Source organism: Pituophis catenifer, unplaced genomic scaffold (genome assembly GCF_029215685.1).
Source record: "Pituophis catenifer annectens isolate HBS135680 unplaced genomic scaffold, rPitCat1.0.hap2 SCAF_13, whole genome shotgun sequence".
Classification (NCBI taxonomy): domain Eukaryota; kingdom Metazoa; phylum Chordata; class Lepidosauria; order Squamata; family Colubridae; genus Pituophis; species Pituophis catenifer.
The window spans coordinates 24,589,184-24,733,362 of record NW_027256893.1 but is presented as its reverse complement, the minus strand read 5'-3'; the positions used below and the strand labels follow the sequence as shown (position 1 = coordinate 24,733,362).

General features: G+C 43.1%; 1 protein-coding gene across 6 annotated transcripts; it reads right to left on the bottom strand.

Annotated features, from left to right (window-relative positions):
- Positions 1-52,735: 52,735 nt before the first annotated feature.
- BANP (BTG3 associated nuclear protein) lies at positions 52,736-139,043 on the bottom strand. Of its 6 annotated transcripts, none has more exons than XM_070952686.1 (13): positions 138,973-139,043; positions 129,364-129,493; positions 128,314-128,408; positions 126,787-126,986; positions 115,357-115,479; positions 114,506-114,681; positions 103,580-103,819; positions 97,069-97,236; positions 91,796-91,926; positions 87,834-87,905; positions 85,680-85,724; positions 57,555-57,698; positions 52,736-53,514 (listed from the first exon to the last, which is right to left on the bottom strand). In XM_070952686.1, the coding sequence occupies exons 2-13, from the start codon at positions 129,431-129,433 to the stop codon at positions 53,443-53,445; spliced, it is 1,536 nt and encodes a 511-aa protein (XP_070808787.1). In that variant the 5' UTR covers positions 129,434-129,493; positions 138,973-139,043; the 3' UTR covers positions 52,736-53,442. The 6 variants fall into 6 exon arrangements, with proteins under 6 accessions (XP_070808787.1, XP_070808788.1, XP_070808789.1 ...); XM_070952687.1 differs by having other exon boundaries at positions 87,834-87,896; XM_070952688.1 differs by lacking the exon at positions 85,680-85,724.
- Between the last annotated feature and the right edge of the window lie 5,136 nt (positions 139,044-144,179).

Here is a 144,179-nt window from a genome sequence, read left to right as displayed (position 1 = left end):
CTTGGGCAGGGGGTTGGACTAGAAGACCTCTGAGGTTCCTTCCAGCCCTAGGATTCTATGTTTCCTTGAGCCACAATCCCTGTGGAAAGGCAACTAGCCCTTTGTTAATCAAGAAAGCTTACAAAAACCACAAAAGATGAAACTATTTCCAATACAATGTAATAGCTCCATATGCATTGCTAGAAAAATAGACCAGCAGCCTGCCAGGAATGTGAAAACACAAAATGAAGGGCGAGGAAAGGATCTCACAGAGTAAAATATGCAAGATAGAATTTGGCTCAAAGGAAGCAAACAGGCTACAGCTGTGAATGAAATTGTCAAGTGTCTACGGAGATTCTCAGTCATCGCAGTCATGTTTGTCCCAAAGGTGCTTTTTCAAGAGGCAACTGGACTTTCTGTTTTTTCTTTGAAGATGTTTTGCTTCTCATCCAAGAAGCTTCTTCAGCTCAACAGAAAGTCCAGTTGCCTCTTGAAAAAGCACTTTTGAAATTGTCTGGAATTCTGTTTGTATGTGCTGGACCTTAGATTCACACCTCATCATTTTCTTTTCTTTTGTTTGCTTTGTCCAGGATTTTATAACAGTTCTGCCTGGGTTATTCTAATTGGTTCATTAGAACAAGCAGGCTACAGAATTGTAACTTGCATGCAACCTCAGGGCTGGTATGCAGACATGCCAGAGATTTAGATTATAGAGAACTTTATTTGAAACAATAGGAACTGTACCAGTTTCTGCTCATGAATTTTGGCTCAAAGCGGTGTTAAAACCCAAGGATTGTGCCAGTTAATCTATTAAGCAGGCATCTCCTATTAATTTAGACAGTTCAGCTCAATAACGATACAATCAAAGTTAATTATTCTTTCTTATCCGGAGTTCCAGTTGCTAAATAATATTCGGCATCAGAAAAATTGGCTCTGGCATAAATCTCCAACCAGGGCAGACTTAGGGCGCTGCAGCCAAAAACCGATCCAAAATAAACTTATCAACCAATTCAAAGTGGAAAACGCTGAGATTTTAATTGTCACAAAACTAACAGGAATGTTAATGTGTTTACTTTGTACACCACACACGATAATCAAAGAAGGTTTAAGGAGTTTCTGCTTTAAATTATGGCTGCAAACAAAACAGAACAAAATTTTAAACCAACAAAGCCCAGTGTAAAAAAAAAAATTTTTTTATGAGAATGAAGGATTTAATCAACACACCATTGAAAGAACTCAGCAATTCTGGTTGCCTTTTATTAGAACCAGCTCCTCTGGAAAGCCAAACGATGGATTTCGATGCTGACACGGTGCCTACATGATCATCAAGACACAGAGCTGCTTTGTTGAAAGTGATCCTTCCAAAATTAAATAAACCAAAATGCTTAATTGCCAATCAACCCATAACAAACACACTCCAAGTAGCTTATTCATTTAATTTGAATTTTTTTCCCCCTTGCCTTTCTACTCTAAAAGGTAAATGGCAAATTTAAGATTAAAACAAGAAAACCATAAAAACATTACATTGCATTAAACACACATAACTGATTCAATGAATTAATGACGTCACAATTCGTCTCCATATCAGTGTCAGGTAATTTGCATAAATTCTGTGCAACTGCAGTGAGCATGCCGTGACTAAGGCATTTTCCATCATGTTTGAATTGAGCCTATTTGTTTCTTTCCATTAAGCACCAACATCAATATCTACTGAGGTTTGAGTTGACATTGACTTTTTCTCATCTAAAACCAATCAACCAACCCAACTTTCCCAACTGTCTTCCATAAAGTTCAGTTGGACAAATGAGGTGCACATTTCAGAAATGTGAATAAAGTCAAATAGATGAGCCACTCATTATAGCGCAGCAGACTAAAGCACTGCTAAGTAACACCAGATGCCTGCAATTACTGCAAGTTCAAATCTCACCAGGCTCAAGGTTGACTCAGCCTTCCATCCTTTCGAGGTAGGTAAAATGAGGACCCGGATTGTGGGGCAATAAACTGACTTTGTATTAAAAAAAAAGAACACCGTTTGGGGCGGGCCGAAAGCCCTACTAAGCAGGTATATACAAAAGGATGAAGGCTATTGCTTAACGCATTGTAAGCCGCCCTGAGTCTCCGGAGAAGGGTGGCATATAAATCGAATAAATAAATAAATAAATAAATAAATTATAGAACAGTCTATAGTTTGGTTGGCAGTATCTCTTTCTCAAACCCTTGCAAACCCTCACTATTTGCCCTCTTCATTTAAACAAGGATCTGACGGACATGTCTTAATTTATCTATATTGCTCCATCTGGCCAGATTGTCCACAGCAAGCATCAGAAAGACTCCAGGGCCTTTTCCGCAATGCAGATGGAATCAACATGAGATCTTTAGCTTGCAAACCATGGTTTCTCTTTCTGAGATAGAGCTCCGCTTTTAAGGAATTACAAAAATCCGAGGGCAGAGTGCAATCCTTCAGCACATATTTAGCGGAGGAGAATCTGCATGGAGACCATTTGCAAAATATCTGGGTCATTAGCAGGTTCCTCTGACCAGCCAAAATTAATGAATCATCTAAAAGCCAGCTTCAGTCAGAGAAAGCGAAATGGCCAGGACTGCAGAATGCAAACAGGAAGCTAGACAGTGCCAAAATTCTTGACAGAAGACAACCATAGTGATATATAAAATAGTTTTTTTTTAAAAAAAAACCAGCCAAAGCCAGCTCCATAAATAAACAAACCAAGATTAGGAATCCTGATTTCCCTTCATTTTGATGAGATAATAATGACCAGACCAGACACCAAAGAGGTATCCTGCAGCCCATTAGAGTCCTCCAAAGATCCAGCCATAAACAACTATGAGTCACCCAGATAAGAGATTAGAACTTCTGCTCCATGCAACATCCAAGGCCATTCTGAAGAACGTCTTGACTGGATCAGCTGTTCTGATGCCAGATACAGCCTGGGAAAGTTCCATCGTCCTCCCACAACTTTGCAACATTCTTCCTCCAAAAGATGCTATGCTGGGTGGCAAGATGGTTTTCATAATGCTCAAGAGAGCATTATGGCAATGGCAACATGAACCCAACACTTTCCTCCATGTCTCTGGGTCTTCTTTGGGTAAAACAACAACTCTCTTTGAGCAGAAGTCACGGTTGCCTTCTCAACGCATGGAGCAATGAAGAAAAGAGACAAAGAAGTAGCTGGTCTTGGATGTTACCACCAAGATGGAGACCAGACAATGATTTCCTGGGGTCATTCCGAGATGGAGCTGTCCTTACAGTATGTTGAAAAAAAATGAAGATGGTGATGATGATGCGCATAAGGAAGAGATCCCACCATTGCCATCTTGGCTTTTTTAACCCCGTCTGTGGACACCTCTGTTCTGTGACTAAGTCCTGAGGGGGACCATAACTCAAAGCAAATGCTTAATAATCTGACCATCATACATTTTATATGTCACATTTATTGCATCCTAACCCGTAAATAAACACCTCTATAACTGTCTGGTTTGGTTCTGCAACCCAACAAGACAGACACAGACTTCAGAGGATAATTAGAAGTGCAGAAAAAACAATTCCTAGCAACCTGCCTTCCAGTGAGGACATGTATACTGCATGAGTCAAAAAGAGGGCTGGGAAAATATCTACAGACCCCTCGCATCCTGGACATAAAGTGTTTCAACTCCTACCCTCAAAACGACGTTATAGAGCACTGCACACCAGAACAACTAGACACAAGGACAGTTTTTTCGCAAATGCCATCACTCTGCTAAACAAATAATTCCCTCAACACTGTCAAACTATTCACTAAGTCTGCACTACTATTAATCTTCTCATCGTTCCCGTCGCCCATCTTCTTCCACTTTTGACTGTATGGCTGTAACTTTGTTGCTTGTATCCTTACAATTTATATTGATATTGTTTCCTGATTGCTTATTTGTTCCCTATGACTATCATTAAGTGTTGTACTTTATGATTCTTGACGAATGTATCTTGTCTTTATGCACACTGAGAGCGTATGCACCAAGACAAATTCCTTGTGTGTCCAATCACATTTGGCCAATAAAGAATTCTATTCTATTCTATTCTAAATTAGGTAACTCCAAAATATTTTTAGCTTACATTACAGTTCTCCAAACAAAGAAAGCACAAAGCTTGTGAGAATCATGACCTCCATTAAGTATTCATTTTGTCCTGTAATCTGAATAAAGATGCAGTGATTTTCTTGCTGTAGAATCTTTTTATTTGTACATCTCTAAACAAGTCTTATTTTCCTTTACTCTGGCTTCAAGAAAAAAAAAGGCTTGAGACTTGATAGTTGTTGTGTCTACAGTTTTCAATGGAAAAGATAAAAAAAAATAACTGCGGAATGTCCTCATATTAATAATACCCAAGAGAGGAAACTTAGCCAAGAAAGGGAATTTCATTATGGGTGAACACGTATTGTCTACTGTTGACATGATATTTGAACATCTTAAGTGACTACCGGATAGTGGAACTAATACTTTCCAAAGGTCAAAGACAAATCTCAAGGTTGCAATTCAAAGCTAAGAAGAATCATAAATAATTGGCCTTATACTTGTGAGATTTTGCCCAGAAGCCTAAAAAAGAGCAAATAATATTCAGGATTTGTTCCGGACTAATAAACAACATGAAATCCAGGACACATCTGAGAGCATTTGGTTCCCCTTCATATTTCATTTCTTGCTAATATCTTAATTTCATCTCCACGTTTTCTATTAATAGAAAATCTCATGTCACATTAATTTATTCTTTTTTTTTTTTGAAAAAAATACTTTTGTTTGCAGCTTTCTTAAATGTTCAAAGTTCCACCAGCAAATATTCCTGCTGCAATGGAGCTCTGTGTGTCCTTTTCCGTATGCAATGTTTTTGGGTGCATTTCTAAACACAAAGGAGAATTGTGTTTAGAAATGCACAATCAGATAAATTCACACTCAAACATGAAGTAAAGAAATTCCTTCCCCACCCAGGGAACAGGACATCCTGAGACACGCTAAAACTCTGAGACAGCAGACATGCTAAAACTGTTATCAAATTGTCTGTCCAGCTACTTTCAGGGAACGAAAATTAGAGCTCTGTTCTGATTCAGTTTTGTCTTTCAACACTGGGATGTGACCCCCATCCTGATTTTGCCTCTTGTCTTGTCCTCATGTACAGAGTCCCCCATCCATCCGGTTCTTTCTTCCCTTCTTCAATGGTTGGAGCTTAGAGCTCCCCTCAGTGAAAAGGATAAATTCTGAAACACCAGAAGTTCAACTTTCAAAAACTTTCTCTTGTTTTCTTTCCCCACCCACCCCCTTTTATTTATTTATTTATTTTGGCTATACACTTTGACTTCCAGGAACTCTGCTTCTTGGACATCAACAATCTTCTGGAAATAAGACAGATGGAAAATGCCCTCAGAACCTGAAAGGTGAATGCATGAGGGAAAAGTAAGATGAGTTCATCCCTGAAAGAGCCAAGGAATGGATATTAGATCATGATGAAGCTTGTTTGGTCCCAGAAATATTTGTCCCCAATGGCGAGCATCCCCCAGAGGGGTACATCATGGAAAGCTGATATGTTCTCCTTAAATATGCTCCATCAAGGTTGGAGGCAGGGCGCCAGATGAAGAGGTCCACCTGCAGCCTAGCTGAGATCATGGCTCAACAATGCACTTCTTTTGAAATGCTCTGCAGGTTAGAAGAAACAATGGTAACTCTCTTTTGTCAAGGTTTCTTGGTGAGTCCTTTGGAGAAGCCCCATGGGTTTCTTCTGCGCTGGCCATGAACATTCGTTTGGAATCCAATGTTCCTGGAGACATTTCTCTCCTACAGTGCTCCTGAAGAACAGTGAATTTCACAGCCCCATTTAGTTTTCTCTATCCTTTTGAAAAGTCCGTCACACTTTTCACTCAAGGAATGATGAGATCAGAGTATATTTTAAGAGCGTTCGGGTCCCCTCTGACTTCTCCCTCTCTTTCTGCTCTCACCCAAGCATCCTGTGCAGTTCCACCTCCAACGCTTCTCTGATGTTGGCCCACACTGCCAAGGAAAGAGTGATCTGGGCCCTGGATGCCAAGGCTGGGGGAGAAGCCCAAGCTTAAGAAAGAATTGTCTTTTCCAGTCACTTCCCCTTGAAGATATCTTTGGCTGGCCTCTCTGTTGATACAGGGTGATTCATTAAGCCAACAATGTGAGCCTGTTTTAAGGTTAAAATAGGAGGCTGGCTGAAAATCAGCTGGCAATTTCGGAGCTCAGCAGAAGAAACGTGGAAACCTCTCAGGGAGGTCTTGGGATGAAAAAAGCCAACCATTTCATAGGTGAGAAAGCTAACCATCTTCTGTAGACTTTCCCAACTTGGCACTTTCCTTCCTAAGAGGTAGGATTTCCACTTCCAGATCCTCCCCAGTGAGGCCCTTTAAGAAGGAGGATGTTTCTATGCTTCTCTTAGGCCAGAGGTAGGTGATGCTTTGACATCTGGAGCTGAACTTAATATTTATGGAATTGGTGAAGGTCATATCAGACAACATTCAAGGTTCAAGTTGGGGCTATATTGCAGAGTAGCCTTCCTTCGTTAGACAGGGGGGAGAATTTGAGTGCTGTTTGTTTACTTTTAAATAGAAATAAAGTCTCCAAGTCAAATTCAGCTTCTGGTGATTTTATGGCCACGTCCATATAATCTTCTGACCACAGTAGAGAAGTGATTGTCAGCCACTGTCTTTTTCTAGGATGTGCTTTGCAGTCTTTCTTTCCTATATTCCTGGGTTCCCTGAAGGTCTCCAATCCAAATACCAGACAGGTCCAACTCTGCTTAGCTTTTTGCAGTCAGGGTCCTCCAAATGCTACCACCACCTCCCCGAGGCTTAGAAGAGTACATATTACATTTTGTGGTATTTCTGTACTAAAAACAAACCAACAAACCCATTTTTGGGGTATCCCTGGTGTGAAAGGAACCTATAGCTGCTTGATCTAAAGAAAACATTTTTTTTAAAAAAAATCCAGATTCATATTTTCAAGAATGGAATCTAAGCCATTACTCAAAGGTGTGGAGTTGGTTATACCGGGCAGGTTTATTAGTTTGTATTTAACGGACGCTTTGGAGGAAAGGGATGTTTGTTCTTCCAGAATGTCTGTTATATCACCCCAGGGATTGACGTAGTCAGCATAATGGCCTCCTATGAGTTCCTTGCACAAATGATGCAAATTCCCACAATCAAGGTAAGTTAAAGGGGTGATAGGGCACTTTAACGTGCCACGTTCAGGCTACATCAGATGCAGTGGGCCTCTCTGCTATTTCAAGGGAAGTTCAGGCTTAGCTACATTTTCTATGGCTTATAGCAAGCATTATGGAGCCTCTTAAGAAAAAGGGTATTTGGGGATCTACTGTAGAATGGATGGAAACAGCAGCAAAAGGCCACCAGCGATGAGCCTGAGAACTTGACCTGTCCAATGATGAAGCTGGAACATCTCATGAAGCTCAAGAGAGTCTTTACTAGCTTTGGGTTGTCCAAGTGACTTTTGAGCAATCGGTCTCAGGAGCCTGAGCTGGTCTTTCCTCATCTTCAAGTTGGAGAAGATGGGACCACTTTTTCTGAGCTCTTCCATCTGCAGTTTCCCACGTAAAAACTTCCAATCTGACAGAATTCAAAGATCCCCCAACCAAACACCTCTCATGCTTGAGTGCAAAAGATAAGCTCTCTGGGAGATTCCTGGCATTATATTTGGCGTTTGGCTCCATCCTGGGTCCAAGATGTGTCAAGGCTTCCCTTTCAAACCTTGGCCTCTGACTTCACTGGCCAAACACACCCATTTGCTGGCAGCAGGGAGATCCCCAAAGATCCATAAATAATCCAGCAGTTTGCTGGGAAAGGTGATCAATCATGTTTATGGTTTAGAAACACACAGCAAAAAAAGGGTAGGAGAGCAAGTGGAACGAAGAAGAAAAAAACGACAGTTGGGAACCTTCTGAGCACCAGAACCAAGTCCAGAAAAATCAAAGCAGACATCGTAAATACCATGGGAAGCTTTCATGAGACCAGCCATAGCAAGCTTGAGTGATAAGGAAGATCTTGTTCCAACACATATGCAAGTTCCCTGTTTCCAGGCCAGGACATTTTCAGAGCCAGAAGCGACACTACTAATATGGTTGCACAACATGGAGTAGTCTATAAGAAAACAAACAGAGCAACCTTCCATTTCACGGGTAAATATAGGCTGGTGTTTCAATGAAATCTTCAGGATTTCTGGTAGAACCACAAATGCCAAAAAGGGAGAATTCATCTGGCTTTTCTTACCACTGTTTCTTGAAAGTTCTTGGGTCTCAAGGGAAAAGGATTGGAAGCCACCTTCCCTCCCCTGAAACATTGAATGACAATACTGGATGGTCCTTTCTTGCCAGGGAGGAAGTTATCATCCAAAAACATCTAGAGAAGATCAAGCTTTTTTCCCCTAATTATTTGCTTGAGTCCTGTATTTTACATTTGGACAATGCTAAAAAGAAAGAAAGAACAAGAAATGCAGAGAAGGAAGAGAATTGCAAAAAAAGAGAAACAAATGTGAATGTAAATGTATATAGTCAGAAGGAAATCTAACATCACTATTTAAAAAGGGCATCTTTCCTTGGCAGAGAAAATGGCAACCAAAAGGCCTCTCTACCTCTGCTCTACTGCATCTCTGGCAGTGATGGGGAGGGGAGAAGGTTCACCTCTGGAGTCCAGGTGAGCTTCTGCAAAGGCAAAAAGGACTCCTCTAAGAGCGCAAAACAATGGCGTATGTTGCTCATCTTACTCTGAGGAAGAAGTCCAACTTTTCTTCTTCCTCATGTGCGCCCTGCCACATCTCCCAAGCAAGGGAGCCACACCACAGCTTGGGATCCAGCCCAGGTTCCTAACGTTCTGTTTAGTTTACACTCCTGGCTGCCTTGCTGGATGGATTAGTGAAAAAGAGCTCCAAAAGGGGTCTAACGTTACACGGGAAAAGGTGCCAAAAATTCCTGATCCCATTAGTCATCAATGTTACAGAAAGGTTTGCTCCATAAACATGGTAGATCAAGTGATTGGCTGTACACTTATACACATAGACCCATGGCCCTCAACATCCTCTCCCCAACGGAGAAGGAGAGCCAAAGACTGGAACACAACTCCAAAAACATGGCACATGATGTCAGCTTGTCAGCTTCACACCTTCAGATTCGCTCCTCTCTTGACGTCTTTTGGAGAAACGTGGATTGTTGTTATTCCCCTCTGTTTTCTGAAAACTAAGGATGCCCTGGGGTGTCTTTGGGAGGAAATTGGACATTTGTTTTCATTTTCCATGCATGAACAAGAGATTAGTGTAAGTCCAAGCCTCTTGGGCCCCAACCCTTGAAGAGAATCCAGAACCACAGTTGGAACAGAAGGTGACCATCCTTCACGAGGGCTGGAAGAAGATCTTTTCCAGCCTTCTATGACTTCACTCACTGCCTGCCCATCTCTGACTGAAAGTACCGCTGTGTGGTTTTTAAAATACACAACCATCATTCAACACCCACCGTATTTATTTATCTAACACATTTACATGGTCGCTCATCTCAGATACATCCTAACCATTAAAAACCCAACGAAAATAATAAGCTAAAACTATAACTTTGTTCCACACGGATCTACCCATTTTTCAAAATCAACCCTGAAGATCTGTGGGGCAGGGATCTCCCTTTCAGCAACTCAATCCTGAAACATACTCTTCTTCTTCTTCCTGATATTTTTAATTCAGCTCAGTTTCCCCCAACTGGTGTCCTCAAAATGCACACCATTCAAATTCCAGTCAGGTCCAGCGTGTGGCTCCTCTGCCACCCCAAACTGGCCACCCATTTTCTCTCTTTTTAACAGTGTTCTTCCTTAAAACTTCCACAACCCCCACCTAATATTTGATGTTTTGCAACTGAAGCTTCTTGAGTCTTAGACCCCAAGATAGTCTTCTGAAACCAGATAGCTCCAAGTTAGATCCCACTCGTCCTATGGCACAATCAAGGCTAAAACTTCACCAAGAGAATGTCCATGAATTCCAGAAAGCTTCCTCCACAAAATTGGCAACCAATGACCGGCAGGGAAACCAGCCGCCAATAAGGAGAGAGTTGCTGCTTGAAGGACTGGCCAGACCCTGGACAGCTCCAAGGGGCAAGCAGTAACTTGGCTCCGTGAGGGGCAACACAATCAGATGTCTCATTTTGCATGCCTGACAGAGAGTGTGTGAGCAGCTGTTTGCTTGGATTAAATACAGCCGGAGGAGGAGGAGGAGGAGAGGTCATGCAACCGTTCCACTTGTCTCCTAAACAAGCTTGCCTCAAAAGAGCAGACCATCACACTTGGATCTGGAATTTGGTTCAGGGGCAAGAAGGAAGTTCAGAGTGGTTCACTTCACTCAGCCTCTCCACCACGGCTGAACCAGAAGCCCCAACTGGCTGCATCTTGGCTGGTTTGAACCATGAAAAGTGATTTAAACCCCAGACTTGAAGCATGAAGGACTGTCTCATACAAGAAAGACCACACAACTCTGACCAATGAATACAGGCAGATGTTAACCTGTAACCACAACGTGTTCAATCTTAAGACTAATTTCCAGATTAAAGCCAGCAGGTTGACTGGAGAATTCTGAGAGTTAAAATCCAGAAGTCTTAAAGTTGCCAAGGTTGGACATCCCTGGTCTAGGGTCTCCTGCTTGAGCAGGGGTTGGACTAGAAGACCCCCAAGGTCCCTTCCCATTCTGTTATTCTGCATTCTGATGGCCTTCCAAGTTTAGAACCCAATCTTCTTCTGCAAAGACCACCATTATTTTCATTTCTTCCACTAGTGTGACTAAAATTCTTCATCTCTGCAGGCCCTGCTCCTTACCATCTAAGAAGGTTTTCAGAGTACTCATTTTCCACAATTAGAAGCCATACCAGAAGAAAGCAAAAAATAAGGTACCACTGAAAGTGATCAATCAGATGATGGTGGAATTCCTTCTCAAAAATTCCCTTCCATATGGCTGAACTTACTGGTTAATTACCAAATAAGATGAACAGACATTAACATTTCAACTCATCAAGAAGAGAGAAAGATTCATTAATTGCTTCTGTTACAAAAAATACCCAAGCAATCTGAGCTTTGCTTCTTCAAAGAGAAGTCAGGAAATGTAATGAATATTCCTCTGTTTTCAATACAGAAAGGCCCACTCTTTTTTGCTTTGGAAAAAAACAGAATATGACAGGTGGATGGTTTACTTCTAACAAGCGTGTGCTATTATCCAAAGCTCCTTAATACAGTTTGATCTCTATCTGAAGTTTGCTTAAAAGGAGAAAGATTCCAGGCTGGGGGTGAAGAGGGAGAGAGAGAAAAAAAATAAGAGGGAAGAGATTTCCAGGGTGTAAACATCCACCGACTTCTTTAACTTGTCATATCACAATAAGATGATCGCTTCAACATGTTTGTTTTAGAGCCGAGTTTCTCAATCGTAACAGCTCTGAGATGTGTGGACTTCAACTCCCTAAATTCAGGAGAATTCTGGGAATTGAAGTATACACAGCTCAGGGTTGCCAAGATTGAAAAACACTGTTTTAGAGTATGGTTTAGATGTTAAAAGCTGATTATGATTTCAGAAGATCCAACCACATGGACATCTTGAAATCCAACCCGGATCCAAAGCTCTGTCTTACTTCAGTCGCTGGCCCTTTTTTTTCTTGGTGGTGATATTGCAAGAGATTGAAGGAGAGGCCAGCCTGGGATGCAGGCTAATTTAAAACGTGTTCGAGCTGCCAACAAGTGGTCAGCAAGAAGGAAGTGGCCAACAGTCTGCCACACAAAGCTAGAAAGTCACAATCGAGATGTCTATGGAGATTCTCAATCATCCAGGCCATCATTGTCCCACAGATGCATTTCCAAAAGGCAACTGTGCTCTCTTGGGTTTTTTTCCTTTAAAATGTTTCACTTCTCATCCAGGAAGATTCTTCTTGAAGTGAAACATTTTCCAGGAAAAATCCAAGAAAGTCCAGTTGCCTTTTGGAAATGCACCTTTTGGGTCGTGATTGAGATGTTTCTTCATGATCAAGATGTTTCTTCGTGAGTTTCCAGACTGGGGAGTGGGCCTCTGTCCTTGGCCAACCTGGAAATGTCAGCAGGCTCAAGTTACCCTTTGAAGAAAAAGTTGGTGAAATGTTTTCAGATTTTCACTGCAGAAATGACGGCCTCTCGCATTTTTCTTTCTCCCCTGAGCTGGAAGTGCTGAAAGCTCTCGCGGAAGACGACTAATGTTGACAATTAAGCCCTAAACCAAATAATTTGGTGTGCCAAATCAAGATGTTGCACAGGAAGGAAGGAACCTAGGAAGGAAGGAAGGAAGGAAGGAAGGAAGGGAGGGAGGGAGGAAGGAAGGAAGGAAGGAAGGAAGGAAGGAAGGGAGGAAGGAAGGAAGGAAGGAAGGCCATGGGGATGGGTTGTCCCAAAAACCAAGTTTCCATTCTGTAGCAGGCAAACTATCCTCACTAAAACTGAAAACATTCCATTCACAACAACTCAACATTTTGCTTAAGAAAAAATAGTAATGAAAGGGGAAAAAAAATACAAAGAAGTGTCTTCCAATATTCTTTTTTTTTCTTTTCTTGAATTTATGGCCTTTGGTTTCTTTTCTTTTTTTTTTTTCTTCCTTACTTTATATTAGTTTGGATTACTTTTTCACTTCTTTTTTTAAAGTTCCAATTAAAAAATCATTTTTAAAAAATAGCTTGTATTTCTGGAAGGCAGAGTGAAGGCCAAATTATATTAATTTACTCCCCTGGCCAATTCCTATCCAAGGGGACCTGAGGACAGGCACAAAAAGCTAAAGTGGCTTTATTTTCTTTTTCGGCTTTGCAGCAAAGTCAGTTGCAAACCCTGCCTACGTCTCAGGCCTCCGTGTGACTCAACCCATTCGAAATCTGTTCTCTTTCACTTTGCAAAAAGCCAAAGCCGATCCTGTCATCAGAAAGTTCCCACGCACTTTGTGTGAGGCTGTGTCCCCTCTGGTTGCAGCGAAGGGCAACCGGTGCTGGCATTCCAGCCATTTGCCTTGGAAGCCGATCAAAGAAAAGGTCAGAGATTAGTTGAGGATAGTCGCTGCTTTTGTTATTTCTAACCCATTCGTTTTTTCCCCATTCCTAGTTTTCAGTTTTTCGTGGGAATAAATAAACGTGCTTCCCACAACAATCCTCTGCCTTTGAGGGATGCCGTGATCCAATTCAGCCAGTGTCTCCAGCAACTGCTGATTCAAGGACTCTGAGAAGTTGGAAGTTGATCCTTCAGGATCACTCAGATCAACTGTATTTAATTGGCAAACATATCATTTTTATTGTATCGTAAAGGACTTTTCCCCTCCTTTGGAGAAAAAGAGACTCAACACCTCCCTTCCCATCTCTAGATTTCCTTCATTTCTAGGTTCCATTTCTAGGGTCATCCACAGCCCCACTAAGTGTGAAGGAGGAATCCTAGGAGCATAGCTGGTAAAGGTATCCACAAGGCATCCGATGGTTGAACGTGTCTTCTACATTCTTTGGAGCATCATTATGAAGTCCAATGTTCTCCACTGTTCATGTTTATGGTCAGCCGTTTTTGGGGGTGAGCTTGACCAGGACATAAAGAAACAGGACATTCTTCTCAACTCTCCCTTCCTCAAAGCAGAGACCCCAGAGACTTTAACAGCTTGGCCTTCAGAATATGTTGCAGCCAGAGAGAAATCCATTTCTGATCTCACAGCTGAGGGGACTTCATACAGTCCTGCCAGGATGTTACAAGATGACATCACTTCTCACCAACATGGCCAAAATAAAGAAATAAAACAAAAACAAAAATCAGGTGGGGGGGAAGGCTGTTTTATCTAAAACACAGCAGCTTACAGCAACGATAACTGTAAACACAGCTCTTCTCAGGGAGGATATCCAAAGAGAATGGAGAAGAGCTCTTTATGGGTTTCGTTTCATAAAATAGGCCTTGATTAAGAACATCAGGGTGTTTGGCTCAGCGTGGAAGAGCTACAGGGTTGTCTTTTTCTTGAGCAACAGCGTGAAGACATTCATTAGCAGCCCACTCCATCTCCTTTTGGGCGGCCCTTTGCTAAATCCGTCTCCTGGCAAATTTCTCAATCTAACGTTCCTGCTCTGGGAAGGAAACCCCCAGAATTAAGTGTGAAGTTCTCGTGAGGGACCAGCAAGGTTGTCATATTGCCAGAGGGCAACTTCTGCTAGAGAACAAGGGCTTGGGAACCAAACGGGATCCAAGGATCTGAAAACTCAGAAGTGCAGAAGGGCAAAGACTCTTCCATCAGGTCAAAAGTTAGAAGGTGTCTAGGTTATTCCTCCAATCCCACCTTGATAATTCTTCAGTTGTTCCATACTTTAAACTCACACCTGGTGCTTTACTCCAGATTGTTGGTTGGGCTACTTGGTTTTTATTCCCGAGGCTGACAGATTCTGCTTTTTAAAATATCCTGCCCTGGAAACTCACTGAGATGAGGAACAGCTTCAAAATATTTTAATAAATACATGAGAATACGTCAGAGGCTCCGAGGTCCATGGTGTGAGAACCTGCTTTGGAAGCTTGAGACTACTTCACCGTAGAGATGCTTGTGATTGGTTCATCATTCTGACACTCTTTAAATGCAAATCATGTTCAACTCCTCCAAAAAGTTCATCTTCTACATTAGCAAAAACTCAGTGGCTCCTGACACAAAATCTGGCTTTATCTGCCATCACCTGGAACCCTCAAGCAACTTAGCATTCCAGGATGTTTTTGCTTTACCCACACAAATTATCAGTGATGAAGTCTCATCACCTATGTTGATGGTATGGCCTAACCTTCTTCTAATCTGCTGCCCACAGATGTGATGGAATGTAAATCCCATGACCATCTTGAGATGGTGGGAGCTGCTGCCTTCCAAAACATCTGGAAAGCAGCAGGGAGAGCTTGCTGTCCTTTGTCCACATCACCATCAGCTGCTTCAACACCTTGAAATCATATCCCACAGATTTTATGATCCCAACTACATTATAAAAACCAGCGGGTCACTTTTATACAACACGAGAGAGACAATAAACTAACAAGAGCTCGGATGACTCATGTGAGAACGTAGCAGAATGTATTGTGCCAGGTTCAAATGGCCGTCTTGCTCAACTCAGTTCGCCATGGCTCTTAGTCACTCCTGCCCCTCAGCTTCTGAAACAGTCATGAGGGTGGATTTTGGGGTGTCTGCATGTTCTTTGATTTGCAACTGATTCATCCAAGGGCAAACTTCTGCTCGAACCTTTCTTCAATTAAGTTGAATTTTTTCTATAAAATGCAGAATAGACAAGGCAAGGCAAAAAAAAAAAAAATAGTCTCAAAATACTTATTACTGTGAGAGCTCAAAACAGACCTCTCTGAATCACTTTTCCCAAATTATTTTATTCTGTCTCAGTACAAAACCAACCCCTGAGCCTTCAAACAGCAAGTAAGCAAAAGATACTCATTGCACTTAAGCAATACCACAAACTCCAAGAAAGGAACATTCCCACAGACGTCGATGAAACAATCCTGGCCGAGGTCTAAAGGAATAAAAGTACAGTATAATATTTCTGGAGGTCATCCTTAGAGAAGGCGGCTGTATGTAATAAACTCGAAGAACTTCGGGAATAGCCAAACGGCCTTTTATAACCCACCATTTGCAGTATGCTAGGAAACAAAAGCCCCCGTTGATGCTTGAGAGAAATGAGGGACCAAGGGAGAAGGGAAAACTTGACCACCAAAAAGGCTGGAGGCAAAGTCCCAGTTCACAAAGCAACTAAGATGAGGGAGTGGGTGTTGGTGGTGACAGCATCCTAGTGAAGCTGCCAAGTGGTCTCCCATTTCTCACTCCTGTTCCTCTCCCTCTGGACCAGGCTTGGAGATTACGTTGGTCAACACAAGGAGGTCTCTGACCCTGACTGAGCTTCCTTCTCCCATGATTTCAGAGGATGGGTGAGAATACAGATGTGGGGAGAGAAGGGGAAGGGAAGTCCAGGGGTCATCTTGTGCATACATTGCTGGCTGACCACCAGCAAACCCACTGCTGCTTTCTTAACAAGAGCTGGTTTCTTTTCAGTCTTGGTCATGTTCCCCTGACTCCACCTACACCGATTCTGCACACCATCTCCGCTTGGCTCTGCACCAGAGGACTTCTCTTCCCTCATCCTCGCTAGATCCTCTGGTGCTGAGCAAAGGTTGAAAGAATAAAATGTGCACAAAAGATAAAAGCGAAGCATGTGATTTCCAGCAATAGTTGGTGGGCGCGGGGAAACTAAGGGTTGATAGTGGCACTGAGATCCTGAAAAACAGAGTGCCACAGAGGCTGCCCTGCGCTCCTTCACCCAACCTTCAGAGTGATGGATTCAGCTGTGCCAACACCAGATTTTATACAGGAGTTTCCATTGCTAATCCAGCCAGTTTCTGGGCAAGTGGGAGACAACTGATCTTCTAACAGTTGAGTATCTTGGAGCAGAGTTCTTCTCCTTTTGTGGTAAGGGAGATGTCCTTCAGATGAGGCCAGTTGCCCTACTGGATTTGTTAGAAGGCTTTGTACACCATCAGGCAGTGGGGTGGATTCATTACACACAAATGCCAGGGCAAAGACATGCCAGAGAATTTTTTATCACTATGGACTGAAGTGAGAGCCCCTTGCTGAGACTTCAGAGGGAGGACACTACTGCTGATTCCCTTCAAAAAACAAACAGTTCTATGTCTGCCCTCAAAACAATTCAAACAAGAATTTATCCTAAACCAAGAGGTCTATCTAAGTGACAATGGCTAAATGAAAATTCAGAAACAGCAGCCCAAATTCTGAAGGTTAGATGCTAAGCAGCGGATAATGAGTGAGGAACTTCTTCTTTGAACCCCCTTTTTTAGGAGTTCAAGAGATGGGTGAAAATTTGGAGCTGACCCAAAATATTAACCGAGGATCCACATGGTTTTTTCTACTTGAAAAAACAAGTGTTTCCCACACAATTGACGTTATTGCTTGAGTGCCATACAGAGGACTGTCCCTGAAGGTTGGTCCAGCCCCAAGTCCTCTTAATGATGAAGATCCAAGTTCTCTTGAAGATGTACCTGAATTGGACAAGCCCACCCATCACCTTATTTATCCTGAAATTACACCAATTAGTCTCCAAATTTTCACATAGTGACACCTTATGTCCATGATACACACCTTCCAATCTTCACTTCTTCTCTTTTTCACAGATGTGCTCTCTTTCCTACATTTGGGGAGTGAGACATGAAGACCAAAGAACTTCTCCTTCCAGGAATCCCCTCTTGAGAGACAACTATGGGGCAGCAGCTGATGCTGTTTTCAATTGCCCAGTTTTCCTCCATCTCTTCTGCCCCCAACCATCTCCTCCCCCCCCACTTCACAGGAATGCTCAATGCCATCCAGCATGAACATCTGGCTGGGCCTCGCTATCGCTTGGATCTTCTGGAAAGCAGGAGAACACATTAATAGTTTTTCTGTTTATTCTTCCCAAGCTTCCTCTCTCCCTTACAGTGCCTGCAAATGGAAGACCCCAATCATTTCCACTCTTATCAGATTGGAAAGCAGGTTTAATTACTCTCAGCATCTTCATCTGTGGATGCACAGCTGGGATTGCTGACTCCAACCAAAAAAAAAAAAAAAAACAACGTTGAGAAAGGAAAGGAAACTCCCTCCTTTTAAAGTATAAACAAAATATTATTTTTGCTTCAAAAATGCCAGGAACCACAAAATAAAACCACAAACAGACACATTGTACCCAGAAAGTTGCCCTCTATAAAGAATGCTCCAGTTCTCATTTTATGGGTATTACATTTCTAGACTTGGGAACCGCCCATTGCTTGCAGGCTGTCCTGGTGATGGGATGGCATTGTTGTCTTTGTTCTTGGCTGGTCAGTGCAGAAGCTGGACGCTGCACCAGAGAAGGGCTTTTTTCTCTGTCCCAATTGCAAGTCATCTCTGGGCTTCTCCAGTCCTTCACCCACATGCAATCTGCAGCTGCTTAAAGGATCTCCCAGAACTGAAGCTTTATGTAGTCATTGGAAAACTATCACACTTGACCTGTGCCTGCCAATTAATTCCAAGGTGATCTCAACCTTCACATAGAATAGTTTGCCATCATGCTGGAAACTATGAGTGAGAAGGCAGAGCCACAAGACTTCAAGGTTGATCTCAAAAACCAACACATTACAGATCAAAAAATCAAGGTGACTCCAAAGGTTAAGCTACATTTGACGGCATTATAAAACCTTTTGCTCCATGAAGAACCATCTCTATCAAGTTACCTCTTGGTCTTCTTATTACACACAATATAACCAGGCCATTTAACCTAGCAATCATTAATGTTGGAAGGAACCCAAGTCTTACACTTCTCAGAATCAAAGATCTGGAGGTAACTGATTGGGAAATTTCATCCTGTTCTGTTATATATGTCCTGTTTCAGCAAAAGTTGTACTACAGTCTGAACAAAATCCAAAATTAAGTCCAAATGCAAGAATGGAGAGATCAAGGAATAGCTTACCTGTTAAGCATCGATTCTTTGCATCCTAACAGAGTGGGTCAAAGAAAGTCCTCACTAATTGAAACGGCGACCTGATGCAGATATTCAAGACAGAACTTGCAACTGGTTCTTCTCTAACCCTCTAGACTGCCCTCCAATGACACCCTTTGAGAAGGTCATGGCATGGTATTCCTTCCAGGAGACACAGAAGTCTGCCAAATTCAATATGGCCAAGTGGTGCAAGAGGGAGCCAAGCATATGCCAAGTCTCCTCAACACAAGTTAAAATTTCCTGGAGTAATTCAATAATAAGGCCTCCTCCTCATGTCTCCTCATGTCTAAATGGAGCAATTATCTTAATCAAATGAGTATTCATTAACTAAAGCAGCTCTTTGGAGGAGGATAGAAATAAAAGAAGAAATTTGCTGGCCCATCTACCAGACACCCACACACAATGAATCATAGGATTCCAAAGGGTGGTTGTAGATTAGGAAATGAAACTGTGGTTTATCACTCCAATTCTTCTACAATCAAGTACTGGACCTCATTAGCAGAGGGACTTAAGGTCAGATCCTCGGAGTTTCGTTAAAGAGCGGAGAATTCTTCAGCTTTTTCTCAGGCCCAATATTAGTCATGGGAATTTTTCAAATGAGTCCTGCATTAGATTAGGAGGGAGCTGTGGCATCTCACAATTTTAGGGAAGAATGTACATGTTCATTTATCCAATTGTTCGTTCAGAAATTCAAGAAGAAACACACAGTACTTCCTCCATCTAGTTTCCCCCAAAACAACCTCATGAGGTTGGCGGGGCTGAGAGAATAGTCCAAGATCAGCCCTGGAGGTCTCATGGCCAAAGATGAGCTAGAACCTGAGACATCACCCTGGCTGTCCTTGGGAAATGCTCCTTGTATCTTGCTCCCTCTTGTCCCACTGACACTCTCTGTTTGGGGATGAAACCGAGGGTAGGTTCTTGGGACTGCTTGGGACATCCAGAACCAGCCCTACGCATCCACTCCAGAATTCATTTCACAAACACACAGTTTGGAAGTAATCCACAGCACGTAATCTTCATTTGTTCCAAGAGGCGTGTCTTTTTTTATTGCAGGGAATTAGAATTTGATGGGAACGCCACTGTTTGAGATAAATCACACATCCAGGAGAGGCAAAACTGCTGCCCCCTCCCCTATATTTTACCACCACCAATATTCCCCCTAGGGGTGGGAGAAATGTGGTTGAACATTTCCAGTTGTTGTGGGAGTCGGTGGCACTTCACTCACAGACTGGATGAATCTAAGAAGGCTTCCTGAAGTCAAACAGTCAAGGCAGCTGAGGCCAGCAAGACTTTTCTCCATCCAAGGCAGGACAAGGCCGGTAAAACATTTCGCAGCCTGTGGCCTCTTTGCCTCTTTCCTTCCGACTAGAGAACAAGGCAATTCCATATGTTGCTGCCTGAAAGCCATTGAGAATCTGGCAATCGAAGAGGCCCAAAAGCGTTTGTGACAAATAAAGAAATAATGAATTCCAAAGCTCCAGCAGGAGATCCATCCTAATAGCTTGGATGGAACAGAATCGCCCCGGAGCCAAAATGCTTTAAATTTATATCCCCCAAATTTCAGTAGTAAGCCTAGAAAACACAATTTGTGAGCCAGCCCATCTCCCCAAACGTTCAGCATAGGCCTCCCATCTCCTGCCCCCTGGATGGAGGGTTTCAGCTGGTCGCCTTCCCATCTGGGTTCAAGACTCAACCGCCATGGCCATTCCTGGTAGTCAAGTTACCCTCAGTTTATGTCTTGGGTTCCCACTTCTCCTCCAGACCGAGACCCCAAAACGATGCCCACGTTTGGCACAGCGGATTTTCCTTTCTCGAATTCCATCTTTTAAACCAGCTTTTCTTGGCAGCTTGAAGGTGGGTGAACTTCAACTCCCAGAATCCCCCAGCCAGCTCTTATAAAGCAAGGCGCATTTTGTGGTTTTGGGACAGGAGCCTCTTTGGCAGCCGAGGGCTCAAAGGGGAGGTTTGGCAATAGGGGACGCTTCAATTGAACCCAGGAACCCTTTTACAAGCCCCCTCGGCGTATACATTCTTGGGGTGAAGAGCAGTAAAAAGCCACATGGAGGTTGGAAGTACTTGAGAAGTGGATCACTTTCCCCAATGCCATAAATGTCATATCATCCTGTGATGTGCGCGTTATGGAGAAGTGTGTTATTAATTTAGGCACCTTACAAGAAAAGCCATGCCAGGGGTTGGGCCCAGGCATGTGTGTCAAAGAGCATCTGTTTATGATTGGTGGAAAGTAGCAGAGAGGAGTCAGAGAGTCATCAGGAGCTTCTCCAGGACTCCTATGATGAAATTCTAGCCACATTTCCCAGGTCTTGAGAGAGAGAGAAAGAGAGAGAGAGAGAGAAAGAGGGAGGGAGGAAGGAAGGAAGGAAGGAAGGAAGGAAGGAAGGAAGGAAGGAAGGAAGAGAGAGAGAACAAAGGAAAGAAAGAATAACAGCAACAGAGTTAGAAGGGACCTGTGAAGGGGGTTGAAGTCTTTTACTTCAACCCCCTGCTCAGACAGAAAGAAAGAGTGAAAGAAAGAGAGAGGGGGCCGGCGGGGGGAGAGAGAGAGAGAGAGAAAGAGAACAAAGGAAAGAAAGAATAACAGAATAACACTTAGAAGGAACTTTGGAGGTCTTTTAGTCCAACTCCCTAGAAAGAAAGAAAGAAAGAAAGAAAGAAAGAAAGAAAGAAAGAAAGAAAGAAAGAAAGAAAGAAAGAAAGAAAGAAAGAAAGAATGCAAGCAAGCAAGCAAGCTAAGGATTCTGCTCATTGAGGGAAGGCCAGAGGATGAAGCTCTGTGGATAATCCCAGGAACCTTCCATCACTCAAGGAAAAATGATTCCCACTCTTGTAACCACACAGTGCCCTTATTTTCGTCTTCATTCAGCTGACACATCATTTTTGGGTGCATCTGGAACCCAAAGAAATGGAAACCAAACCACAGCTAGATCAGGAAATGAAAGAAGAAGAATACAAATTGAGAAAATTTTAATGCCGTGGCTGAAGATTCTCTGTGTCCCAGGCAAGTTGTTTAGCAGGCAAACAAAACCCAGGACCTCAACAAATGTGCACTAGAGGCTGCCAACCAGAGTTAAACCCTGACTGCCTTTGCAAAAGGGCCGAGTGGCAAACCAGCTTCATCCGCTCCCCACAACAGAGGCAGGGGAAAGCAAGCAAGGAAGGAAGTTCTGGGGCAGCTCATGAGGGTACAGGGTCTCTTTTCAGCTCCCTGCCCCATAGAAGAGGACAAATTTGCCAGGCTGCGCTGGACTTCCACCATGCAGTTATGACTGACCTCTTGTCTTTTGGGACCCTCCCGATGGACCCCTCCCCCAGTGCAGGTAGACAGCTCAATCGAAGGGAGGCTTCATTCTGCAAAGGCAGCTTGTTGCTCTGCTGTTTCTCTAATTCTCCGGCATGGCCCCTCTTGCAAATTCTCAGGTCTTGCTTTCTCATTTTTTTTCCATCTCAGGCAAGCAGTATTTGAAAAATCAATCAATCAATCAATCAAAATTTATTTGCAGTCCAAGACCAAACTCTGGCCATTTGAGATGTTTGAGGATGGGTGGGCCTTCTTGTTAGAGGTCGCAAAAGAGAGGACGGTTGGTTTTATGGGGGGGGGGTTGGCCACTTCCACCATCCTTCCACTGCCTCTCTGACTTCCCACCCTCCCCTCTTTGGACCTCCACTTCCCCAGAGGAATGTCCTCCTTGTATTTTCTTTGGGCGTTCAAGAGAACCAAAGAGAGCCAAGCAGGATGAAAGCTAGCTTAGGTTCTCCAATGAAAGGCTGCCCGTTCAGATCCCCACTTGGCCCCCTCATCACTAAACCCATCCAAGCACACCCCACTAAACCCAATGTATCCCCCCCCCCACTCCAGTCCTTTGAAAGAGATCTCAGCCTTTGTTCACACGAAGTGGCAGCCATCTCTTGACGCAGCCCTGAGCCAATTCCACTGCCAAACTGCAATGCAAGACCATGTGGGAAATTCGGCTGGCTGGCCTCAGCAGTGGTGGGGCTGATGTGTGGCCAAGCCAGAGAAATATCTGTCTTTGGTGGCATCGCCGGAGGTTTCTCAACTAGGTTTCTGGAATTATTTATCTGCTGCATTCGGAGGCCAAGCAGGACCTAAACCAGCAAATGTTGAGGTTGATTTGATCAGACCTGGAACACCGAATGCTTTTCTTGGATTATGGGCAAGGTAAGGACACCTGCTACCTGCTTTTTCCTTGGCTTAGCCTCCCCCTGTCCCACAATTTACATTCCTAGGCAAGCATCAGCCTTACCAAAACTGCTTTGCTCCCAGGACTTAAATTACAGTTGAGTTGCTTGGTTGAAAGAAAACTTCAAGTGATCTGCCAACAAAATGAACATTTTCTTTGGACAGGACCTCACAAACACAATGTTGTCTGCTGTTTAATAGGAATTTAAATGGGAATCAAAAGGGAGAGAGGCAACCGAAGATGTTACAGATTGAGGGTCAAACTGTCTTGGTGGTCTAGAGTGAAATCCCAGATAGGTTTTGCTTAGAAATGGAAGAAGGATAAATGCATTTGGTCTGAATTTTAATGCCAGCTTACTCCACCAGATCAGGTTCCCTTTTCCATAACTAGCTGCCCATAATTTTCATAGTAATTTGTACAGAGGTAGAGCTATTTATGGAAAACCTAGACAACAGCATCTATTAGGGAAAGTAATGTGGTAAAAACGCCTCGATTAGAAAGGGCTGCACAAAAACGCTCCACATTTGGAGACAGTAACATGGAGGCTTTTATGTGAACGTTTTTGAAAGTCACCACCTACAGAACCAGCATGAGTCACCCAACCTTGTTTGTTGCTATGTTTGCTTCACTGGCCATGCGAATGTCCGAGTGGGAATCTAACTGTGACCATCTACAGTCATAGGGGGTCTTGGGTAGCAGGTGCAGAAAAGATGTGGGAAAAGTGCAAAGAAGAGCAACTAGGATGATCAAAGGCCTGGAGACTAAAACACACGAAGAAGGATTGGAGGATTTGGATTTGGCTAGTCTAGAGAAAAGGAGGACCAAGGGAGACATGAAAGCAGGATTCCAGTATTTGAGGAGCTGCCACAAAGAAGGGGGTCAAATTATTCTCCAAAGCACCAGAGGGCAAGAAGAAGAAACAACGGATGGAAACTAATCAAGGAGAGAAGCAACCCGGAATTAAGGAGAAATTTCCCAACAGTGAGAACAATTAACCGGTGGACTCCAGAAGTTGTAGGTGCTCCATCACTGGAGGCTTTTAAGAAGAGACTGGACAGCCATTTGTCTGAAATGGAGTAGGGTCTCCTGCTTGAGCGGGGGGTTGGACTAGAAGACCTCCAAGGTCCCTTCCAGCTCTATTCTGATTCCTGTCCTTGCTAGCAATCCTGACCCAGATCTGGTCTGAATTGATGGGAAGCCATTTATTTCTCTGCTTTGCAAACAATTTTCACGAAATACAGCAAGCGGAGAGGAGGTTGCAGTGATAATCATCTTCACCTTCTCTTTTCACAAGTCAGAGTCATAAACCAGATTTGTTCTTGGATGTAATCCTAAACAAGTGCGCATACTTCTTAGAAGTCCACATTGCAAAGGATTCTGTTGTTCTCATCCAGGATTCTCATTCAGAAAACCACCTTCAAGTGCATCTCCAAATGTCCCCTTCTTAGGGTGATAAATGAGCTCCTAATGTTGCTGGAATTATTTGAATCCCTTTTGGCTCTTTAAACTTGCACTTACCTTGAATAATCATTGAAGTCTGGTGTAAACGGGACTCTAGCAGCCTCAATGAGGCAGAGAAGAGGCAAGCAAGGGACAGGATGAAAGCCGGACAAAATTTGAGCCCCAGAAGGCCTTGGAGCAAACAAGATGCAGTCCATCAGTTGCTGAAGCCAGTTCCGTGACATCTGGGGATGAAGGGGGGGGGGCTTCTAAGTTCCCCTTCTCGGGCTACCCAAAGGGCCACATTCTCCAAGACCCTCCAGCTGAAATCCTTGTTGCTTTTCCTTCGGTCAGAGGAGAATTTGCTTGTGCGGAAACGGAAAGGAAATGATCCCATCTTCTCTCTTTGAGCTAGCGGGCAATCTCCCTTATCTGCATTTTACATCATCCGGAAAGCAGTCCAAATTTTTCTTTCCCAACTTATCTTATGGCCTCTCTCTCTCTCTCTCTCTCTCTCACTCCCTCCGGTTCTTCCAGCATGCAACACACAAAAGGACATTTTTTGGCTGGGGATGGAATGCAGCTCCAGGGATGGCTGACAACATCCTGTAGGAAGGCTGCCAATGGGAGAGAAGGCAGCGTCTCCCAAGGGTTTCAGACAGGCAGTTCGCTGGGTAAATTCCAGGTATCAAGGGGGTCAGCAGGTTTGCAAAATCCCAGAATTACTGAAAGCTTCAAGGTGCAGATACAGGAAATACCTCTAAGTAAAGGTATCTATTATACTGCTCTCTGGCTGTAATGAAGGTTTGGTTCGGTTGATTGGTTGGTTGAGATGTCTCTGGGAGGGAGGAGGGAGGAATCAAATAAACGATGGCCCCAATCACTCCACACGGAATAGATCTAAAAAGGCAGGGGGGGGGGGCTCTAACGGCACGGCTGCCACCATGACGTTTCTTGAGTCCCTTGCCTACAAGGTCCCCACGTTGCCTGCCTGCACCCTCCAGCAAAGTTCTGAGATTCAGGTACCCTAATCTGTTCAAGACCTAAATCTAACCACGTCCCAATCAAAGAAACTGAATCAGAATTTTTATCCACTATAGTTTTTGAGGTTAGATATCCAAATATTATTTTCTTGAAAACTAGAAGCCCTTTTGATCTTGATTTATTTATTTTTTTCATTTTAAGCCAGGACGTTTCCAGTAAGTTTCAACATGTAATTTGGGCACAGAAGAGACATTCTCCTTATTTACGTAAAGACCTATTCACTTAAGCCCCTGAAAATCAATCTATTTGTTAAGCCCAACTTCCAACTCAGTGGTGTCCCTTTCAAGGTTGATACACACTTGAGCAGTAAGAACTGGCACTCCAGATGAGTTCTTCAGAAAAGGAGGATAGCTCTCTCTCTCCCCCCCCTCTCCTCCCTCTCTCTCTCCCTCCCTCCCTCTCTCTCTCCAGTTTTGTAGGGTGACAGTGAGTAAATGCAGAAGTGGCATTGTTTTGGAGCTGTTCATCAGAGCTACAGTGTAGGCTGTTCTACGGGCCAACGAAGACTTTCCAGGAAAATCAATTCTGCTGCTTCCAAGGCCACCAGCATGCTTCTGCCCAGCCTGACCAGGAAATTAGTCCACCACTTGCTTCACACCAACACCATCTCAGCCATCTCTGAAGACCCAGTGCAGGCTCACCTTACTTCGAGCATATTATTGGTGCCCTTTAGCAATAACAATAGCAATAGCCCTTAGACTTATATACCGCTTCACAGTCCTTATACACTGCCCCATAGTACTTTACTAAGTACTCCCTCTCTAAGCAGTTTACAGAGGGAACGAAGCAGTTCCCTCTCTCTCCCTCTCTAAGCAGTTTACAGAGTTGGCATATTGCACCCCCTCCCCCCAACAATCTGGGTCCTCATTTTACCGACCTCGGAAGGATGGAAGGCTGAGTCAACCTTGAGCCAGGTAATGAAACATCTGCAAGCCAACGACCAAGCTCAGAGAGCATCAGGGACATCACAGGAAACTGTCCTCTATAGATTAGTTTGTCCTTCAGTCCAGTTTTGATCACACAAGTGAGCAAACAACTCTCCAGAAATATTCTGGTGTCGGCTTCTTCCATTGCTGGCATCAACGAAGCAGCGATGGGCTTTCAGGCTGACCAGCCACGGTCAGAAACAGACCAAACTAAAACCAGACTGTGATCACTCAGTCAAAAGCTCATTGCTGCTTCATTAATTCTCCAGAAACCTTTGCAGAGTCTCCCCATCACCTGTTAGTTGGTCCTTTTTTGGAAGCAGGGCGTAAACCTGCCACTTTCTGCTTCTGAAAGTTTGGGTGGTCCCAGAGGCAGGGTCATTCCTTCTCTCTCCTCCCGCCCACTAGATCCTTGGTTGCATCGGATGCTGAAGCCCAGTTACAGAAAGTTTGCATTGCTTCCTGGAGCGGATGTCACTAGGCTCACCTCTTTCTACATCAGGCAGTTCACAAACGGAGCCAGATTTGCTCCTAACAAGCTGAAACCTGAACCAGCTCTGCCTTCGCTCACCAAAGAAAGCCTTCCTGATAATTTAGCGCCCTGTCACATAAATTGGGATTCTTAGTTACTGATTCGGAGCATTTCATTTCACGCCCTGCGCACAGCTTCCTCTTGTAAATAATAAATCTTAAAAGGTGCCCGATTCCCAGCCAGTTTCCTCCTGCCAATTCTGTCCCCGTCAAGTCTCGGCTTGCATGTTGAGGCTGGCAAATGGCGACGTTTCAACAAGAACAGAAGAGAAGATGGGGTGCCAATCATAACAAGTGAGAATGGAGGAAATTCAGAAGGTTGTGTGTTGACCTATCAAATCTTCTTTCTTACCCGTAAAACACAATATGGGTGAAATGGGTTTTCCACTGTATCATTCCAGACTCGGTTCGTCCGTGTGTGTGTGTGTGTGTGTGTGTGTGTGTGTGTGTGTGAGAGAGAGAGAGAGAGAGAGAGAGAGAGAGAGAGAGAGAGAGAGAGAGAGAGAGAGATGTTTAGATAAAGTGAATGTTCTCCAGGAGAGAAAAAAATTGCTTTGTTTCTACATGGAGGGCCCAGGCCCCACTCCCTTCTAAAAAAAATATATTGCGGATTGAATCCAGTATGGGCTCTGCACCATTATTGAAAATGTTGATTATGCTTGAACCTGGCATTTTTATTGCTTGCTGGGTTTCTACCCTGCTAACTCTGTTATTCTGTTAACCAGGTTTGCTTGCACCATTGAGTTGTGCTGGCTAGGAAAAAAACCAGGATTAATGCGAGTGGTAGAAAATCCGCAGTAGGAACATGATTTTAAATTGTTCAAATTGTGCTTTTGAAGTGAAATAAACATTTTAAAGGTAGCAGCGTTAATATTTCACATGATTATTTTTAAAGCCATATAATAAGGCAGCCTTTAATACACTGGGGGGAAGATGAATACAGAACAGCCCTGCAAACTCCTGCCAGCATTTAAAAATGAAAGCGTATTTTATATTAACAAATCACACACAAATGTAAACTTAAGGGACATACAGAAAGCCAGAATGAATAAAGGAAATTAAGCCAACATTATATGTAGTTAAAATATCTTAAATGGAGGAGAAACTGTGGGATCGTTGGTCTGAAAAGTAAAGATGAACGCCAATAATTTTATTTCAAGTTTTGGAGTCTCCAGAATTTAGTCCTTGAGCCCAGACCTTCCTTAAGGCCAATGGCACTTGACTTCAATCCCAATATGAGTCCAAATTGGATAGCCCCACAGAGATTAAAAAAATCAGGACGGTGGTCATCACCAGAGCAATCAAAACCTCATTCTTTTTATCTGCAGCACAGGTACAACACAGGTAAAAGAGGAAAGCATGTCCATCTTGACATTTCTGAACCTCCAGTGAACCCCCCTGGCGCTGCATCCGTTATCCAGATAAACAAGGACTCGACACCTAATGTCCTAACTCCGCGTCGGCATCTGAGCATCCTCCAGCCAAAGGTGAAGCCCTCGCGAGCCTGCCTTTCTCTATCGCACAACCGTCCTACTACGTTTCCCCAAAAGAGAGCAAGCTTGTCTCCCTTTCCTTCCAGCCAGAGTTGGCTGCCTTTTGCCTAAACAAAGAGATTCTCACAGAGCTCTTCCAAGTCCTCTTTGTTGAATTATTGCTTTCTGTTCCGATTGCACAAACGGAGCCCACCCGGTGGGTTGCTCAGCCAACTTTACGAAGGATCAATCTGTACATTATGCTGAGGTGTCACAACACAGAGAGCCGGGATGTGGTAGCCCCCAAGTCCTTCTGGCTCAAACCCCGTAAAACAAAGGGAATGTTCACATCCAAACCAGCCAAAAATCCACCAGGATCTTACCCTCCCATGCACACCCCAGCAAAAAATAATAATAATAAAATAATATTAATAATGCAGAATTCTGCATTTCTAGGGATCCTGAAAAGTTCAAGTCTTCTGAAAGTTCATTCCTCATCATAAGGCAGAATTCCTCTGCTGGCGTTTGGAAAAAGGTTTCTACCTTTGTCTAGCTTTAAACCCAAAACGCTCCCACTCCAAGAGCTGCTCATAGACCAGGCTACCAAAGAAACTGGCCATGCGTGCCAAGATTTTAAAAATCATCTCTATGAATGGCTATTCATATGCCTTCTTTTTGCTTGGTTCAACCTGATCCCTGGAGAAAGAACTCTCTAAGGCCAGCCTAGAGTCCTTGGTAGATGCACGGAGCTTACCCTTTGGCTGAGCTAGGTAGGACGATGGGAGTTGTAGTCTGATACCTCTAAAAGGCACCAGGCAAGTGGATTTAAGAGCTCATTCCTGGTATCTCCACTAGAGAGCAGTGCACTTTAGCTCAATGGGAAGATGCCTCTGTTGGTCCATTAGAAGATTTCCTTGTGCCAAGCAAGTGGCCAATCTCACATCCTTGTGCCTCCCAGGATTACTTCTCCTCCGGATAACCAGTCTTCCCAGCAGCCTTTCCATCTGCAAAGCCAAAGAATGTTATCGCTAAACACTCATGACTGTGGTTTCAGCAGATGTTCTAACTAGCTCAGCACCAGTTCAGCTCTGTTGCAATGTACTACAGTCCCTTGGTTTTAGCTTTACATATTCCTGGATATCAGGGCACTCTGGAATCTGAGCCGGAGAGATCACTTCTGGCTGGAATGGGAGCCCAAAGCCTGGCCCAGGGAGCTGAATGCAACACCGCAAGAGAAACAGGTGTGGTTTCCTCCTCAGGTGACATTTGGTGGCTGAGCCGAAGGGAAAAGCATCTAAAACATTTTTACAACATTTTGGTGGCGCAGCAGACTAAAGTGCTATTAAGTAGCATCAGCTGCCTGCAATTACTGCAAGTTCAAATCTCACCAGGCTCAAGGTTGACTCAGTCTTCCATCCTTTCGAGGTAGGTAAAATGAGGACCCGGATTGTGGGGGCAATAAGCTGACTTTGTATAAAAAAAGAACACCGCTTAGGGGAGGCCGAAAGGTAAAGCAATAGACGCAATTTACATAGACTTCTGCAAAGCCTTTGATTCAGTGGCACATGACAAACTACTGTTAAAACTAAAATCTTATTCCATTTCCAGATCCCTGCATAAATGGATAACTACGTTCCTGTCAAATAGGCAACAAGTAGTCAAAATAGGGAGCGTCCTATTAAACCCTGCACCTGTTAACAGTGGTGTCCCCCAAGGCAGAGTTTTAGGACCCACACTCTTTATACTTTACATAAATGACCTTTGCGAACATATTATAAGCAACTGCGTTCTCTTCACTGATGACGTAAAACTATTCAACACCTCCAACAATTCTGCTGCCCTACAAAGAGACCTTGACTATGTGTCAGAATGGTCAAACAACTCCAAATCTCAACCAACAAATGCTCTGTCTTACACATTGGCAAAAAAAAAATCAGAACACCAAATACAAGTTGGGAGGATACCACTTCGTAGACGACCCTCACTCTGTCAAGGACCTTGGAGTACTCATCTCAAATGATCTAAGCGCCAGAGCCCATTGTAACAGCATTGCCAAAAAGGCATTAAGAGTTGTTAACCTAATCTTGCAAAGCTTCTTCTCCGGTAATATTGTACTGGAAACTAGGGCATACAAAACCTTTGCTAGACCAATTCTCGAATACAGCTCATCTGCCTGGAATCCACACTGTATATCGGACATTAATACAATTGAGCATGTCCAGAGGTATTTCACGAGAAAAGTCCTCCACTCCTCTGTTCCACCTACGGTCTGACCTAAGCGTAGTACACAAAATTGTCTGTTACAACGTCCTACCTGTCAATGACTTCTTCAGCTTCAACTGCAATAATACATGGGGAAACAATAGATACAAACTTAAAGTGAACTGCTCCAAACTCGATTGCAGAAAATATGACTTCAGCAACAGAGTGGTCAATGCCTGGAATGCACTACCTGACTGTTGTTACATCCTCAAACCCCCAAAACTTTAACCTTAGACTGTCTACTGTTGACCTCACCCCATTCCTTAGAGGTCTGTAAGGGGCGTGCATAAGCGCACCAACGTGCCTACCATCCCTGTCCTACTGTCCTCATTTATTTGTATCCATTTCCTGTATTCATAATCATGTTTATACTTTTATCTGTTATCTTCTACATGTTTGACAAACTAAATAAAATAAAATCAATAAATAAAATGTTCATGGAGATCTGAGCTATCCTTGGCCACTAACTTTAAAGACCTTGGACCATCCTGGAATTACAGTCACTGTCCCATAAATATCACCCACGGGGGGCGAAAGTGGGCTGAGGCTACCATGGCCTTCCTAGAGATCCTGGTCAGCACCTTGGGTTGAACATGTGGCTGCAACCCAAAACTGTTCCAAGAAGATTAGTCTCAACTCAGTTTTCACCGAGCCCACAATGGTGTGTCAGGAGCTGCCATCAAAACTCTCCTGTCCTTACGTGGCCCGCGAATGCCGCGTTCTCGTCCAAGCTCAGGAGGACGGCGCTCTCTGCCACATTCGGCCTCCACCGGAAGATTCATATCTCCCCAGCCACCGCTTGAGAGTCATTACCACAGAGCTGTTATTCTACCATTTGTGTATATCATAAGGACGTCTCAAACATCTGTTTACATTTAATAGTTGAGGTAGGCTGGAGGGGAGGGTGAGAGAAAGGGCCCTCCCCTAATTACAGTTTTCGTATTTGTCTCCTTCTTCCAAGCACCAAATGAAAGAACAGATGGCTCGCCACAACCTCCAACCGAGGATGCAAGTCGCAGGGCAATATTAGTGGACTGCTGAGATGCCATTTCCACACCACATGTGGCTGAACGCCCAAGGAGGCTTCCCAGACTCAAATTCAATCCCAGGATTTGGGTCTTATAGCATCTAGTCTCAAAATGAAATGGGGTTTGCAAAGAAGCTTGCTCGGACGACCTGAGCAGACCAGCCTTCCTTCAGGCGTGATTGGATGGGCTGCTCACACCAGACAGCTGGAAGAGAAGAGGTTAGGGTCTCCCCTGGGCTTCTGCACCCTCTTCTGGTCGGGTTGGGGGGCGGGGGCTCCCTCCCAGTGCAGTTCAAAAAGGGCTCTTCAATGGGCAGGCTTATCTGGCTCCATGTTGTCTTCTTCTCTTGAAGTCTGGAAACGAGCTTTGCTTTAAATCAGAAAGACGACTTCTGCACAACTCAGAAACGAGCTTCCAGTACACCCAGTTTAAATTACCCAGTTAGAAGGTAATGCCTCCTTGCTCCATCTCCTTTTCCTATTTGACAGACCCGGAGAAGAATGCAACCCCTTCCGGGTAGGAGACAGGGACTTTTACTGCCAGCCATTCCGTCCTTCAGCAAACGGCTGCACAAATGCAGAAGTCTCTTTCAAGGCCAACCCCAACCTTTAGAAAAAGGCAGTCAAATCTTGGATGTTCCTTGTGCAATTATTTAAAAAGCAGAAATTTACTCGTTGGTCTCCCGAAGGGTAAATGCAAAGCGTTCTGGCGCTTGCCAGGAAAACAGACTCTGATCAATCGATTTAACTGATGAGGGTTCAAATTCTGCAGCCCCAATTATCTTTTCTGCCTGGAAGGCTCAAATACCTGTTGTCTAACTTTGCAATACCCATTAATATCTGCGCTCGCTCTTGCTGAGCAGGGTTGCTGGAGCAGACCCCACCCCACCCCCTCCCCCCTCCCTAGCAACGAAGCAGACAAGGAGTGTTTCTTGTAAAGGAATCTTCGCCTGTCCTGCGGGCCAAGATGGGGCCTCCGCATCATCTCAGGCGCAGCCAAGGACATTGTTGGTGACAAAGAAGCCATCCACAGGCTGCTGCTCTCTCCAGAGAGGTGGCTTCGCCCAAGATAGTTTTAAACTTTGGCTCCCTTCTGAAAGCAGAACTGGGCCTCTCCACGCAAACAGAGCTGTAAATAACCCTGAAAGCCATAAGCAGTCCAAAAGGAGGGAGATTTCTCTGTCCTGATGGGGAAACTCAGTCCAGCCTCCTTCCGCTTGCAAGCACTTGAGGATGAGACTCAGCTGGGCCGTTCTGGAATCAGAGTTAGGAAACAGGTTGGGGCTCCGTGGGCTGAGAAGGTGCGGCAGCAATCAGGTCCCCTCGTGGCGCACGAGTACTTGAAAGTGGCTTGAACGTTGCCCCTCATCCTTAGTGTTCCCAGCAATTCCATGTGCTTTGGTCCTTTCCCCCAGTGGGAGAAAAAAGGTCCCAGAAATGGATCTCAGCGAGGATGTGTAGAGAGTTGGAAAACAAACAGAAATGGTTGCTTACATAAGAAGGGCTGAGACATTTCTTAAGTCTAGAACTATGAGATAACAACTAGGTGAGACAGGCAACCCCCTAATTCACCAAAGTCTAAGAAGAGGGAAAAGGTTCAGCACAAAGTGATTTGTGAGATTCTGATAGCCAATCTCAACCAGAGCGGTTTTAGCTTTCCTGGGGAGCTGATTTCCTAGTCTGATCTTCCTGCTGGGGTTGGCTAGATTACCTCCAGGACGGGAGACGTCTGAGCTATGGCAACGATACATCTGCATACAAGCTCTTTCTCTGCCCCCGGAAAGCCAAACCCACCCTCCGGAGACCCCACCCGTCCAATGAGGGCAATGGAGACTTTGAGAAATAACCCAAACTTTGGGGAAATCATTTTCAACTGGAGCTCCTTACGGACTGTTTGCGGAGTGGCACATAGTGCACGAAGGAGGCCAGAAGTGCTTGCAGATGTTTCCTTACCCCCACTAGGTAACATCTGGCAGACTTTTGCTCGTTTTTTTTCAAGATTCCTCCAGGAATCCTCAAGATTCCTGTTTAGATTCCTCCACACGGCTCACAGAGCTAAAATAAATCCATCTGCAGACGTGTTCAAAGGGAAGTTGAAATTAGTTATCACTTCGCATTTCTTTCCCTGTTTCCATTCCCAGGAAGGTAATTCCCTGGCTTGTCTTGAATGAAGACGATCATCTCAACTGCCCAAACCCTCCTGACCCAATGCTTTATTTTTATTTTTATTTATTTTTATTTTTCTGCAGAGACATCCGTGGTTTCCAAGAACTGAATAACTGCATCAATAAATAGCAACGTGTTTTCTTATCAAGGCTTTTTCCAATTGCATTCCTCCAGATAAATAAACCGCTAATCAAATGAGCTGTGCCAGAAGAGGGATTTTTTTTTTTTCATGGAATAATCTTTCAGACATGACACCCCGAAGGATGCAAAATGCTGGCCAAAACCAGAGAAGGGAAGACAACTGGAGCTCTGCCTGGATGGAATAACCTCCAGTTTAAGTAGCTTTTTCTTCCTGGTTGCCTTTGGCTCCAAAACCTTATCGCCTAGCTAAACCTAACTGGCTACCACATGACTTGACATTATCGCATTAACCATATAAACCTCCGGCAGAGGACGTCGATCCCAAAGGAGCCAGGAAGAGACGAAGAGCAGAACGACAGAGAAGAACTTTCAAAATGGGCTCTCTTTAGAAGCTGGGAAAATGTTCTGGAAATATTCCCAAGGCTTCGGCTTCCAAACGTGTCGATGTTTGGCAGAGCCTGCTTGAAAACAAAACAAACAACAATTCCTCTAGATCAGGGGTATCCAGCCTTGGCAACTTTTAAGACTTGTGGACTTCAACTCCCAGAATTCCCCAGCCAATTTCTGGGAGTTAATTCTGGGAGTTGAAGTCCGCAAGTCTTAGAAGTTGCCAAGATCAGAGATCCTTGATGGCTGGGGAATTCTGGGAGTTGAAGTCCAAGAGTCTTAAAGTTGCCAAGGTCGGAGATCCCTGGCCTAGAGCAGTGTTTCTCAACCTTGGAAGCTTGAAGATGGGTGGACTTCAACTCCCAGAATCCCCCAGCCATCAAGGATCTCTGAGAGTTGAAGTCCACCCATCTTCAAGCTTCCAAGGTTGAGAAACACTGATCTATATCAATCTATCAATCTATATCTATCATCTCTATCATTCATCTCTCTCTCTCTCCATCTATCTATCATCTATCTCATCAATCAATCTATATCTACCGTAGCTACTTACCTACCTACCTATATCTCTATCAATCAATCTATATCAGTGTTTCTCAACCTTGGAAGCTTGAAGATGGGGGGACTTCAACTCCCAGAATCCCCCAGCCAGCGCTGCTGGCTGGGGGATTCTGGGAGTTGAAGTCCACCCATCTTCAAGCTACCAAGGTTGAGAAACACTGGCCTAGAGGTTTGGGCAAGTATCAAAGTCATCAGGCTGCTGAAAGCTGAATTGTCCAATTATGAGCTTTCCTACACTTCCATCATCCACCCTTATCTATTTCCTGGTCCTCGGATACCTCCAGAACAGGTCCCTTCCAAAGCCTGCCTGAAATGAAAAGACAGACCAGAAGAACAATCCTGCCACACCTACCAGATGGAGTTGCTGCCAAAATCCAAGGGTGGGATCATGCTTGTAGAACACGGGGGAGCACTCATCGCTCGGTTCTTCATTTCCCCCTGCCCTCCTTCGGAGCCATCTTCCCTCGCCACAAATCGGCAGTGAAAGTTCAGGACTCCCCAGAATGAATAAGGATGAATTGCAACCCAAATAGTATGTGGTTGTGTGCTTCTTTGGAGCCATTTTGATGCACCAGGGTTTCAGAGCACAAGTAGTCCTTGACTTACCGGCACAACAGAGCCCCGAATTTGGGTTGCTAAGCGAGACAGTTGTTAAGTGAGCATTGCCTCATTTTACGATCTTTCTCGCCACTGTCGTTAAGCGAATCCCTGCAGTTGTTAGTCACGTGGTTGTTAAGTGAATCTGGCTTCCCTTCTGATTTTGCTAGTTGGAAGGTCGCTAAGGGAGATTGCGTGACTCCGGGACACACATCACAAATACAAGTCAGTCGGCAAGCATCTGAATTTTGATCACATGACCCTGGGGATGTCGCAATGGTCTTACGTGTGCAAAACGGTCATAAGTCACTTTATTTCAGTGTCGTCATAACTCCGAACAGCCACTAAACAATGGTCATAAGTTGAGGACTACCTATATAAATTGTAATTTCGGAGGATGTAGAGAAGCCGAGAGCCTCTGCTTCCTCACCCCGGTTGGTTAAGGGCTGCGAAGGAAGCGGCTGCCGGGAGCCTCTTGGAAGAAAGGAAAAGTGGGAACTGAGCAGGGCTAATGCCAGGATCCACACAGCAAATGCTTTATTTCCTGAGGCAGAGGCCCAATTTCATTTTGCTGTAAATCAAGGGCCGTAAAAATTAACTTTGAGCAGAGAGCTGTCGCCAGATAGGAAATTTATTCCTATTTTCAGGTTGCCAATTTTCACTTTTCTAACTGTTTGGAACAATTCTCAGCTCAACATGGTTTGCGTTCTCTCCACATACATGGACACACACACACACACAAAGAATTGTGTCCCTTCTTTTGGTTCATTTCTCCTTCTTAAGAACCTTGGAAGGTAGGAAGAGAATCCCAGGCCAGTAAATAAGGGCTGGAAAAGTTTAATTTCTGTTAGATTGTTGGCTTTTATTATTCCAATAAGTAGCCTGACTTCTTTCTAAAGATGAAAAAAATAATAATTGGAATGAAATTTTAGGCCAAGGGTGTCCAACCATGGTGACTTGAGGACTTCAAGTTCAACTTCAAGCACGGCTGGCTGGAGAATTCTGGGAGTTGAAGTCCAGAAGTCTTAGAATTTGGGGACCCCTCGTTTAGGTGGATTATTAATGACAGGACCAAATATTTAAACGTCTAACCTTTGGCCTCCCAAGAGCTCGCCAAAGTTATTTTCAGCATTAAATCCAAAGTACTATCAAACTCCCAAGCGGATGACTGAGAAATAATCATATGGTTTACATTAAATTTTAATTAAGTGGAAATAGAAATGAAATTTAGTTTAGTCTTGGTCCCACCCATTGCTTGTGAGTGGACAACCGCCAAGATATCAGCCAAAGACCCAGTGCGACCCCAACTGGAAACAGTTGTGCACCTCTGAAATACTAAAAGAAGAGGGCAAGCAGTGACGGGAACCAGCGACAAAAGAGGAATCTCAACAGGCAGTCAGAAAGGTTTGTACTTGACAGACACAATTCAGAAAATGTGTGTGGGTTTTTTAAAGGACCCCATGGAAACCAGTAAGTCTGTTTAGAAGGCAACTGAGTATAAATTGATGCACAAATCAGAGGGGAAAAAACATCAAGCAGGAGACAAAATGAAGACCTGCAACTTCCTTATAAGAAAAACTGTTATCATCTAAAATGGATAATTCTTGTTTTGTGGGCTCAAAATAATTCAGGAAAAGTCTTGATCTGAAGAACACAGAGATGCAGAACGGTGCCAATGTTCGTTCTGCATCTCTGTGTCTTTCAGATCTAGATTTTCCTGAATTATTTTGAGCTCATGAAACAAGAATTGTCCATTCCTGTTCACATAAAGCATTTGGTCAGCGATTCTTCCCAGGACCAGATTTTGAGCCAAGGGCCCCAATTTGTGTCTAATATAATTCTGGAAGGCAAGAATATCTGCCTGTGTATTTATGGCCCTCTGACACATTACTAGTGATGCAATGGCTCAAGAAAAGACTAACGTGATGATTATTTATTAATACGCCTTGCCTGTTTTTGCTTAGGTGGAAGGATGAATCAGTCTCTTTCTCTCCTGCTTCCTTTGGTTCCCCTCAAATATGCTCACACCAGGAAATTAAGTTCCTTGCAGTTCCAGCTGCTTGTACACATTATGAAAATCCATCCTGCAGCGATAAACAGTTCCAGAATGTACAAGTCCTCTATCATTTTTAGCGCACGTCCCCAGCCAAGAGTTTAATGGCATAGCCAGGCCATGACATGTCTACGAAACTAAACCTTTGGCAAATCCCAAAAAGATTCGCAGCCAAGAGGTCCGGCTAATTTGTCCAACGGGAAATCAGTGGACATTCTTGTGAAGCCGCATGTCTGCTGCAGTGCAGCACACAAGAGACGGTTTCAAGCAGCAGAAACGTCCGAAGGATGTTGATATGTGTTTTGGCGCAGGGCAGCGCTCTCTCGTCTGAGAAAGGAAGCAGAAATTGGCAAGCTGGCAAGAACGACGGTTGGGCTTCTCTTGCCAAGCAGATAAGAAGAAAGTTGGGACCAAAGTGGAATTTTTCCATCTGAAAAGCCAGTAAACTGCCATGTTGCAGCTTCCCAACCTAAAGTACCATCTGGAGAAGAACGGTCTTCCACCACCAAGATACCCCAACTCACCATTCATTTGGAAGAAGGGTGTCAGTGGTATGAAGTATGGATTGCAAAAGTCTTTGGGTCAGTTCTGGCCACTACAATACAAAAAACACCTTGAGAACTTGGAAAGTGGGCAGAGAAGAGCAAGGACAGGCCTGCAACAGAAAATAGCAAGCTGACTAGCTGAAGCTCACCTGACGTTGGACTCATTTGTTTAATTAGGTTCTCAGTTTTAGGTTGTGTGTGGAGAACAGATCCCGTGTTGGATCATATTTATAAAGAAATATGAACAATTCAATGGGCTCACTAAGTTTTAAGCACAACTATAGGTGTGTTGTTCATAAAAAAAAAGATGGAGCTTTGATGGCACCATTGTGACCATATCTTGATTATTTTTGACCCCAGTCTGTGGAGAGCTTTGCTGTAAAAAGAGAATGGCACCTGAGGTGCCACCAGCCTGCTGTCTCCTTCACACTTGTCAACCCTTGGCAGACCTTCTCATGGCCCAGGGCTGGTCCCAGAGCAGATGAGGAGATGGTGCAAGGCCCTTGGCTGAATGAAAGGCCAAATGGGGGGGGGGATCTCTGAGGGACCGACTAAGGAGGCAGGATGAGGCCAAGGATTAAAGCTACCAGGAAGGAGAAGGGATCAGGCAGCGCTGTCCTTCGTGTTGCAAGCCTGTGGGAAAGTGTACGGCCATGTCATCTAAGGCGGTTGTTCTCATGTCATCGCTGGAAGAGATGAGGCGGCCCTGTGGCCAAGTTTCTGTCAGTTGCAAACCATAGATTAATATGGCTTTTAACAGGCAGAGATGTTCTGGCCTTACTCTTCTGTAGTATAACCCAACTAAGAGGCATCTTTTGGGGAACTGACTATAGCGATGTGTAATTTAGGGCTATTAAATCAAGAAGTGTCATGAAAAATAACACAAATGACTTATTGTTAACTTACTCCTTAAAAAAAACACCTCTCTTCTTGAATAGCCAGGAAGATTCGTGCATGGAGAGGAAGATGGAAGAAGTTGGCTGAAAGCTTGACATTTTTGGGACTTGTATCTTCAGGGAGGTCCACAGGGAGTGGTCAAAGAAGAGAAGCTGGCTGGACTTCCACTTGAAGCAGCTGTTTGAGGCCTTGGGGGTGGGGGCTATGGGACTGCAGAGACCCCCCTGCTCCCATCCCACCTGGACTTCCTCAGCTATTAAGAATTGGGTCCTCCCCTTTTGGTGACATCATTGTGTTGGACCTCCTGAAACCCCGCCAAATGGGAGAAGATGGACTTATCCTATCACAATTGGTCCCACCATTCTACCAGTGTCCCCCATTCATGCAGAGACACAGGAGCAGAAAGCAGGATAAGGTCCCAGCTTCACAGCTGATGCAAACAAACGACAAGGCCAAATAAAGAGTTTGTTTGGAAAGAAAGTGATTTGTGACAAGAGACACATCAACTACTCAGAGCAAACCCTACAAGCCAGGCTGAGCTGGGGACCATGGGAATTAAAGTCTCACAGAGTTGGAACATGTCAGTTTTTGAAAAAGGTACTTTTAGGGATCAGCCTGCAACAAAGTGATTTTGCAATGAGCGATGCTCATTCCCAGATTTTTCAAAGTTTCTTGTCCAAAACTTTCCATCTTATTGAGGACAACAAAGGAATCACTTAGGAAACTAAACACGTCTTTCAGTTTTTTTAAAATGCGAGAAACAGAGACACAAAAACACCCCCTCCGCCCTCCCCCCCCCAAAGAATATTTCCGATCAAAGGATAAAATTAAGTTGGAAAAGATTTCCAATTTTGGCACTCTCCTCCTCATCTTTTCCATCTGTCCTTGAGGACTACAAGATAGCAAAACACTAGTTGGAATAAGAACAATATTTAAAACCCAATATAAATATAGTTGACATTCCCTGCGATGCCTCACTCACCCAGGCGAATGCATTTTCATTAATCATCTCCTGCTCTTTTGCGAGGGGTATCTTATCTTGGATCGCTCCCCCTACTCACCAGAGGACCTGTCCCGGCTGCGGTTGCCCCAATAAAATATGAATTAAGCTGATAAATATTTAACTGATGGACACAAAGCATGCGTCCCGGATTTCTGCTGCACACTGCAGCCTGCCTTTCCTTGACCTTTCCCCTCCGTTCTGCCTAGGAAATTCTAGCAGGCAAGAAATTCAGCCAGAGGGTCAGTCTCAACAGCCAGCCTTTGCACCCAAAGGCTACAACGTATTTCTGAGATGGTCCAGAGGAAGACAATCCTAGACCTCCAATTTCGGAAAGCCCAAGATCCTGAAAAGGGTTCTTAATCCATCTGCGTCTCAATCGCCTCTCAACACATCCATGTTCTACATGCAGAAGACCGAATGGCTTGCTTCCTAGATCTCAAGGGGTTCCCTGAGATGTGGGTGGTCATTGGGATCTTGGCGAGAAGCCTTACAAAAGGAGACCCTTGCTTTACGCGCTAGGCACGGCCTCAAGCTTTTCTATCACGTTTCTAGGGTCCAAGGGGAGAGAGTGTGCCATTGAAACTGTCAAAACATTGCAATAATTATTATAAACTGTTATGCCACAGACTATCAGCAGCCCCCCGTTAAAGCAAACATAGGAAATGATCTTACAAGCAAGCCGAAACCTGTTTTTAATATTCACCTCATTTCAGAGGGGAGGCTCTTCCTTCTCTCTTGGCTTTGAAAAATACAAGTCCTCAGCATGTCTCTCTCCAAGCTCACTCAGTGAGTCAAGTTTGGAGGGGCAACACAGAATACAGGTAGTCCTTGACTTATGACCACCATTGAGCCTAAAATTTCTGAGGCTAAGCCAGACAGTTGTTGGCTGCAGTTGTTAAGTTAGTAACATGGTTGTTAAGTGACTCTGGCTTTGGACAGGTCTGGAGAGCAAGTATAGAAAGGAAGAGGGGGACGATCAAGGACAGTTTCAAAGCCAGGGGGAAGGGGGAAGGGGGAGCCAGCGTGGCAAGGATGAAGAACCACCTGCCTCCAATGACCAAAAGGTCTTGTGCAAGAAAGGATCAGAAGCTGCTTTATTTTAGCCTTGAAGTTGATGGCCATCTTTGAAGAAAGTGCTTCAATGACCCTCTAAAAGGATGCAGATGTCCAGCTGTCTGCAAGGAATATAAATCCTTCCATTCCCCACCATTCAGTCAGAGCTGAAGAAGCTTCTTGGATGAGAAGCAAAACGTCTTCAAAAAAAACAACAAGAAAGTCCAGTTTCCTTCTGAAAAAGCACCTTTGGGACAACCATGACCTGGATGGCTGAGAATCTCTACAGACTTTTAAAGATTTGGAAATTGGATACAAAACTGTAGCATGCACATCTTTCATAGATTTGGAGCCTACAGTGCTTCTCAGCAGACGACCAAGGAGATATTTCTAAGAAGTGCTGTTATGAATATTTTATGACACATGGACAATGGCTCATCTGACATCTGTAAGGAAACTAGAACAACGGCTCAACATTCCAGAGCATTTATGGGACTAGCAGATGTTCTGCAGGTCTGCAACTGATGGGTTGAAGCAGTTTCTTCTGGACTTTCTGTGTTCACACATCAGCGTGGATGCTACCTGATTTCCCAAAATGCCTAAGCATGGCGGAGAAAGGTTTGAAACAGGCTGGCTGGCCAGCCTGAGCCAAAAACCTTTCATCCACCTATTTCTGCTGCTGTCAACTTCTAAGATTTCTTCAGGGAACAATCAAGTCCTCCTAAAGTTTCATCAATATTTGGTTGGCTATTCTGGTAACAGCCAATCAAGATCATCGTTAATTTTATTGGGTAACAGATTCCCAAGCATTATTCAGTGGAGAAAAATCAGATTCCCATCTATCTGAGAGCCCTTGACTTATCTGCACCCCCTCCACGAATTTTGGAGCCTGCCTCTTGAAGATGAAATGGAAATGATCCTTTGGTCACTTAAGAGGCTGCAAATGAAATACATAACAAATTAAGTCGATCTGTCACTGTCAGCTGAAGTTCATCCTCAGAGGGCATGCATTCCAATTTCAGCAGTCCATCAAGAGAAGCAGAGAGATTTATTTCCACGCATACTGCAAAAAAAATATTAAAAAATAGACCTTCGTGCTTACAATGGAGAAACAGAAATAGCATTGCCAGTTAGAGGGGAGATTGGGGGAGGCACATTGGCTGCCCTCAGCGTCCTCTGATGGAAGAGATCATGGAGTTCAACCTTTCAAAAGGTGGGAAGTGTCCCAATGTAGGAGAATAAACAATAGGCTCCATCTTGACCAACCTCAGTTGATAAGCAAAAATTAAAATAGGAAGCTATTTTTCGCTCGAAGTTCCAAGCTGTGCCAGCTTTGCTTTTCATTTACAGGCTTAAGAGTAGCATAAATATAATTCTTCATTGGAGAAAAAGGTTTGTAAGGAGTCTTGTAATTTCACAGAAGCACCGTCTTCAACTTGTTGGCCAGAGAAGTTGGCTGCAGAGACCACATTTTTTACTCTATCATATCAGCAACAACTTAATAAATGTTAGGTCCTTTCTCATGGTTCTGGAAAGGAAGACACAACATCTTCCATTTTTCTTTGCTACTTATTTTATTTTTAGATATATTCTTGGGAATGAAGCTATTAGGGTGAAAATTTGCTCCCCAAGAACCGATTTCTTTGGGAAAATAATATGTTGTTGTCTCCCAGCAGATTACCTTCTGGTATTCATGGTTGGTTGGATCCTGTGATTCAGACAGCCAGATGTCATTCCACAACAGGGAAAAAGTTTTAACAGCATTTTGTCAGTAGTGCAAGAGACCGGTGCCATTAAACCTTAAACTCATGCCTAGGTACGTGAGTCTTTATGATAATCAATAAAAGAGAATATTTGTAGCTCAGGATTGACCTGTGTGGTCCTTGTGCTCTCTTTGGTGGTTTACTTGCAGACATTTCCCGGCTCAACCAAGGAAAATCATCGGTGCTAGAAGACACATTTCCAGTAGATCAGTGGTCCCCAACCCCCGGTCCGCGGACCGGTGCCGGGCCGTGGAGTACCTGGCACCGGGCTGTGCAGCGGCCGGGGGACATGAACGCTGCAGCGCAAAGGCTCCTGGGCCGTGCGCAATGGGCCATGCGCAAAAGCTCCTGGGCCGTGCTCCCACCCCTGCGCGCGCTCAGCGGGCCGCGGCGATAAAAAGGTTGGGGACCACTGCAGTAGATAGTTCAGAGAATTCCAGGCTTAAGGTCCCTTGGCTGCCTGCTGCAAAACCAGATGGAGACCTGAACGTAGCACTTCTATCAACTTTTGAACTGCGCTGGGAAGGGAATCCAAAGTCTGGAGTCTCATTAGTACCAGGTTCAACTTCAAAAGAAATATTTCATCCTAAATCACGCCAACTCAGCAGAAAAACAAAACGATGGAAAGGGAAATTCACCTAAGCTTTACTTTTTTAAAAAAAGCCTAAGAGGTTGTTAACCATAACCTGCCAACATTTGACTTTGGCAATGAAAACATTTCCAAGGCAAGCCCTCTGGTTAATCAATAATACATCCATAAAAATGTCTTTCTTCCCCACAAGGAGCAAGGAGAGGGACAGATCGGGATGAGCAGAATTGATCTCTGTCTGATTTTGATTTGTAGACTTTGAGTACTGCCTGCATCTGTCCATACTTGGCTCTCCAGTTGCTGTCTCAGCCTTGAACTCTTCGCCTGCCCAACAATGGAGTTCAACTCTCTTGTTTAAGAAAACCTTGACAAGATGCCAATAGCATCATGGCGAGAGCTGGGGGATTAATATCGCAAGGTCCTTTGGGAAGGGAGATATTTCTTCTGCCTTCCATCAACTGGGGATGTCAAGAGAGGAGAAGATGGGCTTGGTTCGGTTACATGAGTGAATATTTGGACGCGGCCGCTATGGGGGAAGCAGCGCGCAGAGAGGGGGAACCAGCAGATTCCAATAAAGTTGCACAAGAAAATGAATCGGCAGCCAAGCGAGAAGAATCAATTTCATCTGCTCGGTATTTTTGACATTGCAAAAGGGTCCAAGCCTTCCCCTTTCCCTTTGAAGACCCCACCCTGGGCCCTGTCCTTGTGCCAAGGTCTAAAGCAGCTTCACGAACATCAGGGAACAGAGCCAAAACATTTATACCCATGCCTGCCATATTTCTCATGGGATAAAGCAAGGAATGACGTCAAAGTCTTCTGCTTGTAAGACCCTGCAGCTGAGCGATCTTCAACTCGAGTTTTTCATCTTAAAGGCGAGAAGAACGGGATTGCACGATGTTCCTTTGCAAGGAGATTTTTTTTCATTTTAAGAGGGCTGCATTGAACTTAAAGCTTTGCACCCTTGGCAGAGTGTCTCATCTATTTTACAAGCCAAATCAGGCTCAGAGCTGAATTAAGGGTGGCTACTGTTTTACCATCACGGAAAGAGAGAACACCCAGTAATGGAGTGAAATCATAGAGATCACCAGGAAGAGAGATGCGTTACAGTCTTTGACAAAGAAGAACAGACATATTTCCAACAGGGATTTCAACAGAGACGAGGAGATAAAAGTCAGAAGCTGTAATCCCTGTGGCCAGGGAAACTGCTGAGTGGGGAACTTGTGAGGGCAAGGAAAGAGCCGGGTGCCAAACACATGGCCACCTGCTGTTGCAGAACCCGGTGGAAATCAGATGCATTAATGCAAGAGCAGGCTGAGATTAGAGATATTCAGGAACAGTCAGGATCATTGCAAGGATTCTAAACAACAGCCAAGGTATCCTGAGCCATCCTTGAAATCAGTGGTGGAGATCTAGTTATCTTTGCTTTCATGGGAATCAACTGGGCTTGGCTTCCATCCGTTAGGCCAATGTTTCTCAACCTTCTCAAAGAAGTGGCCTTCAACTCCCAGAATGTCCAGCCTGGCCTTGGAACAAAGTCAGGAACCTCTCCAGATTCAGGTTCTCCAACTCAACATTTTTTCATGCTGGGAGGGATCTAGGTCCCTAGTCAAGTACAGGTTGGTCTTGGGCTCTAAGGACATACACCAGTCGTGGCTGGCACATACTTTTCTAAAAGACACGGTCGATTTCCAGACAACCCATGGTAGGTACATTACTAGCGAAACCAAAGGCAGCATTTCCAAACTGGGTTGCTGAAACGGATAATGTGCGAAAAATATCTCTGTCACTGAAGTCACTCATCAAACCATGGCATGTTTACATAGGATAATGTATAAGTCGAACATTAGGCAGCAGGCCACTAGGGCAAAACTTGGATAAATGAACCATGACTTAGCCTTTTCCATCTCTGCAACTCATGGCCATTATTTATGGGGGAGCACAGACATTGGCAATATCCGCTTATTTCTGGAAAGCAAGAAATTGAAAATATATGTATTGAAGAGTGCCAGATCCTCCAACACCCAACCGTGCAGAAAAGGGCTGAGAGATTTGCTGTTTTCAGTCTCCACGTTTTGTGTCCAAGCTGATCAAGTGTTTGGCTTTGTAGAGAGAGGAGGAAGGTAAATATCCTGGCAGACCCACATAATTAAGTCCTCCCCAGCAGTGTTTACACTGACCTTTTTATAAGCCTTGCGCTCTGAGCCAAAGAACGGAGCCAGCCCAAGAAGGATGTGGAAACACAACCCAGCTCACTCCAAGAGGTTTGACGAGCCTCAATAAAAATGATATCTAATCAAAAACACCCCAAGTGTGACTGGAGCTGGATTAGCTGGGATGGAGAACCACAACCTTGAGGATAGTTTTCTAGGCTGCGACGTCCAGAGACTAGCCCAGGGGTTCAATCGAAGGAAATCAATTACAGCAACGGAGGTGCCAGAGAAGAGGCAACAGAGCATGACCAGTGAATCCAGGCAGTCACACAAACAAACAGACACATAACTTCGGCAGAATTGCTAGGATGAACAAATTTAACCATGCAACTCTATTGCGTGGCCCAGTTGCCAGCACGTCTTGTGTAAGAGCCAGAAATGTGGCTTGCATCTATGGAAGCAGCCAGAATCGTGTGAGCAAATGTGGGAGGCCTAGTTTGACTTGGAAAGGTTGTGCATCCAAAATTCAGCACCAAAGGATTGCGCTAAACTATCCCACGAGGCATCCTACAGTCCTAGAGTCTTCAGGCTTGGTGCCCTTCCGCAGGTTTCCAACCTACACGGTCCTGAGCTTTCGTTTGCCAGTTGGGTCCGCCATATTTGCTGATGTGGTTGATCCATCTTGTTTTAGGTCTCTTTCGTGGAAGCTTTTGATCAAGTGAAATCCATTCAAGGACTGCCTTGGTCTACCGGCCATCAGTTCTTGCTATGAGACCAGCCCGTTTCCATTTCAATTCTTTCACTCTCTTGATGACATTGTATACTTTTGCTTGTTCTCTAATCCATGTGCAGGTCTTTCTATCTTGTCTTGTAATACCGAGCATGTATCTTTCCATGGCTCTTTATGTCCCTCGTAGCTTTTGTTTACACACACACACACACACACACACACACACACACACCATCTTCCTCGCCTATCCTGATCCACATCAGGGGGCGAGTGGTGTTTTATCAACTGTTAATACACTACGCAGAGGCTCATTTGCATGCCACATAATCATTAGGCACGCTCTTTAATATGATCCCTACCCCATGCCATTGATAAAAAGTCATTCAATCTGCTGAGACTTTCCACCATGACTAACCCATGAAATGGATTCATTTCGCCTTCTCTGTATGTACACAAGCTTCAGGGGGAGGAAAGGAGAGAGAGAGAGAGAGAGAGAGAATGCGTGCAAAAAATGCATAACTAAATAAATATTTGGGAAGAGGACCAGGATAATTGGGAAAGCCTCATTACTTACAGAGCTGTCTGCTAACGCTTGATTGTTGAAAGTCTGTCTAACACCACACGCACACCCACAAAAGCTGTTGGCGTTCCCGCTTTGCAAACGAAGGACAATGGCATGGAAACGTTGGCCATTAAAGGATTTTTCGTCTATAGTTCCTACGGAAGCTTGTGGGGATGGAGGCCGCAGAGCCTTATGTGGTTTAATTTTGACTTAAGACGGTAGATCAATCCAGCCACTGAAGTTCACAAATCATAAATTACAACTTCTCAATCTTGGCCCCTTGAAGATGTGTGGACTTCAACTCCCAGAATTCCCCAGCCCAGAGCAACAATAAAATTCTAAATCCGACATCTTCAAGGGGACAAGGTTGAGAAACTCTGGTTTATAATAAATGGATTTAAGGTGCAAATGGATTTACAAATGGATTTAAGGTGCAAATGGTGACAACAAATGTCAGAGAATTAAGAAGCCGAGAATCAGACCAAACACATCAAATAAGTAGAATATACCCCATGTAGATATTCCCTACTTTTTCCTGAGAATGATGAGGATATGATGTATACACTTATGCTCATTTTTGTTCTTTTCCCATTTCAACATGGTAGGTAATTGTGTTATTGACTTTCATCATTTACACCAGAGGAGGCTACCCCCCAAAATTTAAGGGCTCCTATGTGTCTTGGGTGTGTGTGCTCAGAGAGACCCCAATCCTTCCCTATGTGCATTGGGTGTTACATCTGACCATTGTGGAGTGCCCCACAAGCCACAGCTCGGAGGCGTAGCTTGGTGCAATGCGCAAGCTCACATCAACTGGGTTAAACTGACTCTGCATTCTGGCTTGTTGACTTAAGAATTAACAGCCAATTTGTATCATCACTGCAGATGGGAAAGCTTTTAAGTTTTGGGAACGCATCTGCTGTATTTCTGAGCTCCGTTTCATTTCCATCTGGATGGAGAATAACACAAACATTGCATTGTAAATAAAACTAAGAGCTTCTAAAATCATTTGGAAACATTTTACATCTCCATGACGGAAACAGACGCTTCTCTTGAATCTTTTCCTGCGTGTTCCCCCCTCCCCCCCCAAGGAAGACCACACCGAAGGAAGCCACCCCAACCATCAATCTACCTGCTTCGGTGCTGCCTCCCCCCCTCCCCCTGAAACATCCTGCCGAAATGAATAATTTTGAGGAAGGGGTGGGAGGGAGATATTTAGGCTCGGAAAATGTGACTGTCCTTTTGGTCTGTCTCAAAGCTTTGTAATGGAAAACAGGCGCTTAACGCAAGCAACATGGAGAATAGAGAAGGGAAATCAAAACCAGGCACCACAGAAAGAGAGATGCTGAATCTTGAAAACAACAATTATGGGAAATGGGCAGAACTTGGTACAATCAGATATCAGGAGAGGCGCAAGTGGCAACTGGAAATTTTTTGGGGGGAGGGGGGAAATTTTGGGGGGAGTGGGGGGAGGGGTCGGTGGGGAGAATTCTACCATGAAAACCCGTGTTTCCCTCTGGAAAAATATCGTGGGAGAGACAAAAAGTGATGAAAGGGTTCTGCCTTATCAAGCCAAAGCAGCATCTAATGGCCCACTTTGGTCCCATATCAGGAAAACAAACATCTGTAAAAAGCCCAAATGCAGGTGAATCTGGGGAACTGGCCCAGAGATCCTCAGTACCTTCACTTTCACTACAGATTTCCAGTACGAGATCCTGCAAGATCTTGACTCTTAAATGACTAAAATGGTCAAAGAAAACCAGCAGCATCGTAGACACATTAGCACAAGCCTATTTATTTCTTGTGATGGACGTTGCTTCCTTAAACCAGAAGGAGGGGCTTAAAACAACACCCCCTCTTTCTGCTTAGTCTCCCAGGTTCCCGATCCTTCAGTAGGTTTTTAACCTGCCCATTTTCCGGTCTCCCTTGGCAGTTATAAAGATTGTCCAAATAATCCTTCGCTCTGGCTGAATATGCAAGAGAGAGAGAGAGTGGTTTGGGGGGAAAATAGTGCCCCGAGATTAAACTCCGTCAAATGAGACAAAACAGGACAGTTTGCAGAATGAAATTGCTTTAAATGCTGCTGAAACTGAAACCCCGATAGTTCTGAAAGAGACCCCTGGAAATGGACAGTTCAGAAATGAAAGCATCAATGCACTCAAGAGACACACCGATAACTAAGTCTTGGTGCACGTGACTGGAGGTGTGTGCGTCGGAGAGGAGGACGGAGGGAGATGCTTAACACCCTTTTCTTCTATAGGATGATGAGCAAAATTTCCCTCCCTCTCTGGCACTTCTTTGGACGGCACACGCACGCCCATCTCCATCACTTCCCCCCACCCCCCCACGGCTGATGCCTTTCTATCATCTCCCCTTCCGAGGAGATGCCGGATCATAAGCAGAAGACTTCACTCCAGAGAACTGCAGCTGCCTTTCCCCCAAAATCAAATCCATCCAAAACTTTGTGGAGAGATGGCCTGGATACTCACAGATTAGGGGGCTTTGCTTTCATTCCACTGTCTTTCTTTCTTTCTTTTTAAATTCTCGGCAGGTGTCAAGGGACTGGGGTACCAGAGGGTAAGAGTGTTTGTACAGAGGGCAAGGGGATTAAAGTTTTGTCCTGGAGCCACGGATGCCACAGTCTCCGCTTTGAAAGCTGTTTCTCCATCGCTGGAGAGGCCCACCAGCTGCAAAAGAGAGCCGCACTTTTTTGGCTTCTTTTGCAATGCTACTTCAGAGACTGACACGTTTCCTACTCACCGGAGTCGGAAGTGATGGCATTACATATCTCTATCCTCAGTGGTGCCGCAGCCCTCGGTGCGCCTTCGGCAGACTTCCTTTGACACGGGAGCCGAGTGCGGCGAGGAGGGTTGTGACGTCCGCCTGCATCTCTCTCTCCGCTCTCAGCTGGAAGGTCTCAAGTTCCAGAATTGGGATTCCCTTCCTCTTCGCACATGTTTAACCCTCCTTGGGCTGGAAGCAAACAGGAAACACCCTCTGACGGTTTCCAAGGAGGAGGAGGAACCGCTCGGGGAGAAAGGACCAAGATATTTCTGCTTTGTGGATTCGGCTCTCCAAGAGAAACTGTTAGTTTCTCCACAGTTGGATTAACACAGCACATTTCATGGGGTTGCTGAATTAACCCATCTTCTGCATTCATATATTAAATCGGACCGCTACAGGACCAAATCAGCTTTGTTCTCAAGTTACATCATAAGTAGCCCAAAACCCAAGGTTAGCATTTTATACAAATTTAGCTTCGGGCTCCTGACCTGAAAGAAACTGGGTTGTAGGAACAAGTCCGAAAGGCTTCCCAGAGAAGGAAAACATGGGAGTTCTTTGAGCAAACTTTCCAATTCAGCGACAGAGTTGCAGGTCCCACCAAGGTGGGAAAAACATATATATTTTCCCTTATGGATGTGTTACTGTAATTCAGGGGTCTTCAAACTTGGCAACTTTAAGACTTGTGGACTTCAACTCCCAGAATTCCCCAGCCAGCCTTACTGGTAACTTGGTTACCTGGTTTATACAATATGGGCAGGACAGTAGAAGATTTCCCAATGCTGGACTACAAACCCACCAAAGTCCATCTCAGCCTGGTCTGTTCTGGATCCATTTCAGGAAAAGAGAGAGAAGCTTAATTTCAAAACAGAGAAATTTATTTCTTTCCCTTTCCAAAAAATGGAATGATTAATCACAGATTAAGAAAAAAAGCGGAGATGCCTTGGAAAGAGAGAGAAAATGCCAGATGACCAGGTTCTGCCTAACTTTCTGAATCTTGCATGACATCAGGGAATTTAAAGATGGCCACCCTGTTTTTAACTGTTTCCAGGATTCTGGGATAGCTTTTTCGAAGTTTTTTCCAGGTGATGTTTTAGGGAACATGTATTGTGTCTTGATTAAGTTAAGACTGGTATTCTTGATGGTCAGGTACACCATGGCTTTTCACACAACTAGCAATCTACAACAGTTCATTTAGTAACCGTTCAAAGCTACAACATCACTTAAAAAAGGGACTTATGACCATATTTCACACTTACGACTGTTGCAGCATCCCCAAGGTCACGTGACCAAAATTCAGACAGTTGGCAACTGATTCACATTTATGACAGTTGCATTATCCCAGGATCAGGTAACCCCCTTTCGTGACCAAAGTCAATGAAGAAGCCAGATTCACTTAACAACTGTGTTCCTAACTTAACAACTGCAATGACTCACTTAAGAACTGTGGCAAGAAAGGTCATAAAACGGGGCAAAGTTCCCTTAACAAATGTCTCGCTTAGCAACAGAGGTTTTGGGCTCAGTTGCGGCTGCAAGTTGAGGGCCACAGAGAAAACCGTGTCTCACCTCCATTTTAAAGAAGAGTATTTTGAGTCCTGGGGGGAAAGGGTGATGTCCCAGATCAAACAGGAAGCTGGAAAGCTGGCAGATGGAGGCTCTTTATCGTCTTCTCCTAGATTAGAGTTTCTATCAATCTTTCAGATTGGCTCTGTCTGGTTTCTCCACTGAAAACAGAGTGATAATTTATGGCGGAGCACGGTAGGGGAAAAAAAATTAATCACCACAGGACTGCCAAGCCCCGGACTTATTTTCCTTCGGTCAAATAAATTTTCTGCTTGATTGCAATTTCCCGCATTTATCTGCAGTTGAAAGCTAAGTGTTTGCACAAAAAGAAGAAAAACTATCTTCTAGCCAAACTGCAGAAGACAACACTAAAAATTCCTGAGATGTTTTTAGAAGAATCAGGGGGCTAATTTTGGCCTTCTGATACCTAACGGTCCTTCGCCCAGCAGTGACGTTTCCTTTGCAAATCGCCACCGTTCCACCTCGCGGGTCTCAACAGTCGGTGCCAATTCATAGCCTTGGCTTTTAAAACAGCCTTGCTAACTAAGGAGCTGGGGTTGCCCCAACCACGCCTTGCTCGCTCATTCCTGTCCATCACGAAAGCTCTCATGTTCCAAAGAGCCCTGGCTTCCCAGGAGTCGTCTTTGCATGCGTGCCTATTTCTCGTTCAGAGAAAAAAAAACAAAAAAACAAAGCCATAGCTCCTATTTAACAAATTGCCTTGGGAACTATAGAAGCAAGAATTGATTTGGAGCCCAAGTTGGGGGGTCCAAGTTTTTCTCTATTTGCACGAACCTTCTCGTCCAGAATAACTGACTTCGCGTTAGGGTATTTCCCGTCGTTTTCTTCTCTTCTGACAAAAAGGACAAGGGGGTGCATTGCCCTAAATTAGGGTTACCCTATCTAAAAACTCCCTTTTCGTGACCCTGTAATCCCCTATCTGGAAGGATAAATAAACCAGGATAACCCTTAGCACACTTTCTCTCCTCAGTCTGTTCTTACCTCACAGATCACTGGTTCTTTAGAGAAGAATACCAATAAAGAGGCAGTTGAAGAAGCACAGAAATGATCTAATGTGTGTCAGAAAAATAAGTCATGAAAGGTGTGTGAGAGCAGGCTGAAGTTGCCATACCTAAGGATAAAGCAGGTACATAAGCGGGGTGGGGAAAAAAAGTCAGGATTCTTGTCTAAAAGACCCCTCTGGGGTGGTACTTAAGAAGTACCAAACTGGAAAGGAAATGTAGACAGAGACATCACCTGAACCAGGCAAAATAAGTTGGACCTCAGCACTTAGGAACTTCCCACTCAAGTCCCAGCTGCCAGTCTTGTCAATCAACAAAGCCAGGTTTTTGGGGGAGGATAAAAGGGATCCCGAAACCCACCACCAACTCTCAGAGTCATTTTTGGTGCAGACTTGGTGGCTTCCATTCCTCTGACTAGTGCCTGCCAGCCTAGTCAAGAAATGTGGTGGTGTGTGTGTGTGTGTGTGTGTGAGAGAGAGAGAGAGAGAGAGAGAGAAAGAGAGAGAGAGAAAGAGAGGGAGGGAAGGAGGGAGAGAGAGAGAGAGATGTGAGACAAGTGATGTGACTGTGACTGTTGACCAGAGCTGTGAGTGTGTTGAGTGAGTGACCATAAGCCATACCTGGGAGCATGTGTAACACCTCAGGGAGGAATTTTCAAAATGGTCTTCATAAATACACATTTATTTCTTTAGAAATGCATAATTACAGTGGTGGATAGCAGTTTTTCCCCTTTTAAAAAAGTTGGAAGAATACCCATCCCCCCCAAAGAGGCGAAGTTTCTGCTTGTATGCTTTTTTTCCCTCTTTTTTTTTTATGATTACACTGAAACGGGAAAACCAGCAGCAAAAGAAGCTAACATTTATGATCCGGGGCCTGCCTCCGTCCCACCTTCGTTTTTTTAAATACATCTCTCTCTCTCTCTCTTTGTTATTACAAACATAGCAATTTTTTTTTTAAAAAAAAAACTTCTTTCCACAGCAAAATATATTTGCACTCTTGATTCTTTCTGAGCGACAAGGGATGCCTTGCAAGCCAACCCTGTCTCTGAGAAGACGTCTAGGGACATTTGCAGGGAGGAGTCAGGGAGGAGAAGAAACGGTGGTGGCCTGACATCACTCGAAATAGTTGGGTTAATGAAAGTTAGCTAGATCTTCCCTCCCGCGAGGCTGATCCTCCCCCCCCCCCAGTTAAACCACGTCTCCTAGGAACGGAGTGGAAGGATGGCAGTTCCGCCACGGCTTGGTCCATCAGATCTGCCAGTGGTTCCATTCAAACCAGGTCAGAGGAGGCAGATCACACTCGTATGTACAGGAAAAGTCCTGGGAACGCCCTGCAGGCTGAGCAGAAACGACGAACTTGCTCTGTGAACCGGAATCTTTCGCTGTCGTCCACGAGCTGAGATGGTGGCCGCCGTGTCACCTTGTCCTACTGAATCTGAATGGCTCCGTGGTCTATCTGCATTTCTGGCTGGATGGCTGAGTGAAGGGAGTCTGTGTTCTGCACAAGAGTGAGAGAGACAAACAAAGAAACAAACACACCGGAGTTTACCACCAGAGGGCTCGGCTGCCCTTCAGGGGTCGTGGCATTTGGCTGACAGCCCGAATAAGCAACCGCACTCTAAGCGAGGTTCAATGAAAGCATTTCCGTGCCGGGTCCGAACCAAACTCTCCGTGGTCCAGCTCTCCACCACCCAACTGTGGCTATCTGGCCACCGAAAACATACTAGTGCTAGAAGTCTGAAGCCGCTTCCTTTATTTGTGATTTACGTTGTGTCTCTCCTGAAGAACACAACTCCCTCCTCTGAGTTACTGCCAAGGGAGAGGGTGAAGAGTGGAAAGCAGCCATTGGGAAGAGTGATTGGCTACTCTTTGTAAAACTGTTTTTAGAGCTGCTTTGTTCCTCAAGGTCTCTGCTTTAGATCAGGGTTTCCCATACTTGGCAACTTTAAGACTTTGGGACTTCAACTCCCAGAATTCCTCAGCCAGCCATGCTTGCAGTTTGGAGAGTGAGGATATGATGGACAGGACAGGCATCCTAAACAAGCAGATGTCTCCTTCTCTCCTACACTTTCCTAGTTAACTAGGCTGTGAGGTTCAGAAGATGCTCTTATCCTGCAAAGAAACTGCCCCGGGCCAACTTTTCTCCCCCAGACTCTCTGTTCCCCCTAAGAGGCTCCAACCTCAGCTTTCGTGCTGTCTGTCTCCTGCCCAGCAAAGCCACCAAGACTTCAGGTCTAAACAATTCATCTCACAATCAGGAGGCTGCGAGTTCAATCCTAGGTAGAGGCAGATCTTTCTCTCTCTGGGCATACTGAGAATATATCTGCTGAACAAAAACTCCGCATTGGTGACAGGAAGGGCAATCGGCCATTAAAACACTCTGCTAGCTCCATTCAGTTGCCCAGACTCCACCCCGCAAGGGATTATGGGGTCGTTAAATGAAGATGATGAACTTTGGTTTTATGTTCTCTGCTCAAGTTGCTTCCTCAATCTCTTCCTTCTTTATATCTAGAAAGGGGGTGGGGGGATCCTACCCTGAAAGGAAGGGGCTGAAGTGAACAAAGGATGAAGGCTGCCTTAATAGCTTTTCTTCCTCTGGTTTTATTGCACGAGGAATCCATGCTGATTTATAAAGAAGAGCTGGCCGTGAATTCGGAAGGCGACTCTTTCTTCCCCAATTAAAGGCAAACACTTTGAAATGAATTACTGTCTAATAGTGTTGACTCTCCTGCCCATAATAGTGTGTTATTACAGATTTTGCCCCCTCCTCAGTTAATTTACAGGTCATCTCAATTGCTCTCCCCCCCCCCTCAATACACAACTGACTTAATCAGAACATTTACAACAGCAGTTTGAGTGCAGCTAAAATATAACCCAACACCTGGGAAAAAAAGAAAGACAGAAAGGAATTGCTAAAATAAATAGTTCCTTCTCAAGGGCTGGGTTAATTATCCCACGTTTAACCAGATGTGGAAGACTTTCCGAAGGGCCGGCTTTAAGAGGAAAACGCGTCGACTGCAGCCGAAGGAAGGAAAAACAAATCTTGGGTGGCATCAGTGTTATTACTGTAATTTAACATGTCAGGGAGCATTAGAGGATCTGGAGGGAAAGAATGCAATCAGCGCACGAAAATAAACATCAGCTGAGGTGAGCCCTGGCACCCTTTGTGCCCAAGGCGCTCTGGGCTGGCACTGCCTCTCAAGCATGGTACCTGGTAACCATCTAAGGACTTAATGTGGGTCCAATCTCTGCTCCTCGGGAGGCTGGGCACTGCTGTGCGGAACCCCAAGGCCAGGAGAATCACACCAGCAGCACCACGGTGGGATGTCCTTAGAGCTGATCCCACCTTCCTGGCATTGTAGCATGAGAAGACAGGTAGTCCTCAACTTACAACAGCCATGGCTAAGCAAGGTGGTGGTTACCGTAATCGTGCCCAATTTTATGACTCCTTTTCCCGCACAGTGGAGCGAATAGCTGCAGTGAATCACGGGGCCGTTAAATGAATCTGGCTTCCCCTGATTGTCGGAAGGTCGCAAGCGGGGATCACATGACTCCCCCCAAGTTGCTACAACCATTGGAAATACACGCTGAGCACCTAAATTTGGATCCTGCCACCATGTGTGACAGCCATAATTTATTTATTTATTTATTTGATTTTGATTTTATTTGATAAGCGTGAGGACCGGTTGTAAGTCCCCTGTTTCTGTGCCACTGTAACAGTCGCTAAAGGAACAGTTGTAAAATGAGGACTACCTACATCATCCAGCAACTCTCCATCAACCTGGAAGCACGGAAGCTTCTGAGCTAGGCAGCATTGTCTGACTATCTGTGTGGTAGCTACACAGAGAGCTTTGTATACAAGCCTAGCCCTGTTCTCACAGCGACTGAACCTGATCTGAGCAGGGATAACTCGATGCTTCCAGCTGTTCACCACCTGGACACGAAGCACAGGAAGAAACAAAAGACGTTGTGATGTTTCTCCCAGGAGCTTCACCCTCGCACCAGACTTCCTTTTTATAGTCTTATGTTCCTTGTCACGCATCTTCCCTACTCGGCAATCCGCCAGATCAGCTCCAGCGTGCTTCTCTCTCTCTCGCCTAATCTGCAGTTTTACGTATCCTCGCCGTCCTTTAAGGGCCAGCATTCCTTTAGCCTGATCTGCAGCATGGTATAAATCTCTGTGGTTAACCACAATATTAAAAGCTAACATGGTGCAAAGTGTCTGAAAGAGAGCAATTCCAGCCTCGCTGCATATGTAAAGATTTATTTCTGGGTTCAACACAGCAGCTCCCATTAAATGCACGCGAGAAGAGGCAAAAGGAGATGGTGGGCAGTTTCCCTCTCCCACCCCCATTGAGTTCAACGGGAGGAAAGGTGTGGAGAGAGACACAGAGGGCATTCACCAGGAGGAGGCCAGGCTCACTCAGCCCAAGAACACCACACAAGATGATAGCGTTTGGGTTTCTCCATCTCTTATCGTTGCAGAGTTCCTAGCCAGCCATTCGAGGCGAAGGGAATTTAGGAGGAGAAGGGAGATTAAAAACATGATAGATGGACACCATCATTTCCTACAGAAATGATCTACCTTCGCAGATCATGGGATGGAGAAAAGTAAGGGAGGGTTAAAGGGGGAAATGTGTATTTATGGGGGACAGTGAAAGCATGTGTTTCCATGGGTGGACAAAAGAAAATGCCAGAACACTTAGAGCCATCAAGCTCATGCTCCTAAAACGTCCCTCAATCCCTAATGTAGAGCAAGGCCACCCAGGACGTTGCACCTGGTTAAGGTTGCAGGCAGGAGAGCTTGGAAAACCGAATGTATAAAGGTTGGGACTAATCTCTGAGTTCTACCAGGAGGTCTTAATACTGACAATGCTGTAGGCACATACATGCCAGAGGTGAGAAAACCCCCAATGGATTGATGATGATTGTGAAGACAGGAAGACAAAATAAGAACGCTACATAATTATGAACTTCCTTCACATTCCCTGCCTGAATATTGCACAATTCATGTTTTTTTTGTAGTGCCATCTAGTTTGGTATTTCAGTCTGACTTCCAACAATCCTTCTCAGCTCTGTTGAGTCAGGTTCAACTATAGATTCCAAAATTCCAAGCCTGGGAATTATAGAGAGCACCATGTTGGGGAGGGCTAACTTCATGGAAATATTTGAGAGCAGGTATAGCTGCATTGAGCTGTGGTGGCGCAGTGGTTAGAATGCAGTATTGCAGGCTAACTGCTCACACTGCCAGGAGTTTGATCCTGATGGGCTCAAGGTCGACTCAGCCTTCCATCCTTCCGAGGTGGGTAAAATGAGGACCCAGATTGTTGAGGGCAATAGGCTGACTCTGTAAACCGCTTAGAGAGGGCTGTGAAGCACCCTGAAGCCGTATGTAAGTCTAAGTGCTATGGCTATTTGGTTTCAACAAAAGGAGTTGATGCATTTAGAAGAACAACAGAGAGTGCTAGGTCTTGTGTCATGGAAGCTGTGAGATCCCTCTCCACATTCCCCATTCATGAACAGGAATGGTCTACGCACTGGATTAGCAGCAGAGTGGTCTGTCACCGGGGCCAGCTGGACGTACTGGACCTGGATATCGCTCCCTTGAAGTGGGGATCCATCGACACCAGCAGCTGCAGCATCAGAAGAAGCAACTGCAATCAGTTGGGCACCTTGAAGCACCTGTAGGCCAAGGGAGAGAGAGAGAGAGAGAGAGAGAGCATGTATCATCAGTTGGCAACCTTGCAAAGACATAGTAATGAGACATTGATCATGCCACAAAGATCCATGCCAAAATTTCCCTTTACCCAATCGTCAGTGAAACTACTGAAGTGAACAAGATTGTCCAGAAAATATTAAAGAAATCACAATGTGTTTGTTTGATATAACATTCACCTTGGAAGGAAAATAAATGCATTCTTCCCACCTCAGTGGGCACCATCTATTCCCCTTACTTTTGTTATGTTGCTTTGTTCTCAAAGCTAGTATTATACATGTTAGGACATTTAACAAAGTAGATTGCTGAATGGAGAATTCTGGGAGTTGAAGTCTTCTCACCTTAAAGTTCTAGGGTTGAGAAACACTGCCTTGGATTTTCAAAAGACAGATTAGCAATCAAGTTAGTGGAATTTGGAAAACTACTTTATGTATATCAGCAGAAAAGATATATAAAATATAATTTCCCCTTCTCATCTGCCACTTATAACTGCACAAGTTCTTAACAAAAATCTCTCACCTAAATCTATTCCCTTCCCAAGTATTTTTAAAACTTGGTCCAAACTCTGAACTAAGCAAATTCTCTTAGACATCTGAGTAAACAATGGCTAATGACCGCCACTGCAGAAAAAAACCCAGCTTCACACTTTTTCCACTGACTATATTTCTGTGGGTAGGTGTTGATCGTATCAGTCCAACTTTTATTTAAATTCCAAAAGGAGAGGAAGATTATTAATGTAGAAAATGGAGATCCAATTTCCTTTTATGGTGTTTTTTTTAATGAAAAAGAACATGGACAGACTCTCTTTTGTGTTTAGGCCGGCAAAAGAAGCAGTGTAATTGTGACACTTAGTTGCACAATCTCTTGTCTAGGGAGAGGAAAGGTGTATTCTATAAACCAGGGATGTCCAACCTTGGCAACTTTTAAGACTTGTGGATTTCAACTCCTAGAATTGAGCGCACCATTCAAGGATGGGGTTAGGGATGAACTGCCTGGAAAAACTTGTCAGTAAAAAATCAACACCGACTTGATTGCACATAATCCATCAATTGCATTACTCTCAAGGAAGATCTATTTTTCATAGCAACAGCTTTCCCTTTGAGTGGCCATGCCTAAAGAACTGATTGTGGCCAGGGGGAGGGGGGGGCTTATGCTCTTGAGCACAGTCTTTGGAGATTTGCTAGACGTCCCCCAGCCTCTTCCCTCCATAAAATGAATTTTGCTCGCTGGCTGAAGATTTTTACAGATTTTTTTTTTTAATGGTCCAAGAGTTAGGGAGCATGAAAAGCAAACCCGTCGTAGATAAAAATAGATGGATGGACCATGGGACCGAAATGCGGTCAGAGGAGCAGGGATCAAGTCTTCAAATTAAATGTAATCCAGTCTGGGTGTCTGCCACCCTGTCTTCCGAGCTTTCGGACTCATGCTGGAGCCCATCCGCAGGGAACTTGTGTGTGCTCTGGGCTGTTCTGTGTGTGATGTTTATATGGGGGCTGTTGTGTGTAGCTTTTTAGATGTAGATTCAGTCGTTAACTTAATAGCCAGCCAGCCAGCAGCCCCCCAATCTAAAAAGCTACGCACCAGGGATTGGATCCTGCAACATTATCCTGGGGCCTTCATTCGTAAAATAAATCTAATTTATTTAATAGCTTCCATTCAAAACTAACGTCTTGCTTGTAGAGTTATTATCAAACAAGATAAACAGAGTTCTTTCCCGTCAAACTTGTTCTTTTAAAAGAATCTGGAAAAGAAGCTAATATAGTACTATCGTGTATTATTTTTAAATGTCCTTAGTCAAAGCACGGGCCAGTTCAGATCACAACTCAGCACGACTGCTTTCTCTCCAGCTGGCTCAACGTCACTTTTTTTTATCAATCAACCAACCAACAGGATCCAGAACCAGCACTTAACCAGCCAGGCAACACCAGTAATCTCTGGTTCTGCCAAGAAGCTTCTCCCAAGAGCCCTCTTGCTTCGCTCTTCCTGATAAAGACCAAGGGTCTCCAAATGGGGGCAACTTGAAGGCTTGTGGGCTTCAAACTCCCAGGATTCCTCAGCCAGCGTATTTTGTACCACCCGTAACACCTTGCCACAGGTCTGAATTTTTAAACTTCTATTGGTGGATCTTGGATGCTGGCAGGTCATCTCCGAGGCGACACATTTCCAGGGTAAATAAGTGAGCTCAGGCTTTGCAAATGTGGAACGGCAGCTACTGAATTTGCTATCAATTTTTCCATTGGATCAAAAAAGGGGAGAACGAGTAGCTAAACCTGCCAAGATGTAGCAGCTGATTATTATTCCTGCCATTTTGCACATTGAGGGGGAGAAAAAAGGCGAATGAGTGAAAGATATCTACGACTCATTCCTTCCCTTTCTTTTTTTTTCTTTCAGTCCATTTACAGAGAAAAATGCAATTCTCAGCCCTTTCCCCAGTTTTCTTCCATTTGGGGCAGAGGATGGCCAATTTTGAGCCTCCACAATAGAGCAATTTCTGGCATGCCCACCTGAATTATTTAACTGTGGTTAATTTTAGTGCTTTTAATGTTTTTTACACTATTGTATGCCTCCCAGAGTCCCGAGAGAGAGAGAGAGAGAGAGATGGGTGGCGTATACATTTAAGCAAACAAACACACAAAGGTTTATCCCAGCCAGCCTGAGAGGTGAAGCCCAGTCTTTCCTTTTCTTGCAAAAGGAAAAATGCAAAAGTGTAAAGAGCCACAGCAAAGGTGCTCCATTCAGCTGTGGAGCACATGCATCTTTGCACACTCTGCTCTTGTTGTGGGAATGCAGCACACACTTGTTTCGTGAACGTTGCAGTCGCACACAACAAGGGTTGTTAGTGATACTGGGAATAGCAACCCAGAGAGACTCTTATCTTGCTCTCATTCGGCTGTCAGGGCTCACCCTGTTTTAACAACTTCCATCGGCAACCTCTATCTCCCAATTAGCACTTCACTATCATAGCGGGGGGGGGGGACTATTTAAAAAATAGTAAATTTTCTTCCCTGTCTTGTGCCCACCTATTTTTTTTTCTCTCCTAAGGTATATAGCTTCCAAGCTCAGTAAATTCTCAGGCCGCATTCTTGCTTCATTACCATTTATTGCACAGGGTTACTTTTCCGGAATTTACCGTCTATATGGCTTACTCTTAACATTGAATATTTTCCATTCCGGAAAGTCTTTTAAAAAAGCAAAACCATCTTCCCTTGAAGTGGACAGATTCTTCCAGGATACCGTGAAATAGGCTTTTATTTATTGCTATTCAGGGTATTGGTGTGTTTAAGCAATTAGGGCTGGGCAAATCCTAGGAGGCAGAATATTATTTTCAAACTGGCTCTGAGTGCAGAATGGCTGTTAACCAATCGGTCGCTGCTAAAATACGCTGTCCTCTCATCCAGATAATGAATGCAGAGCTTTCGAAGGAAGAAGCGATTATAAAAGAAACAGGAAAATACTGTAAATTGCCAATTTGATTGGCGAGCCTAAAAAATTGATCCTAGCTGCTAGAAGGAGAAATTTTCTTCAACAAAAAACAGCTTTCGTTGTTAGTAAGTTTCATGTGCTGGATCCACAAAATACCCAAATTTAAGTTAAATGACCGCAGCCCAATTTCTTTCTCTCCCCTCCCCAACAAGGGCTACCCTGAAATAACTGGTAGTTAAGTGTCCGAATCCAGCGGTTGGGTGGGAAACATCTGTGACACAATGAAGCCAAAGGACTGAAGGATGACATCATATTCCAAGGTCAAGGAAAGGTGATTCTCTTTGTATATATTTATATGTGAATGCCTCCTAAACCAATAAAAGCAAATCGCGGGCCAGGCCTTCGTGCTGTCTCGCTAATCGGCCTCTTGAGAGGAATTCTTGATTAAATTAACTTCATCAGAGTGCAAGGAACGGGAATGCCTGCCAAAGACTGTGCAAAGTTCGGGAGGGAACGTCTCATCAGCAGAAACCTATTACACATTTGATGGGAAGAGAGAAGAGAGGCAGCTCGGAGCCAGGTCTCTGTGGCTTGGGGCCAGCAGTTATTAGGGCAGAACCCAGGTCAGACTTCTCTTCATGGAAGGAACAAGAAAACACAAGGTAGAGTTACCACGTCAGGGTTAAAGCCCGGCTGCGACCCAGCAAAAGGTAGCTGACAAGAATCCCAAGTTAAGAGTCAGGAAATTTGTGGATTGAATCTTTGCCAACCTAGTGAACTCACTGGACATTTGGCAAATTTCGTTTTCTCTAGATAGTTGTAGCATGGTTAAAGAGTTCATTGCATAGTTCCAAAGTAATTTCAGGAAAAAGGCTTCAAGTGACTGGTCTATTTAAATCTATCTATCTATCTATCTATCTATCTATCTATCTATCTATCTATCTACCGTGTTTCCCTGAAAATAAGACCTTGTCTTATATTTTTTTGAACCCTGAAATAAGCGTTTGGCCTTATTGCCATGCGCTCAAAAGCTCAATTGGGCTTATTATCAGGGGATGTCTTATTTTGGGGGAAACAGGGTATCTATCTATCTATCTATCTATCTATCTATCTATCTATCTATCTATCTCTATTTATCTGGTTATCTATTTATCTATCTATCATTATCTATCTCTTTTTAGGAGGACCCAGGTTCTAGTTAGTATCTCTCTCTGCTTCTCTTTCCTGTGTATTTTGATATACTTGTGTCATGTCACTTCTTGCTCTCCATGGTCAAGGGGGAACGTGCTTCAGCTAGTTCCACATTTCTTATTTTTTTTTTTGCTTTGGAAATAAAAGCACCTGTCATACATTGAATCTACTTAGAATCCAGTAAAATTTTTACAATCCGGAGTTGTGTTGATCTTCAAAGGGCCACTAGAATCATTTGGGTATAATGTCCTATTTTGTAGTCACTGAGTTTATATTCAAAACATCCCTTCTTTGCCAAATTCCATCACTGGGGGGGAAAAAAAAACAGAAACAAATAGTAAAACTAAGTAAACTTTACAAATGTTTTAATTTATGATATAACTCACAGCAGGAGTTTTTCCAAAAAGGAATTGCAAGCAAAACGTGATTTTTGTTGCCAAGGGAACAAAACATTGTTGTAACCCCAAGCTGCAAAACTTGGAAATGAGTGGCACTATGAATGGAGAAAAGGACTGATACCACTGCAGATCTTGCATTAAAATAACAATAACAACAGATTAGTGGACGGTTCCCTTCCTCTTTCATGATCATGGGATCGCATTGATCCCTGTGCTTCATCATCATCATTCCAATTCAGATCTTAAGAAACAGGCCAGTTTGACTGACCAGCCACAATGTAGAGTCAAAGGGGTATCATATTCTACAAGACAGGTTTGGCTAAAAAAGAGCAGTTAGAAAAACCACGAACCCAGCAAGTTATGGCTTCCCAAACACACTCATGTTTCTTAAATTAAGGTACTGTTTGTTTTTAATTACCAAACATTTTAAAGCCCTCTCTCTTTCCACACATATCCTCCTTGCAATCATGAAAATTGAGCAAAGCAAGATTTATTAAACCAAATCCTAACATACTGGGATTCTAAGTTTAGACCTTCCTTCTCAGAAGGTCTTGATGGTCCTTTTAATTAGGCGGAACGGAAGCAGATGGGCTAAGAGACTAACTTTCTAGGCTCAGAATTTTACAGGGATGGTGACTGTAACCCTGAAACGAAGAGTTCTTTTGCTACTTGGGATAAAGACCATGACAGTTGGAGACAAAATGCAGATGTGCGCTTTCACTGTCAATGAAGGCCACGGTTTTCTAAGTTTGGAGTTCTTGCCAATCCTTCAAAAGTTCTCAAAGAAATGACCAAGAGTGGATCCATAGCCACCTGCACTAGTTCCTTCAGCGCCCTAAAATATAATTGATATGGTGTTAGAGACTTTCATTCTTTTCATTAGTTCTCTTCTACTCTTTTACCTGCCTGTCCTCATTTCAGCTCCCTCCTTCTCCAAGGGATTAATGGTGATTAGAACATAATAAAATAGAATAACAGAGTTGGAGGGGACTTTGGAGGTCTTCTAGTCCAACCTCCTGCTTAGGCAGGAAACCCTACACCACTTCAGACAAATGGTTATCCAACATCAGCTTAAAAACCACCAGTGTTGGAACATTTACAACTTCTGGAGGCAGGTTGTTCCACTGATTAATTGTTGTAACTGTCAGGAAATTTCTCCTGAGTTCTAAGTTACTTCTCTCCTTGATTAACTTCCACCCGTTGCTTCTTGTTCTGCCCTCAGGTGCTTTGGAGAATAGCTTGACTCCCTCTTCTTTGTGGCAGCCCCAGAGATATTGGAACACTGCTATCATGTCACTCCTACTCCTTCTTTTCATTAAACTAGACATACCCAGTTCCTGCAACCGTTCTTTATATCTTTTATCCTCAAGTCCCCTAATCCTCTTTGTTGCTCTTCTCTGCACTCTTTCTAGAGTCTCAACATTTTTTTTACATCGTGGCGACCAAAACTGAATGCAGGATTCCAAGTATGGCTTTACCAAGGCCTTATAAAGGGGTATTAATACTTCACATGATCTTAGCCAGGCCTCCATTTTCCTCTCCGAGAAGACAGACCCAAGACCGTCTTTGTGGAAAACAAGCCATTTCAGTCTTACCCTGCAGCTGCAGGAGAGCCATCAGGGTTGAGGGCTCCTCTGCACCATCCCAAGTATGTTCATGGTGTGCAGCTCCACCTCGTTTTACTATAGGCGTTTTGCAGTGATCAAATGACAGTCTCGGTCAGCTATTCCTGCCCTGTGGCTGACCTTAAGATGTCTCCTCTGTACAGCAATATATTTTGCTACCAAGCTGAAGGAACGGGCCAGCCAAAGTCCACTTTCCTCTGCTTATCCTTACAGCGTCCTGCATCAGTGTTAACTTTCTCTACCAGCAGATGAACTTGCTTTAAAAAATGGTTTCTTGAATGCTGCCCAGTTTCTTTATGGGAAGCAAAAAGCTACGATGTGTAAATCTCAGTTTATGTTGAAGTTTTGGACCTAAAATGTTTCATTTTGAGTACACATCTGGTGTCCCCAGTAGACTGCCAGTTCTATAACTCCGCTGAATACCCTACTGGGAAATCTGTAGAACTATAACCCCAAATCGTGTCTATTTAGATTTGAGCAATCCTTCTCAGCACTTAGCTTCATAAACTAGGTTTATCTTTTCTCAGGAAGGCTATATCAATGAAAATAAACCTAGTCCACATCATCCATAAAAATCAGAAATAGAATGTCTTAGCAAAAGACAGCACAAAAAAAATATGTTAGTCCCAAGGGTGCTTTTTCAAAAGGCAACTGGACTTTTTTTTCTCCTCAAAGACATTTCGCTTCTCATCCAAGACGCTTCTTCAGTTTGGACTGAATGGTGGGAACTGAAGAAGCTTCTTGGATGAGAAGCAAAACGTCTTCAAAGAAAAACAGAGTCCAGTTGCTTTTTGGAAAAGCCCCTTTGGGACAACCATGACCTGGATGACTGAGAAATTCCATAGACACCATCACTGAAAATTAGATTTAGAAAACGAAAGTGGGGAATAAATGCAATACAAAAGAAAGCATTTCCAAACTGAAATTGAGAATTGCTAAGGATATCATTAACTGGAAATAAATCAACTTCTGCTGGCCTCAGCTTCCCATACGTGTCAGAAAATATTATGTTCTGTAAAGCAATTATAGCTCAATGAAAATTAAATGCTATTCATTCTGCATTACTATTAATCTTCTCATCGTTCCTAACACTCATCTCCTCCCACTTATCTCCTCCCCTTGTTGCTGGTATCCTTAAGATTTATATTGACTGTTTCTTAATATGATTTGATTGCTGTTCCCTATGACTATCATTAAGTGTTGTACGTTATGATTCTTGATAAATGTATCTTTTCTTCTTATGTACTCCGAGAGCGAATGCACCAAGACAAATTCCTTGTGTGTCCGAGCACACTTGGCGAATAAAGAATTCTATTCTATTCTATTCTATTCTATTCTATTCTATTCTATTCTATTCTATTCGATTCGATTCGACTCGACTCGACTCTATTCATGGTTCTGAAGTTTACGGATACACTTCTTTTTTTGTGTGTAAAAAAAAAAAGCTGATATTAAGAATGAAGGCAAGTCTACATGTCCCAGGATAACATTGCAGGATCCAATCTGGGTCGGTCCAGAATTTTAGTCTTCCGAGCTTTCGGACTCGTGCTGGAGCCCATCCTGAGGAAACGTGTGAGAGGAAGTTTTTATGTTCTTCATGCGGATTAGAAAAGGCGCCGTTTCCAAAGGGTTCTGCTTTTCAGGAGCAGCCGTGATCTTTTCTGCTGGCTCACTTGTTGAACAGTTCACGTTCTCTTGCTATGTGAAAAGCTGCCTGCATGAAAGGCCTGGTTTCTGGTGACTGCCGTCTCCGACATCTGGAAGGCGTAATCCTGTGTTCCACCTCATAGAGTGGCAGGAACAAGGGCAACACTTCATAAAAGGGCCTGCAAATGGCAGGTGCTACTAATCTGAGTCTGTGGCTCCTGAGGAAATGAAACCACCAGGCATGACAACTTCTTTGTAGTCCACGATTTTATTACTAAGGCCTCTTGCAAGTTTATGAATATTTGACACGTGGGACCTTCTGGGCGACTGTGATTATTTTAACACTGCCTTTCATCCGCTTCCATTCCAGCATCTGCTTTCAACGTGCAGCATGGATTCAGGGATGGGCCCTGATTACTTTCCCCTATTCGCTTCACCAGCTATCGCAAGGTCTTCTTTCCACGTAACTTGAAGAAAATGCCATAAATGTGGTCTGCCCAGCTCAGTGAAGATTCCCGGACATCCAGGTAGAGTGGTTTGGAAGTGGAGTCATGGACTTCTTTTCTGGTTGATTTGAAACATTTCACTGCTTATCCAAGGAGCTTCCTCAATCTGAGCAAGTTGGTTAGGGGGACCCCCATATGATGGTGTTCTCCATTCAGTCGTGTCCGACTCTTGGCGATTCTGTTGACCAGGTCTTTCCACATCTTCCAATCATGCATTGCTTCTTTGAACTGTTCTATGCTCTGGCTGGGGTCAGCTTCGATGGTGTCCAGCCAACGTGTTCTTTGGTGGCCTGGTTTCCTTTTACCGCTAACTCTTCCCAACATAATTGCTTTCTCCAGTGAACTTCCCAGCATGACATGGCCAAAACAAATGTGACCCCCATATATTTCTGCCTAAGTGTCCAGAGAACAACATAAAAAGAGCCAAAGTAGGTCAGAAGACGGAAGGATGATTTTGGTCAATCAATTGGCTAAATACAGCCAAAGGGTTTGAGGCAGGAATGAAAGACCTTCACTAATTGAGTATTTAATCCTTTCCAAACATTGAATGATTTTTTTTTTATGTATGGCATGGAAGATATACAGTACATGCAGTGCAAACTATCTGCCTTTCAAACATCTTTGGTAGAAGCAACACTACTTAAGCCACAGGTATGATACAACAGGCATAATGCAGAATTAGAGTGCCTATTTTCTTCCATTAAGAACTAGAGGATGGGTTACCATTCCTGCACAGAAATGTGTGCCTTGCCATGGAAAAACCTAGCTGTAGCAAATGCCTACAAGAAACACATTATAGAATGAACCTTTGAGGACCTCTGATATTTCTGCCCCGAGTTCCAAATTTGCCCAAGTGTTAATTCCCACTCATATACACACTTTCTCTCTTTCTGTGCGGATAATTGTGCTTTGCTCCTAGTGACATTTACTGTGTTCTCACAAGGGCCTGCTCCACACTCGTTAAATGCTTTCTCTACAAAGAATGTCTTTGACAGCAGAGCCAAATTGCACGAATTTGAAATGCTTTTCAAGTTAAGGTTTCAACATGGAAAAATAGGACCCTCGCCCTTGACGTTCAAGAATGACTAGTTGATCAAAATGTGCATAAAATGTTTTGGAAAACAATACAGACGGGATGCAGTGGAGGATGACAAAACCAGACACAATTGGTCGGCTTAAAAAAAAGGGCATTCCAGATGAGTTTCTCTGTATTTTGCACAGCAAAGTAATCCCAGGCAGTTTTATTTTGAGATCTGGAATTAGGAATATACCACAAATATATCGTCATGTTTATGAACATGATTTGGGATTATTGGATTTTTTTTTTTAAGCGGTTGTCCTGGTGATGAATTCTCCTAAAATTATTTCAGGTTAGCAAACAGAAGAGTCATAGATTCTCCACTGAAATGAGATAAAATACAAAGAAAAGAAGTTTCTCCCAGGTAAGCTCACACTACAAATTGTTTCTTCACAATGTACAAATGTGTACAAGGTTGGAAATAGAACCGTGAAAGAACAAAATCTTGATTTTGATGGGATCGTAGATAGCTTTTCAAATTCAGATCTTCCTCCTGCTTAGAAACAAGAGCCATTTGGGGCATGAACGAAGCCAAAGTAATGCAGCCTTCTAGTTCTCTCTACATATAGGGACGATAATGGGAAACATGTGTACATCCACGATTCGTTTTTTTTTTTTAATTTACAGGATCCCCCCCCCTCATTTTCCAAAACAATTACCATGACAACAAATCTCACGAAAAGAGTAGGAAGAGGCAGTGGACTGCTACTGGAGCCTCAAAGAGCCTGCTGATACGAACATGATTCTTTCTAGCACAATCAGGTCAATCAGTTTTCTAGTAGGCAGATGCGTGTGCAATCCACATCTGCAGGCACAAAAGACACCGTTGGGAGTAGAGGAGATTTACACAAACTTCACATCCCTATGCACAACTGTTGGGGAAAAGGCAAAGCGGCCACAAGCTTTGGTTGAAGCCAAAAGAAGTCCTACAGAAATGGATACCGCACCAACTTGGATGTGATTTAGAAGAATATGTCTACTTTTCATCCAATAGATAAAGCTTTTTAAAAAGCTGAGGTCTTTTAACTCTCAAATTTATGTGCCGTGCTTTCTTTACTTCATTATTATAGTATTTGTGGTGCTTCAGATAAAATGGTTGACTGGCTGGAATGTGGAAAGGAATTGAAGTTGCTCAATTGAGTGATAGGACAGAGTAGACAAAAGGTTCAACTATAAGGACCTCACATGTACTTGGTAGTTTATTGCTTGTTATTATGCACTTTATCCCACACTGCCATCAATCGCTTCCTAATGGACAGCCTTAGAAATGAATTAAATCCGTAATATCACACCTGTACTTCACGTTAGGCTTGGGACGTCATTGAGATTCCCAAAGGAACTCTCGTTAGCTCTCAATCTAGGAAGCATAATTACACAGACCATGGTTTATAGGAAAACAATGGTGGCTATTAATAATCCTCTAAATTCATCCTGTGATCAAGGTTTCCAGATCTTATGCCAGATACTTAATACACTTAGCTTATTCTCTCTCTCCCCTCTTTCCTCTCTTCTCTCTCTCATCCATCCACATTATTTCTTTCTGTCAAGTTTAGAGCAGATTGCAACTCACTATTTCTGTTGTTAATGCCCCCATTTTACCCTAATCTTCATAATGCAACTCACTTCATTGCAAAAGATCTCTGGTTTTTAAGATTCATTGTCGATATATATATATTGTGGATATATATATCTATGTACACACAGTATATATATCTACAATGAATCTTAAAAACCAAATGCACATACATACATACATACATACATACATACATACATACATACACATACAGACATCCACATCTGTATGCACGTGAGAATGAAGACAATTAGCCATAGACTACAAAATATAGATTATTGTATTTTAGATGGATGATTAAAGAGACTGGGCTGGATTTTAATTTGGTGTTGTTCAGCTGAAATCATGTTAAATCATTTAATTTTTCTTCTCAGAATTACTGAGCTGGACAACGGTAAATACTTAAACAGTTAAGTTGAATTGCTGGAAAACTTACATTGTGGCATATTTTAATGAAATTGACTCTTTGTTGCTAGAAAGTGCTTTTGCTTATAAATAATGGGATTTCATTTCAGTTGAGTCGGGGCGAGCAATTTCCCATGGGTGATTAGAGAATTAGAGTCTCTGCTGTTAATAAACCTGCAGGCAGCTGTTGTAACAGTATGTTTTTGTTTTTTCTGGCATGCTTGTTTTTATCTCACTTAATCTAATTGATTGCATTTAGGATTCTATAGGGAAAAATTAAACATTTTTGTTTGGCTCCTGCGACTGCTAATTTTGCCAAAGGAAGGAAGGAAGGAAGGAAGGAAGGAAGGAAGGAAGGAAGGAAGGAAGGAAGGAGAGATTCTTTTGCAGAGATTCCTCATTTTCTAGAAAGAAGGAAATGAAGCAAATCCTTGACAGGAAATTAACTTTTAAGAGAAACTGAGAAAATTGCATTTAAGATTTTGGAGAAAATGGATAGCTACGGTAAAAAAAAACAAAAAAAATGTGATTTCTTTTAAATGGGCTGCAATAGAGCTTCCAAATTTGATGGGTGTGTCCAGATAGGAAATTCCATTCAGAACTGATCTATAGGCTTCATTTCCTACATCTGATTTCACACATTAGACTAAGCCAGAATAAGTCTTGTTTATTTATGGCTTGAAATGAAATGTAAACAGTTCATTATGGCTTAGGCGTATTTCACAGATCCTCTCCTATCGTAGTGCACCCATGGAGGCGTTCGTGACTTGCAAACGAAGTTGACCATCCAAGAAAGAAGAGCAATCTTCTTTGACCAATGCTCATTTCAAAAGAGTTTTCTAGAGGGGATCTTCAGCCTGGCACCCATTAAGCCCCTTTACGACCCGTGGACTTCAACTCCCAGAATTCCTGAGCCGGCCATGCCCATCCCTGCATTAAACCAAGGGATGAAAAAAAGGTTCCAGATAGGACTCTTATGGTTGAGGATCACACTACATTTTTGTGCGATTAAACGGATGGGTGCAACCTTCCTAAAATTCCTCAGAAACTATGATTAGACGTAGCTGAGCTATAAACAGCCTGTGGGAAGAAAAAAAGAAGCATTCAAAGTTGCAGGATCCAGTCTGGGTCTGTCCCTGGGACCGGAGGTTTAATCTTCCGCACTTTCAGACTCTGCTGGAGCCCATCCTCAAAGTATTCCAAGTGTGGATTTGTTAAACAAAACTTAAATAAATCGTATTTTTCCCCCCAGCTGATAATATTCAGCAGTTTCTGTCCATTAACCCCAAAGGTAGGTGGCAATTTCTCATGTTCTTAAGGAATTTATTAAAAACTGAGAGAGATGCAGTTGTGAAAGCATACTTGGGCTTTGCAATCAAGGACAGCTGAACTCAGGTGAACCTGAGAACGAAAGCTGTTGGTATGCTATTGCTTTCATTAGATCTCAGGGCTGATTCAGAAGTCTGCTGAAATAAAACGCAGGACGTTTTGCAATAGGAGTTCTGGACTCCGTGCCTTTGGTGAGATGCTGGCAGCTTTCGCGTGCTGGCTCAGAAGAGAATGCATCCCAAAACATACTCATAAATTTCAGAAATGGCTGGCCAGAAAAAAACTGAGCCTCCCCTTCCCCATGCAGTAATGCTGATTGATTTCATATGTAAATTAGATCATCATACCTTAAAGGCTTGCGGTCAACAGCACCACGCAGGAGAGGGCCTGATGTTGTTGGATTTGTTATAAAAAGTGTTTGGAAATGGGAAAGGAAGATTTTTCTCACACTCAGGGAGCAAGCTTTTCTTTATAAAATAAGTGATGCTTGTGTGTAATCCCTAAAACTGTATTTTCCTTCCTTCCTTCCTTCCTTCCTTCCTTCCTTCCTTCCTTCCTTCCTTCCTTCCTTCCTTCCTTCCTTCCTTCCCCTTCCCTTCCCTTCCCTTCCCTTCCCTTCCCTTCTTATAAAAATATCCTTAGTGGCTTAAGTCTATCAAGATTCTCAATCATCCAGGTCACGGTTGTCCCAAAGATGCTTTTTCAAATGAATGAAATGAATGAAGCTTCTGAATGAAGCTTCTTGGATGAGAAGTGAAACGCCTTCACGGAAAAAACAAAGAAAGTCCAGTTGCCTTTTGAAAAAGCACCTGTGGGACTTAATGGCCTATAAACTTCATTTTCCAGATTCCCTTCCATTCCTTTACCTCTTCCAAGCTGTCACGTCCAAGTGAGGTGGGAAAAGGTACCAAAGGCAGAAAGTACAGAAAGAGGGGAGGAGGAGGGTTCTATCTGGAATCCGAAAGGGATATTATTTCCATTACTGAGTGACTGAATTTAATGAAAAACTTTAGCATTCTTTCACATGCACTCCTTCCTCTTGGTGAGCAAAATGGAACAGAACATAATAAAAGCCATTGGAAACGCCTCTTGAGCAAGATCCTTCTCCAGCACAATAGCCTTTCGTTTCCATGGGTCCTTCAGCGGAGAAACCTCCCAATTTTTCTTATTTTTATGGGCTCTCACTGGCTTCCAAGACATACAGTCTCCCCTTCCTCCTCCCGTCTCTGCCTCCTGATAGGAAGAGTAGTCCAAGTCGCCTTTATACATCTCTCAGATTTGGCCTCACTCTACTTGCCCTGCAGACCACGTCCATCGCTCTGCATTTTTCTCACACATTTTTCCCGATACACCCTCAGGCCTGCCAGAGAGGAAACCATTATGTCTGAAAGGGAACCGCTACAGAGGGATCAGACAAACTCTTGGCAGGGTGGGAGAAATAACAGGAACTTGCCGTGACTGCAGGGTTAGCCTTACACTCTACTGGGCTTCATCATCTCCCATCAGATCCTGCGAATATAATGGTAACTCCAAGAAAGCCGAGCAAAGCAGACATCTGATTGGAAGTGTTTCCTCCCTCTTCGCCTACACTGTCCATATAGGAATATTTCCATGGCCTTTTTGCTGGGCGTGTCTGACACTATATAGTCTCCCCCTGATCCCTCCTTTTAAACATGCTCTTATACTTGGACAATCCACTATTCCTCAGAGAGCATGATGTGCTGGAACACTGGAATAGGGAAGTCAGGGGCCACATCACTGTCTTCTCAGCCAGGAGTGGGAAGCAGTTTTATGCTGAATTAATAAGAGTGGGGCGGGATTTTCGAGGGCCTGAGTCATGCCCACATCTGTGGTAAAATTCCTGTCTGTGTGGCTGGGATCCCCTGCCAACATGGCACCGTTTGAAGTGGCCTGTTTCTCTTTTCTGCTGCACGGGTGTGAAAATAGGCCATGCCACCCACTTGGCTGCCCGATCCCACCAATTGTTGGCATTATTCGGGTGACATGGAATCCCGGTCTCATAGGATTGGCAGCCACCCTAGAGAAACCCTCGGGAAGCAAAATGGCATCTGAAAAGGCAGAACGAAGCCTGGTTAACTGGAAAGAAGTACTTCAACCACCAAACGACATCGAAGAAAGGAAGCTCACGGACCGGAAGGAAGAAGCTGCCAAAACAGACAGATGTGTGTTCAGGGTAGCAGCTTTTCATCCCTGGCTTTCTATGCTCCCTCTGGCTCAGCCCTGCTTCTGCTCGCAAGGGTTAAGTCTAGATTCCCCAAAGACAATAAACTGATATTGAAATATATTTCAGCCGCGCTGTATTAAATCCTTATCTAAAGGGGCCAGATAAGGATTCAGAGAAGAATATCAAGGGTACCTAAGAGGCGCATGCCCATGCAAGAAAGCACACTGAGAACTCTGCTCACACTCAGTGAAGTCGACAAACCAAACTTGAAGAAACCTTTTGTGCTATTTAAGCAGCAAGGACTTCATAACACAACTGACAAGGCATGTCCGCACACTCTGAGAAGCTAGAGCAGAAAGCTGGGCAGGATGAAGACACGTCGGTGTAATCCACTCCATGGAGATGGATGAGAAGCTCACAGGCAAGAGTATTTCTGCTTTAAAAATCCCCATCACAGTAAACCTTTGTCTCGAAGGGAAGTAGAGAAACTGAATACATCATATAAATACAATGCAGCGGGCAGGACACGAAATGTGAAGAATAACAGCATTAATTTTTTATGATGTACCAACCCATAGTTCTGCTCAGTTCAGGCTTTTAAACAAGTTAATCATCCTCTCCATCCCTGTTTTGTTGTCCTTTGGGGCTACATAAAAATGAGGGCCAAAAGTACAAGACAGAACTCAACAGGCCTCTTTGGGCCAATGTTGTCCCTGGGGCCAATCTTCAGTTCAGGCTCATCTTTAACGTGATTTTTCTGGGATGTTCCTGGGAAGCTGATCTTTCCCCCAAACCCTTCATTTATACCTTTCCCATCTGCAATTGATATTTCCCATTTCTCTAAGTAGGGAAAGGTGTTTTTTTTCCCCATGCAGGACTGATAATGCCATGATATACTCCAAGCCCCCTATTTTGTTGTGCCTCCAACAAACAATAATTTTATAAGGATAAAAATGGCAGAGTGTGCACAACTGAGCAGATCTCCATGTATCAGATGGAGATTTTAACCATCAAGAATAGCTACTGTATTTTCCTAAGGTGAGAGAGATGAACTCCAGTCGCAAAGGTTTGTGGGATCTGGTAAGATTATCAACCTTGTTTCTAGGTTTTAGACTAGTGATAGTCATCTCAACACAAGCTGGTTTCAAATTATAACACAGATTCTATTCTGTAGGACACACAGATGTGCGGTCCAAACTGATGTGCTTCTCTCAGTCTAATCAGCTAGACTGAGGTTAGTAATGTGAGACAGGAGGAAGCAACATGGTTGTCAAAATGGTTGAACTAGACCATATCCAGGAATGACATAGATCCAGACAACAACGCACTGACCAACAGAGGAAAAATAGCCAGACCAGCAAGGAAGCTTCAAAATAATGGAGCCCAAAAAAATCATCTGCTGTTGCTTGATGGTCAAATAAACTTCTGCACCAGCTGAACTCCAAAGGGTCTTTTGGAATTTGTTCTTCCACTCAATGCGGTCACAGCTGGCTCTAGCACAGCCGCGTCTTGATAAATAAAATGTTCCCATGGTCATGTTTTATGATACAGGAACATTAAATGGGGCCCTCCAATATCAAACCCAGCATTGACCTACAAAGCGTGTAACTGAAAGGAGCGACCCAAATGAATTGGCTAACCGGAGGCAAATAAAATTAATCATTATTAATCAAAGATTAGTAAGAAAAGATTCCTGCTGAGCTATTTTGCCCCCTTGATTGATCCACGCAGTTGATAAGGGGGCGGCTGGAGTTGTTTCTCCTGGGGACAAGGCTGCTGGAGTTCGGTCCCAAACCAGGCAGGCTGTTTGCTTTAGGAACTCTTAAAAATGGCTTCTCGGGTGAACACCCAGGGACGGCTAATAAAATACAATGTAGAAACGGCTTATTTGCAAAGTACAAATATTAGCACAACTTTAGTGCTGCAACCCTGACCTCGAAAAAATATTGTTTTAAAGGAAATTTCCATGGGCCCAATTGCTACTACAGCCTGAGATGCTAGGCTTACAGCTGGCTTCCAAGACAGATAATTTGCCGGTTTCTGGCAGCTCCAGCCTTGTGGAGGGGGACAAGAGGGGCGATGAAGAGAACCCTCACTTTTCCTGCCCAAATGTTCTCTTCCCCCACAACAATGAATCACAAGCTACTTGATAGTCATAAGACTATTCAACCTGGGCATTTTTCTTTAAAATCCAGCCTGTGATTTTCAAAAAGGCAACTTTTGAAATACCAAATAAAATATTAAGCTGCCCCTTCCATCCTTGCTTATTCCGGGAGGTTAACAAACCCAGCTGGATCTCAAACTGTCATCAAAAAAGCATTTTACAGCCAGGCAGCCAAATGTCTAAAAATAAAGGAAAAGTTTGCCGCTGGAGGATAATTTTTAGGATCCTGCAATGGGTAGCAGCTTTAGAAAAACAATCTGTGAAGGAATAAAATGCTCGGACTGAAGACCACACAGTTCTTTTAAAGCAACAGTTTGTTTTCCCCCCCAAACCTAATGCAAACAACTGCCTTCCATGAATACCTGGTGCATAAGGGTCCAGGAGATGAGCTTTTTCTGCTATGGATCCCGCCCTCTGGAATATTCCCCCGCTGGAGGTGAGCTCTGCCCTGCCATTCCTGGCCTTCCAGAAGACCTGAAAACTTGGTTCTGCCCCCTGGCCTGGGGTCTACTACAATGGGAGGTGGCTGATGGGATTGACTGGATCCTTGGCCCCAAGCCGCCCATCGTCTTGGTTTTGAGTTTTTCTATTTTCCAAATTTTAATTGCCTTGAATTACCTTTTTTATTTTTTATTATATTGTCCCAAAGTCGCTATGTCAGTGAGATGGGGCGGCATAAAATAAATAAACAAACTGTCTGGACGGTTATCATGGAAGATAGCAAGTTTATAGCGTTGTAATATTCTACTTTCCCGTTGGAGAATGTTAACGGTTGAGCTCAGGTCAATATGCCACAGCTGTGAGAGGGACAAAGGAATGCAAATGACAGTCCTGCTCTTCCACTCCAATTTTTGTAAACAGAGGCTTCGTGTAATCATTTCTATTTCCTACTGTGGCCAAACTGCTCCATCCCAAAAGTAATTCTGGCCCCAAAGGTGCTTGATTTTTGTTTATTAAACTTTTGTAGTTCATGACAGGAAGTCTCAAGAAAAGGCCCACACTTCCTTCCAAAGTTTGCCAACAGAATCCTTCCTGAAATGCATCCAAGACAAATTTGTTTTATTTCAAGGCAACCATCTAAACAGCACTACAAAAGAGTGCTCTGTCTTGATATGCAGAGAGCCGCATTGCATCAACATGTAAACCTTCGCAGCACTCCAGACAAAATATTCAGAACTCCGAATGTAAAAGTGTGGCTCAACTTTTTTGCTTCGCTTTTTTTCACAAGATAAAGCGATGGAAAATCTGGTAGACTAGGGAAAATGCTCTCAAGCAGCCAAGCGCACACGGGGTGTACGGAGGCCCCAGATTCAGTCCAAGCGTATGCAGCAAAAAAGGATCGTGCAAGAGAGATGGAAAACCTGTGCTGGACCTGCAAAAGCCATCGCCAGTCAAAAAAAAAATACAGTCTTCAAGGTGGAACTCTGAGCTAAATGGGGAAATAATCGGAAGAACCCATGTCGAAGCTCATCTATTCCTGCCCACTTTCCATTTCTGATGGTTTTGTCTACCCTGGTGTCTCTCCACCTTGGCAACTTGAAGATGGGTGGATTTCAACTCCCAGAATTCCCTAGCCAGGCTCCCGTCTGATCTGATTCAGAAAATATACTCAGTGATGGGTGGACAATGAGAAGAGATTACGGTTGGTTTCTTGCAGGCCATGTACTATGCCATTCAGGAGAAAGAGCTCAGAATGCCTACAGATTTTGGAAATCTTTAGATAGAACGATGCAGAAGAAGCCGGCTGTTGCTGAAATTCTTCAAAACTAGCACAGTGTCTGCTTGCCATTCTAACTAGACCCAAAGGTGCTTTTCCAAAAAGGCGACTGGACTTCCTTGGTTTTTCCCTTTGAAAACATTTCGCTTCTCATCCAAGAAGCTTCTTCAATTCTGGTGGGGAAATGGAAGGATTTATATTCTTTGCAGTCGTCTACTCTGAAGGTCGGTGTTAACTCTCTGAGAGTTGTTGAGGCCACTTGGGAGTTTGTCTGTATCCTCAGAGTCACCTGAATCGGAGTGTAAATGGATGTGGAGTTAGAACTGAAGAAGCTTCTTGGATGAGAAGCGAAACGTTTTCAAGGAAAAAACCAAGGAAGTCCTGTTGCCTTTTGAAAAAGCACCTTTGGGACAACCATGACCTGGAAGATTGAGAAGCTCCATAGACATTCTAATTATACTGTTGTCAAATAGCCAATTAAACCATGACAGCCGTTTAAAAAAATAAAGCGGGGGTGGAGGTAAGCTGTTTCTTTGGTTTTTGGTTTTCCGTTTATCCACAAATATTTCCAAAATGTTATAAAAGCACTAGGAGACGAAGAGAGGAAGAGACATTAAAATGATTTATAAAAAGTTCATTATTAAGTACACTACGTAGGAATGAAACGAGCAATGTTCTGCAAGAAAAAGAATGTTGTCGCTTTGCCCTCTTTTGGCAGAGAGATAATTTTAATACACAGAAATATTTTTTAAAAAAAAATCAAACAAATGAACAACAGTACATCAATTAATATAATCATAGTATGTCTAGTTTGGCAAACAGCTGAAAACTGATGCCCATCTTTCCTCCCAAGACAAATGTGTTCTTCATTTGCAGGATGTTCTGTTATATTTTAATTAACAAGAAAGCATTTCCCATGTCTCAAACAACCTCCCCTGCATTAAAAAAAAAAAAACACAATTATTTCATGAGAAATATTATCCCTAGTGTTTCTTGGATGCTCAAATAAGTTTCAGGATTTGTCTACTTTGGAAATTAAAAAGGTGAAAGAAATTAATTGGATTATGTATGCTTTTTTTGGCTTTGAAGAAAACCCCAACAAGGCCAGTTACTAGCCCCACAACCACTTGGGACCGTAGCCGCCATAACCTTGCATTATGAGTCAGATACAAATCAGAGACTAACCCTAGATAAATAAAAAAGCCTTCCTTCCTTCTTCCATCTGTCTCATATCTTTCCTTTTTTCTTTCCTTCTTTCTTTCATTAATTCCTTCCTTCCTCTCATTTGTCTCTCCTTCCTTCCTTCCTTCCTTCCTTCCTTCCTTCCTTCCTTCCTTCCTTCCTTCTTTCCTCCTGTGCACTTGTGTGCATCTGTTCTGCCATTCCTCACTGAAATTCTTTCCCTATGTCACATACAGAATAATGCTATATAATAACACAGGCAATGCTGCACGACACGCCTAAAATATCATAAAAGTCATAAATTGTGTGGGATTTTCTGCACGAATGGTTGGGAAGAAGCAAAAGCCCAATTATGTTAGCATTGAAGCTTCTCTTAAATCGTTACCATGAGCATCCTCAAAACTGTGTGGTGCATAATCCAGGCATCCTGGCACAGCAGAAACGAAAACGTGGCCATTGGGATTTGGGCCACACTAGAAACCACGTCAGACATTAAAGAAGTCTAAGACAGTGGTGAAAGCAGAGAATCCGAAAGTCAGCTGGAAAGGCCCGTTCAGGTCAGAGGTTCTTCATTGGTTACCTGCTAAGCCATTTCCAAGACCTAGAATGTAAATTGATCACAAAAAAAAAAAAAAAACCCTCCTAGAAGGAGAGATTTGGTTGCTCACTCCGCCTTCCTGCCATATCAATAAAGCAGGAGTCCACAGATGGTCCTCCTGCACAGATCAGATTTGGGGAAAGCATCGATGCTGTTACAGAAATGCTGAGCGACCCCACGGTGGTACAATTCATAACACCGCAGCCGGTTGAGGAACATAAGTGGATGTGCCTCTGCATCTTGGAAGCAGTCCCAGCCCAAAAAGGACATTCGAGTGCAATGTGTGCTCGTGCGCTTTCTCATGTGGAGAAAGCAGGGAAAGAGGCCGAATCACTAACAGCATGGGAAAGCATACGGTCAGCTGCAAAGGTAGTTAAAAGGGGAGGGGGAGATTCAGAAGTTGAGAGATTTCAGTCTTTTGGGCAAAAGGGGGAGGAGCTACACCTCATTATTGAAAAGTATTGAGGGCAATGATCATCTGATCCTCACAAATGATTAACATTTAAGAATGAGAAAATTCTGCCAGCACACACAAAAGATTACTTAGAGATTTCCCAAGAAAAATACAAATGGACAGTTTTTATTATAAGAGGGGAGTTTTTATTACATGCACGCATTTGTAAAGAGATGGAACCTGGGCCGAGAAAAGCACTTTGGAAAGCGAAGAAAATGATTCTCCCTTTCATTGAAAAGATTATTGTGCCTTATCACATCTCGCCTTATTAGGTGCACAGCAATATTAAAACAAGGTTTGAGCGAATAAAGAACAGAATACACTTCGTATAAAGAAGAGGTCCTTCAAAGTACTGTTAATATTCCTGGTTGTGTGAATGGGATTTCTATGGACCGATACATCCTCTCAGTACAATGCTCCCAAAATGAACAAATGAATTAAGAAATGATTAATCCCTTTCCAAAAAGTTATTTATTCTGCCATCCCAGAATGGGCTTTGTCATTCAGGAAGTTCATCCAATTAAGCCACCTGGAAGATAGCAATAGCAGTAGCAATAGCACTTATATACCGCTTCATAGTGCTTTACAGCCCTCTCTAAGCGGTTTACAGAGTCATCCTATTGCCCCCAACAATCTGAGTCCTTCTTTTACCCACCTCGGAAGGATGGAAGGCTAAGTCAACCTTGAGCCGGTCAGGATCGAACTGCCAAACTGATGGCAGTCGGCAATCAGCAGAATTAGCTTGCAGTAATGCATTCTAACCACTGCGCCATCACGGCTCATTAGACAGATAGCAGTGAATGCTTTCTATGGAATTATGTAGCTATATGCGCTCAAGGCAGTCGGGGATCTCCAGGGCACATGGAAGAACGCAGGAAGTTTTCTTCTGCATTAAAAAATGAAATCTGTCCCATATGTATCTTCTGTACGTACATTTCTCAAAAGAAGATTAGAGATCTTTGCCTTGGGGGGGAAAGATATTTTAGTAAAAAAAATATTTGAAGTGACACCACAATGAATGATGGCTGGGTTCTGCCTTCGTAGAAGGCTTGAGGCTGGGTAACCTTTGAGGCATAAGACTTCATGAGTTAGAAAATGTAGTAACCGTATTTTAACATCTTCCTGGCATCAAAAAGTTACCAAGAAATGAAAGTAGGAAAGTTATATAGGGAGAAAGCATGAAAACTAAAATCATAGTTTCTGAACACACGGTCCAGTCATGTTTATTTAGAAGTATTAAGATGTAATTAAGATTTAAGGTGTGCTTAAATGTTAATAATAGAAGATTACATATTTTTTTCACTTTGTGAGAAATTGTTACAAAAAAGACTTACTATATTCCACTATTTCAGAGGCTGCCACAAATGGGGTGTGTGTGTATATGCGCACGTGTGTGTGTGGTATCAATTTATTCTCCAAAGCACCAGAGGGCAAGAAGAAGAAGCAATGGATGGAAAGTAATCAAGGAGAGAAGCAACCTGGAATTAAAAAGAAACTTCCTAACAGTGAGAACATTTAACCAGTGGAAAGACTTGTCTCCAGAGGTTGTGGGTCTCCAGAGGTTGTGGGTCTCCATCACCGGAGGTTTTAAAGAAGAAATGGGACAGCCATCTGTCTGGTATTGTATAGGGTCTCCTGTCTGAGCAGGGGGTTAGACTAGAAGACCTCCAAGGTCCCTCCCAGCTCTATTCTGATTCTAATTGAAATTAGAACCTGTTGGTGATTTTTAGTAGACAAAGGGGACTGATGAGAATACACTACCAATCAGCTGTCAAAAAGCAATAGAAAGACTGTCAAACAAATCCTTAATCTTCGTCGAAAAGTTTTCAGTGGAAGAAAAACCAAGCAGTAAGGACAATATGGTTGATATCATAAAAACTGTCAGAAGGCAACTGTCGATATCTGGAACTGGAAGTATCTATTCCATCTTACAAAAAATTGTCCCCTCTTGAATACATTTCAGCCTACTTACTATCGCTTAACACTCTCATTCATTTAGACTAATGACCATGTTGGCTGGGGCTGATGGGTCAAGATCAACCATATCTGCCAAGACCTGCTTGTAGTACTATTGAGACTAATTTCTCTGCTTTGGCACTTCAAAAAAAAGAAAGAAAGAAAGAAAGAAAAAGAATAACTTTTGGATTTCCAGTGTATAGAGTTTAGTGGTTCACTTTGTTGTTCTTCTAACAATCTTGTTTGTTTCTGAGTCTCGATTATTTAAAGCAGATGTTCTGAAACAGAAGAAGAGTGCATGGTGCAGCTGCTGCAGAAGTATAACACAAAAGAAAGAGTCGGTCTCTCTCAGTGGTGTGGTAGGAAAAATCCCCTTCCGAATGTCTCCGTCCTCAGAATATGAGTTAGTTTACCCCGAAAGATCAGACGAGGTCCAGGGTTTGTCTACCTGATTCTCTCTGCCTTGTCTCAAAATCTCAAACAGTGTCACCATCAAAGATTTTTTTCCAACGTCTCAGTTGGACCTCATCTCTATATCATACCCAAAGACTGGGTCCACAGATCCGAGATGAAATGTAAGAAATGTTATCATATATTGATTACACTGCAGAGGGCCAAGATATTATTATTATTATTATTATTATTATTATTATTATTATTATTATTATTATTATTATTATTATTATTATTTCCCCTCTATCTTGATAGGAAACCAAACATACCCTGTCAGAAAAGAGAATGAAAGCCACTATATTTGAATATTGCGCAACATCATCGTTCTCTTAAAAACACAATCAGCTGCAAACTATGCTATTCTTTTTCTTAATTGCCCACGAAGAAGGCATTTGGACACATATATTTAATAAATTGGGTCTCGGCTGAATTTTTGGGGGATGTTTGCTGGAATGAGTGTATTCCACCAAGGCTGCCATCTTAAAAGATGTTTAAGTTTTCCCAGTTTGGGAAACGGTTGCCTACACACTACCGAAATGTGGGATCTGTTAGGAGGACACCCGTTTTTAGGACATAAAAATAGAATGACGTATTCCTATAATTCTTGGACACTATCCTCCTGAACACTCACTGCAAGAATCTTCCCCTATACATGTCCCTCCAACTTCATTATTTATAAGTGGGTTTTAAGCTGCAAAGTTTGAACTGCTTAAGCCCTGTAAGTAACCTAACACTTCGCTGAAAGCCCTTGTATGTTTTGAGTGCCTTATGCGACCAGAGGTCAAGATTACCTCACTGGAGAGGAGGAAGAAGCCCAACGCTGCAGCTGAATAGACCCTTCTAATCAGATGCTCTCTGGTTGAAGAAGTTTGGGGTGGAGTGTACTGATCTTGAATTAAATAAGGATAGAGTAAACACAGAGTGTCCTTGCGCCAAGGATCTCCACAAGGAGGCCTCTGCGTTCATATATCATTGGGGCTGTTTGTAAAAAAAAAAATCCCTGTAGGATGTTCAATTTAAATCTGACAGCCCTACGCAATTGCATAAACAGAAGAATAAAACAGATATTTTGCGTCTGGAAAGCAATTTCAATTAGAAAAAAGAAGTCTGGTTGCTTTTTTTCTTTCTTTTTGAATCCAAAAAGTATGCCGAGTCCATGCACTCCTTAAACTTTTATCAGTCCTTCGCATCAGCCAAATCTGTTTTCAAAAAATGCTAAAACTGGAATGGGTTTTTTTTCCCCCCTCCACAACTGCAACAAGCCCGTGACTTTGGGTCATGCCAGATCTCAACTGGACTTCAATCAATTCGATCGATTCTGACAATGCTAATAAAAGGCGATATACAAGCTGGAAGGAAGAACGTGGATCCATGTCACGGAAAACATGGGGTTGGAGGGAGACTTCCCATGAAAAATTGGACCTCTGCATAAACAGGCACGTTTGCCTCTTGGCATGAGCTAATTAGGAATAAACACACATTAAAATGATTTGGGAGGTGATGAGGATATGAGGAACCTTTTGGGGAGCCCTTAGGGCAATTATTTTGGTTATTTTTTGTTCGCCTTTCCCTAAATGTACAGATTGTCCTGTAACCAGAAGTGGACAGGGATGTTCCTGATAGAGCGGTGAGGTCACTAGAACACACGGCAGCAGGTTATCCTTGACTTACGGCCAAAACTGAGCCCAGAATGTCTGTTGCTAAGTGAGAAATTTGTTAAGTGAGTTTTGCCCCATTTTACGACTTTTCTTGCCAAAGTTGTTAAGTGATTCCTTGCAGTTTTAAGTTAGTAACCTTGGTTGTTAGGTGAATCTGGCTTCCCCATTGACTTGGCTTGTCAGAACGTCGCAAAGGGGGATCACATGACCCCCAGGGGACACTACAACCATCATAAATATGAGTCAGTTGCCCAAACAGCCGAATTCTGATCACGTGACTATGAGGAGGCTGCAACGGTTGTAAGGGTGGAAAACTGTCATAAGTCACTTTTTTCAGTTGCAACTTTGAACACTAAACAAATGGTTGTAAATCGAGGAGTACTTCACAAACCAACTTCCCGCAATCCGTGGACAGCAGACCCTGAGAAGCAGCTAAAACAAAACAAGCCAGGATTCACCGAAACAAGCCAAGATTCCAAAAAGAGGATATGGCTGTTATGTTTGGTGCCACTTATTTTATTTATCAAACTGTGGCTGCCCATCTCGAACAAAAGCAATTAAAACCAATTAGAAACACTACCTAGATAAGTGCTTGAGGTACCACCATAACGGAGCCTGTCCGTTACCTCCATATGTCGTGATGCTCATCACAATCGGGTTGGTCCCATGACCAATGAGATTTTACAGCCTTAAACTAAGGCTGGCAGTTGTTTGTTATGTTGCGGTTTTGCCGAAAACCAGAAGTAGATAACGAGCAACATGCAGAAATTTCCCTCCATGTTTCTCAACCACAGCAACTTGAAGACGGGTGGATTTTGACTCCCAGAATTCCCCAGCCAGAGTGCTGGATGGGGAATTCTGGGAGTCGAAATCCATCCCTCTTCAAGTTGATGAGGTTGACAAACACTGCTTTAGAGGAAGAGCTGCAGGAGGAAAAGAACGAGAAGAAAAGCAGGTCATTTGAGAATCTACCCCTATTGCCAACAGAAGCCCCTCCCTTCCTTCTGAGGACTCTCATCATCTACATTAGTTCAAGCAGAAAGTTTAATTATTTCTACATTTTGGCCTTCCTATTAAACATGGCCTGAAACACGAAACGTCGAGCTAATAGAACCCATGTGGAGAGTTACTCTATCACTACCAGGGTCTAGCGTGCCAGAAAAACCAGACATCGATCCAACAGAGTCACCCAGACAAAACAGTCAAGAAGGCAAAGGCAAGGAGGAAGAGAGAGAGCCACTGGCAATACACTGCAGAGGTCAAAGGCTGAAGTTTGGGAGAGATGCAGGAAGAGAGCCTGTTTGGTCTAATGGTCAAGGCACCCTACAAACTGGGAAGCTGGGAGCTCTAGTCCCACTTTAGCCATGAAAACCACAGCTGGGTGCCTTTTGGCCAATCTTCGGGAGACTGTGAGTTCTAGTCCTGCCTTTGGCATGAAAGCCAACTGAGTGATCTTGGGCCAGTCACTCTCTCTCAGTCCAGCTCACCTCATAGGGTTGTTGTTGTTGTTGTTTTGGGAGTTTTAATTAATTGTGGGTTTTAAACTGAATTTTAATTGTTAATTTTAATCGTATTTATTATTGCTGTTTTTATTGGGATTTTATTGCTGTGAGCCGCCCCGAGTCCTTCGGGAGAAGGGTGGCATATAAATCTTAATACACTTAAACTTGTGGGGAAGGTGTGTTGGAGATGTTCTCTGCCTTGAGTTATTTGCGAAAATAATACAGGTAGAATACAAATAAATAAATAAATAAATAATCATGTTTAAGATTCTTTAACAAACCTAAGACAAGAGGGGAGAAGAGAAACATCCCCAGATGGTCACTGGCGAAAAGGTGAATTCCCCACCACTTGATGCCATCAGCCATCAGGACAAGGTAGATGTTACAATGAAACCCAAAGGCGAATTGCTTTTAAAGCAAAAGACCATGCCCATCCTGGAAGGGTGGTGTCTGAGCATAAGCAAAGGGCCTCCCGATCCGCCACCTGAACCATATCACTGTGTGCCTAAGGCAGAAAGTGTGCACAGTTCCTGGGAGGTGGTGGAAAATGTCTTTTTCTCATAATGATGAAGTCGAGTGCCTGTTATCTGCGAACATCTCCATGTCTGCACATTTCTGGACCACATGTGTCCATGCCGACAGAGTCGGATAAGAAAAGAGCAATTTAGCACAATGACAAGGGAGCCAAAATTCAACAAAATTTAAGATAAACACATACAAGGATATTAGATAAGCATGTTTGCCAGAAAATCAGCTTAACTCATAACTCTTCCAAAAATAACAACCAAAAAAAAAAGCGGTCGTATTCTGCCCAGTTTTAGGAAATTGCAAGAATCAGATGGTTCGCATTAACCAATGGCAGCAGAGCTGAAATGTTAAAACCAGAGCTGGATTCCCTACCTGGCCGTCTTGCCCCACGTGAACCTGATGGATCTGCAAGTTACCCTGCAAAAGAAAGAAACGTGTTTATTTATTTATTTAAGGCAACTGAAGAAGCTTCCTGGATGAGAAGTGAAAGGCCTTCAAGAAAAATCAAGAAAGTCCGGTTGCCTTTTGAAAAAGCACCTTTGGGACAACCATGACCTGGATGACTGAGAACATCTGTAGATGCTTGTTTAATGCAGGTTGTGTTCTTTTTTTTAACCCAAAACAAAAGTTCTGCTCCTATAAAGAAAATTATGCTTTTGCAGTGTTAATTAGAGCTGTGCTGGTGTATTCAAGACAACTCTCCAATTCTCCCTTTTTTCTCTCTCTTTCTATGCCAAGACCTTTAGCAAGGAGGAAAAGGATAGGACTTCTGCTGCCTCTCACATGAAAGGGCTCATGGAGAAAAAATTTAAAACTTGCTAAACAATAAACAGGACAAGCTTTTTACATGCTAGCAATGGATCTGATTTGCAAATGTGGAGACATTCCTGAATTTAAAATCCCTCTCAGCCTAAAATTAGGAGAGCAACAGGGTGTCCTTTTGGCCATTCCAGAATCCAGCTTTCTGAATGGGTATGATAACTGCAAACTTTAATGCTGGTATTTCTATTGACGGTCTTTTCTTTTATCACAGTTCAGACTCAGAGGCAAACAAAAACTCCGTTAAATAATGACAAAAGTATCTGTTTCCAAATATTTTGTTGTGGCCAATCTTGGAGAAGCTTCTGAGTCTAGAAGTATGAAAAAAGCATGAAAAAAATCTGTTTCATTTGTAAATAGTAATATCTCTCCGAAACCTGAGTAATAGAAAAATTAATTTCATATAAAGAATTTCACACAGAGGATGCAAAAGGAAGTTATAAGGGGATCCAACTTTCATTATTTGCTGTAAACATCAGGCTGTCAACAACTACTTTGGCTCCATCCAAGAGACTATAAATTGGAATTAGCTCCTATCCAGATGTTATCTAACTGGATAAAAGATGGACCTGATCCTGCTTCCCTTCACATCCAAGGTTACTCCCTCTGAAGTCATAGGGGTGTACAAACACAGCCGTTTCTTCTTGCAATTTGCATTCCTTGCTTTCGCCTTTCCTTAACACCAGGAGATTCTCAGCCACTCTAGTTCGTTTGTCTGCGACCTCAGGTAGATTTTGAAATTGTGTGGCATGAATTCTTGTTCTGACATTTCTTATTCTTTAAGCAAAATACACAGATTAGCTTCCAGAGAGAAACACAGGCAGTCCTCAATTTATAACAATTGAGATTGAAATTTTAGTTACATAATAAGTCATTGCAATCATAAGTCGGGGCACCACAAGACCAGACTCAATTTTACAACCATTATACCATGGTCGTTAATTGGGTTACAGTGGTTCTTAAACAAACCACATGGTTGTAAGTGCAAATCCATTTTATCCATGGGCATTTTTTTTTGTTGTTTTGTTTTTCTGCTGCACAGGGGTAGTTGCTGCCAATATTTTTTGCTGCAAAAGGGCAAAAACTATCGCAAAATGTGGTCGGGTGAATGTGGGATGCTGCAACCGGTTGTAAATGTGAACTGATTGCCAAGTACCCAAAATGCAACCACATGACTGTGGAGGGTGGTGTGGCAGTTGTAACTTCAAGGGCAGGTTGTAAGTTTTTGAGTGCGTCATAACTTCATACAGTCTTTAAGCTACCGGTTGTATGTTGAGGACTGCCTGTAATATACCTCGGCAGAAATAATACATTTAAGCAGGAAAGCATGCCCCTGCTACACATTATAAAATGCACGCACTTCAACAGATAAGCATGGATTTGCCTTTGACACACAGGCCACCATCCTATTCCAATTTACAATTAGCTAGGAACTGCAGATACCTTTGTACCCGGGTACATTTTCTTCTGAAATGTCTTTGAATATTGGAAGCTCGGATTGGTAGTTATGTTGTTGCAACCAAATTGCCAAATTTGGAGCTCAAACCAACAACATAACATTTTCTTCTCCCTATGTGGCCCAAGAGGCAAGGAGGAGGGCGCCGCTGTCCCTTACAGCATTGCACATTCCACTCAATGCTTCTCCTCTTTTCCAGCCACATGGAAGACAAAGTTTGCTCCTTCCAGATAAGTCTGTTGAAGGCTCACCTCGCTGTCTTGCGTGATCTGGACCTGTTCTCCTTGTGGCACCTGTGCTATGTGGAGATGTCCCTGTGGGATCCATGAATTTAAAAAAAAGGAAAGAAAGAGGAAACATGAGAAGCATTAGTCAAAACTTTATGAATGCTGCCAACTTAAAACAATATTGCTCAGCGGTGGGAGAAGCAGGCACAGAGAAATCAGTGTTTCTTCTACACCTTGGAATCTTTTCTTGCTAAAAGAGAAGGAAAACTCACTTCAGGGAGGTGCACAGCTAACTTTCCAAGGTTGTTTACTTTTTGTTTTTTTCTTTGACTGTTTTCAGTATCTAGGGATTTTCTAGCTCTGGAGATAACAGGAAAAGTATAATTAACATGTTTGTAGAGAACTACAGTTGTCCTCCTGCTATACTGCCTGGAAAATATCCACTTGGACATTGCTTGAACCTTCCTTGTTCTCCTGAAAAAAAAAAAGAATGAAAAGAAGGACTAAGGGTGATGTGATACCAGTTTTCCAGTATCTGAGGGTCTGCCCCAAAGAAGAGGAGGAGGAGGTCCACCTATTCTCCAAACATCAGAAAGCAGGACAAGAAACAATGGATGGAAACTAGTCAAGGAGAGAAACAACCTGGAACTAAGGAGAAATTTCCTGATAGTGGGGACAATTAATCAGTGGAATGGCTTCCCTTCAGAAGCTGGGGTGCTCCATCACTGGAGGCTTTTAAGAAGAGACTGGACAGCCACTTCTCTGAAATAGAATAGGGTCTTCTCTTGCTTGAGCAAGGGGTTGGACTAGAAGATCTCCAAGGTCCCTTCCAACTCTATTATTCTGTTATTCCTATCCAAAGTTTTATGTCCCTCAGGGGCAAACACCAACTCCATTCAGGTTCAGGGTTCCCATGGGACACTTTGGGCAAGTTCTGCCACAGATGGGTTTAACCTCAACAGTTGATGTTGTTTTTTTTGTGGCAGGGGCTATTTTGAAAATAAAATGCCCCTCAAGTTAGGACTTGCTGCCTTCTTCTTTCAGATTTTTATTTATTTATTTATTTATTTATTTATTTATTAAATTTTTATACCGCCCCCTCTCCCGAAGGACTCGGGGCGGTGAACAGCCAAGATTAAAAACACACAATACAAATATTAAAATGCATTAAAACAGAATTAAATTATCTTAGGCTTCTCCAATTTAAGACCCCGTTACCCATAAAATTCACCAATTAAAAAAATTTTAACCCAGCCCGGCTTGCTGAAACAGAAAAGTCTTCAGGGCCCGGCGGAAGGTCCGGAGATCCGGGATTAGTCGTATCCCTGGGGGCAGCTCATTCCAGAGGGCGGGTGCCCCCACAGAGAAGGCTCTTCCCCGGGGGGTCGCCAGCCGACATTGCCTGACAGACGGCACCCTGAATTTTAGTCTAGGACTGAGCTCAAAACAGCCCCTGAATCCTCAGAACTTTCAATCAATCAGAATAGAGCTGGCAGGGACCTTGGAGGTCTTTTAGTCCAACCCCCTGCTCAAGCAGGACTTCCTATATAATTTCAGACAAATGGCTGTCTACTCTCTTCTTAAAAGCTTCCAGTGATGGAGCAACCACAACTTCTGGTGGTAAGTTGTTCCACTGGTTAATTGTCCTCACTGTTAGGAAGTTTCTCTTTAACTCCGGGTTGCTTCTCTCCTTGATTAGTTTCCATCCGTTGCTTCTTGTCCTGCCTTCTGGTGCTTTGGAGAATAAATTGACCCCCTCTTCTTTGGGGCAGCCCCTCAAATCCTGGGACACTGCTGTCATGCCAGGGCTTTTTCTCTGCTGGGCATGTACGGTTGAGGTGTCTCTGCTATATTTTTGAAAGGTGCGCAAAACCATTCAGGAGAGGGCGGTAGAGACTTCTGTAAAATAAACAAACCCTTCCATTTGGGTGGAGAAAACAATTCCCCGAGAAAAGATAAGCTTTTCTTTGCTAGGGAATCGCCTTTGGTTTGCAGCTGCTCCCGAGGGAAGTTGTGCCGACGGGGGAAAGCAGAGAATTGCGCCTGGAGGGTTTAATAAAAAGGATGCAATAGATCACTGCGTGGTACAACGGCTGCCTGATTGAAAAAGGAGGGGAAATGATCAAGGGAAGTGGGGAAAAATTACACCCAGGCTCTGATGGAGCTTTACCTGCTGGCCCACAAGCTGCAATTTGACTTCTTAAAGTTCTTTTGGGCTCATTTTTGTGCTGTTGGGTAGAAGCCCAAGATTAAATGCATCCACAAGGAAGATCTGTCAAAGACCTTCTTTTTCTTATAAAGCACTAAAAATTTCACATAAATTTCAAAGAAATACTGATCCTCCTATTTTAAATAGTTTCATTTCCTTTGGAAGGAAACTGTCTATTTATAGTGGGGAAACAGAAGGACCAAATATCCAAACGACAATAGGAGCTGTATATAAAATAAGGCCATGCAGCCAATCCTGGCTGAAATTATAAGCAAACTGCCTTCCCTTCCAAACACTAAATCCTCATCGGCTTTTAAAGAACAGCTGGCACAATGGCCTGCTTTAGTTAAAAAAAAAAGGGGGGGGGGATTATGCTGCTTGCAAACTAAGGGAATTCTTCCAGTGCCGCCAGAAAAGGCAAGTTCTTCTACCTATGTGTCCCTTTCCATCCCATAAACACAATAGGAAGTTCCATGTACACAAGCTGAACTACCTGCAATTTAAAAGATGAAACATTAAATGGGAAAACATAACCAAAAAAAAATGGTCCTAAATAGGAATTGCCATGGAACAGCAGTGGAAAAGAGTCTGCCCAGATTGTTGGATGCGAGAAGCAAATAAATTTCATAAATAAATGAATGAATGAATAAAAGAGTCATCCCTGTCTCTTTACATGCTGGATTTGCCAAATGTGTCTAGTTGGTTACTGAGTGTCTTGCCAGCTGCTGCATCTCTATGGGACACAGAACCCAAAATAGGTAGGTCTTTTCCTTTGGTTTCACCTGATATATCATTAATGTTCTTAGATCTTTCATGGTGCTTCCTTTTACCTCTCCACCCAAGGAAGCTCTGGTAACCTTCTCTGTCTTCTCTGCATTGATATGGAGTAGAAGTAACCAGGAAGGTGTCTGACCCAGACTTTGAAGGGGAATGGATTAAAAATAGGTTCTGGACTAGTTTGAGTTTGGTTAGGTGTCTTAAGCAGATAGAAAAGGTCTAAATCAAGTAATTTTCAAAAAAAATCCTTTGTATGTACAAGTGGAGATGTGGATGAATTATACTGGCTTGAATTTTAAGACAAGCTAACCTTGTTTGCCTTTCCAGAACAAACATAGAAGCTCAAATGCAACCGGTCCAGAGTTTTTGGATCATGGAACCCAGTTCCAGCTTTTCCATGCCCTACCAGGGAAATCCTTTAAGAAAAGCCTGAGTAACAGCAGAAGTGCCACACTCCATCTTTAAACTTCCTGCCTTCTGTATCTTTTGGGGTCAAAGTGTTAACTTTACTTAAACTTTTTAAAGAAAAGAATTTAATGCCAATGTTTATAAACCGGGCTTATGTACACAAATTTAACCATATACACATGGAAGAAATTCAGCTAACAGATGTCCAAAAAATTCTTCAGAAAGCACTTTGGAAAAAATGAGGGCAAATGGATTGCTCGTATCGCTAGGGAGAGGCTTATGTATAATCCATCAAGACTGCATCCTGCACGGAATGGGACAATGGAAAGCAACGATCGGCATGCAAATCCATGCGTGCAGATGCAGTGACTACAGAGCCTAACTTCAATGATATATTTTTACACGCATACGCCACACACAACATCAAGGACCACACCAGAAAACGGATTTTTCCAAAACACATATGGACGTGCCTTAATTACATGAACCTCAGGAAATCATATTTTGGGAAGAAAGGAAAAACTGAGTCTGAACTGTGCGCGCGGAAAGCAGTTGTAGAGCACTGAAGGGACGGTCAAGAATGAATACTTACTACTTGCACTTGGCCGTCCTCTCCTATCTGGTGAATCTGGACTTGCTGGGCGTTGGCCAAAGCATAATGAAGCGCCTGGGGTTGGTTGGCCTGAATTTCATTTGGGGCCGACACGGTACTCTGCGTGCTCTCTGCAAAACAAAGCGAAGTTCTCGGGGTTTATCACAAAGCTCCCCACCCCTGATAACACCCAAATGTCCAGATTAGATTTCTGCAACTTGAAGCCTTCTGAGAGGAGAAGTGTCCTCAGGTCTGGGGAAGGGTAGGCTGGAGAGGCATAGAAAGTCATGTCGTAAGTGTTGCTGTGAAACAGAAGTTATCCATCGTTTATTTTAAAAAAACAAAGTACGGACCTTTCTTAGGTTTCTTAATTATTAAATTGTAATCTGCGGCGTTGCTGAAATCCAGTGATAACATCAGCAACGTCTTTTAGAAGGGAAGGTGTGTTTTGTATATGTGTGTGTGTGAGAGAGAGATGCACACGTATCTTATAACTCTATGGCAGCAGCTGAATTTTTTTTCTTCAACTTTGTTTTATTAACCTAGAAATGGTTCCAGATTAATTAGCGAAGTTTCCAACCGGGAAAGCGGGACTTTTCCCCTCGGCCCTAACCTTCCTTTTCAGCTCACTGATTACCTTCAATCCATCCAATTGTGACTTCATTTTTCCAATGGGCTGTTCAAATGTTTTCTAGAAATTAACAGTCAATCTGGAGGTTCAAATCTATAGTTCTGAATATTATTTCTCTCCCCTCATTCTGCAACCAAGGACCAAACAACACGAACAGAACTGAATTAAGGGCATCAAGAAAGTGCCTAATTCTTCACAGAATTATTTTTAAAGAATCCATTTATTTGAATAGCTAGATAAGATAAAGGGAAAAAAGAAGGCAAGGCTTTGCAATGCAGGAGCTACCTAAAGTGGTCTATTGTAACATATACTTCTCTCATTTTATTCCAAATATGTCTCTGGTCCTCCTAAATTTTCAAAGCCTTGAGATTCCATATAAGAATAAGCTTTGAGAGTTCATCCACACATCTCCATGTCTGATTCTTACTATTTAAAAAAAAGAAAATTGTCCAACCACTGAGAGTCACCATACAGAGAAGCAGTTCCTGTAACTTTGCCTGCACAGTTTTGTGCCGTGCACTTTTGTTCAAACATGCCAGGGAAGGACAGGGCCTTAGAGTGATGGATGCTGCAGACCCAATCCAATGTTGCCGAAACCTGTATACGAATGAGTTGGAAAGGGATACAAAGCACCAGCAATGCAAAGCTTTCCTTGATGGACAGGTGATTACATTTCTGTCACACAGTTTTAAAATGCTTTGTGTCAACATTGCCAATTTTCCATTTGCTGATGCCTTTCTTCTTATTTTGATGCCTGTGGACAAGACGACCACAACTAAGGTTGGCTATGAATCAAAGCAATACAAGAAGGAATTGCTTTAAATATCCAGCAAACTTCCCCTTCCTCGTGTTCACGCTACGTAAGCTCCCAAGCCTAGGAAGCATCCCGATCCAACTTCAATTAGAAAAATGGTCCCCAGAGTGCCTACTGACCAAAACGGTCCCAGGGTGGATGGACGGATGGACGGATGCTTTTGAGTAACGACATTGGAGTAACCCTGCGCATTGTTTGTAATAGAACAACACAGGCTCGTGTTTGTCACTGGCCAGCTGCTTCCTTTACAGATGTTAAAAAGCTATTTTTACATCTGCCAAGTGAACCGAGGGACTGCTGAATACCACAAGCATAACACTCACACAAATGTCATGCGTCCAACAACGACCTCTCTCGAGAAACAAGTCTGCTTATAAACAGAATTTTTCAGCATCTGGCTGCGGTGTCATGACCTCAGATAGGAAGGGGAAGGAAAAGATTTAGTAGGATCTAAACCCCAAAATCATCATCTATTATTCAGAGATAACTGCCAGATGCAACACCACCTTTTAAAAAAATAAGAGCTGTTCATACATTATTTTAGTATAAACAGAAGATAACCGTGAGAGAGAAGGATACACTCAGAGATGTAGAATGCCAACTATCTAACCTTCTTTATATAAAAAAATAATAATAACACTGAGGTGTTAGAGAATTCATGACTCATATGAGGACCATGGGTTGAGCATGAGTTAAAACAGTTATTCTGTAGGAAACCTCCGTTTAATCAAGCCAATGTACAAAAAAATTCAGCCTCGTGCCCTAATGGTGGTGCATTTGATATTTTTTTATAATTTGTAGCATCATTCCTTCTGGGTAGGTGCTGGATGCTCAGAATAATCAAACAATTGCTCAGTGAACTCTGATTCTAAAATGAGAGAATAACTAAATGGAGAAAGAAATTTCTTCTTAATTCTAGGTTGGATCTCCCTCTGACAAGCTTCCATCCATTATTTCTTGTCCTTGGATATTAGGCTGACCCCCTCTTCTCTGCATCAGCCCCTGAAGTGTTGGAAGACTGCTATCAAGTTTCCCCTAATTCTTCTCTTTGATGGACTAGACCAGAGGTCTTCAAACTTGGGGGACCCCTGGACGAGACACACCGAGTTCCCTCAACCTTTCATCAGATGGTTTAGTCTCCTATCCCCTAATCATCTTTGTGGCTCTTCTCTGCACTCTTTCTAGAGGCCCAACATGGTCTGGGGCAAACTTGAGGCCAGCCTTATCGCATTATCACCTTCTCTCCATGTGTTCAATTTTTATTGGAGACAGAGGGGTTGGCAGGCCGAAGAACTGAACTTCAGGTGGTAGAATGGAAAGAGGGAGGGGACGAGGCTAAGGTCGGGGCTTTCAGAGAATTTTGGAATGTTTAAAATAGCACAGGAAAGAGATAGAAACGATAGCAGAGTCAGCGGTCTGAGATCCATTTCTGACTCCTCGAAAGGGGATCTGGGAAACCAGTGCCAGCCTGCCCCGATGCCAGCTCCTTGCCACCCTCCTCTGGAAAACCATGAAACCAAAACACACACAGAGGCCGAAGCTACAGCAGGCTAATCGATTCCTTCCAGCACAAAGTGTAGCCTTTTTTTAGAACCGGCAAGGGAGCCAAAAGAAATGTGGGGAAACTTTCATTAGTTACCGCAAGAAACTAGTACATTTTGTGACTAGTTGTAAAGATGCTCAGCCAATTAAACACAGAGCAGCCTTAATTAGTGTCTTGGGGTTGTGGGAGGAAGAAGAGAGACTTCTGGAAGCTGTGAGGCAGGCAAAAAATGGTGCTCTTCAGTGCCTGCTTTCTGCCCAGAGCTTGAAAGTTTTTACAGTTCGTTTAGTGACTGTTTGAAGTTACAACGGCACTGAAAAAAGTGACTTATTTATGACCATTTTCACACTTACGACCATTGCAGCACCCCCATGGTCACGTGATCAAAATTCAGATGCTTGGCAACTGACTCATACTTATGACGGTTGCAGTGTCCTGAGGTTCTATGATCCCCTTTTGCGACCTTCTGATAAGCCAGATTCACGTAACAACCGTGTGGAAATTTCAACTTCGACAACAACTTCAGGGATTCCACTTTAACAACTTTGGCAGGTAAGGTCATTAAATGGGCCACACTCCCTTAACAAGTGTCTCGCTTAGCCACAGGAATTTTGGGCTCAATTAAGGTCATACATGAAGAACTCCCTGTCTAGTCACTTTTGCCCTGGATGAGGCCGAAAGAGCCAAGAGGGCGGCCATAACGGTTGAGTCAAAGCTTTGTCTGTTTTTACGTGCATGGCCGTCTTGAGTTTCGACCACTCCTTGCAGACGCTCCTTCCCCTGTTCGCTTTCGGTTCTCATCTGAGCTACATCTGCTCTCAAGGGAGGCTGGGATGGATACGCAGACGCTTCCGAGTTAGGCCTAAGCCTTCCTTCAGTGATGCTGCCATCCATCTCAAGGGGCTTAAGGCCATGGCTGCTTTCAGGGTCCTGAGAGAGAACTCTTGAAGTGTGCCCTCTTCTCATGTCAACCCATTAAAGCTAACTGGGACGCCGATCCCTTTGGGGATAAAACCCGACTGAGGTTCTGATGTGGGCACAAGCATTTCTCTCGTGTTTCCCTGCAGCCCCTCAACAGGGTCAGACGGCTCCAAATGTGGCGTTCCTCTGGGAAACAAGGGAAGTTCCCTTTACACGACAGGAGAATGAAAGATCCCCAATCCCATGGCAAGAGACCCATTTGGCTGAGCCCCAGTCCACATCAAAGACGTGTGCCGGGATAAGTATTTTTCATTTATTGCTCATATGCATGCATTTTATTTGCTCTGTGGACTGGACCTCAACCAGCTCTTTTGTTCTCCTGCAAGCTCATTTCCAAGGCTGAGTGAGATTTCCAAAATATTTCTGATTAAACTGTTCTTCTCCCTGTCCAAACTGGTCACAAGTTCAGTCTAACTGGCTGGAAGATAAATGCTGGAAGATGATAAAACACAGGGAGAGAAGGAACAAGGGCAACCTTACCGGCTCACTTAGGGTAGGCAGATTGGGACATGGGGTGGATTAGATCAGAAGACAAGCCCTCCGACCCACAGACCAGCCCTCCTGGGAGCGCAGTTGCTGGGGTGTTTGGTCCAGATCCCCCACGACTGACTATGGGGTCTCTCCAAGTTATCATCTAAGTATTGTAGGGGATGATCAGGCTGAGTCTGAGGGAGGAGTCAAATGCATTATCAGTTTGGAGTCTCTACACCCTGTAAGAGACTGAAGTTCAGCCCCACCCCCCATACTCCCTTGAAGTCCATTGGCTCTTATCTGGAGCCAATTTGCCTTGACTGTTAGTAGTTCAGATTCTTGTTAGTAAGTAGCAGGACATAAACTTGTAGCTCTTTTGAACTCTATCCTGGTTCCAAGTATTGACAAATATGAGATTCTCCAGCTTCAGGCCGTCTTTAAAATACGCCCCCATACCTTTCAGTGAGAAACCAAATTAGGAAGAAAACAAGACTGATTTCACTGCTATTTAAAAAGTGAAAATTGCAGGTATCGATCAGAACAACTGATCTATTGTTTAAATTAATTTGCTCTGGTTCAGAAAGAATGATACTAAAAAGGTTTGCGAAGAATACTCTCAAGCACATAGACGGACAGTTTAAGAGCAGTGCGAATTACTACTGTTTGGATAAGTGGCGACTATCAGGTTACAACAGTTTCCAGTGGAAGCCATTTGGCTCACTCCTTGCCTCCAATACATAGAAAAGTCTATGACTATTTAAAAATATGCCCCAAAACAAGAAGGCCACTAAACTGGCTTCATTTGGGTGGGAAAGGAGGAGGGGGAATATTACCTGAGCCACTGTAGGAGGAAGAAGAGGGTGTCCGTCGTGAAAAGCTTTTTACAGCCAGACTTTGGCCTCGCTGTTTCCGGCGCCAGGCTGTCCGGCATTTCGAGTCTATACTCTGCTTAATCCGGTACCAGTCAGACTCTGTGATGCCGAATTTATAAAAAAGGTGACCTGCAAGGCAAAGAAAATAGCAATAGCACATAGACTGATATACCGCTTCACAGCGCTTCTACAGCCCTCTCTAAGCGGTTTACAGAGTCAGCCTCTTGCCCCCCCAATCGCCTGGGCCCTCCTTTTACCCACCTCGGAAGGATGGAAGGATGGGTCCGCCTTGAGCTAGTCGGGGTTGAACTCCTGGCTGTGGTTATTAGAGAATCTTCTTTAAAGGCAAATGACTGGAAATTAAGTGCTATAGAAGAGGTGGTGTGTTATCCGCTTCATACTCTTTGCCTTTCTAGGAACGGCGCGCTACGTCTTGCGATCTTATTAACAGACTGACGCAGGGACTTTGGAGGTCTTCTAGTCCAGCCCCCAGCTCAAGCAGGAGACTATACAGAACAGCATTTTGTGTAGCCAGCAATCCACTTGGAAGAACTAACTGGGAAGCTTTGGCATTTTAAAGTCATAGAGATCCTGCCAAGGTGATCCCCAAGGAAGGCACCAAGCATTCGTCCCCGGAACCTGCTTTTTGGATTTCAGGTTTATCAAATTGTGACAGCAAGCAAAGGGGAAAACCGAAGTGTGGGGCGAGGAGCCAGACAACGCTTAACTATTGCAGGGCGACCCAGAGCTGTTTACCCCCCAAGCAAAACTCTCTGGGTTCAACAGGGCTCTAACCTGCAGAAGTCACCCAGCTATCCTTGTCCTTAAAATGGGTCAACTGGTTTTCTGCAACATGGCAAGACTGAACAGATTGACGGAGAGCTTTTTGGAACCAAAGGCCAAGTGTAGCAATCCCAGTAGAGAAGAGAAAGTGTTTGCAGAGGAGATGATATTGCAACCAATACGGTTTTCCTCCTTTGGGGGCAACATTCGGCAATGCTTCACTTCTAGCATTCTAAACCGGCCAGTTTCCCCTCTTTTTCACTCCTTAGCACTCCGTAGATGCAACTCTCAGAGCACTTCAGCTGCTCTATGCTTTGTTCGGAGCGTCTGTTAGTCCCTGATTTCAAACTGACAGGGGCCCATAGATTTCCACTGGATTAGTGACCAAATAAAATTTCTTGGTGATTCAGACATCAAGGGACAAGCCTTGCGAGTGGCTTTCAAATGCGGTGTGAAGGCGGTGCAAATCTTGTTACTATACTTAATCTAAGGCATCAGAACAGAGGTCGATTGTTGGAGCTGTGCTATACGTGTGAAAACAAGTGCTGTTTTTCAATCCAGTCTGCAGCGCCAAGTATCTTGGCAGTTTAGCACCTAGTGCAAACTATAATTTTCTTTTCAGCACCGACAATGAAAAAAACGGTTCCCACAATTGTGCTCGGTGTCTCCGCAGTACAATTCAACAACTGGAAAAATCATTATTCCCTCTCTAATTCTGAGTCTGGGATACTCTTAAAACTATGATGGGATGTTCACTACTGTGTCGTGAATAAAATTGGGGACCTTTGAAAATATGCCCAGAAAATTGGAGAGAAACCACTAGAAGAATTAAACCTCCAACGTTAGAAATGGATCCCAAGCAGCCTTGAAGCTTGCAAGGCCACTGGAAACGAAATGGTTATTTTGCATGTATTAAACGAGGCACTTTCGACATTTGCAAGCGGGAGTATCCAGACTTAATTTGCAATGTTCTTGTTCTCATTTAATGTAACCCGAATCGCTGATTTATGGGACCAAGTTGGAGATTGGCTCGAGGTTGGGAAAGGAGGCTGAAAAAGCATTTCATTAAAAGAAGAGAGCTGGTTAATGTGAGGACCGCTTTAGTTCTGGAGCAGTGATAAAATCCAAGTGTTTCATGCTTTGTGAGTGTTATAGCTTCGAAATGGCAAGCCGGCAGCTTCATTAGCTTAGCTAAAATTTCTCATTAGAGCTCATCAGGCAGGGACCGTTATGAAGAAGCTCAGCAGTTTCCAGATTTAACACTCGACTCAGGCTCATGCTTAATATAAGCAACTGGAGCCTGGCGATGTTCAGCCCACGCATCGATAGCTTTTATTAGTTAATTCTCTGCTGGAGGGGAATAAATATTTTGGAGCCAATACAAAAATAAAACACCAGGCAGACTACCCAGAAAATACGATCGCGTCTTTAGAATTTACATCCCCGAATTTTAGCGTTCAATACGAGAAACGCACCGAGGTATTCCAAGCAGTTCACACAACAGGACCTTAAGCAGTAGATGAGCCGAGCAAACCATAAAACCTGAGAGGCCAGATTAAGAGAATTCTTTGAAAGAATTCTGGCTTTTCAGGTGACGCAATCTCAGCTATGGGAAAATAAACGCCGCAGCCCCATTCAGAGCCGGAGTGGGCAAGCATCCCTCTGTCTCTTTGAGGCCTTTGATAGAAGGTCATAAAGGGGCCATACCTGCCTACCCCTGAGCTTGATGGTCTGCTTCCCCATCCCCATCCTAAAGCCAGCAAGCGAGGGACCAGCACCGCGAGTGCTACCTTACAGGGTAGGTAGGTAGGGTGTGTGTATTTCTGGGAGAACTGCATGGCTGTTCTGTTTTGCTCTCCTGAGAAGATACGGTTTCCCAACATCTGCAAATCGCAAGCTTTCAGATGAAGTTCATCTTGCATTAACCAGAAACAGAAATCTGCTTCTTTTCCCTTGTTCTATTTTGATAGGTTTGCATAATTTGTTTTAGGCTGCAGCCCTCTGTCTGGGCTATTTTAAACCCTGATGGGTTCCAGATGAAACCCTCTCACTGATGAATTAAACTGATAGCAGGTTCACAGGGGACAGAGCCAGGCTACCATATTTTCTACCCTTGTAGGGATTCATCATCACATTAAAGTTGGGTTTTAATAGTATGGCTGCTTCTGTTCCCTTCTGAGAAAGGTTTGTCTGCATTTCTGCCCAATTCCACCCTGATTTTGCTTGCTCTCCCAACGCCTCCATTTCTACCACCATCCGTACAGAAACAAGCAAGCTCTACTCTGTTGCTTTTCCTCCAAAGCATGGACCATTCATTTCTTTGGACTAAGGGCTGATGGAGGGAAGACTGGCTCTCTGTTTCTGAACTTGCTTGAGAGAAGGAGCCTTTCATCCACCTGGCGGTGTGTCAGCCCAAGGATGAGTGACCGGCATCACAGCCCACCTCCAGTTCATCATAACTGGGCACCAGTTCTCTGCCACTGAGAGATCCTTGGGTAAATTGCCCAAGGAGAAAAGCCACGTGAATTTCAGTCCCAGGGGAAAGATGTGCTGAAATTCTATATTCTCTGGCAGCACAGTGGGAAATGTCCTATCCTCCCTTGTTGGCTGTACTTTTATTTGGCTCTAAGCGAACGCTGGACCTGGTCCCACTTACTCCAGATAAGACGTGGTACCCTTGCTCAGAGTCGTTAGAAATTTTTCGGTCAGGGAAGGGTACATTATTCACAGAACTTGGCAGATGAAGGAACTGTTGGTCCTGGAGTCAACCCCTTTCCTGTGTCTTCCTTTTAGTTAAATAAAAATAAATCAGTGCAAGGAATATATGTATTTGCCAGAAATATCAAGAAATTGGCATTCCTTTCCAATTGGAAATTGGAATACCCCTCAGCCTTTCAGCTGGGCTTTGGATAGACCTCAACCTACATTGACAACGTTTGTCTTATTAGCAGAGGTAGTCCTTGACTTACAACAGTTCATTTAGTGACTGTTACAATGGCACTGAAAAAGGGGGCGTATGGCTGTTTTTCACACTTATGACAGTTGCAGCATCCCCAGGGTCACATGATCAAAATTCAGACACTTGGCAGCTGATTCATATTTATGACGGCTGCAGTGTCCTGGGCAGGGATGAATTGCTCCCGATTCGGATCAGATTGCCGATCCGGTAGTGTTGGCGGCGGGTGGTTCAGAGAAAAATCCCTGCCCTCCCCCTCCCACATGCCCAGATGAACCGCGCGATCATCAGAGGCTTTTTTTTTAACTTTTAAAAGCATTTTTTCTACAACCTCTTTGGCTGAAAAAATGCTTTTAAAAGTTAAAAAAAAAAAAAGCCTCTGATGATCGCGCAGCTCAGCTGGGACTGTCAGAGGCTTTTAAAAGCATTTTTTTCTACAACCCACCCAGTCACATTACCCACCGACGCCCACAGAACCGGTAGTAACAGATTTTACATTTCACCCCTGGTCCTGGGATGATGTGATCCACTTTTGTGACCTTCTAACAAGCAAAGTCAATGGGGAAGCCAGATTCACTTAACAACCATGTGTCTAATTTAATAGCTGCAGTGATTCACTTAACAGCTATGGCAAGAGGGTAAAGTGAGCCAAATTCACTTAACTGTCTTACTTAACCCTAACCCTAACTTAACAACTGTAGTGAACAGAACAGAACAGAATTCTTTATTGGCCAAGTGTGATTGGACACACAAGGGATTTGTCTTTGGTGCATATGCTCTCAGTGTACCTAAAAGAAAAGATACATTCTTTTCTGTGGCAAGAAAATCTGTAAAACTCACTTAACAAATGTTTCATTTAACCACAGAAATTTTGGGCTCCATTGTTATCATAATTCAAGGACTACCTGTACTCTAACTTCAAATAATATTAAAAAGATTAGGCAGAAATGCCTGAGAAACCTATTTAGACTTACGAGAGTGAGGGACAAAAAAACCCTGCTAACCGCTGCCTATTTTGGATTTCACTGCTCCAGAACATCTTTCTTTAGCAGCCTTGTTGGAATGAGCCCTTAAGCATCCCCTTTGCCTGAATCCTGCCTTCCCTGATCAACCACCCGCTGCCATTATGGGAAGCGACCGAATGAAAATATACACCTCGAAAGATTAATAGCTTGTGGGAAAGCTTATGCACAATATCAAGAATTCTTAATAAGCATATTTCCCCTCACTTGGAAAGTGCGGCTGCAGAATATTATATACTTTTCAAAATATTTTCTATTAAATACAGATTTGGTTGGGGCTTTTTTCCCACAAAGAGAAAAGGATCAACAAGGATCTTTCCACTGACGAGTTGAAAGATGAGACTTCACCAAAAGGCAACTTGGCAATCCTGCTGGGTGGCAGCAGGGAGGTTGCCTGGGCGAAAATAATGCTCTTCCACAGGTTGTTGGGGAAAAGGTAGGTGGGTGAGATATTGTTCAGTGGGTGGGTTCATCAGTGCTTCAGTTCAGACATCAGCGTAAGCCGTGGCTTCCCCAACACATGACTTCTAATCCAAACCATGACTTGAGCTTCCAGACAGAGATGTATGGTTTAGATCAACTGTCTGACCTGGTTTTCTCTCCTTTCAGCATTAATCTTCATACATTCATAATCTCTGGAAAGAGCACCATTCTGAACCCGTTATCTCTGATCGTGAAATGTGGTTTGCCATTCCAAGCATCACAATGGAATAGACAAAACTTTGTTAACAATATTTTGGAGCGGTACTTATTCAGAATCTTTGCTGTTCCTTTCTCCTAGAACACAACTCTTCTGGGTCACATTTAAGTAGGCCCACACACCAACATGCACAAGGAGGATCTCTGGCACAGCTTTAACGTTTCCTTTTAAAACCAACTTTTCTCAACCTACTCTTAAGATCAGTAGATTTCCATCCCAACTGTTGACGGTCAACATGGGGCCAGCTGTTTGTAAAACTTTTGCAATAAAAAAAAAAACAAAAAAAAAAACATGGGGCCAGCTGCCTTATCGCCACCGGATATCGGGGGCTACGCCTGAATTTAGTTATATTTTTTTAACATGCAGCAGCATGGAATGAGGAAACTGGATCAGACGTAGCGAGAGAGCTCATCTGAAAGACGAATAGCATTGGAGACTTTTCAGCTTTTTCTAACTTAACTGCTGAGCGTGGCTTCCTCAAGAAATGGCCTTTCTTCCCAGCGGAGATCCCTCCACTTCCTTGGTCCGCTGGAGCAATTTAGCCACCCCTGTAAATCTTCTGAAACCAGACTTGCTTTCTCATTCATCGGAAAAAGTTAAGCATCCCCTATGTCTTTATCTTGAGAGGAACAAAAACCAGAAATTGGCCAATTTCAGATGCCTTCCGTTACAGCGAAGGGGAAACTGCTGGGTAATTTTCCCAGACTGACAAAACGTTTGTGTTAGAACGCAGCTGTGTACATGCGAAGGTTGAATCTTCCACCCAGTCAAGCCAAGTACTGTACATCTTTCCAGCTGAATCTTTTGGGACGGATTCAGACTGTAGCATGTCAGGGCAGTTCCAAAAGACAGTAGCTACCCCTCACCACCAAAACAAGACTTATCGGCCACCACACTTGGCCAACCATCCCCCAAATCATTAGAAACCCCAGGTTTGCCCCTCTGCTGTGCAAGTTTGAAAGACGTGCTTATGGGGAGAGATCTCAAGGCCCAAGGAGACCCAGTACTCACAACGGATGCCGTAAATCATGAGAGGATCGAGTTGCTTCTTCCCGTGCTTCCCTTGGCCAGAAAGGTTAGAGATCGCCTGGATTTCTCGATGGAAAAGGTAGTCGAGCAACGTCAGCGCCATCTTCTCAGCAGTCCGGCAATTGGTGCTGATGTGGAGCATGTCTGCCGGGGTGATAGGGCAGCGCACACGCATCTCGGGGTTGTTTTCGTCCCCAAGCCACGTCCCGCTAGGATAATCCTCTAAAAAGAAACACACGTGAATAGGGTGCTTTACTTCCCACTGAGATCATAACATTGCCCTTAGTCAAAATCTAGGTCGCATAGAGTGGGCTTATTTTAAGCAGGTGAATAACAAAAAGCCAATTATATGTATGTATGTATGTATGTATGTATGTATGTATGTATGATATATATATTTCTCTCAGCCAGGTTTTTTCCTACGTAAATCAAGATCTTTATACAGCCATAGCTCAGTGAAATCCGATTCACTAGTTTCTAGGCTTTTTCAGACATCAAACCAGCATTTTGCTGTCTATTGGGAGACTAAATACACAGCAAAATGCTGGTTATATATATATATATATATATATTTTCAGATGCTTGGCAACTGGCTCATATTTATGACAGTCGTAGAATCCCAGGGGGGGTCACGTGATCCCCTTATGTGGCCTTCTGACGAGCAAAGTCAGTGGGGAAGCCGGATTCACTTAACAACTATGGCAAGAAAGGTCGTTAAATAGGGGGAAACTCACTTAACAAATGTCTCACAAAGCAGCAGAAATTTTAGGCTCAGTTGTGGTCGTAAGTTGAGGGCTACCTGTATAAATGGATACCAGCATATAAAAAACAAGGAGGAATTCCTTTTAGAGACAGATGCCCTTCCTACAGTTCCTGCAGGAGAAAATGAATCTCTTTCTAGCCCTGCGAAGGCCCAGTTGGGACAGAACAGGAAATTATGATCGCCTGCTACATGCAAGAATCACATTAGGGTCAAACTCACATATTCATTTTTCTCTTCCCTTGTTTTCTGCAACCTCAAGAACCACGGAGAATTTTGTTTCTGCATCTAAAAAGCCACTGTTCCTTGTGACATCCAAAATTGAGGAGGAAAAAAACAGATCATTTCAATCACAATTAATGAGAAAAAAAAAAAAAAGGTGAGACAGGGATAAAAACATTTTATTTTCACCTCCGTGAATTCAGAGGATCTGGCAAACCCAGAAGAGATCTGAAGCCAATTTACTGATCTGATGCAAATAATAAACTCTATAAGCAGAAAAGTTTCTCTTTGGTGTCTCAAGGTGGCCTCAGGAAGAGAAGGGGACCTTTGGGGTTAAATGGACTTCTGTGAATTCTCCCTTGGTTGCGTTTGTGGGCTTGTGCTGCCAGATATGGGGGGGGAAAGCATGATGTGCTTCTCACCTACTAGAGTGGTGTGATGGGGAAGGACGCAGGCAGCAGCAACAGGAGGGTGTTTCTAAGCTCACCTCCAGACCACCGCTGGCTGTTTCCCTTCTCCAAACCCTCAGGAGCCCTTTGAAGGCAACCCACAATTGTCTTCGTTGTTCACAAGAGCCTTGTAGAGCAGGACAGTGGGTTTAATGGTGGGTTTAATTCTCGGGCTGTTCAAGGAGCCTTTCTAAAGGATGCTAAAGCCACAACTAAAACAAGCAAAACTTGCTGGTTGCTTCAAACTGCTGGAGAAGGAAGGGCTATCGTGTCAGGCACCAAGCGCAGAGCACTGAACCACAACAATGGTGGGAAGAAGCTGACTCAGCATTCGCTAGGAACAACTGGGAATGTGCAGCATTTGTAAGTACAGAAGAATGGTAATTTATTTGATTAATTGCACACAGGGCTCATTAAGAGAAGTCACTCAATGGGAACCGTAGCTCCCAAAGAGAAATGGATTTTTTCTTTTTTTAAAAAAAAAAATATTTTACGCTACTGGAATGGAAGTCTGCATTGTTTCTGACGCATTCACCAAATGGGTTGATTTACCTCTCCTAAGAATGAATCACTGGTGATGAAGAACACTAATTTTTTTTTATTTTACTACATGGGTACATGGTTTTTTTTAATATGTCAACACTACAAACAATTTACGTCCAGGGCAAGAGAAACTCAAACAACTCCACCCACCCAGCTGAAAAATGTGGAACTTCCATTCCCAAAGTTTAGTAGTGTTTGTTTAAGGGAAATTTGTTGGACGGCTGGCATCTAAGAGACCCATAAAATTGCTGACTCACCCAAACCCAGAATATAATTACTTCTAACTGTCTAATTAAGGAATCTTCCAAGGAGTAAAGATGCCGATACCCAAGGGGGCTCAAATTGTCATCTCTCTGGATTGAGGCCACAGCAGCTACAAGAGTTTAAGCCCTGTCTCCATTTAGGGGGTAGATGCAACCACAATGCAGAACCATCAGTGTCACCGCCTTCCTGTTGCCTGATCCAGAAACATTCAGCTGTTGACAGAGTCAAAATAATATTAGCGTGAACTTGCCACACTATTTAGTTTCTCCGTGTCAGAAACACTGTCGGTGTGATATGAGGGCTTTCCTAATGGCTGACAAGAGATCTGGAAAAAATTACCAAAGGATCAAACTCTTTTTTTTTTTTTTTTTCAAAACTGAAAAAAAGCCTCTCGAACTACAGCACGATAGAAGGCCGTTTTCTTGTCCTCAACATGCAAACCATTCCTTCAGTAATTCCCTTCCCCAAGGATAAAAGAAAAGAATTCTACTCTCCTTGGTAAGATTAATACTTTCCTTGGGCTTAGCTTGGAATAAACAATTCTGAGTACTCATCGAAGTGCATCCAAGCATCAAAAGAAGCCTGCCTTCAACGAAGCATTCATCACATCACCAGGTAGAGGGAGAGAAGTACCTGAATACCTCCCTTTCAGCATGCCCCCATTTATGGAGTTCTTGATGGTCTCTGAGCATGGTTGTTGGACTTCAGCATCAGCACCCTGATGATGTTCCGTAGTTGGGTCATGAAACGTTTGCAAGAAAACCACCAAGCTCAGAAAGCACCAAGGACTCCACAGTTCAACCCCAAGCTACAAATATTCTCTCCTGTTGGAAGATTCATATTTCCCAAACACAAGAACGTGGAGAGCACACACATTCCTCTGAAATCTGGATCAGGCATCCTCTGTTCTTTTGCACAAAGAAAACAATTTTTGCACAGAAAATCCTTTGGGGACGCATCACTTTTAACATTCTTTAACCTGCAAGGCCAGGGTCCATCTGCTGATTCAACACTCAGCCTGCTACTTCTGCCGGAATATAATATGACCACTTGATTCTTTGCCGGTACTATATTCTCTTCATTACAGGGAGAAACATCCTTTGAACCTACCTGATAGACAAGAAGCGGGAACAAGAACTCTAAAAACAAAAACCCTCCCAGGGTGCCATCCATCAACTCTGTTAAACAGGTGGAAAGTACACTGAACACCTGCTTATGTCAATATTTAGAGAATCAGCCGGTTGTGTTTATCAAGCACCTGTACAATGAACAGAAACAGTGGAGCCTAATAGCTGCACCAAAGGCATACAGCACAGAAATAACAAATTGCTAAAAATATAAGCCCTTCTCTCTGGAGCAATTGTGCAAAGAGGTGTTTTTTTTTCTGTGTCTTGCCTACATCCATCAGTTGACTTGACTCTGTGAGGACCGAAGAAGAGGCTCTGGGGACCGCTGAAAATTAGCTGCTGGAATTTATCGTTAAGAAACCCCACAAAGGCTTCCAGGCTTGACCAAATCAATTTCCCCTCACCAGGGCAAATCTTTCTTTGGTTCAACTACGCCAAGCTGATACAGAAATCATAAAAAAGAAGAAAAAAACCTCTACTCAAAACCCTTAATGTGTAAGTCTGTCTCTGTGTGTGTGTGTGTGTGTGTGTGTATAAACTAGGCACATGGATAGACTTCATACCTTCATTTGGTATGTTTCCTTTGATACCCACTAAGCTCACTGAGTTGCCGGCTGAAGTTAAAATACATTTCCTTTGTTTGTGAACCACATCAAATAATGCTGATTTCAAACAATTTAAACAACATGTAAATTCCTTTTAGCTGCTTCCTTTCAAAAGAGTTATGATTCTTCTTTCTTTCAAAAACTGCTTTTCATCTGGCCTGATGCTAGTAACCGAAAGCTGTTTGGGGAAATGTGTGGTACGCACGGGAGAAACCTTGCTTATTTCCCCCCACCCCACCCCTGTTCTGTGCAAGGAACAAGAATTCTTCTTTATTGTCAGTGAAACAGAGTCAGAGGGAAAAACCTCCAAACTTTTTGAAAGCGTCAAATTCAGCTTCACTGTTTCATGAAACAGTGGCCAGAACTGTGGCCACCATATGACCAGAACCTGGCAAAGTTATGTCAATAAATCCACTAAAGGATATACAAAATTATTTCCACAACATGTAGGAACCAAGGGAGGAAGGGAGGAATGGCAGAACAGATGCACAGGACAAGTGAGAAGGAAGGAAGGAAGGAAGGAAGGAAGGAAGGAAGGAAGGAAGGAAGGAAGGAAGGAAGGAGGGAAGGAAGGAAGGAAGGAAGGAAGGAAGGAAGGAAGGAAGGAAGGAAGGAAGGAAGGAAGGAAGGAAACAGCCAGTTTACTAGAGAAATCTAAAACCCTAAAGTTCTCAGTTCCTTCTTCTTCAAACTTGGGAGAAGTGTCCGTTTCATAACAACCTTCAGCACCGCCACAGAGATGGCAAAAGAGCTGCTCCAAACCATTTCAGATTTTAGGCAGCAATTTTGAGAAGCAGACAGAAAATGGCTATGCCTGCCTAATGTAAGTTGTACTTATCTAATAAAAGCTGTATTTAGTTGTGAGCAGATGACCTAATTTAATCTTGCATTTTATGCTTTTGAAAAATAGAGAGTGGTCCACCAATACCCCCTAAATACAGGGAGCATCACTATTTGTTTACTCAGGATATCTTCCCAGTGGAAGGCAGAATTACCGGTAATTGGAGAAAAGGGCCCTTTTCCCCCAGGGGAAGTTGGAACCCAACTCTGGGAATGCCAGAGAAGCACAGCCAACACAGGCTGACTGAGAATTTGGGGGGACAATTCTGGTTTCGCTCATCTGGAGGGTACCAGCATGGGGATACTGCATATCAGTCATTGGGTCTAGCCATCGTTAGGACTAGTCTATTGAGCAAATTATGATTTATCAAATTATAACAATCTGTTTATCATTTACAATCCAGAATTCAGCAAACCAGAAATGGATTACTGGTCCATCTCCAAACTCAATATTAAAATATGTAAGATTGCTTGTGGCACTTCAAAGGGCTATTTCATTGTTAGCTATGTTGTGTGTTCTTATTGAACAGCCCTTCACAGTTAAACAGCCCTACGAAGTTCTGCAAGCAAATTAGACCCCAATTCTAGGAAGAATTCAACACACTTAAGGATTAGTGTCTGTCTTCTTTAAGCATTTCTTTTACGTTTCCCAGTCTAGCCTGCAAACCCACAATTTTCCGATGAGCCAAATGCTAACCAGACCCTACCCTGCTTATTTCAAGATCGGCCCCAGCCAACTAGGTACTGCCATCATTGTAAGAAGACTTTATTGTGGAAAAAAATACTGGAAAGTGACCTTTGAAGAGCTGTTGGAAAACTCTCTAACCGATTTATAAAGGGCGGAATGGGATCCATTCCCAGCTAATCCATGACCAAATTAAAGTGACACTTTGAAAAGTGAAACAATGTGATGCTGAAGTGAAATCCTTCTATTTCGGGAAAAGGGTGACAGAATGAAGAATGCTCATTAAAACCAACTATTAGAAAAGACTGAATATTGTAACTGTCCTGGAGCAGAAGAGTCCAAGAACCGCAGAGAAAGGAGTTCTATTACCATAGATTGGTTACATGCAAAAAATTTAAGCATGTAAGTGGCAACACAAGAAACGATAATTACAGAAAGATGTATCCAATTAGAACTAAGCGGAATGGAAAAACAATTTAAGAAGTTTTTAAAAAAAATTAAAAGAGAGAGGAATGAATCAAGCAAATCCAGCAACACAGAAATTAGCAAGCTGTGCCGACACATATTCGGTTTTCTTCATTGTAGGTATGAAGTTGTGTCTGCAAACACACTAATATATAGTAGGGTCCCCACCCTGGGTTCAGAGCAGCCCCCGTGGAGGAGATTCTGAGGGTCTTGATCACCGAAAGTGATGCCAACTCTTTAAGGGCCAACTGAGGGTTGCAGGTTTGAGCCCATTCTAGCCCATCCATTGTCCACAGGTCTTCTCCCTCCATTGTCCCCCTTTCGCATGGAAATTGAGAAGAAATTGAGATAGCATGCAGAAATACCTCTCTGTACGCTATCACCATCACAGAGGAAGTTCCTCCAGGAGGGAGGACAACTAAATACCTGTGATAGGAGATTCGGGTAGGAATAAACAGCTCCGACCAAGACAAACATCCGTGTGCGTGTGCGTGCGTGTGTGTGTGTGTGTGTGTGTGTGTGTGTGTGTGTGTGTGCGCATTTGCACCTGTGTGTGTGCCTGGGTATATTCAAAGTAGAAAACATTGAAGAGCAGATGGAAATCAAACACAATAGTCAACATTCTTTATACTTCTCACGTTAATTTCCCCCCTTGTTTCTCCCAGACAATAGAAATGCTTATCAGAAGATCCTGGAAGAGAAAAACACAGTGGGGGAAAGTAGCTTTATTTCTATTTGAAGTTGCTTAAGCTCTGTGCTCCTGCACGCTCATTCAAATCTCTGCGTGTCAGCTGAATTTTATCACTTCGCTCAGTCTAAGGGCTTTATTTATGCGGCATGAGCTTGATAAAAAGCATCAATTTTTATGTGTGAGGCATTGAAATCCAGCGTTGTGCTTGTCACGGTGACTGGCAAGAAGCTTTCAGACAAGAGATTAGGGACAGCCATGAGTCTTTCCTATGCCTCCACTTTTTGAAGCTGTACCTTTGGACAGCTTACATGAAGAGAGGGATTTTTAGGTCCATAATTTATCTAAGGAACAGTTGCATTTTTGCTAAAGCCCGAATTCAGAGATGACAAACTCCGAACATGAGTAATAGGAGCATCTTTGGGCACATCAGGACTTCCTTCCATATTTGACCTTACAGGCCCTGAGCCAATCTGCGGTGTGTATGGCTAGATTCTTTCTTTCTTGAGACTCTGCACTACACCTTGATGTAAACATATATGGGACTATTTGGTTAATTGAATGTGCTACACAGGAGCAACTTTTAAGTGACTCCATTCCCACACAACAATCCCTTCTCCACTGTTAAATTCTTGGTCCCAGCCAAAGTAGAACTCCTACTTCAAACTCTCATTCCTGGTTAAATGCCTGAACAGTCATGTTCAGCACATTAGAAGACCTTCCCTTGATTTCCCCAACGCAACAAATCCAATTTCTACCATAATACTGGCTGCTGGTTCACTCAGTGTATTATCTTTGGCCAAGACAAGCTGATTGCTGGGGACTTGGTTGTTTTGGATGGTTGGTTGGTTTGTTTTTACATTATGGAGATGATTTATGACGATGACAGATCTTCAGATGTGATCAAGAAAACAAATCCAAGAAAAATGATCTCAATCTTTGGAAGCCGGGAACCATAAATTATTTTGGCAGAATAGTGTCACTCAAGAGTTTCTAAGCACATGTTAAAAGTTACCACCAAATGTTCAGGAGAAGGAGAACTATGGCATTCTTGGGACAGTGGAAATCATTTGCAGGAAAATGGCTTTAGGACACGTAAGGAAAGTCACACAAGAAGAAGAGAAGTTAAAAAAAAAAAAGGCAGGGAAAAACCAAGGAAAGCTTAGTTCGAAGGAGTCCCGCAAACCGATCTCTTTCGTGTTCAGGGAACTACTCTTTCTTCATTCACCTGGTGGTCTCTACAGATTATTTAAATAAACATTTGTAAAAGAAAGATAAAGAGGCTTCCTTCAGTGCTTAGCTCACAACCACTCCAGCAGTCTTAGAACTTTGCTTTTGCTGATTGAGGAGATACCTTCCTGCTCTATTGTGTCAACATCTGGTCTCTTTCCCACTTTATCAGCAAAATGTGAATACCACCATGAGTACAAGAGAAGAGCATTTCTCCTGCTGAAATGAGGGATTACTTCAAGCGTTGTAAATTATCCACAGATGGGTGTCTAAATTGCCCAACTTTCAAGCATGGAGACTTATATAATGGTTAGGTTTGTCATCCATAGGCCTGGAATCAATCTGAAAGTACAAACTGCAGTGTTTAATTAACTGTCACCAACTGGCCAAGTTTGTTTCTGAGAACACTAATAATTTTTCCTATTTCGTTAACAGTTTTTTGTTGATCACGTCTTCTGAAAATGATTGTTACTGAGTCAATCCCCATTCACTCATTTGCATAAGTGCAGCCAAGAAATGAACCAAAATTACAGAAGTCGTACAATGCCGTGCAGAAAATGCTACACTCTTTAAAATCCTGAAAGAAGAAATTGGGACTTATTCGAAGGAATAAGTGACTGCTGGAGTTCAGAAACCCTGACAACATGATCTAAAATGGAAGGCAAGATGGTCTTTGGCATAAATGAATATGATTTGTCAGTTGTTGCCTTCGTTGGACACAACAAGAAGGTAAACCTTAAGCCACTTGAAGATTTTTGATTGCCCCATGCTTGAGGAAACCCAACAGCCAAACATAAGGTTGCAGAAAATTAGATTATTTGGTACAAATAAACAGAGCCTAACATCTCTGAAAAAGGTGAAGCGGTCTAACCATCAGCAAAACTCGTAAGTATAAGAAGACATTGACATTCAATTGAACCCGACCTAAACTTATACCACGACTTTATTAAATTTTTTCCTACTTAAAAAGTACCGCTTTGGACTGATTAATCAGGAAACTATATATTCTCAAGTCTTTTCCTTTGGTTAAGTCCAGCATTTTTATATATACAATAATCCTATTAAAAAGCCAACATCTGTCTGCCTGTAAATGCGCCAACAAATTATGCTGAAAAGGTCAGGCTGCAATGAAGTCTTTTTTTACTACATCAAAAACCACTTCTCTTAAATAAACAGCTGAGAAAATGACTCAAAATTATTGCCTTTTCTATTATATATACTGGAGTGAGGAGATTTCAACCGTTGTCCAGCACATACACAATTAAACTACTATTAGGTAATGATTTTAGTTTCCACTGGGAGACAGATCATAATCCCAGTTACATCTGAATTTCTGCAAACAGAACACACTCTCGCACAAATTCTATAAAGTTTTATTTATTGCTTTAAAACTCTTACACAATGAAGAATCTGAATTTTTGAATCTACTTTTGTGCTTGCATTCTTTAAGAGGGAAATAAAAGTGAGCAAAGCTGAAGGGAAGCCCCCCAATTTTGCAGCTTTAATAAATGGCATCATCTTCAACCACATCTCCCCGCCTGCTGTCCAAAAAACGGAGTCTGCCCTGCGACTTTTTGCCTTTAATGGCTTAATGGTTCTTGTTCAGAATTATGGCATCTCCTTCCCTCTAACAAATTCAATCAACAATGTCATCTTAACTCTGTATTCTTTCCACAGCTGTCTCTGCCCTGCACTAACGTTTAATGCTGAAGTATATGTGAATTTAATACGCATCATAAAACGAGAGAATCTTGAGGCATATTCCAAATGGTTGCATTCCAGCAATGGTGAGTTTTTGGGATTTGAAGAGCAGGACAGAGGTTGGGAAGGGGGTGGGAGGTTGGAAACTGATAAACTGCTGACAAGGCTATCGTGTATACAATACATTTTCGATGGGAATTTCCTGTTTTCAAAAATATTGTTTAGAATTGCCAAAGTAACTGTTTACTTTCAGGAAAGTTCAAGCTCACCAGAAGGGCATAATAACTTTCAGCAGGCAGTCTGCTGGCATCTTCTCTGGCTTCCCAAAGAAACACATTCCTTTCCATGGAGCCGGGTTTGCCACATAGAGACCCAATTGCAGAATCAGATCAGAGTTTTGAAAGCCTTTGTGTCTTTTTTTTTTTTTAACTGCAAACGAACACTCTTAATTTGAGGTTCACAAATTGCCCTGGAAGTGGATTCTGTTCTAAACATGACTCAAAGATCTATTTAGATCAGTGTTTCTCAACTTTAAGATCTATGGATGTCAACTTCCAGGATTCCCTAGCCAGCATGGGGAATTCTGGGAGTTGAAGTCCATACACCGTAATGTTGCCAAGGTTGATCCATAACAGCAAAGACAGCTGAAGCCTAGATTTGTCCCTCACCGCATATATATTTAAATATTCTTCAATTGGAGCTCAACTCCAGTGATCCTTGGACACGATCTTGCAGTATTCTGGGCAGCAAGGTAGATGTGATTCTGCACTCTCTTCTTGTGGGAGGTGTCTATGCCTCTCCCTTTACTCTATAGCCAGGGAATGGTCCATCACCGAAAGCTGAGCTTCCAAGCCCAGACAAAGTTGATGCTAAGACAACAGGTTGCTTATGAAATCTCCTGTTTCATGCCCAACAAAATATGGTATCTGAATGAAATTAAGACATGAGGGACGGCACACACCTGGGGTCTTAGCTGTTCGATTTCAGAAGGGGTTCTGGAAGCCACATCTAAAATGTTTGACCTCTCTATGTAACCCTAAGGCCTCAGGCTGTGAGTTTGATTCAAGGAGAAAGCAGAGGCCTCTGGCCTAAAGCTCTTCCATGACCCCCAAAGCTTTTACTGAAAACTTGGGAAATGATAGGGCAAAATCTTAGATGCTAACAACAGAATTTTTGCAACCCAGGACCAAATCAAGCTATGTATGAGACGCCGAAGAACTGCTTCCTCTTCTGAGGCAAAGAAAACATGGCATTTTAAAGAGAAGACCTAAGACTAAAAGGGCTCCAACACTGGGATTAGGCCAAAGATTTCAAAGACGATTTACTTACCTTCAGAATTCAATGTAATAAGAGTGACGTTGTTCCCAATATTCTGATTTCCTAGCTGGCCACTGTTTGAAACCGAGTCGCTGGCTTCAGAACCACTCTCTCCGTCTTCGTTGTGGCTATCATCATGCCCTGGGACTTTGACCACAATGGTGTTCTGCCTCCGCCCGGGAACAGCACTGAGGAGAGGAGGAGGAGGAAGAAGAAGAAGAAGAAGAGGAGGGTGTCACGGATTTGTGCAGGGGTCCACATGTGGATTCTCTTTCTCTCTACCCACATGGGCCGTCTTACAGGAGCCCTGGTGGCACAGTGGTTAGAATGCAGCATTGCAGACTAACTCTGCCCACAGCCAGGAGTTCGATCCTGACCGGCTCAAGGTTCTCTCAGCTTTCCCTGCTTCCTAGGTGGGTAAAATAAGGACCCAGATTGTTGGGGGCCATATACTGACTCTGTAAACCGCTTAGAGAGGACTTCAGAGCACTGTGAAGCAGTATATAAGTCTAAGGGCTATTGGTATTACAGCTTGCAGCACTCCTACCCCCTATAGTCCATAAAGACCATCAGGTACCAACTGGCCCAGCCCAAGGGAAGGAGCACCCAGGAGCTACCATGAGAAATGGGAACGCATTACCATGATGTCATATAAGGAGACATCAACTGATCCTGGGGGCCAAGCCAAATTCAAGCCAGTTTCCGGCAGGGCTCCGAAGACCCATGGCCTAGAGAGACTCTTCACTGAAACTCAGGAAAGCCAGTGCATCATTTAGCTAGCTGGAGCAAGGGTTAAGCTGACCTTCATGCAGTTTCCTGTGCCTGCAGACAGAAGGAGGGAAGAGACCTCCGCCATTACTAACTTGTTAAGGATATTTTCCAGTGAATCAGCTGCTCGGCTTAACGGCTCTTCCTGCCCCACCATCTTGGCTACAATCGAGTTCTGACGGTCGTTGTTGAGAATTACTGTGGTCTGAGGGACAACACTGCAAAGAGAGTAAACCGGGAGAGGGGGAGGAAAAAAAAAACCCAGAATAAACGAGATTCAAAAAAGCTCTTTTGCCATCCATTAAGTCACACCTGGCAGTTTAAGCGAGTTGCTCCGTGGAAAGTGTTACAAGCACAAATTTGTGGAGAGGTTTCCCTTTTTTTGGTTTCAAGGCTGTTTGTGATGTATTAAATGCAAAAGCTTGTAATCCATCATATTCTGAACTCTGTTCCATTTCTGGAACTCGTAATTCTTTCAAGGAGCTGACTACTTCAGTAGAATTATGTAACGTCCTCTGACCCCTGGCAGAATTATTCCATCTTTTTTTTTTTTTTTTAGCCAATTCAAGCTATATATGGGGGGAGAGAAAATTTAGTCTACTAATTCCTGAAATCAAAGAGTGACTCAACTTCCTCTGTTGAAAATAGATGGCCTCTTTTTCCACTCAGTGAAGGAGCTCCACTGTGGGAATAAATGAAAATGTTTTCACTATGGCCTGTTGGGCAATCCTGAGTGACCTACTTCATAGACTGCTCTAAGCCACGCATCTTGGTTTATGGCTGGGTTCATCTATTACTCTAAGCCAAGGTCAAAGAGAGCCCATTACGGTTTAGGATAATCCAACCACGGCAAAGCCAAAACACGTGTGACAAATACTCGTCAAAGGATGCTCAGGCAAGCAAACCTGACTGCAAATGGCACTCCTGCAAGAATAAGCTTCTTCCTCCCTTCAAAAAGGGGGCCAGGTTTCATTGTGCATCCTGTTAAGTGGATAGGAAAACCCCTCGTTCTACATTTTTATGCCAAAAGGCTGTTTAAGGACACGTTGACCAGCCTTATCTGCTCCGCTTCAACAGCCTCTCCAGTTCCACTGGTAGGGCTTTACGTGGCATTTGCAACCCTCACACTGCCACTTCTTGGGATGCCCCACGTTTTATCAACCCCCATCCCTCCCTCATGCAGAATGCCCGGCTCACTTTCCCAGGCTGTCAGTTTAAAGAACCCCCTGAAGACTTCATGGCAACAAGAGGGGTTCCTGCAATCTAATTAATGGAGAACTCGGGCTTTACTTCATTCTGTAGTTTCCTTTGAATAGGAAAAAAATAAATAAATTAAATGAAGACATTTGACATAAAATGGGGAACTCCTCCTCCTCCTCCTTCGTCTGGACCATCTGATTGTGAGCCTTGTTGCATTTAATCAACTTAATAAAGAGGGAAGATCTGTCTTTGATGTCCACCATTAATAATTACTGAAGAAACTCAAGAGGGTCTGGACCCCCAACACTACAGAGAAAGCGGGTTTTCCCTGTGTTGTTTTTTCCCCCAACCCCTGTTTACGCTGCTGCTTTCTATCCCACAATTTCTATGCCACAACTCCCTTCTTCAACTCAGCCCGGCAAAAAGTACTCCAAGGGGGCTGGAGCTACGTGCAGGATGCATTCCCTTAGAGCTCCATGTGTACGAGCAGAAGTGCCAAGATTCAAGCGACTATGGAAGCTCCATGGATGGATGAGCGTCTCAATGCAGCCATTGATAGACACGGCACGTGCTGGATTCATTAACAGCACCGAGGGGAAATGATTTCACTCGAAATGGCTCCAGATATTAATACCTGAAGCTCAAGGGGGAGTTGCAGGAGGAGAGATTAAGCAGCAGCTAGGAGGAAAAAATGTGTGTGTACGTGTGTGTGTGTGTGTGTATCTGCGTGCAACTGGCATGTGTGAGTTTTGTTGGGTGAGTGTGGATAAGAAGAAGAGCAGGTTAGGATAAGGGATCCAAATTATTTCATCTGCAAAATAGCAAAGATGACTCTTGTTTGAGATATGCCTATAACAGATGGACTTGAACTGCTTCTCAGGAATAAATATTAATGGCAGCATAATATGATTACCTTTTTTGCTTCCTCAGAGCTAAAATTCAAAGAGGTTCATCCCAGAAAAGCCATGCTTAAAAACTTGAGGGGAATAACAGAATCCCAGGGTTAATGTTGTATGTCCAGCACGGTTAAAGGATAAGCAGCAAAATCCAGAAATCAAGAGAGGGACGAGCCGCAAACTTTCTAAAGCAAAACTTATCAGGGAGTTTCAGACAGCAGGTGCTCTGTGAATCATTTCATCTAATGTCCTTGATAAAAAGTCCTACTGTCCGAAGGACATCAAGCAACAATCAGTGTTACCTTGACACTTGGAGGGTCATCTCCCCCTTAGTTCCTGCACGCACAAGTAGCCATTAGCTCTGGACTCCATTTTCTTTCTGCCATTCTTCAACACCAGGCAGGATAAGAGCTGAGATTAGCTAAATCCAGGGTGTCAAACTCAATTTCATTGAGGTCCGCATCAGGGTTGTGTTTGACTTTGGGGGACTGAGTGGGTGTGGCCAGGGTGGGGTGTGGCCAGGGTGGGCGTGGCCAGCTCAACGTCACTCATCGAGGCTCCGTTTTCGGCCGCGACAGCCTCCTGCAGCCCTCTGCCAGTTTCCAGGGCGGGCCAGATCTAAGCACCCTGTGGGCCAGATTCGGCCTGCAGGCCTTGAGTTTGATATCCCTGAGCTAAATTTATTTATTAAATTTATTTATTTATTAAATTTATATGCCGCCCCTCGCCGGAGACTCAGGGCGGCTCATTACAATATATGAGGACTGAGGAGAACACGACCCAAGAAAGCAACTCAAGTTCACGGGTCTCTTTGCAAACCATATTGTGAAGAATGCACCTCAGCCTCTATTTCGGTATAAAAAAGAACATTTGAAAGTTTTCAAATATTCAAAGGGCATTTGAATATTTTCTACAAGCAGGCAAAGCCTTAAAATCTATTTGCTAAACAGAAGGATGCAAATCATTAAGCGGGTTAAAGAGAATTAGTATCTGTCCTGCCTCTCGTCAGAAGGGGAAACTCTTCATCTGATGGATGAGGATGTGGCAACCGTGATGCTTTCTTTTCAATGGAAACAGACCTGCGGAGAGTGTGGGGTCTTCTTAATACCGTGTTTCAGTTTTTAGAAATCCACCAACTATTAGAAGATCACTCTGAGCTAGTGAAACTCAGCCAACCCACATTATCTGTGACCCAGAGTAAAAAGGTGAGCATACTCAAGACAGAGACATTTTTCATTCTTCTGCTGAAAAATACAGAAACTTCTGTTGACTCTGAGATATTAATCACACATACTTTTCGAATTAGTTATATTCCTATGTTTAAACACGGGGAAGAATTCAAAATAAATCAGCGTTTTTAAAATGATTATTTTAATAAAATGATTATTTAAACCCTGAGCAAAGTTATGAATTTCTTAGGGCTTTGGGGATTCCAGTACATTTTTTTTAGGTGTTCATATCTTGGCCTCTCTTTTATTGGGCAGAAAAATCATGTTTATTTTTCGCCCATAGATTCCTTCCAGAGGTGATTTTAACTCATATCCATCACCACTAGCTTCCCGTTTTTCTTGGCCAATGACCTGTCACTCACCCAGGCGGTGGCCAATAAAGAGGGGAGGATTTCTGGCCCCCTCTCAAATGAACTGCTCTCCTCTTCCTTGAAGTCATATTAAAAGCTCTGAGGGAGGGGAAGGACAGGAACAACCAAATAGACATATATTCAGAAGAAATCAGCTGCCATCTCACCTGCTCCAAGGTAAATGTTCATAAACACCAGGCAGACGAATATTATGGAAAAGCACAATATGGAAAAATTGAGACAGGAATGCTGACTCTACCATGGTCTCGGATCAATGGATTATTTATAGAAATACTCCACTGGGGGAAAGAGGCAAAGGAGGGGCAGCATCTGGTTTCTAATGAACCTTTGTTCCACTTGTGTAAATATAATCTTATGTAACTTTGTATGAAGAATGTTAACAGATGCCTTTTGCTGAAGATGATGGACAATTCTAGCTATGTCTTAAAAGACTAATTAGATGTATGTAAATAATCTTATACATTAGCATTTCCCACACAGCACAGTGTTGGGGACGGAGGGAGGAAAGCAATGACTGGCACAATTTTTGTGTGCGATAACCAGAGAATTAATATACTTTTCTAATAAACTGGCACAGGAGACAATTTCCCTATCCTGTAAGGATCACCATAAACCTGCAAACCTCCAAAAAGTGAGGGTCCTTTGACCAAGAACATTGCCACTACCTATAAATAGATTTTCTTGCTCTATCTATCTATCTATCTATCAATCTATCTATCTATCTATCCATCCATCCATCCATCCATCCATCCATCAGCTAGCTAGCTGGCTGGCTATCTATCAAGCTATCTGTCAAGCTATCCATCCATCCTTCCATCCATCTTACAGAGGCAAAGGTAAGTATTTAAAACATAAACATAAAACAGAGGGCAGAACAGCTGCATAGTAAAACCTCACAAAGCAGTATCGGCTTGGTTCGCCCCTTCAGACATAACTGGTGGACATAAGCAAAAAATTTCCTTGCACTAAGATCTATTTTACTGAAATTCTTAATTCCACACTTGACATCTCTCTTTCGCATCTAGAGGCGTTATAAGGATGATGCTTTTTTTCAAAGGAGATCAAACCAAGTCAGCCATCTTATCAGTAGCATTCTTGGAATTGAATAATATACAAAATTGTGGTTAATTTGCAAAAAGTGGTACTTATTGAAAGAGCAAAAATATGCTAAGCATGCTTTTAAAAAATAACCAACTATGTTGCAAACATTTAAAAATTTGAGGGATACAAACATTCTCCACTCTAGTTGTAGAAAGAATCCTTGTTAAGGGGTGATTTACTGGTTTCAAGACTAACTTCACTAACCAGTATGGAAAACCAGTTTCAATAAAATCTGGCATGGTTTATTCTTGTTCGGAAGAGGCCACTGAACACAGAAGGATACCCACTGCAGCCATTCATGAAAAAAGGACCCATTCATCTACAGAAGTGTTGGTTGCGTAGTTTTCTTGAGCCCAGTACAGAAATGGATTTGTGCTGTCTTCGACAATGTGAATTAAATTACTTGTGTTAATTAATTCAATTGTTGCTGACCAGGTTCATCTCTGATTTCATTTCCCAACTTAAGGGGAGCCAGAGAAAAAAGAGATGGGGTTTTGCATTTTGTTAATTGTCCTTCACCGTTCGGTCACCCCCACCTCAATTTCGCACCCACCAATGTCTGCACTCCGCAACTCTTCCAACCACACAGAAGATTCCTCGTTCCTCGGTAATAAGATCATTGGAGGAATGGCAGGCCAGAAGATCAGTTTACAAATCTTCCTTTGCACTCTTATCATTTCAAGGAGAGCTTTGGGGACTCCAAAATGGGCCGGGGTTCAAATCCTTCACAACATACAAGAGTTGGCTGGCAAGTAATCTCACCTCTAACTGCGCCATTCTAAAATTGAGCCCACCTTCTCTCATGTCGCTGGCTCATAATGGACAAATGAGGGTAAGAGGAGTCCCGGGAGATTCTTTGAAATTAGCAAACATGAAGCCCTTCAATTAACATTTGTCTAAAGCAGGGGTCTCCAAACTTGGCCACTTTAAGACTTCTGGGAGAATTCTGGGAGTTGAAGTCCACAAGTCTTAAAGTGGCCAAGTTTGGAGACCCCTGGTCTAAAGCCAGAGGAGAGATCAGCAATGAAACACATGGACATTTGGCTGATTGGCCTGTTCCAAAACAATCCTTCGTTGGGAATGACGCCCAACCACCTTTGGCATGTTGAGTTCAACTTAATGCCTTAATCTCTCCCAAATGAACTCAGTGGAATCCAGGACTCAGTCGACTTTTTAATGCTAACTTTCTTTAAAACACACATGCCTTTATATTATAGGCAGGGATCTTCTTCAGCCAAATATTTGGAATAAAGGACAGATGTTGTGTATTCCAGATCATCTGGAAAGCCTCATTAGCAATCATATTTATTTAGCATCGGCAATGCCTCATTGACAACTGCATACACACTCACCCCTCCACCTCAGTGCTTTCCAGGTAGAATTTACCTAGGCTGTAGCCTTTGTTTCTTTAAAACACCACCCTCTGTTATGAGTACTTTACAAGATAGCGCTCCAAAGTTGGGATTTTCAACCTGATTTAACTTGCGCAATCCTTTCAATTCTCGGCATGAAAGACTCCACTTTATATATAATACTTTTCTGCCCCCTTCTGTCTACTGTAAACCAAACATGGGGATTTAATAGCAGAGCTTCAATCATTTCTTAGGATCTCCAGAATTGTAGTGCGGAACTGAAATGAACTTCATTCAAATGAAATTAAATGAAGTCTCCAAGTTTCAAGAATACAATCTAGTAAAATCTCTTCTAATTTCAGACCTAACCAGAATGGCTGAGGGCAAGGAGACAAAGAGCTTAATCTTCAGGGGAAGATGCCCCAAATGAGAAAAATGGCTTTGGAGATTCTCACTCATCCAGGTCGTGGTTGTCCCAAAGGAGCTTTTTCAAAGGACAACTGGACTTTGCTTTCCCTTGAAGACATTTCACGTCTCATCCAAGAAGCTTCTTCAGTCAGAACTGAAGAAGCTTCTTGGATGAGAAGTGAAATGTCTCAAGGAAAAACGAAATCCAGTTGCCTTTTGAAAAAGCACCTTTGGGATGCTCATAAGAACGTTTTAAACTTCAAAATGGATGATTGAATGACTAGGTCTGCTAGTGTGCATTGCACAGAACTGACAATGAGAAAGGATTGAATAAATGAATGAACGAGAGAGAGAGAGAGGAGGAGAGAGAGAGAAAGAGAAAGGTATATGTTTAAAAGAGAAGGTATATGGTTATGGTATCACAATCTTTTTGACTCATGGAAAGTGGATTCTGAATGACTCGAATGGAATGGAATCCATTCTATCTATGAAAACATTGCCTTGTTTTTTGCTTCTGAGCCCCAAAAGCATTCCAGCTGGCATACCGGGGACCATCTGCAGAATAGCTCCCCTTAATCAAAACCCAACACACCCAATCTACAAATCCTCAGAACAAGTTACGCTTCGTATCACCCAGCTACACCTAGAAAACTCACGGGGGCCATGCTACAAAGAGCTGGTTGCCACTGCAGCATCTTTGATGGGTGACTGCCTAAGTAAGCATTGAGTAGATAAAGTCTGTAAGTGACTCTCAGGGACACTCAGTTGAACACACATAAGTTATTAACGTCTTGATGGAGCAAGTTTGCCTTATGGGCAGATAAAATCTGAGCAGGAAAGGATGTGCAACTGCCAAACAATTCTCTTAGTCAAACAGTCAAGACTGCACTTCTGATGGGCACACAGAGATATTCTTAGACTCCATGTCACATTTCAAAATAGAGAATGCTTCCCTGTGGCATGAGAACCCGATGCAAAATCAAGCTTCAGAAATTGGTATTGCGGGAAGTGGATTTCAATACCTAGGAAACGGCAGGCAAGTGCACATCCCATCAATCTATGTTCCACCAGGCTAAAATACTCTTGTAGATCAACTAATGAAACTTAAGACTCCCTGATAGCTCTGCTGGTCTTGTTAACAGAAATTCTGGAGCGCTAATCTCATCCAGATTAGGGTTCTCCAAATTTAGCAATGTTAAGGCATGCGGACTTCAACTGTGGTAGGAAAGGAGGGTTCTGAAGATTCAGGATAGTAAACTTCCCTACTAGGGAAGAATCCCTCTCAAAACTCCAGTGCGATGGTTTGAACAATGAATCTTTTATTAGGCGAACTCCAGCTGGTAAGAAAGTAAATGAGCCTTCATCTTCCTAATATATTCCTCCCTTCGTACCCTCTAGTTTATAAAGGACAGAGGAGATATTACAGATCAGGTTGGGTGTCAACTTTAGCACAGAAATCTGAACTTCTGCTTTTTGCCAAAATAGTGAAGATCCCAACTATTAGTCCTCTTCCTAATATGAAAGATGTAAAAGTTAATCCAAGGAAGCAACATTTTTTTCTTGTTTGACATCCATTTACAGATTATCAGCAAACTGCAATACCCAGAAAAATCAGTTGGAAGAGATGACCCAGGGTCAGGAGTGACGCATCCAAGGAGCCTAGGGACTGCGTTGGTGGGCCACTTTGGTGAAAGATTGCTTAGGAAATACAAATCTGTCAGGCAGAGAAGCCTGACTTCACCATTCTTGCACCGTGGCCCAAAAAGCTGGACCAGAATTCCCAGATCATTAGTCTGGATGCCACAATGCATTTTCTAACCCACTGTGATGGCTACATCTGATGTCATGCTGAAGTGAAAAGGCCACATTCTTGCCAGTTTCCATGCTGGAAGAAACTTTCAGCATATTTTCTTGAAGACTAAGATAATTTTAGAGCCAGACTCCTAAGAAATTAAAGACAACCAGGGCCAGAAAAATTTATGGGGAGAACAGGCAGACTGAAGGAGGAGGAACAAAGCTGAAATAAACTAGGCAGAGCTGAAAATTTAATGCATACTTAAAAAAAAAAAACCCTGAGCATATATGTATCGTTTGAGAGCAGCATTAACCCTTGTAAAGGCTGCCACAAATGTGTTTGTCTTTAAGATGCTGATTTTGCTGCAAAGTAACAAGGTTATTCTTATTTGTTTTCATCTCATTGTATCCGTTTAGCAATACAAATAAAGATCACATTTGTGCCTTTGGACTCAAAGGATGCAAACCTGACTGGTGTGAAAGAGAGAGAATACATGGGAGCGTACATGCACATGTTGTTTATTTTTAATAGTCTCCGCTTTTTACTTAAACCTCACACTTTCTGCATTTTGTTTTCTTAGAGATAAGTTGCTTCCAGCTGCACGCTTGTGACCTTATACCAATGGTCTCCAAACTTGGCAACTTCAAGACGTGTGGACTTCAACTCCCAGAATTCCTCAGCTGGGGAATCCGCTGCCGGCTGGGGAATTCCAGAGGTTGAAGTCCACAAATCTTAAAGTTGCCAAGTTTGGCACTGTCTTACACTCTGCTTACTCACTTCTTCAGTGAGTAGGATGCTGAAGGATCGGGCCACCCTCATGCCCTGTGCAAGTGAACTAAGCCAGATGAATGAAAGACAGACATTTCTGTATCAAGGCTCTCCAAACCCAATTTATAGTTACCATTTCAAAACTTTTAAAGCACCAGTGTCTTTATGTCCTATGAGATGGGAAATTCAGACATTTTGAGAAAAGGGTTGGAAGCGGCTTTCACAGAACAGCCTCGTGTCTTTCTGGCACATCCCGTGGAGGAAAGTATGTCATATATACTGACAAAAACAAATACCCAGGAATTTTTCAGCAGTCCAGCCACTTCCAGCTATTTCTCTTATTTTCTGAATGGTGATGATCAAGAAATAATAACAAAAATTAAAAAAAAATGCATTTTGCAGTCAGGCACTACAGACTGGCAAAAAAATTGGATGATGCTTTTGAGATGTGACTTTTGTCTATTTCTCTACAGCAAATTTGAGTTGCTATCTAAAAAGAACATCTTGGAAGATAAAATCCCTAATCAGTTTATTTACCACAGGGCAAAGCAACTTAGGACTGAATATAAATCTAAGGAAAGGCTCTTAAAAATAAAGCAAGTACCATAATTTTTTTCTTCTTCCCCCCATCTTAGCATTGTTTTGGTTTTAAAGAGCATATATTTCTATTTTCTCCTTTGGAAACTTTCATTTTAATAAACTCTTGTTATTACACTCATGATAAATGATGAACCCATGAAATAACCCAGCTGTTAATGGCAACACAAAACCAGAGCAAGTCTACACATCATTATTTATATAATATATAGCTCATCTCACAAAACTGTTCTGTGCATCTGGGGGAAAAGCATTTTTCACAAAAATATTTCCCTTGGTGAGACATAAACAGCTTCAGAATACTCATCAACACTTCATTAGGCAAAATTCAGCCTTGAGGTACAGACTACATCCATCAAAAATGCAATCAACTCTAATTACTAAAATCTGTGATAACGCTCACTGGACATACTTTGTCCCATTCCCAATGAAGGTCTATATATCAAAACCCACCAAAGACAAAAGCAAGGTAAAGATTTAAACACCAGCCCCTCCCCCCCGGAAACGTTGGCATAAAAATAACTACTTTTAATAAGTGTATCCTCATGTTAGCATATCCTGCCATCTGCTTTCTATGAAATTAAAGAGAAGGATGTGTATATTTTATCTGGGTTTGGCTGTTTGGCTTTAGTTTCGTATGTGTGAACCCAGCCATTTTTTCAACAAATCCATGGTGAAAACAAACCAAGATTTAGCACTCTAAGTGAACCTGTCTTAAAGGTTATCTACAATAAGGAAACTGAAATTCCAAATCTTTTGCTCTAAGGGAAACAAATCCCTCTGTATAGGAAACTGTCATTATTCCAATTTCAAAAATTTTTAAAAATGTGAAAATCAGTGAGGATTTCCAAAAGAGAAGGTTTGAATGTGAATGTATTCAATTTCTCTGTATTGTTGTTGTTGTTGCCCATAAGCAACTCTTCATAAAAGAGGTGCAGTGCTGACATTTCTGAAATGAGAAACCACTCCTGCCCTGTTGCCAAGAAAACAAGCTGAAGGTATCCCTATGAAAGTGTTTCTCAACCTTGGCGCTGAAGTTGTGTGGACTTCAACTCCCAGAATTCCTCAGCCAGCCTCTTGGAGTGGCCAAGGTTGAGAAACACTGTCCTATAATCATGGAGGTTGAGTTTGTCCCAAGGGAGCCTTTACCAACATTTACAGAACACTCATTCTATGTGAAACGGTTCTAACAATCTTCCAATGGTGGGTTACACATTACTAATATCTCAACCATGCAACACCATGGAAGCATGAATAATCATGGTTAATTATGAGGTTATTTCCAAAATCAGAGGGGTTAAAAACATGCTTAAACTCTAAGAAGGTTGGATTTTTTTATTCCCAAAGTCAAAACAAAATCCGGGGGGGGGGGGGGAGGGGGGGATGCCCTAAATCTAAGCAGGCAAGGCTGCTACCCTCTTTCCCCCAAAATAAGACATCCCCTGATAATAAGCCCAATTGGGCTTTTGAGCGGAAGGCAATAAGGCTTATTTCAGGGTTCAAAAAAATATAAGACAGGGTCTTATTTTCGGGGAAATACAGTACACCAGCTTATCTATAAAGTCCTGTAGAAACAGGCCAAGCCAAGCAAAAATGTGGCAAGACCTCCAAGTCCACCATCCCAAGGTAAAGAGATGTTGGTCACAGAGCCAAGAGCGCCATTTTTTCTGCCTTCAAGAAAAAAAAATACGTTTCTCATTCAAAGCTGCATGCCAGCTTTGTTCCTGACAGTTAGCCCACATCTGTCCTGCTTGATTGGGACAGACAACTGAAATAGCAGGCATACGCAGTGACACATGGAGACTTACCATCTCACTTTGTTGCATGTCTGGGTGGCCCCAAGCGGGGATCCTGCCACCATGGGCACCTGGATGGGACTATGTTGCTTGTTCATGACGAGGTCCAGTTTCTCTTCCAGGGACTTGCAGGTTGCATCCAGGGCCAGCAGCTTGGCTTCAATGCTATCCAGCCGCAGGCATATCGTTTGGTTGATGGAATACAGGAAGGACTGGGGAAGAAAAGGAGCAGAGAGAGCTGAGTGAGGTGGCAAAGGGAGGCTGCGTTTTATGCTTGCGTTTACATAGGCATCTGCAAAGGGCACCAAGGATTTATTTCAGCTGTCACCCTGGACCTATCTTCAGTTCAAATGATTATTACCTGCTCAAGGATTTTGCGCCTTGGGTATTTCTGTGAAACAGAGCTGAAAAGGAGGGATGGTAAATATGCTTTAAGTTCTAAAGCATACCTAGATAATTGTGGGCCTTTTTAAAATAAGTATTCCACTCAAAAACATGAGATAATTATTTACGACAAAATACAGATTTTGCTTTGATTTGTAACTGGATGGGACAGGGTTTCTTTTAAAATACTTCTTGTGCACCCTCTGGTGGATACGATTAAAATAATAAAACAAATTGAGTTCAAATGACCTACAAACTCTGAAGGTGAAACACACAACTCTAGAAAACGTCTAATTGTATTTTTAGGCTATTTTTCATTATAAATCAGCAATCTCTAAATTTAAACCGAAACTTTTTCTAATCTTCTTAGTGGAAACTTTGCAGAATATTGAAGATTTGCGTTAAGCATATTGCTCTCTTACTATTTTATTTATCCTGCTTTTTTTAATTAAGAAGCTGTCAACACAGCCATAAACTTTGTTGTTTGATACAATCAAAATTTATTTCTAGTACATAGGGAAGATCTTAGTAATTCTCACAGAGAGTAAGGGAAAATACAATTATTAACTTTGAATCTTCTCTGATTTATGGAAAAAAAATATTTTCCACTATGCAGTTGGGAATATTCCGTAATTATGCTAACATGACTCCCCCCTCCCCGTGTATACATGCATCTGATATACACCGGTAACTTGGAAATGGATTTGTGCTGAAGTGATAATATGTGTCAAAAGTACAGGTAGCTCTTGACTTACAGGAATTATGAGATAGTGAGTCATGCCAGTTGCTAAGCAGGTTGTCAGATGATAGACACAATTTATGACTTTTCTTGTGGTGGTCATTGAGCAAAATACCCATTGTTAAGCGAACCTGCAGTCATTAAGTAAACACTGAGGTCATGAGGTCCATCGTCACTTCAAAATGGTCATAAGTCAAGGACTAGCTGTACAAGAGAAGAGGCCTCAGATCTTTCCATGATAAAGTCTATCTCAATCCTTCAGGACCTTTGGCCAAAACCAAACGTGCCCCTCCAAATATCCCCAAGGACACTTGGTGGGCATGATGGTTTAAATCACCTTAAACCGTCAAAAAACATAGCTATTATCCACCCATTATTAGCTGCATTGTGCGAACGAGCATGTACGTGGCTACAACCTTAATTGACGGGTCCTGACAATTGATTTCTATCCGCTGCCGTTTCATAGGAGGGTCTACATCTTCATCAGTCACTTCATGGTTTTCCAGGACAACTGCAAGCCCAAAAACAGAAACAAGCAAACTGTTTTCAATAGTTCCATCAAAGGCCCTTGGTTGTGAAATGCAAAGGAAAAGCAACAAACTGGATGGGCAGAAGTGTTCCAGAAGCTGTCGGTGCTGGAAAATTCTTCTCCCAAAATTTCACAGCTAGGTTTACCTATTATTTACAGCAGTGTTTCGCAACTGTAGGCAACTTATGTGGACTTCCAACTCCCAGAATTCCCCAGCCAGCCCTGCTGGCTGGGGAATTCTGGGAATTGAAGTCCACGTGTCTTAAAGTTGCCAAGGTTGAAAAACACTGAAGTAGAGGATTTCAGCAGTGGATCAGCAGCCAGATGTTGGGTATTTTAATTTCCTCGATAGCCCACCCACCAGATAAAGAAGAGCCGGGATTATGAGAATTAGTTCAACACATCTGGGCAAATCTAAATCGGAGAACGCTTCCTTAAATAGGTTTGATCCGATGTGGCAGTCCTCTTTGTTTACATTAACTTGTCCTAATGCTCCCATCTATTCCCAGTGAAGGCCAGTACTATAGATTCCATTGCCTCGTTTTCTGTCTTAAAACAAAGTTAGACGTAAAATACTAGATTTCCAGGACAGCTGGAAAATTGGAGGCAGTGAAGAAAGTTAAGTGTGAGGTTGCCACACTGCTGTTTTACTCAGCGTCACGAAAAAAGAACTTCTGTTACATTACCTCTTTAATTTTCTATGCAACACATACCACTGAAATTTGTCTGAACTGGTATAGGGTTTCCTGCCTAAGCAGGGGGTTGGACTGGAAGACCTCCGTGGTCCCTTCCATCTATTCTGTTCTGTTCTGTTCTGTTCTGTTCTGTTCTGTTCTGTTCTACTCTGTTCTATTCTATTTCTATACCACGAAACATGCAAATTGGGTGGCTGGTTTATTTGTGCCTCCCTTACCTTTATATCTCTGCAATAACATACCTGGATGATCTGGGTTCAAGTCCTCCACAGCTATTTGAACTACATCCGCTAAATCCTGTTCTGTCATCATTCAGAAACAGGGGCGTGGGGCTGAACTGAAGGAGATCCGTCAGTTCATACAACTCTGATTCTGCAAAACATCAAAAATGGTGGCCCCATGAGAACCACAGCAATCACCACCCGCCACCCAGCACGTATGAGCATTTTTGACAAAAAGAGATGCCTATTTGATCTTCAAAGCATATGGGGATTGTTTCATGGCAGCAGTGGCAAGCAGGTAACAGCCCTTAGCCATTGGAGGCTGCAGCTCTCCTGGTGCGGCTGCTCAGACTGACTAGATCAGGGGTCTCCAATCTTGGCAACTTTAAGGCCTGTGGACTTCAACTCCACAAAGCTGGCTGAGGAATTCTGCGAGTTGAAGTCCACAAGTCGTAAAGTTGCCAAGGTTGGAGACCCCTGGACTAGATGCTCACCCGAAAACTCCCCAATTCCACTTGTGCAATGAAGGAAGAGACAGTCTGTTTTTCCCTCAATTTATTGTGAGTGCTCCAAAGATGGACTCCAAAGTCCATCATACTGATACTAAATACCGTTGTACAACTGCAATCACCTTCGAACACAGTCCTAAGAGATGAACCAGCAAGAGCTGATTTCTTCCAATGCTTGCTCTTTAAATTATCAGCGCATTAAAGAAATCTCAACCATCGTTTTAATATCACAGTGTAAATCTATGCATGTCTAGTCAGAAGTTAATTTTGACAAAATCCAGTAGTTTAATTTACAGGTAAATTGGTCCAGGACTTAAATCGGTTTAAGTTACATGTTCTTCTATCTTAGAAGTATTTATTACTGGTGAAACATAGCATATCTATATATGTATGCAATATTTTGTTTGTTATTGTTAGGATTGTTTTAGTCCAGGTTCCCCTGGTTATTCTGTGTTTTTAACTGTTTTTGTGTTTCTAATCTGTGTATTGCAGCACTGACATAATGGGGGGGGAGGGGCATTTCTAGAGTGGTTATTCCTTTTTTCACTCCTTTGCGTTGCAATCTCCTGGATTATATTATATGACCTACTCCAGAATCTGACATTTAACGGAAAGCAAATTTAGGTAACGACAATGCAATTCAACCTATCTAGAAGACAGAGGGCTGGAGAAGGCGGTTCAAGAACGTAGAAGAGATGGCAGCGACTGCATCAAAATTACACAATTACCAAGTGTCCAAAGATGCTTTTTCAAGAGGCAACTGGACTTGCTTCGTTTTTCTCTGAAAGTATCCGCTTCTCATCCAAGAAGCTTCTTCAGTTTTGTCTTCAAGGAAAAACAAAAAAAGTCCAGTTGTCTGGACCTTCGGGACAACCGTGTCCTGGATGAGTGAGAATCTCCGTAGACATTGATCAAATGTCCCCTTCCTCAGCTGGAGACCACAGTCATCAGGTCTTTGGGAGAAAGTTTCTCAGGACTAAAATTAACGCCAGCATTCAAGCTTGGGGGTCATGTGAGACTTTTTCCTCATTAGATTAAGATCAATGCAGTCAAGATGAAGTGGTTTTAGCCACTGCTGATTTCATGAGAGTTAAGCACCCTACAATGGCTACTGCTCAGTGGTGCTTATGTTGGATTGGATTATGTCTCCTCTTTTTAGCATTTTAATTCATGCCTAATCCGCATGTTTACTGTTCTCACAAAAAAGCCTTCGTAGTAAAACAGATTAAGAAATCTATATGGACACGTTTAGGAACTTATGCTGAATGGTACAAAATTAAGACTTGGAAATGATTCAATTTGAACAAAACCAGTTTCTGGGGTTTCTACAATTCAGCTCCTGCAATATTGAATTCCACTTTACACCCAAATATTTTATAACAGTATCCTTCTGGGGTTCCTGTATTTCTAGGTTCCCAAACTGATTTTAGATGATGGAAAGAAGTCACATCTAAATTTGTCCCAGATATGGAAAAGTGAAATGGAGCAGAAACGGTGGGGAATACAATGGCAGACTGATTGGTATTTTTTTTTCCTTTGATATCTGGAGCGAAATTCTGTTGACGAGAAAAATCTTATTTGTCTCTGAAAGGCCAATGCATAATGAAGCACTCAGGTTGAACGAAAGCCAACTGAACGCAGCCATTTCTCTCTCTCTTGTGGTCCTGTTGTGGGATGAATTTAGAATATGCAGGTGAAGAGTGGACTTCATCTCCCAGAATTCCCCAGCCAGCGTGGCAACTTGAAGACTTGTGTACTTCAACTCCCACAATTCCCTGGCTGGGGAATTCTGGGAGTTGAAGTCCACAACGTTGCAAAGGTTGGAGACCCCTGATCTACGGCATTGCTTTGAGTTTCCCAGCCAGCCAAGGCAACAGCTGTTCATTTGGGGGGGGAAGAGGGGGGGCTAGAAAAAACTCTTTCTGAATTCTTCCCAATGAGGACACCGCAAGATATGGAGTTATTTATTCAAGAGGATCTGTTGCCAAGAAAGATTCATTTGAAATTCGGATCACCGTGAAAGGATTAGGAGCGCATTTGCACCGTGGCGAGGGGCCCCAGTGATCTGGCAAGAGACTGAGGGCATGTGGTTGCCATTTCTCTCCTTTTGGCAAATTAACTTTGCCATTTCTCAGAAGTCTTGGGCCAGGGCCAGCCTTCACATAATAAAACAGCTGTGCACGGATTACGGTTTCATCATGTCCCGAGCTGCAAATGCGGTTGGAAGCTCGGCTGAGGCTGAAGGGAAAGAATCTTTCGATCCATAAATTAGAAAAGGGACCCAGCCAAAGCAATTCCCTCCCCCCCCAACTCCCTTTTCATCTTGGCTTTGCTCAGAGGGAAATCAGAATCATGCACAGATTCTATTAGGACAGGTAGTCCTCGATTTACAATCAGAGTTGAGCCCGAGATTTCTGTGGCTAAGCGAGACGTTTGTTAAGTGAGTTCTGCTCCCTTTTACGACCTTTCTTGGCCACAGTTGTTAAGTGAATCTGCCTTCCCCATTGACTTTGCTCGTCAGAAGGTCATAAAAGGGGATCACGTGACCCCAGCACACTGTACCCGTCATTAAATGTGAACCAGTTGCCAAGCGGCTGAATTTTGATCACGTGACCAAGGGGATGCTGCAACGGTCTTAAGTGAGAAAAACGGTCATAAGTCACTTTTTTCAGGGATGTTGTAACTTTGAATGGTCACTAAGTGAACTGTTGTAAGTCAAGGATTACCTGTACTACTTATCTGTTTCCAAATTAAGGTGCTATGGGGAGCTGGGTTTTACCACGCCGTTCTACAGGTCAAGGAAATGAGCGCAAGACAGACTTTTGCCCCAGAACGATCAGTTTTTAGCATTAAATGTGACCCCGCCACACACACACACACACACACTAAATGACAGCCACACTAGGCAGACCAGGCCAAGAAATCAACTCCACAGGAAGGCTAGAACTATTTTATTGCAATTGGCTACAATAATAAAATCTTGGGGATCTGACTGTGTTGTTGTACCTCCTCCCCTTTCTTATACTCTTGTGAATTAGGGAAGTCTCTGCCTGAATCGCTTCCAAATATTTATCTATTTGTTGTGGACTTAAAATATGTCATCCCCCCCCACTGTTTCCCTGGCCATAATATTATCCTGCATCTCTCTATCCAGGTCATTTTCCTTCGTCTCTGCATTAAGTTTATTGCTGTTCACAATGTTCTGATTAATTTCGTACATCGTGCTAAGCCATATTTTAATCACAGTAGGATAAATAAATCAAACCGGGAGATTCACAAACCCTGCTAAGTCATAAAACTAGTATTTAAAAATCACAACCCCTGGTTTATGCAACGCATGCATTTAAATTCCATTTGGGCGTAGTGCAAGGGATGAACCCAGCTATCATGTCTATTAAACCAGGATCTGCTTCCAAAGAATTCATATTCTTCTCTCTTTGCATTCAACTAGCAATGTGGCTGTATCACATCGATGTTCATTCCAAGTATTTTTGGAGGGAAAAACAATTGGAAAAATACATCTCCACAACCTCATGGCACTGGAAACTAAGTAGGGTTGGGCCCAGCTGGCATTTGGATGGGTAACCACCAAGGAATCCCAGAATGCTAAACTGAGAAGCCCCAAATTCCCAGAATTAGACAATGGCAAAATGTCATAGATGTGTCCATGAAATAAAAATCAACTCAAACAAAATTCGTTATCCTGCAAACCTAACTGTAGAATTTCCTCCTTCAGTTCAATCTTTTCCATCTGCCAGGTGCCTTTTGAACCTTTTTGTAGAAACTTCAGAACAACATTATCGTTTCATGGTCCTTTACACAGGTGTCCTTATTCTAATAGCACTTGCTTAGAGCATAAGAACCCTGCCCAAACAAATGTGCCATCTAGAACCTAGGTGCTAGAGTAAGTCTATCATATGTCTCTTGCAGGAAGCTGACAGACAGAGTATGTATGCGATTGTTCACTCTTGTAAAAAAGCCTTCAGAAGTTGCTAGCCTGCTGGGATCTAACCCAGGGGTCTTCTGAGGAATTCTGGGACACAAATCTTAAATCTGCCAAGGTTGGAGACCCCTGATCTAGCCCAATGGCTAGCCGCTTTCCCTGTTGGATAACTGAAACTTCTCAAGAACTTGCTGGATGTATTCAAGTTTTTCCCTGCCAGCCTTCTTACTCACTTATATCCAAATTCTAGTTGGCAAAGTTACTGAACAATTATTAATATACTTTCCTCTGTTGTCTGCAGAAAACGATAGGCAGGGGATAGATTGCTTATGGGGCGATTCCACATAGTTTAGGACCGCCAAGAATCTTAACTTCCCCAGGCATATGCCCGCTCTGATCTGGAGCAAGAGACAAGATAATTTTGATGCAAGACAGAATGAAAATCAGATCTTCCTTTGCTAGTCAAGCATACTTGTTCCATTTATTAAATTATGAAAACTATTCAAGAATATAATTTTCCTTCTTTCTCATGATAGGATTATTATTATTGTTATTATTATGCCTTGCACTGGTTGATCCATTTCAGTTCAGTTTGATAAGTAAGTGGATTGTAAACCACTATGTTTTTCTTCTTGAAAATCAGGGCTTTGTTGCAGATATTCCCGCCATATGTTGCTCCAAAGTGACAAAAATAGCCGATGAAGATGAGGAGGAGGAAGACTGCACTACCAAGTTCTCTGGCGTTTGTTTCAACAAAACTGCAAATCATTTCAGTTGCATTTAGGTGTGTCCAAAGACAAACAACAAATGGACCAGAGCTTATTTGCAAGCCATCAATTCCATCAATTCCTTCCAGGTTTGAGAGTTTCCGAATCATATTAGAATAACATAAAGTAGAATAAATTCAATGGAACCAAGTCTTAGTTCAAAGTTCTGAATGTAGTTTTGGAGAAATGGGCCAATCCTATGCAAATTGACACAAATTCTGCCACAGCTTTACGTCACCTATTTTGCAGGACCAAAATGATTGCTTACATTTTAACTTCAGGGAAGTTGTGGCAAAAGGACATCTTCACCTATAAAAAAACCAAGGATTTGGATAGAATTGTAACTAAATAAATTAGAAGATTTCTAATGCACCTTCGTACGATCAGAGCCCTTGGATGTGTGGAGTCCACAGTTCCCAGAATTTCCAGCCAGTGCAGGCTGTTTAGGAGAAAAGGCCAGAAACGAAATCTGTTAAATGGAGGGCAAAATAAATCTGCCCATCTGTTGCTTTTGCAGGAAATACAGGAAAGTTTAAAAACCATGTCTTCTCCTAAGTTTCCATCTTTTGCAAGAAGGAGTAAAACCACAACTGGCAAGAAATCCCAAGTATCGGTTTGCTGAGGTACTAAAGAACATTCACCTTTCTTCTATTTCTTCAAAGCATGGATTCCTAACTCTTGGTGGTGGTAGCTTGGATTCTGACATGATTTTCCATTCCCACGTCACTCTAATTTAGTCAGAAAAGCCCTCTCCTTTGAAGAACGGGACGGCCAAAAAGTTCAGAAGATAATAAAGTGGAACGAAGTTCAGCATCATAATCCAGAGATCAGCCATCAAGGCATGAAAGCTGCCTTGGCTGCTCTGAAGTAAAAATGCAATAAAGTTGGGCTAATTGGAAAGAGGCACCTGTCAGAATTCACGGCCTTTCCCGGTATTGAAAAAGAACATTTATTAAGTGGATTAAATTAAGTGTCTTCAGGAGCAGATCTTGCATGTTTCTGACACCACAGATATTTACTGCATTAATAAATCTATAAATCCTTTTCCAGTATTAAAAAAAAAATTGGACCAGAAACAAACCCAGCGCAAACAGGAATCAGATCAATCTGGAGAACGTAGTTTCTTCCCGCCTCGTTTGTATTATTTTGGGCAGCAAATGCTCTCCAACTCTTCCATTTTATAGAACCACCCGGGGCCCCAAATGCATCTCTCGATTCCAGCAGCTGCCAAGGTTCGTTTACAGACTCTGCGAGATTGGTTCTAGCTTTACAAACCCAAGCTTGGATCCCGTCTTCAGAACCACTGGAGCTTTTAACCCTCCCATCCAAGTTCATTGATCCCGGACCAATTATATCACATGGAATACTGATTAATAAGAGTTGCTTATTTTTTTAAAAAAACAGGGCTATTAGTAAGGAAAAGTCAAGGGGAGAATATAAAGCGTTGTCTTCTATTCCCCTCAAATCGGCAAACTGCATGTGAGTAAACAGGCTGACATGTCCCAAAAGTCCCGCTTGGGTTTTGCACAGCTCCTTGAGTCGTTCAGAGGGGGGCAGAGAACACTTGAACTTGACTTGCCTGGAATTGTTTCCAACCCTTTTCAAAAAATCCAGTCATCGCATACGGTATACCTTTGTCTATCTGATTTTACTGACATCCTTAAAACCAATTACACAGAATAGCTCCGAGTTTAAATATTTATTGTGATGAACAGTGGCTTTCCAGCAATTCTAAGAGAATAGAAAACAGAATCCCGAGGGGATTTAGGAGCAGTTGCTCTTGTAATTAAGTCAACTGGGATGCTGGTTTTGTTATCAAGTCAAGGCACACAAACAGCTGAAATTGCTAAAGGAAGAGTATTGTCTTGTGTTTCTCACCACCCCTCAAAGGGATATAAGGATCTATTTTAGCTGGCTGCTGCAGCCACTGCCAACTGCAAGCATTTTATTTTTCCTGCATAAGTGAATGGATGCAGTGAGAAAGGAATAAAAGTGGGAAAGGAAGACCAGCAAGAAGGAAATATCCTGACCTGCGAGAAAGGAATTCTACTTTGGCCTCCTTTTCCAAAGGAACATAGAAAGCTGCCTTGTTACAAGAATGGTTAGAGCATTATGGGTGCCCCCCTGGAGATATTTTAATGAAAAAATAGCAACAGAGATCGTCTCTAAATCTGTTCCGTATTTAGAGAGATTAGCGGATGATCCCATTTATGCCCGGAATTTCCAATCTGTTTTACCATTCAGTTTGACTGCTCTGGTCCTTTTGAAAGACAGACAGGCCATTCAGGGATCAGAGACCCCCACAATTCAATTATCATCCCTGATGTGCCATCAAGATTGGAGCACTTATGACTCTAGTACCTGCTCGCTCCACTTTCCTCTGCTGCTTCTCTTCACCTGCCTGTGTGAAAGTCCTTTTCGTTTATGCAAAGCTAGATATCATCCATATTCATATATTGTGATCCATGCAGCCCAGCCAACTATTAAAAGCTCCCTGCCATCTATTTGCAAATACAGATGAAAGAAAATGCTATTTAAAATGCCCAAATTTCATTCAAGCAATCCAAGCAATATGGTTACGCATTTAATTAAAAACAGCCAATCCTAATTCCAAAATATGTATAGCCATATGCGTCTGGTGTGGCCAAAAATTAAATAGAACTAGCATAGATAAATTGCTTGGATTATTAATTACGCACTTAATTCAAAAAAACCACGCTTAACTCCCAAAGAAATGGATACCTATTTAAATTCTTCTGGCTTGGATAAAAATTGATGTAATTCTGGATATGTAATGTATTTTTCATTGAGGTTTTCTCTGAATTGTGTCATATCGAAAGCTTTCTAGTTCCACATGCTAGTAGTTCCAACACATTTGCACATTTCTTGCATGCAACATATGTGCAACTGCTCAAGTTCAATCCTTTGATAAGATCTCATTTTGCTTCCACTAAAACAGGTTGTACAACTTGTTTTTATTAGTGGTGTGCCCTACATCAAAGCATTCTGCTGTCCAAGAGGGATAAACTGTTACCAACTGTCCTAAATGTTACCAACTGATTTCAGAGTGATGTGAAAACATCAACGTATGTTATATAAATACTCATATGAAGTGAAGCAAGTATTATGTACAAATTTAATGCTTCCTGCTTATTATTACAATGTATTTATTATGATAGTTGTTAACTGCCTACAATGTTTCAAAGACTGCAGCCTGTTAATAAATTGTACACCGTGCTTTTAAACCACCGAAAACGTCTTTGTTCTGCCTATAATGTTTATGACCTGTTTTAAGTGCCCAGCATTGCAATGGGACAGGAGCTTGTATACATTTTCTTTAATCCCCTTTACAGCACTATTTTATAACTGTCCCTGTTGAGAGAATTATCATACATGCAGTTCATTCACCCAAAGAACATTTATTATTCAAGCACCTTCTTATCTCACCCAACTGGGTTCATGTTTAAGATGCTGGAGGAATCCAGATGCTTCAAGAAGCACCAAACTCTCTTGGAAAGAAACCGAGCAGGCACCCAGCCACCTTTCTCAATTCTCTCTCTCTTTTTTTAAATTTGATTTATATGCCGCCCTTCTCCGGAGACTCAGGGCGGCTTACAATGCGTTAAGCAATAGCCTTCATTCTTTTGTATATTTTATACAAAGTCAGCTTATTGCCCCCACAATCTGGGTCCACTCTTTCTCTTCTTTTGTGCCCTTTACATTTCCCTTCCCTATCTTTGCTGGACAAAGCACTGGTACCTCGGGTACAGCGGCTAAGAAAGAAAGAGAGGGAGGGAGGTCCTCGCATGGTGGGGGGGGGGAGGAGAGAGAAAAAGGGTGGCCCGACTACATGACCTCGACGGCCCCTTCGACCCTTCAGATTGGGTCGCTAAGAAAAAAAAGGGGGGGGAGGGGAGGAATTGGGAGGGGAGGAGAGGGGGGGTCTCCGCAGTCCTTCAGCCACACGTCACAAGATACCCATCCGAGCATCCATCCTAATTGGGGTGGGGGACTTCAACTCCCATCATGCCCAGCCACGAAGCTGGAGGGCTGGGATCTGAGCCGCCGGCCGGACGCCAGCGCCTCGCCTGCTGCGGATGATGGGACTTGTAGTCCTGGGTGGGTGAGGGGGGGGCCCGCCGGGCAGAGCGGCTTCCTGCCTGCCGAAGGGCGGGGCGACGGGAGGGGGGGGGCGGCGCGGGGGGGGCAGAGAGGCGAGAGGCAGAGTCTGAAGCCCCGCCCCTGCGCGCCCCGCCCCCGCCCCCTCCCGCTCGCGGCCCTGCGGGCTGGGCGCCGTGAGGCGACCCGAGCGAGCTCTCCGTCGTCCTGAGGGGCTGAGCCGGAGGCCTCCGGGCGCCGCGGCCGAGCAGCCGCATCCGCAGCCGGGAACCCGCGAGAGAAGCGAGGTTACCGTTTGCCTTGCCGAATTCTCGTGGTGTTTGGCCGGGCGGCTGCGATAATGGCGTCCTTCCTCGCGAGAGATCCTCCGGAGTCGGCCGCTGCGCAGGCGCGCTCGGCTAGCGCGTCCCCCTTGCCTTAGAGTCCCGAGACGGCGCGCAGGCGCACTCCGCGCTCTTCCCCGCTTGGGAGCCGCCGGCGCGTCGAGAGCCAAAGCCAGGGCGGCCGCGACGAACTCGAGGCGAGCGGGAGGACTCGGAGTCCCAGAGGGCCTTGCGCGCGCGCGATCCCTCGCTGCCCCGTGACGCCCTTGGCACGCTGGGAGATGTAGTTCGCCGGGCAGAGCTGCCCTTATTGACCGTTTTGCTGGGGGGGGGAGAAAGTCCTTATTGTCAGGACTTATAATGTTGCCAGTTTTAATATATAGCTCTAAGCCAGTGTTTCTCAACCTTGGAAGCTTGAAGATGGGTGGACTTCAACTCCCAGAATCCCCCAGCCAGCGTTGCTGGCTGGGGGATTCTGGGAGTTGAAGTCCACCCATCTTCAAGCTACCAAGGTTGAGAAACACTGCTCTAAGCAGTGGTGGGATTCAGCCAGTACGCACCACTTCGGGAGAACCGGTTGTTAACTTTCTGAGCAGTTTGGCAGACTGGTTATTGGAAGAAATCATTAGGGCAGAGAACCGGTTGTTAAATCACTTGAATCCCACCACTGGCTCTAAGAGCTCGACCCTCAGATAACCTGAAGGAAGAAAAACTGGAGGCTTGGAATTACACCTTGGAGTAGAAAAACAAGCTGCCCAATGCTTGATCAAGGTTGCTCATTGAAAGCACTAACAACCAAGCCAGATTTTTTTCAACCCTTCATACAAACTCAACAATCCTTGGAGAAGATCCTGATGCTTTGAAAAACCAAAGGCCAATGGAAGATATGACTAAACACCATATCTGTGTCACCGTCACAGATGATACAAGGAGCAGCGTATATGAGCTCAAAGAAGCCATCGAGGATAGGCAGTCCTACCAAAATGTTATCTTTCAGACCACAGAAATTTCAATAAAAATGAACAGCCGTTGTATTCGTTGATCTCTCTTTGGCTCCCCTTAAAATAGCAGGGCAGGGCCAGCTAGTTCCTGCCTACGAGATTGACTGAGCCAATGTTTTGAAGCTCACATTGTCCAGACTTGGTGTTATCAGTTTAGGGACTGTTTTAGGCTCATTCTATCAACCCAGTCTATAATTTATGGTAAAAATTAACTCTCTGTACATACACAGTTTCCGACAGTAGAACAAAGGTTGTCTTGTGGTTTATAGAAGAGAGATGCTCAAACGAGATCCCTAAAGGTGGGCTTTTGGGGGTTCCTGAAAGTGGGGAAGATGACTTTCTTGAATATTAAGATTGTGCTAAAACCTGAGAAATTTTCCTCTTGCCCCTTTGCTTCCCAGGGGGGCTTTGCTGAATGAGAGCTACTTGGAAGTCTGATATCACTAATCTTAACAACTGTTTTCCCCATCAAGGGTCATCTTTCCCCTTCCCCTCTTTGCAGACTCCGTGTCCTTCAGCCAGCTGTTTGCCATTCATAAAATGCTTCTGGGAACAGGACACCAGAGCAAATACTGCGGTGTTTTAAAAGAAGATTGTGCAAAAGAGGAAAAAGAATCGCCCATTCGGAGTATTCTTTGCAATCCCCAAATTCTTCTTACGTGGGAGGGAAGAGGACTTAAAGGTAGACAGTTTCTCGGGGGCAAAAAACAGGGCCAGAGCATAAGTGGGCTCATCCTGCATCAGAACCTACAATCAAAAGAGAAATCTGCAGAGGGACAGGTTGAAATTTAACCATTTTTTTTTTTTTTTTGGCAATCCATTTGCCCTAACAGGACATTGACACTATATCTGTCGGTTTGAATGGTGAAGGCGCTTTTTCCTTTGCTACAAATCTATTATTTTTTTCTTTAAAAAAAAATGAATATATTTCTTACCAATCTAAAAATAAGGGACTTGATCCATTTGAGCAAAAAGTCGAAAATTGCCTGGGGACAATATCTGACACCCCGAAGATCCTGCAACTTGATTAGCTGCACTCATAAAAACAGGTATTCTTCCTGTAAGTATCCGGCTTTTATTCTCTCTTTTTCAGGGAGATTTTAATTTAAACCATTGGCGTTTGTGTGAATGGTATCATTGGATCTATGTTTCTGGTGGGAGAAAGCACTTTTATGAAATCAGAGCAGTAGCAATTGTTTTCATTGGTTTGTTTCTTTTTGCTATAATGAGATTTTTACATTGTGACCAACGTTTACTATAACTAATCATTTTTGAAAACAGAGTATTTCGGGAGGACTAGAAAGAAAAAAATGGTTTTAAAAAAAATTTCCTCTTTTGTTTGTTGCACTGGATTAAAACATTCCCCTTTCCAGTTTGGTGGATGGATTTAAGCCAACCAATAGCTTTCACATTCTAAACCGAGCGAAAACCTCAGCTCAAATGGTGATAAAACATCAAAGGGTGATTGAAAATATTATTTATCTCTAAACCTGGGCAAAAGCATAAGGGATCTATCCCAATCTCAGTCTTCTCTCTTTTCAGTGGGAACATGTTTGTTTTCCTGCTGCAAACCAGCATTATTTAACAAGTGTCGCTGGGAGTAGAGTTAAAAGAGGTCAGCCAAGCAATGCCATAGCCAACCATGCCTTCGGGCAGAACGATAGTTTTTTTATTTATTCTGTCCACTTTGGTGCACCTGTGGTCACGTTGGCATATCGGTGATCTGCCCCGTTGAAAGGTTTTGCTTTTCCACTCATCGGAAAATCCTTTGGACCTCTTAGCGTATTAACCAACTGTGTACAAGAATTGCAAGGGGCCCCATTGGCTTTAGAAACCGGAATTTCCAGTCAAACCAACAAACATTTTCACCAGAGGAAAATCAACCCGTCTGGGTTTCGAAATAAATACTGGTAGATCAGCTATGGATCACTGGAACAAACAGGATTTCATGAATAACCTAGAATAACCGAGGTGGAAGGGACTTTGGAGGTCTTCTAGTCCAGCCCCCTGCTGGACAGGAGACCCGATACCATTTCAGACAAGTGGCAGCCCAGCCTCTTCTTAAAAGCCTCCAAGAAGACATTATTTTCAGATATACTTTTCAGGTAAAAGCAGTTGTTCTGAACCATTTTTAAAAATCCCATAAAGTACATTTGGCCAGTACTTTTGTTTAAAAGCTTCCTTTCAACTAAGCTCAACTTCTAGTAACTTTGTGAATTTGTCTTTGAGGTGGTTTTCTTACTTAGCAACAAAACGGATGTTAACGTCTTCTTTTTCTGAGTAACTGATAGCTTTGTGTCCCATCAAGAGCTAAGAAGACCAGTTTCTATTTACCTTTGAGGCCTCAATGAGTGTTCAAAACGTCACAGAAAAGGACAGGAGCTTTGGAAAAACTCAGTTCTTCCTTTGCTCGGAGATTAAGGAAAAAAAAAAAAACCCCAACAACAACAATATGATCAGGAAGGTAGCAAAAACTGAAGCCAGCTGCAAATGGTCACATCCCGTGGTTTCTCAGCTTCTTGCTTAGCCCGTTGCAGTGACAGCCAGTTCTGGATTATTCAAACAACCGTCATGAAACTAAGCAGGCGTGATGCAAAGAGACCCAAGTTTCATAAACCCATTCCTGTGTATTCAAAATGCAGTATAGACAGCCAGAGATACATGAACATGAAACATACTAGCATTTCATATTTTACTCTCCCTGGTGTTTTTTTTTTTTTTTTCATAATTACTGCCAAAACTTTTTAGCATGAATGCAAATCCACAGGAAATTTTGAGTCAGTTCTTCCCATTTAGTACAACCGTGTGACTCACGCAAGTAACTGTGGATGTGTTTTTCTCCCTTTACTTGGCCTTGTCAAAGGATTCCTCAAACAGATGCCAAGAGTCATTTAAAAATATAAATGAATCCTTTGATTCCTTGCCCCGCTGCATTTTCAACCAGATTATTAGCATGAAAGATGGGCTATTCTACTCCATTTCATGAACAATTCAAAGAGATCATCATGCTGGCTGGGGAAATCTGGGAATTGTGACCTAGGTTAGGAAAGGCTGTGCCAAGACATTCTAGCCGAGTGTTTCTCAGCCTTGGCAACTTAAAGATGGGTGGACTTCAACTCCCAGAATTCCCCAGCCAGCAAGAAGTTGAATTTCCATCCACCTTCAAGTTGCCGAGGTTGAGAAACACGTTCTGGACAACGGGATGCCATGCAAAAAGACAAATAGGAAATGAGCATAATAGGCTCATAGGAAGCAGCCCAATCTTCCAGCAGGAATCCTCCTCATTTATTCATTATTTGGAGATTATACATTCCATTAAGATTCTCAAGGCTTAAACCCCCACAGAGAGCTTTCACAACAGGCTAAAAGCAGAGAGGTAACCTCCCCCAGATGCCCTCTCTATAAAGTGGGCAGATCTAGCAGTGCCAAAGCCCTGGACCTGGGTGGGGGGGTGGGGTGCATGCCCCTCTCTAAAGTCTAAAAAAAAGCACACATTTGCGTGGTTCCATGGCTGCAGAAAGCAAACACCATTGCAGAGTTGTCTTACTTGCTTTCTGTTTGGGGTGAATTGCCATGGAGATTTTGCCAGCTCAGGCACCTCCGAGAAAAAGCCCTTTTGACAATAAGGAGTGGTTTCAATTAACCTTCGCTGTGCCTGTAACCTGACCTATTCCAAAGCCTTCCCATTTTAAAAGCCTGCCTTAAATTCCCCCCCACCCATTTCCACCTTCCAATCTGAGCATTTACTTGTCTTCGGGTTTCTCTGAAGCCTCAGCCCATTAGTAGTGGGAACCAGCTATGCTCGTCCATCACACTAAGTTGCAAGCCACGGCCAGCAAACCATGATGGATGCGTTCACACAATAACCTACATGAGAGTTGAATGGGGCGTCTGGTTCAGATAAGACGCCCTCAAGTAATACCTTGGCTTCTACTTTGTCACTGTAGTTTGGCCGTGTACAGGTTTTAGCATATTGTGCAAGCATCGTTTATTTGCTAAGGATAAAATGTTGCGCCGCGGGTATTAATGTGCAGCTGTGTGCAGCATGCAGAGTTCCTTTAAAAGCCCCAAGGACAGACTGCCTTTTAGGAGTCAATTTTATACTTCTCAAGGGCAACCACAAAGGAAAACAGAAAAGCATTATTTTACTAGAGTAGTAGTTTCCTCAATCACTT

Coding starts and splice junctions, on each gene's coding strand:
- BANP (XM_070952686.1), bottom strand. CDS start 129,433: ATGATGACAGAACAGGATTTAGCGGATGTAGTTCAAATAGCTGTGGAG. Junction 97,237..103,579: donor CATGATTTACGGCATCCGTT/GTGAGTACTGGG, acceptor TTTGCCTTGCAG/GTCACCTTTTTTATAAATTC. Junction 91,927..97,068: donor TTCCTCCTACAGTGGCTCAG/GTAATATTCCCC, acceptor TTTGTTTTGCAG/AGAGCACGCAGAGTACCGTG.